At 41.6% G+C, this 144179-nt stretch overlaps 3 protein-coding genes, 1 long non-coding RNA gene and 1 pseudogene across 5 annotated transcripts; 1 reads left to right on the plus strand and 4 right to left on the minus strand.

The window, feature by feature from the left end:
- Positions 1–10004: 10004 nt before the first annotated feature.
- LOC116039318 (zinc finger protein 239-like) lies at positions 10005–19420 on the minus strand. Of its 2 annotated transcripts, none has more exons than XM_035993148.1 (3): positions 19143–19420; positions 17918–18070; positions 10005–10805 (listed from the first exon to the last, which is right to left on the minus strand). In XM_035993148.1, exons 2-3 carry the CDS (start codon positions 18008–18010, stop codon positions 10107–10109), a joined length of 792 nt encoding a protein of 263 aa, XP_035849041.1. In that variant the 5' UTR covers positions 18011–18070; positions 19143–19420; the 3' UTR covers positions 10005–10106. The 2 variants fall into 2 exon arrangements, with proteins under 2 accessions (XP_035849041.1, XP_035849042.1); XM_035993149.1 differs by having other exon boundaries at positions 19123–19420.
- Positions 19421–33508: 14088 nt separating this feature from the next.
- On the minus strand, positions 33509–47279 carry LOC116060846 (cyclic AMP-responsive element-binding protein 3-like protein 2). Its single transcript, XM_035993412.1, has 5 exons — positions 46542–47279; positions 45432–45612; positions 44224–44643; positions 43337–43359; positions 33509–33754 (listed from the first exon to the last, which is right to left on the minus strand). The coding sequence occupies exons 1-5, from the start codon at positions 46812–46814 to the stop codon at positions 33509–33511; spliced, it is 1143 nt and encodes a 380-aa protein (XP_035849305.1). The 5' UTR covers positions 46815–47279.
- A 4969-nt stretch (positions 47280–52248) lies between these two features.
- LOC118493477 (oocyte zinc finger protein XlCOF6-like) lies at positions 52249–97422 on the minus strand. Its single transcript, XM_035993413.1, has 5 exons — positions 97343–97422; positions 92652–93192; positions 92063–92363; positions 76726–77708; positions 52249–52988 (listed from the first exon to the last, which is right to left on the minus strand). The coding sequence occupies exons 1-5, from the start codon at positions 97420–97422 to the stop codon at positions 52362–52364; spliced, it is 2532 nt and encodes an 843-aa protein (XP_035849306.1). The 3' UTR covers positions 52249–52361.
- A 33690-nt stretch (positions 97423–131112) lies between these two features.
- LOC118493478 lies at positions 131113–140576 on the minus strand (annotated as a pseudogene).
- LOC118493426 lies at positions 136602–136870 on the plus strand. Its single transcript, XR_004895375.1, has 2 exons — positions 136602–136680; positions 136724–136870. It is a non-coding gene; the product is annotated as an uncharacterized LOC118493426 (long non-coding RNA).
- Positions 140577–144179: the final 3603 nt, after the last annotated feature.

Raw genomic sequence — 144179 nt, forward strand, 5'->3', positions numbered from 1 at the left:
GTGCTGTGGAGACAGCTGTCTAACATCCTTCAGTAAGGATGTCTTGGTGATGAGACTTTCCAGTTTTACTGCTCCCATTGAGCCTGCAAAGACCAAGATAGGTTGGCAGGCAGGCAGACAGACACACAGACAGACAGAAATACAAATACACAAATAGATAGACAGTAGGGCTGTTGGAACGAATACCCAAAGTCAAATATAATTTGAATAGTAAAAAAAATCAGTACTATTCAAATGCTGAAATTACTATTCAAATGTAACTTTTTTTAATAAATATGTTGGCTAACTTTAGCTAATCTCCCTCTTCTTGCCTTGGCCTACCCGCATGTGTCACTCATGTCACGTCTTAAGAACAGTTTTCTCTGTTGATTTGTGTTTGTCGCTGTGTACTCGTGGTGGAAAATGAATGTAAACAAAGTTGCTTGCAGATCCCCTTCAAGGCCAGGCTAATGTAAGAAGCCCCTCTAGTGGACAGAACGTGTAACAACAACCACATGCTTGTAGTGGCAAACACAGAGCATACGCCTGAGTAGTGTAGTACATATGATTGGAGAAGGCAGGGGTGTCATGGTCGTGGATGTCCTGAATGTGATTTGTCAAGCTTCTCCATTTGGCCTCCATCACAGCTGGGTTGCCATCTGGGGTTGAGGCTGCAGTCCAGTAAAGGTGGTTGACGATGGCTGGCCTCCACAACAGTAGTTGGTCACACTGTCTGTCTTCTGACCTAGATATGTAAATAAAAAAAAGAGTAATCAACAGTGGATCAGGATTGAATATAGAGTAAGTACTGTACACTACCAGTCAAAAGTTTCTTGTTTTCAAAGGAAACACACATGACCCTGCATAGAAAAATAGCAAGCAGGACATGATGACATTGTCAAAGTAAGAAATAATCATTTTAATCGAAATGATGTACTTCAAATGTTGCCTTCAGCTGACCTTAGGCATTCTAGCGGTCACTTTTTCTAGGTAATCTGATGGTCCCCAAGACCCTCAACACTGCCTCCACTGTGGTTGACACAGGGGGACAGGCAGACTGCCGAGAAAAAGTGACAGCTAGAATGCCTAAGGTCAGCTGAAGGCAACATTTGAAGTACATAATTTCAATTAAAATGATTATTTCTTACTTTGACATTTGAAGAAGAAGCAACGTCAGCACCAACCAAGCTAGCCATTATAAATCCACAAGATATTAGACTGTTATAGCAACTAATGTGGGTTGGAGGATGCACTGATCACTTGCAATAAGGAATGTGGGCAGACAGTCAGGGCTATCAGATTTTAATAAGATATTCTGATATTCTAATCAGATATGGCCTGCACTGTAAACTAAACCCTACCTGCTCTATTTTGATGAATGTTCCTCCCTGCTGCACGATTCTACTGTCAGACTCTCACAACAGGCCAGACAGATGGCCAACAGGGCCATGAGTTCCTCTTTGCACACAAGGAATTTATCAACGGCACTACATTTGTGTGTCTCTGTGTGTGTGTGTGTGTGTGTGTGTGTCTGTGTGTGTATTTGTGTGTGTGTATTTGTGTGTGTATTTTTATGTGTGTGTGTGTGTGTGTCTGTGTGTGTTTATATGTGTGAGTGTGTGTATTGGTGTGTGTCTGTGTGTGTATTTGTGTCTGTGTCCGAGTGTGTGTGTATTTGTAAGTGCGTGTATGTGTGTGTGTGTGTGTGTGTCTGTGACCAGAGGCCTATTTCACAAAACCAAGATAAGGGATTAAGCCGGGATTTATCAGTTATCCTGGATGATTTAAGCCTTTACTCGGTTTCACGAAAGTGGAGGCACATAAATCACCATGGAGATTTATTCTGTGCAGCTAGCCTGCTCCTGACCAGGCTAACAGCCAGGATTTATTTAATCCTGGAGCCTTTTCTGATCACCCAGCAGTCACTCTAATCAGCGAAACGAATGTGTTCTTTAATAGGCCTAGTTATTCCATGTTGTTATATCTGATTACGGACGTCGGGTAAAGTTGTGCTTTATCGTCACTTTTCAAATATGTTAATCTCACTGTTTACCACAAGTTTGTTGGTTTTATTATTATTTTCGATACCTTCTGAGTTAAATAGGAATAGTAAAATCATTTTTGTCAACATATTACTAATTGTTTGGACTATAGCCCAAATTATTAGTTTCAACAATCAACACCACGTCAGATTGACAGATCTATATTCTACATTTGGCGAATAAAGCGATTTCAATCCTGACATTTATAAATGTTCCAGTATTTATTTTAGCAACCATTATTACTTTTTATAGGTATTGATAGCCTATTCATTACTGTTAAACTATATTGTATTTATGAAGACGTCTGCACTGTGTGTTTTTCGAGGTTTGGTGAATATATAAAGTTTAAATGGCGGATGAAGTTCCAAGGCTGTTTTCGATAAACTCATTAATATATGAACAATATATAAAGCTCCCTGGCTGCTTGTGTGTTTCTTCATTTACTATGGCGTGCCCGTTCATAGACGACGTGCTGGATGAAGAAGCACTACTACCGAGAAGGGCTTTCCGACGGGAAAGAGTTTTTCGGGACCGGTCGGACCCTTTGGCTTTCGACAACAGCCATCTGTATGAGCGATACAGATTTAGTGCTGATGGCATACGCTATCTGTGCAGACTGCTGGGTCCCAAAATTCAGCACTGCACATCTCGGAGCCATGCCCTCACCATCCCACAGACAGTGTGTATAGGGCTACGGTTCTTTGCTAGTGGCATGTTTTTATATGCAGTTGGAGATGCAGAAAATCTAAGCAAAGCCACAGTTTGCCGTTCAATTAGAACAATGTATTTAGCACTGAAAGGATTCTTGAACATCTTCATTACCTTTCCCGGACACAAAAGACCATGCTACATTAAGGAGGAATTCTACAAAATTGCAGGTGGGCCTAACATGAATTACAGATTACAGAATCGTGTTACTGTCACAGTAGGCCAATACTCATTATTTTGTGTTACAGGTTTCCCTAATGTTATAGGTGCACTGGACTGCACTCACATTAGAATAAAACGCCCCTCAGGTGCTCATGAGGGAGACTTTGTGAATAGAAAATCATTCCACAGTATCAATGTGCAGGTAAGTACTTATGCTGTCTGTCAACTGCATAGGCCTAAATTAATTCTGAGCATGAAATGACCTTGACACAACCTATTGTTTCAGATGATCTGTGATGCTGACTGCATTTTCAGCAATGTAGAGGCAAAGTGGCCTGGCTCGGTCCATGACTCCAGAGTCTTTAGGGCCTCTACAATTTCCCAGCGACTTTCACAAGGCAAGCCACAGGCATTTTATTGATAAGCACCTTGAACATCATGATAGTTTCAACAGTTTAACAACCCCAACTGTCAATAACCGTCATAACCAGAACTGTCAGACACCGCCCACCAAGAGTCTGGGTCTGAGTCTAGGTTTCTTCCTAAAAGGGAGTTTTTCCTCGCCACTGTCGCAATAGCCACTGCTAATGCTTGCTCTTGGGGGAACTATTGGAATTGTTGGGGCTTTGTAAATTACAGAGTGTGGTCTAGACCTACTCTATCTGTAAAGTGTCTCGATATAACTCTTGCTATGATTTGATACTATAAATAAAATTGAATTGAATTGAATTTAACTATACTTCTTGTTCTAACTATTCCATGTTGTGTTCTCAGGTGAATTCTCTGGTGTTCTGCTTGGAGACAAGGGCTATGCATGTCAGCCGTTTCTTCTGACTCCATTTGCAGACCCCCATACAGCAGCACAGCACACTTACAATCTTGCCCATGCAAGATCAAGGGCCCGCATCAAGATGGCATTTGGCCTTTTGAAGACCCGTTTAAGAGTCACCCCAGAGAGGGCCTGTGACATCACTGTTGCCTGCACTGTCCTGCACAACATTGCCTGTCTGAGAAAGGAAAGGGCTCCCAGAGTAGCCTTGGATATGGACTGGGACAATGTAGCACTATTTCCAGACAATCTCAACGGCAGGCTGGTCAGAGACCAATACGTTGCAAATTACTTTTGATTCCTGAATTATGTTTTATTTGGCTTTGGAAGCACACATTTGTTTTTGGTTTGTTAATTGTATAGAGTAGGCCTATATATCAAAGAAAAGACACCACAATGTTTTTTGACCTTTTTATTTTTTGGGAGATGTCTCATTTGTCTGCTGCGAGCTTGGGAGAAGAACAAAAAAAAGATTAATACATTGTGTTACTGTTATTCTTAAAGTATGCATTTAAATGATCATTTACTTCTCTCTCCAGTTTCTTAATTTCCAAGTCCAGTTTCTGCAGGTTTTTCTTTTGATTTCCATATCAATATCCATCTCCTGCATTTTGCGTTTCTTTAATTGAATTTTTATCTCTGCTAAATCAATTTCCTTCTGGAGGTGTGTGGTGTATAGGGACCTGACCGTTTGGGAACTCTGTAAAACACATATCAGTTATGACTTGGCTGCTGTGAGACTGGTCAGAGACCAAGACTTTCTTAAATACAGCAGGAATTGTGCATGGTGTGAATTTGTTCTTCAGGGTAATACTTACTATGTTGGCAGGCTGAGTGTCTGCCTGCACAGGGTCTGGGTCCTATTAAATATATATTTGCTATGAGCACCACATCACTATTATCCATTATGTAGCCTATACTAAATAAGTATTTCCACAAGATTGACATGATACTGTACCTCCTGTCTTCTTGAGTCCACTGATATGGTTTCCTCCTCATCTTGTGCAGTAGATGTGCCTTCACCCTATACCAGATTCAACAGAATTGTATTGACAAAGGTTTGACAGGGGCCAGGCCTTGGGCCATTAATAATTAATACTCACCGGATCGAGGTCATCATAAAGGGGCTCCAGAAGACTGACAGTATTGCCAGACACTGCAAGACAATGTCAGACAGTCCACATGATATCATATGGATATCATATCAATGGTTGATTGTGTTTCATATTCAGGCTACTATAGGAATAATGTAGCCTACCTTGTATGAAGTGGGAGCTTTCTGTGGGTGGGACAGAGTCGGTGCAGGTCCCACCCTGGATCCCTTTAATTACAGGCCTCCCTTTGTTCATGTCAAGGGCCAACTCCTCTGCTGGGGTTAATCCTGGGGTAGCAGGGCCACCCCCCGTGGCAGACGTATGGGTCTTTTTTTTTACTGCTAAAATCAGTCAAAATAATATTAAATATGAGCAGTCACTGTATGAGTAGGCTAATCTATACACCTAATTTGTAGTACATTGTTTCACTAACAATTTATCTTAAACATTTACCAGTCTGCAAGTTGTTTTTGTACTTGATTTTAACTTGCTGCCAGGTCCTTTTTTGGCCAGTCATGTTTGCTCTGTGAACATGAGTAACAGAAATGACATTAAAACCGCCAGACTATCACAACATGTAACAGCCTTGCACGTTAATAGGTATACAGAGAGAGAGAGAGAGAGAGAGAGAGAGAATATAATTTGAGCATTTTAAATTAACGTTAGGCTACTGGGTAGGCTATAGGCTACTCTATTTAATCTTCATGCTACATTGACAAGCCAATAAACTTCCATTGCTCACTTTTACGGACAATGAAATGTACAACTGTTAATCTCTGCAAATAAAGAGTAACTCAATGAATGGTGTTAATATAGCCCAACTGTTTCAGTGCAGTAAATATATATGTTTAGGGTAATAGGCCTACTTACGCATTCAGGCGGTCCGCGATGGTTTGCCACGCTTTTTCTCGCTGTTGTATTACAGCGGCCGTGTTTCCTTTTTTATTGATTATTTCTTTCACTTCCTCATATGTCTCTATGAGTATCTGCTGCTCAGTCTGTGTAAAGTATGCACAAAGCGTCTTCTCCATTTTGGCATCAGTAATTCTGTGATCGACCTCGCGGTCTTTTGAGGAAAGCCGAGGACGCGCATCTATCTGAATTACTTCAGCCTGACTCAACCTAGTCGCTCCTCCTCAGCCTGGCTTGGCCTTCGTGAAACGCACCAAGCCAGGATGCTCAGATTAGACTAGGTCAAGCCTCGCTTTATCAGTTATCCTGGATTTAGATATTCTGCTTTTGTGAAATAGGCCTCAGGGGTCAAAAATCATTTCTTTGGTTGTATTTACATTAAGCAGCAGGTTATGCCTGTTGCACCACTTCACTACCTCCTCTATCTCCTGTTTATAGATAGCAATGTCTGAGTATTTTGTCAGTAGACTTAGTATGGTCGTATCATCTGAAAATGTAATAATGTGGTTATTTCTATAGATGTTTTTCAATCATTTGTGTATATTATAAAAAGTAAAGGAGAGCTTCCACAGCCTTGAGGGGGAACCTGTACTTGTGTTCAGAGTATCAGAAAGAGTAGAGTTGACTCTTACCTGCTGCTTCCTGTCTGTCAGAAAAGAACCATACCATCTAATAATGAAGGGTTCACCTCCATCTGTTGTCATTTACATAACAGTGTCTGAGGGAGAACACAGTTGAATGCAGAGCTGAAGTCCATGAATAATAATCAAACATAAGCTGATGGATGTTCAAGGTGCTTTAAGATAGAGTGTACAGTTGTGATTAAGGCATCGTCAGTCCCCCTGCCATTATTATAGGCAAATTGGTAAGAGTCCAAGAGATGCTGTACCTCGCTCCTTAAATGACCAACCATTATACGTTCTAATGATTTCATCACTATTGATGTCAGCACTACTGCTCTATAATCATTATTATGCTGTGGGCAGGCTTTTTTAGGAACAGGAATGACAACAGATGTCTTCCAAATAGTAGAGATGGTACATGTATCAACAGAGAGTTGGAATAGAGGGCTCCAAGCCTGAGTCAGATCATCCAAACATGTTTTCAGAATAAAAGATGAAATACCATCATTAAAAACTGTGGTGACAGCATTAGGGTTAATTATTATTCTGTCCTGTAGTGGGTCACATGGTAATGACATAGACAGGTCTCTGCAGCAGGTCACATTACTTTCATAATCCAGGTCAGAACGTTTGTAAAAAATGTTGAGATCATTAGCCTTGTCCAAAACGTTCCACACATTCAGTTCCTTCTTTCCAGAGTTCATGTTAGTCAACTGAGTAACTGAGTACATTTACTCAAGTACTGTAATTAACTCAAGGTGATTGTACTTTACTTGAGCAGGGCATGAAATTGGCACCCGCCCACCCGCCAAATGCGGGTAACTTTTGTGATTGGCAGGTGAAACTGTCAATCTACCTGCGGGTAGCCAATGAGAATTGAGTGATTCAGACGCGTAACTATCGGTAAGCAGGGTACGCCGTTGCTTACGGGCCTGGTCCAATCAGGGGCCCGCATCACTGGAAGACATTGATTGACAGCCGGGGCCCCCTATCGCATTTTCATTACTCACACAATCCCAGCAGTCCCACGTGCAGCCACTGACCAAGCGGGAGTGAGAACGGGTAAAGTTAATTTCCTTAAGTTAAGTTTCCTAAAGTTAGTTTCTGATATGAAGACGAGACGTGTGTATGACTCGAACATCTCACATTTACCAACAAAACATTTCAGACCGTCCTGCCAACATGTAGACATTTTAACATTAATGTACGCTGTCACTGAAGCTGCTGCTGTTTCAATACTGTCGGCTCTCTGCAGCGGGCGGGGCTGCTCCGTTTCCCCCGCGACTGACGCGCACACACAATCACACACACACACACACACACACAATCACACACAAACGCACACGGTGGATGCAGGAAAAAACACAGATGTGACCTACAGGATGACCTAAATTGAGGACAGCTACTCTCGTTATTGTAAGTGCAATGATAAGTTAAAACCGTATGAATGTGTGTCCCAGGCCAGGATAGGAAATTAACTAACAATGTAAAGATCAACAAGCCACTGACTATGACAGATATGTTCATATTTGATTCATTCAATACATTATTATTTTGTGTCTTAAATCCACCAGCTGTTTTCATATTATACCAACATTTGCAGCATCCTGAGCCTTGTTGGTAAGGTTCCTAGGAAATCTCAGCCCAGAGTAATGAATTAATAGTAATAATTATTATTCTCCCCAAAACAAGTTTCCTTTTTATTTATTTTTTATTTTTAAGAACTATACAAAAAAAATTCATGTTATGGTGTGCATTCACCAATGTTTTGTTGTTGTTGTGGTGCGCGTAGGCTACTCCTGATTTTGTCAGTCATCTCATCTCTTATATGCAGTGGAGTAACGAGCCAACACCGGGCCCCTATGCAGGATTATCAAGGCGGGCCCCCCTACTACAGCACGTGATGACGGCGCAATGTCCACGAGTAGGCTACCATCAATAGGACAGGATAGGATCATAGAGACACAGAAATTCCTGTTTTTCCACCTTCATGACACAAAAAAAAGTGGCTGGTAAAAAGTCCCTGTGGCAGGTGGATTTAAAAATCCACCTGCCACAGTGTCTGGTGGTCAAAAAAGTTAACTTCATGCCCTGTACTTGAGTATTAAATATTGTGTACAGCATTTCTATAATTAAAATAATGTGAACGTAAGGAGAAATGACAAAATCTAGATTCATTTTAAGCATTTTTATTTATTTTTCCACCAGACTCCATTTAATTAAAACAGAAATGTTATGATTATTAAACACACTTATTTCAAAGTGGACATAAACTAAATAAAACTATCAAAAGCCGTCTTGGTTCATCTTTCCACTGTTCCAACAATCACCACTCTGGTTTGGTTGAAATAAACTCTTAATTCACCCATTTACATGTGGAAATATGCTGGCTCTATACACGCTAAAAGTCCTGATTATTTACATGGAGTCTGGTGGGTTTGGTGATGGGGATTTCAGGGCTGTTTCATGTTAAACTAAAAGGATCTTACTCTTTAACTAAAAGCTCTATCTCTGTAGGTAATGTTGTCAGACTCTTAGAATAATAATCTGAGTCTGTCAGCGGCAACAACAGAACTTTTAGTGGATGGAAACTTTACCTTTTAATTAGGAGTTTAAACACAGACACAACAGGAAGAATAAATCCATCAAATCAAGTCACTAATAATCAGCATGTGGCCTTGTTTTATTTCATTTATTTGCATTTAATTGTTGCACATTCCAAAACATTTAAAACAATTCAATCATTGATGTTATTCTACAAGTCAGATGAATAAATCAGCTGTTTGGTTTCTATTTTCACATTCAGTCACAGAAAATACAAACAGTCAATATGAAATGTCAGACAAAGATTATTAAATGAAAAGTCCACAAAGGAAGATAATATGATGTTAAACTACAAAACAACAATAACTGGAGAGCATATAATTAAAAATGGCCAACTTCCAGTATGTCGGTAATGATGAGAGGAATGTTTGGACCAATTTTCGCGAATATCAAAACAACTATGTCCAAATTAAGGCCTTCCCTGCATTAAGGTGCGCTTATTAAACTTGCATGGACCAAATCGCTGTATAGTCTCGTTATGGTTGTTGCGCCAACTTTTGGGAGTTTTGGAGTATATAAGGGCGTCAAAAATGTGTTCAAAGGTTAAAACAAATAAGAGGGCCCTATAGAGCAGCCATGCCACGTCTAGGCCCAAATGTGAAAGCAGCCCGGAGAAATTACTACATTGAACATTGCTGCAACATTTTGAGAGTTTCTGTGCATCCTAAAGTCCTTAAACATGTATTCATAAAATGAAAATTAGACTGACTTCCTGTCAAAAAAAAAAGTAATATATGTAATATGTTTCTACAGGTTTTTATCAAATTTCAAACATGCCTACGTTTTCCAACCAAAACATCTTTAAACCTCTTAACGTTTAGGCAGAGCAGCCTATGTCATCTTTCATCAGAGAAATACTAAATGGTCGCCTTTGGGCCTTCCCCCTCACACTGTGGGTACATTGAGGTAAAACAGCTTCAACACAAGCATAGAAAAATACGTAAAAATAAACGTCAAAAAAAGTGTAAAGTCGAGAGTTCTGAGGAAAGGCAGAAAACCGTCCAGCTGATCCAGGATAACATCCATGCTGTTCAGAAGATAAAGTTACTGCTGGTCAGCCTTCAATGTGGAGAGAAGATCAGAATATAACAACACAGCTATCAGGGCATGAGGAGGAGGCAGGAGGAAACAGCTTGGCTCTCAAACATCTTCACTACGAGGCAGTGTGAACGCGCTGGTGGTGAGATTTAAGGCTACCTCCCTCAGAAAACATTTTCCCACATTGTTCACACCAGTACGGCTTCTCTCCAGTGTGAACACGTCGGTGAGATTTAAGTTGGCCACACGTGGAAAATATTTTCCCACATTGTTCACACCAGTACGGCTTCTCACCAGTGTGAACACGTCGGTGAGATATAAGGTGACCATTCATAGAAAATGTTTGACCACAATGATCACAGCTATATGGCTTCTCTCCATTGTGAATACGCTGGTGAGATTTAAGGTTACCACTCATAGAAAACGTTTTACCACATTGATCACAGCTATAGGGCTTCTCTCCAGTGTGAATGCGTTGATGGTTTTTTAGGCTACCCTGTTGTGTGAAAGCTGCCCCACATTGATCACAGCTGTACGGCTTTTCTCCAGTGTGAATACGTTGATGTTTTTTTAGGTCACTCTGTTTTATGAAAGCTGCCCCACATTGATCACAGCTGTAAGGCTTCTCTCCAGTGTGAATGCGTTGATGGTTTTTTAGGTAACTCTGTAGTATGAAAGCTGCCCCACATTGATCACAGCTGTGTAGATTCTCTCCAGTGTGAACTCTCTGATGAATCTTTAAATATTTTGATGTTGTGAAGGATTTGTCACAGTGCTGACAGTGGTGATGTTTGGGTCCCTCTCCTCTCTGTTTCTATAGCAACAGACAAACAGAGAGAGAGAGTTAGTGAACAAACTTCTTTAAACCCTAGACTTCCTCTCACTCACAATTTTCACTCTACACTCTTTCACTCTCATACAATACATTTTTGAAAATTTGTGTGCAAATGTACTCTTCATACCTTTTATAAGTTCTGAAATATTCTAAATTTTTAAGACAAGTTTTCCCATTCAAGTGAATGGGGACAATTTACAAACTAAAACATTTGTACACTCTTCAGTTTTACTTTCAGTTAGAAATTCCATGGTAACTTTAAAATAACACAAACCTTTCATACATTCTGGGTATTTTTCAACATTTAAATCCCATTCAGACCTTTTGAAATACATACATTAATTTGATGTCAAAATGAAGATAACGTTCTTCTGGTTGCAGACATGTTACTATGGAAGCCATCAGGCTCTTCTAACCTCAGTAGTGTTAACATGAGGTGTAAACGTAGCAAAAGATAGTCATTTTAAAAACTAAACATAGTAGTGCAAATGTAGCCCAAGTCTCATGATAGTAGCATATTAAATAGTGTTATGTAACCCTCCCCCAGGCTTACAGAAATGGTTTGTTGGCAAGTTATCAAATGGCTCAGAATTACATGAAATCAACGTGTTGTTAAAATGTTACCATGTTTCTGTGTCTAAGTGACTGATGGGAACAACAATCTTTGAAATTGGTCCAGTATTAAACAAGAAAGCAGTGACCAGTGGCCGCAGACCGACTTACAATGTAAAACTATAGGGCATCGTCAGTTTCCGTACACTAAAAGTGCTGTTGTTGCCGCTGACAGGCTCAGATTATTATTAAGTGTCTTACAACATTATGGAAAAGATCCATATGGAGATAGACCTTTTTGTTAAAAGCTGTTGTTTTAGTTCTTAACCCACTAGGCTGCTGGCTTCCCTTGGTGACGGGAAGCAGAGCGTACAGACCAAATGTCCTGCTAAACGGTCCTGCTGCATGCTCTCTGTACTTTTTCTAAAAACATATACCTTATACAGTGTGTGACCTGTACAGACGCAACTGTTCCTCAGTCTGCCTCAGCGTGCCATGCCACGTGCACACGCTGAACAGAGCTCTGGGGTATATTTTAAAGGAATCACCACAGCTTGCTGGTCTGGTGTGCCGTATGGGCCACCGTACTCTGGCCGTGGGCTGCCGCTGCACACTGGGTCACAGCTGTGTTCCTGTGTCGGGCGGCAACACGGTGGCACAGTCCTCCTATAAAGGCATGCCACCGGCCAAAGTGGCTAGTGAGAGCGACCGTGTTACCCGCCACTGAGGAAATCTACCTACATATGGTGGGTTGGCCTGTGCTAATGTCGAGCCCTGGTTGTCAGACATAGAATATTAATCTGAGCCTGTCAACGGCAAAACAAGCACTTTTGTGAACATAAATAGAAGCTGCATGCCCCTTTAACTTACATACAGCTTGTTTTTCTGACTGATGATTGCAGCGATTTCGCTTAATACTGACCAATGTCAAAGATTGTTTCCATCAGTCAGTTAGGCACAAATAATAGGAAAATAGGGTCCAGGGGCCTCTTTCACAAAAGCAGAATTTATAAATCCAGGATAAGCGATAAAGCGAGGCTTGACCTAGTATCATCAGAGCATCCTGGTGTTGTGCGTTTCACGACGGCCAAGCCAGGCTGAGGAGGAGAGACTAGGTCGAGTCAGGCTGAGGAGGAGAGACTAGGTCGAGTCAGGCTGAGGAGGAGAGACTAGGTCGAGTCAGGCTGAGGAGGAGAGACTAGGTCGAGTCAGACTGAGGAGGAGAGACTAGGTCGAGTCAGGCTGAGGAGGAGAGACTAGGTCGAGTCAGGCTGAGGAGGAGAGACTAGGTCGAGTCAGGCTGAGACTAGGTCGAGTCAGGCTGAGGAGGAACGACTAGGTCGAGTCAGGCTGAGACTAGGTCGAGTCAGGCTGAGACTAGGTCGAGTCAGGCTGAGGAGGAGAGACTAGGTCGAGTCGGGCTGAGGAGGAGAGACTAGGTCGAGTCAGGCTGAGGAGGAGAGACTAGGTCGAGTCAGGCTGAGGAGGAGAGACTAGGTCGAGTCAGGCTGAGACTAGGTCGAGTCAGGCTGAGGAGGAGACTAGGTCGAGTCGGGCTGAGGAGGAGAGACTAGGTCGAGTCGGGCTGAGGAGGAGAGACTAGGTCGAGTCAGGCTGAGACTAGGTCGAGTCAGGCTGAGACTAGGTCGAGTCAGGCTGAGACTAGGTCGAGTCAGGCTGAGGAGGAGAGACTAGGTCGAGTCAGGCTGAGACTAGGTCGAGTCAGGCTGAGGAGAGACTAGGTCGAGTCAGGCTGAGGAGGAGAGACTAGGTCGAGTCAGGCTGAGGAGGAGAGACTAGGTCGAGTCAGGCTGAGGAGGAGAGACTAGGTCGAGTCAGGCTGAGGAGGAGAGACTAGGTCGAGTCAGGCTGAGGAGGAGAGACTAGGTCGAGTCAGGCTGAGGAGGAGAGACTAGGTCGAGTCAGGGCTGAGGAGGAAGACTAGGTCGAGTCAGGCTGAGGAGGAGAGACTAGGTCGAGTCAGGCTGAGGAGGAGAGACTAGGTCGAGTCAGGCTGAGGAGGAGAGACTAGGTCGAGTCAGGCTGAGGAGGAGAGACTAGGTCGAGTCAGGCTGAGGAGGAGAGACTAGGTCGAGTCAGGCTGAGGAGGAGACTAGGTCGAGTCAGGGCTGGAGGACTAGGTCGAGTCAGGCTGAGGAGGAGAGACTAGGTCGAGTCAGGCTGAGGAGGAGAGACTAGGTCGAGTCAGGCTGAGGAGGAGAGACTAGGTCGAGTCAGGCTGAGGAGGAGAGACTAGGTCGAGTCAGACTGAGGAGGAGACTAGGTCGAGTCAGGCTGAGACTAGGTCGAGTCAGGCTGAGGAGGAGAGACTAGGTCGAGTCGGGCTGAGGAGGAGAGACTAGGTCGAGTCGGGCTGAGGAGGAACGACTAGGTCGAGTCAGGCTGAGGAGGAGAGACTAGGTCGAGTCAGGCTGAGGAGGAGAGACTAGGTCGAGTCAGGCTGAGGAGGAGAGACTAGGTCGAGTCAGGCTGAGACTAGGTCGAGTCAGGCTGAGGAGGAGAGACTAGGTCGAGTCAGGCTGAGGAGGAGAGACTAGGTCGAGTCAGGCTGAGGAGGAGAGACTAGGTCGAGTCAGGCTGAGACTAGGTCGAGTCAGGCTGAGGAGGAGAGACTAGGTCGAGTCAGGCTGAGGAGGAGAGACTAGGTCGAGTCAGGCTGAGGAGGAGAGACTAGGTCGAGTCAGGCTGAGGAGGAGAGACTAGGTCGAGTCAGGCTGAGGAGGAGAGACTAGGTCGAGTCAGGCTGAGGAGGAGAGACTAGGTCGAGTCAGGCTGAGGAGGAGAGACTAGGTCGAGTCAGGCTGAGGAGGAGAGACTAGGTCGAGTCAGGCTGAGGGGGAGAGACTAGGTCGAGTCAGGCTGAGGAGGAGAGACTAGGTCGAGTCAGGCTGAGGAGGAGAGACTGGGTCGAGTCAGGCTGAGGAGGAGAGACTAGGTCGAGTCAGGCTGAGGAGGAGAGACTAGGTCGAGTCAGGCTGAGGGGGAGAGACTAGGTCGAGTCAGGCTGAGGGGGAGAGACTAGGTCGAGTCAGGCTGAGGAGGAGAGACTAGGTCGAGTCAGGCTGAGGAGGAGAGACTAGGTCGAGTCAGGCTGAGGAGGAGAGACTAGGTCGAGTCAGGCTGAAGTAATTTGGATAGATGAGTGTTCACAGCTTTCCTCAACAGACCGCGAGGTCAATCACAGATTTCCTGATGCTAAAATGGAGAATACGCGTTGTGCATACTTTACACAGAGTGAGCAGCAGCTTCTTATGGAAGTTTGATGAAGTGAAACACATTATTAGTAAAGAAGAAACACGGCCGCTGTAATGAAACAGTGAGAGAAAGCGTGGCAGACGATCGCGGACCGCCTGAATGTGTAAGCAGCCTAAAAATATACATTTACTGACCACTGCTCTGAACTGAAACATCATAATCATACCATTCAAGGAGTTAGGCTACTAATCATTTACACAAATTAACAGTTGTAGTCTACTCTTTGCCTTAAAAGTGAGCAGAAGATAATGTTACTCAGGAAATTTACCAAGATCAATTACAACCACTTATCTACAATGCTAGAATATGATGCTCTCACTGTCTCTCCCTCTCTCTCGTATGGGCTAAAATATACATTTCTTAAGTAACATATTTACTACCACTGATAGCTTTTAAGGCAAAGACTGTACAGCTGTTTGTGCAAATGACTCCAATGGTTTCAGTTAATTGCAGTAGTTCATAAATGTATATTTTTAGACTAGCATTCAGTCGGTCCACTATTATCTGCCACTTTAGTTTAGTTTTTACAGAGGCTGAGTTTCCTTCTCTACTTATTATATGCTTTGCTTCCTCGTATATATGGACATAGAAAAGAAAGACACTGAAGAACTTGGACTCTGAACTATAAAGATAATTAAGTGATAAACTCAATGCACACTGTAAACATGACTGTAAAAGTGTATTCATCAGTTTAAAAAAAAACAACAGAAAAATATAATAATATATAAAAAAAAAACATTTAGGTGTCCTCTCCCATGTTGCATTGGCTAATTATAACTGCTTTCACATCCATATTGTGCTACATTCGTGCTAATGTACAAACATGTGCATCAAAATAAAATAGGTCCTCTTTTTCACCAAAATTCAGTGCATCCCTTAAAGAATAAATAAAAATAAATAAAACAATAAAGGAAATGTAGCAAAACTTCAACAGGGCACTATTTTCTATTTTCCATTGTGCAAATATATTTTAGGAAGCAAAATATAAACTTGCATTGTGCCTGCATAATGGATGTGAATAAAACTCAAAATATACAATCAATAAAAAACAAATATTCCATAACAGAATGTAACCAAATGAGCAGATTTCAAGGCAAGATCACTCTCTATTTCCCCTCTGTGTTTTCTGTAAAAATAATTGTGCGAGGGGATCACCTATCGTTCATCCAGAGTGTTGACCAAGAATTTGAAGCCTTCGTTTGTTACCGTGTTAACTGGTTACGTCTTTGGCCAAATGAAATGTGACTGCATTCCTTATTTCACTGTGTCTTTGGGAGGTGGATGGTTATGGTGATACCATAAAGAGGCTCGCTTCGATGGATGCCTGAGTTGATGTCGTGGGATGATTAGTCTTTAACACATTTCTTGGCCCTCATACATTCATCGTATTGAACTTCATGGTGTTTTTTTAAGTGGTTAAAGAGGCTCGTTGTGTTGCTTTGTGGCGCCAACACAACTTTACGGCACTCTATGCATATGACCTGTTCTTGTTTTGTGTCACTTGATGATCTGATTCTCGGGACAAGCCCTTTGGCCTCGCCTTCTGCTACGTTAGACATTATTTTGTTTCTTTGTTAAGATAGTTTATAGGCTTATGACTGACTGCTAGCTGTTGTGAAATGTTCCTCACGTTACTCTGTCCTCTGTGACTGTCTACATCTAGAAACTAAGCTGCGTGGTGCAGGGAACCACTCTGATTGGCTCATGGAGGCACGTGATCAGACAGTGGTTTACAGAGCACTAGATCGGCTTTGCAACAAAACAAAAAAATGTATACAGACTGTTCTATGAACGGAATGACTTTATACATATATTTACATTTTAAATATCACTCGATAACGCAAATTTGATCGTGGGAAGCCAAAATCGTGATTAAAATTGTATTAATTGTGCAGCCCTATGCCCTATTAACTTACATTGAAGCTTGTTTCTCTCTTAATACTGGACCAATGTCCAAGATTGTTGTTCCCATCAGTCACTTAGACACAGAAACATGGGGACATAGGGTCCAGGTTAAAAAACTAAAAACAAAGTTACCCTTTAATGTGTTGGCTATGTGTTTGTAATTTATTTATTTAAAAAAGGACAATGAACAATTTAACATTAACCTTGTATAAGAACAAGGAGAGATGCATTGTACCAGGTTTTCCACCCGTAGTCCCTTGGCAGGTCAGTAAAACAATAAATATTCAACGCAAAGTAAAATACAATTCAACCACAGTCACACCTAATTTACAATAAAAACTATAATGGGCTCAATCATTCCCACGTCCTATAGCCAGTCCCCACACCCCTTGTGACAGTAACCAGTTGTTTGTAAAGCTCAGAGAGGTTTGAGGATTTGTACATGTAATAAGGTGTGTGGGGAGAGTATTCCACTGACTTATGGTCACTAAAGAAAAGGATGATTGATGTAAAAAGTTAGTCTGGAGCCCTGATTTGCCAAACAAAGTTTTGTGATTGGGAATACTGCCCTCTCCTCTAGTGGATGACCGAGTGGTCAGGCTCCCCCCCTCTCTGTCAAAGCCCAAAAACCCAGGGGAACAGGTGAAACCAACAAATATAATGTTATCACTTCTGCTCAAACCACCTAAAATATCAGTGCCTAATATAATAATCAATAAATAATAGAAATGAGACCAAAACAACATACAGTTGAAACATGTGGCTCCAACATTCATTATAGGAGGGCTTATATTGTAGAATACAGCATCAGTTAAAAGTTTGGACATGCTTTCCCATTTCAGTGAATGAGAAAGTGTGTCTAAACGTTTGACTGGTACTGTATATTACTCATTATTATACATTATTAGTATTTATATGGCCTATATGGTGAAAAAGTAAATGAAGGACTGAGACTTTAAATAACCACCTGTGGGTCCCGGAGACTCACTACATTTTAAACTTATCAACATCACTGGAGGATACCACAGCTCCATCACCGTTCATTAAAGTTCATCCAAGCAGCAGTCTGTCGGGGGGGCAGTGAGCGTGCTGACGGTAAGAACCGTGTGCTCCCCACACCTCCAGGCTCTACCTGTTCATTTACAACACCCGTGCTGTGATACCTATCACCATGTAACCAAGCTATGGTCAGAATGGATATTACAGACATGTAATCAACAACAAACAATAACTCAATCAGCTCCTACAACTTCCTTTCTCCACATTTGATCTCTAACAACAGAATGAACTGATGACCCACGGAGCCTCGACTCTCTTCCTGGTTTCTTTAGAGTGGTTGTTGTGTCCTGAACACTGACCTGAACATGGCTGCTATCAGAGTCCCAGTCTGCTGCTTGTCTTCTGGGGACCTCGTTGCTCCTCTGCTCCTGGTTCTGGTTGTCCTCCTCCATTCCTCTCTGGTCCTGAAGTCCAGCAGATGTCCACTGGGGCTGCTGGACTCACTCTGGATTCTGTTCAGTCCAAATCAAAGCAGCAGAGATCTTCAGGAGCTGCTGTCTCCTCTCGTTTTCCTCACATCCACACACAACTACAACAACAGTCTGAAACAGAGCTCAACAGTCCCACCAGTGGAATTAATTATGTTATTAATATGTTTACAATATTTTCAGGCTTCCACCAGTGAGAGACTCGTTAGGCAGGTAGGAGAGGAGGACAGCATCCAACAGCGTGTTTTTTTCATTTTTTGTGATTTATGTCATTTTTTTTAAAAATAATTTTCAAATGTTTCCACTACTCCCTGCACTATGTCAATGGGAATCAGATGAATGTTGGTATCAAACATGGAGTCCACGAAACACATGACCACCTCAGAACCAATCGCATGACGGGATAGCTCAGAACATTCGATGCCCTAGTTGACCATACTCTCTATATATAGGCCACTAAGCCGAGTGAGACTGGTGGAAAATGTCCAGAACTACTTTTTTAAGCTGCAGTGAGCCTCCTACTGTAACCTCGTTGGTTTAACGTTGTGTGTTTACACACACTCAGCTTTAAATCAGAAATGTTTCTATTTCGGCGATGCAGGTCAACAATGGGAGCAGCTGACAGACACACACATACTAATACTTTCTATCTTTTTCTCTTTGAGAGAGAGAGAGAGAGAGAGAGAGAGAGAACAACAAACAAAGGACCGTTTCCCTCCAAAACAAACGAGGGTCGAATGGGAAGCTAACTTCAGCGTCGTTGATGCAACAAAACATGAATATGAACTACTAGCTAGCCTGCTACATTACATTACATTACATTACATGTCATTTAGCTGACGCTTTTATCCAAAGAGACTTCCAATGAAGTGCTTTCAACCCTGGAGGTGCAAACTCCAGACAACAAGTAGTAAGAGCAAGTACATTAGCTTTAAATAAGCTAAACCACAAAGAGCTAGCTAGCTTCTGCTCAGCTCCGTTAGCATTAAGCAGCCGAATGGGACGCTAACGCATGCGCAGCTCTGTCTTCTCTTCTCTGTGACTGCCGTGTAAAGAGCAGTTATTAAAGTGTTTACCTGAGTGTGTGCGGGTTTACCTGGAGCTCTGTCTTCTTAAAACTCACTAATAACAAACTACACAGCTATCCCACCGCCAGACACACATCACAGTGAAGACACCAGACTTCCTGTTTCCTCCCAGTCAGGGTTTTTCAGATTAAAAGTTTAAAATGAAAGAACGTCACCACCTGGAGGTCAGGAGGGAAACAACAGATACACATTCAGTTAATTAATCAGTTAGTGGTGGACTGGAACTGAGGACATTTACTCAAGTACTGGACTTAACTCGAGGTACTTGTACTTTACTTGAGTATTAAATAATGTACAGCATTTTAATAACTAAAATAATGTATAAGTGTAAGTATAAGGAGAAATTAAAAAAACATAGATTCATTTTCAGCAGTTTATTTTTCACCAGACTCCATTTAATTAAAACAGAAATGTTATGATTATTAAACACACTTATTTCAAAGTGGACAGAAACAAAATAAAACTATCAAAGTCCGTCTTGGTTCATCTTTCCACTGTTCAACAATCACCACTCTGGTTTGGTTGAAATAAACTCTTAATTCACCCATTTACATGTGGAAATATGCTGGCTCTATACACGCTAAAAGTCCTGATTATTTACATGGAGTCTGGTGGGTTTGGTGATGGTGATTTCGGAGCTGTTTCATGTTAAACTAAAAGGATCTTACTCTTTAACTAAAAGCTCTATCTCTGTAGGTAATGTTGTCAGACACTTAGAATAATAATCTGAGTCTGTCAGCAGCAACAACAGAACTTTTAGTGGATGGAAACTTTACCTTTTAATTAGGAGTTTAAACAGAGACACAACAGGAAGAATAAATCCATCAAATCAAGTCACTAATAATCAGCATGTGGCCTTGTTTTATTTCATTTATTTGAATTTAATTGTTCCACATTCCAAAACATTTAAAACAATTCAATCATTGATGTTATTCTACAAGTCAGATAAATAAATCAGCTGTTTGCTTTCTATTTTCTGACTGTGTATTACATCATCAGTGTCTTTACTTTCAGTCTGAACAGACCTCAACAGATTTAAAACCACATTCAGTCACAGAAAATACAAACAGTCAATATGAAATGTCAGACAAAGATTATTAAATGAACGTCCACAAAGGAAGATAATATGATGTTAAACTACAAAACAACAATAACTGGAGAGCATACAATTAAAAATGGCCAACTTCCAGTATGTCGGTAATGATGAGAGGAATGTTTGGACCAATTTTCGCGAATATCAAAACAACTATGTCCAAATTAAGGCCTTCCATGCATCAGGGTGTGCTTATTAAACTCACATGGACCAAATCGCTGTATAGTCTCGTTATGGTTTTTGCGCCAACTTTTGGGAGTTTTGGAGTATATAAGGGCGTCAAAAATGTGTTCAAAGGCTAAAACAAATAAGAGGGCCCTATAGAGCAGCCATGACACGTCTAGGCCCAAATGTGAAAGCAGCCCGGAGAAATTACTATTTTGAACATTGCTGCAACATTTTGAGAGTTTTTGTGCATCCTAAAGTCCTTAAACATGTATTCATAAAATGAAAATTAGACTGACTTCCTGTCAAAAAAAATGTAATATGTTTCTAAAGATGAGAACAAAGTTTTTACCAAATTTCAAACATGCCTACGTTTTCCAACTGAAACATCTTTAAACCTCTTAACGTTTAGGCAGAGCAGCCTATGTCATCTTTCATCAGAGAAATACTAAATGGTCGCCTTTGGGCCTTCCCCCTCACACTGTGGGTACATTGTGGTAAAACAGCTTCAACACTAGCATAGAAAAATCACCAAAAATACGTAAAAAAAACGTACAAATAAATGACAAAAAAAACGTCAAATGAACGTTGAAAAAAGTGTAAAGTCGAGAGTTCTGAGGAAAGGCAGAAAACCGTCCAGCTGATCCAGGATAACATCCATGCTGTTCAGAAGATAAAGTTACTGCTGGTCAGCCTTCAATGTGGAGAGAAGATCAGAATATAACAACACAGCTATCAGGGCATGAGGAGGAGGCAGGAGGAAACAGCTTGGCTCTCAAACATCTTCACTACGAGGCAGTGTGAATGAGCTGGTGTCTTTTAAGGCTACTACTCTGAGAAAACATTTTCCCACATTGTTCACACCAGTACGGTTTCTCACCAGTGTGCCTTCCAGGCAGCACGGCAATGGTTATGTTTAGGGTTAGGGTTAGCTGCCTGGAAGGCAACGTTGGAGGCAAAAAACACCATCGAGCGAGTTCTCATGTGTCTCTTCAGGTGTCCCCCTTCAGTAAAAGCTTCATCACTCTCAGAGCAGCTAAAAGGCTTCTCTCCTGTGTGAATTCTCATGTGTGACCGTATATTTTCACTCTGTGTAAAAGATTTATTACACACTGAGCAGCTAAAAGATTTTTCTTCTGTGTGGATTCTCATGTGTTTTTTTAAATGTCCACCTTGTTTAAAAGATTTCTTACAGACTGAGCAGCTAAAAGGTTTTTCTCCTGTATGAGTTCTCATATGTTTCTTCAGATCTGAGTTGAAGCGAAATATTTTTCCACACTCAGAGCAGCTGAAAGGTTTTTCTCCTGTGTGAGTTCTCACGTGTCTCTTCAGATGTGACTCACGATTAAATCTTCTCCCACACTCTGAGCAACTGAATGAAATTTTCTTACGTCTTAAATCATGTTTCAGAGAGTTTAAAGCTGACTGAGGTTCTCTGGTCTCCTTCCAATCAGCACTGTCATCAGTCTCAGGATCAGAAGAGTCTCCAGTCTGGTCTTCAGTCTCTGGTTGTAAAAGTGGATGTGAGTTCCTGGCTGGTTCTGGTCCTCCACAGTCCTCTCCATCAGCTTCTGTTTCCATGTGTTGAGTTTGTCTCTGATGAAGCTGTGAGGACTGAGCTTCCTCTTCATCATCTTCACTCTTCACAGGGACAGGAGTGAATGGGAACTTGGTGATATCAGCCTCCTCCAGCCCTTGAAGCTGCTCTCCCTCCTGACTGCTCCACAGTTCCTCCTGTTCCTCTTTAATGTGTGGGGGGGGGCTCTGGCTCCTCCTGGTCCACACTGGAGCTACACTCCTGCTGCTCAGGAGGAACCTCTTCTTTAACCACCAACAGCTGCTCAACATCTGCAGGAAACAGAATGAAACAGACACATTACTGACCACCACTCAAACTAAACTCAAACTAATAATAATGAGAGGTAGTTTGTATCGTCACAGATATGAAAACTTACAATTTTTTTCTAACAAACTGATACAAAGTAGCATAGCATAGCTTGTTAAGGTCAGCTTGCTAAAACCAGCTACAAAATGGAACCATTAAAGGAGAATTCCGGTCGATTTCAACACGTAGCTCTGTTGTTTGGAAATTTGGAGTGCTGTCAGTAGCAAGAAAAACGAAACCAATCGGTGCTGCCTACACCGTGTTATCCCCCTGCTAGCGTTAGCACCCAACAGGCTTAAACAGGGCAAGTTTTAAACTTGTTTTTAGCCTCTAAACATGCTCGAAATGTCATTACAAGTGCCTACCCATGTGCAGTGATTCCTTCCGAGGGAACACAGCAAATTTGACTGGAATATTGGATTGTATGAGTTCAACAATCGACTAGTGTGGACTTGACCGGAAAACAGGAAATAAACAGAGGTATGTGCACTGGCTGGATTAACACAACTTTAATGCCTTTCTGTCACATCTACTGCAGTCAGATTCGCTGTGTTCACTCAGAAGGAATCACTGCCCATGGGTAGGCACTTGTAATGACATTTTGAGCAAATTTCCAAACAACAGAGCTACGTGTTGAAATTGACCAGAATTCTCCTTTAAGGGCTGTCCCCAACAATTATTTTTGTCATCGATTAACCTAACGCAGTGTTTTCGCTAGAAATTCATCACAATGCTATTTTCTAATGAACTGTAGCTGTCATATTTCACGGGTGTGAGTGCGGATTTCATGTCGCGGCTTTCGTCGCTGTTAATCACTTATTGAGTGAAGTAGTACTCGCCCTGCTGTTGGGGGGGGGGCTGTTTATGACTTTTCATAAACAGCTGAAGGAGCGGTGGTGCGCGGTGTACATAGCGGAAACCCTGTTGTGCGTCTGCCCTATTTCTGATACCGTGGCGCTGGAAATTTTACCGTGTCGGACCGCCACTATGCTATCAACATAGAGGAAACACTGTAACGATTAATTTGCATATTATTCTAAAGATTTTTTTAACTGAACATTGGAGAATCAGTATTTTTACATAAGTATTTGACATACAATTTAATATGGCTATGACATGGATTTATTTCATCACTGGAGTAATATGCAGTTAAGAAAACCACTGGCAAATGTAGTTTTGCATCAGTGTGGGGCAAGGAAAATAGAGAAACAAAGTGTCTCCCCTGTGCTTTCTGACTACGGTGGAAAATCTGTAGCAGGAAAAGTTAACCCTCTCCTTGATTTCATATTGTTTATGGAGAAGAAGAGTCGGGGGAAATGCAACGCTACCAAGCCATGGCCGAGCGACATGCGTGCACCTCCCAAAAAATGCAACTGGACGTCGCGGAGGTTAGAGGATGAAGAAAGACCGGAGATACACCAGAACAACGTATGCTCAAGAGAGGAGCCGTCTGTTGTTCTGACGTTTTTTGTTTCTAAAAAAAAAAATCAGACATAATTTAGCCACTGTTGTTTCCCGTCGCTCTAACATTACTTGGTTGCGCTAACGTTACTCGGCTGTGCTAACGTTACTCGGCCGTGCTAACGTTACTCGGCCGTGCTAACGTTACTCGGCCGTGCTAACGTTAAAGACATGTCACTTCAAGCATGCAGCGGAGCAACATTATGAACGCAATAACAATCCACCTACAGTCCTGTTACAGACGGCGGAGAAAGACGGGAGAAAGAGCAATGATTAAAACACTGGATTTAAGATGTCTTGCCTCGCTGAAATACGTCCGCCAACCTACTAACATTATTCAGACACCGAAGGAGACAACTATTTTGTTTTGAAAGGGAAACAATGTTAAAGGTGTTTGTATGTGTATTCATTCGATTTAAGTTATTTACTACTTTGCAGTTTGCACAATAAAAATAGTTTAGATTCTGTAATTGTTTGATGCATTCTCCTTCATATAACGTTATATAATGTTAATATGATAATAGTTAATAATATAATGTTCCTTCATATAACGTTATATAATGTTAATATGATAATAGTTAATATAATGTTCCTTCATATAACGTTATATAATGTTAATATGATAATAGTTAATAATATAATGTTCCTTCATATAACGTTATAATGTTAATATGATAATAGTTAATAATATAATGTTCCTTCATATAATGTTATATAATGTTGTAGAGTCAAGCAAACCCTTTAGTAATCAAAGCTTTTAGTAAACATGACATTTAAATGTTTTTGTGATATTCTATATACTCCTGACAGTAGAATAAGCCATTATAAACCTATATAAAAGGCCCAGTCAAGCAAAAGAAAGAAAATACCGTGATATACCGTGAAACCGCCAGAATCTTAAAAAATACTGTGATACAAATTTTTGGTCATACCGCCCAGCACTATTGTAAGCTGTCTGCACTGACAGCTCTCAAGATATCAAAGCACTTAAGAAGTGTAGCTACTACCTTTCCTACACGTCTTTTTGTGGGTTTAGAGGTAAAATGCAATAAAAATTAAGGCGGGGTTCTAAAGTTATACGTTTAGCTAGCTGTAAGAAGGCAGGTAGCCGCTGTGTGTTTCTACACAACGTGTTAGCACTATACATTACTTTGCTAATAAATGTAGCTTCCAGTAGGTCGTTTAATTATACTTATTTTTTACTATAAGCCTACTCTAACGCCTGTTCTGCAACTCCTAAAGGCAACAAGCAAGTTCAGTGGTTTCAGTCACAGTAAAGAGGTCGCCAACAGTCATCGTGCAGTCGGGTCAGGGGGCGCTGCAGCTCCTTTAGCTCCTGAGCTAACAAGCTAGCCTAGTAACCAGAACAATCACACACAGAAACTCAACGCAAGTTACTAGAAAGGAGCAGCCTGGCAAGGCCCAGGTAGTGCCACTAATATATAACCGTGTATACATAAAATGTAGGCTAGTGGTTTTCACCTGTAATTCAGCCTGCTACACCTCCCATCTCTACTTCGAAACAGGCCCATTCATGCTGCAGGAAGTGCAAGATCCCCGGGATACTGTACTGCGCCCTAGCCGCCTCTCCAGCGTCGCCATCAGACGGCGGTGGGAAAGGACCGCTGTCTGATGGCCGGGTAAAACAGAGCTGTTATTGTTGTTAAAGAACACGCCGGGCCCCACTTGTTGGTCCATGGCCGGGCTCGGTGTAAAGCTCTGTCCGTTGTCTCGCTGATTCGTGGTGCTAGATATCAACAGAAGGGCACAAATCTATCGACTGCGCTCGGTTTCCTCGGCTCGGGGTGGTTAATATGCTTTTACGTCTGTTTTGGTGAGCTCAGAGGGAAAATATGGCATTTTAAAAGTAGCCTACATTAACAGTAGCTAGCTAACGGTAGACAACAGAGAAAGTGTGATATTTCTACATCCGTTTCGGAGCAACAGAGGGAAAATATTTCAGTCGACACATTCAGTGGAACCGTAACGAGGAACAGAAATTTGTGTTTTAATTAAGGCTGCAACTAACGATTATTTTAATAATCGATTAATCTGTCGATTATTTTTTCGATTAATCGATGAATCGGATAAAAATCAAAAAAGCATGAATTTACATCAACTCAATACATACTTACATACATACTTGTTGTTTTAGTTAATAGTTGTGTAAAGGTAAGTAACCCAAAGAGCAGATACAGACAAAACACACACACACAAGCTTATTCATTAAATTATTACCATCATTGTAGTAAGTGCAAGTTAAGTTCATTTGTACACCACATTTAAACACAGCTTAACCTGTTAAAATCCACCTCTTTTGCTTGATTTTCGTCTATTTCTCGTTCCCAAATGGAAAAGCTTATAACAGAAGAACTGCAAGGCCAAAATGCATGTATGAGGCTTCATTTGAAACCTACATTCTTCTACTTTATGGATATGTGCTTGATTAGCATGTGATTAAAACACAACATACACTACAGCAGTTCAAACATGGTTCAAAACAGTTATTTTTGTCCCGTCTAAAAAAACGCAATTTTTGAAAAAAAAAACAACTAAAACATACTTTGTGCCACACTATGCAGAACACAACCCATGCCTTCTACACCTTGTCAAGAAGACCTCTATAAAGTTTCAGACCTCTAGTCCTAACCTAATGGGAGCTAGGGAGCTTTCAGGATTTGGTATAATATGTGTCACTGGTGTGCCAAAACCTCCCCAAAACTTCTCCAAGTGACCAAATGTTGCTAAATGTTTTTACTCACTTCTATGCTGTTAGAAAAAACATACTAAAAACTTAAAATTACTTACCAAATCGTTTTAAATTCAAACATATTTTTTTCTCATAAATCAGATGTATGTGCATGCTGGCTCTGGGAGGCGGGGCTTAGGTCTGTTACCCATTCATTTGGACTGGCTCCCATTGGATATTCCTATCATGCTATATACCGTTGGAAAGGGAATGTGATTCGCTACAACTGCCATGATTGACGTGTCGATAGCCAATGACAGCTTTCCTAAAATGGCTGCTCAGAGAGATGACGCAGCATATTGACCGCTCCATAATGGGAGCGCTTGCTGGACGTCGGGGGCTGTCCCGGGGTGAAAACTAAACAGAAAAAGTTGGGGATGCTTTCGCATTGTAGGCAGCAAGATAAGGAAAACAAGCATACCCAACAACACCGTGCAGGATGAAGAGAAAATATTATTTTTGCCGACTGCATTTCACGAAGGAGGTTAGCAAACTGTTAGCTACGGACTTTTTGTTTTGTTTTTACACAGCATTTTGTACCTACTGGATTATTTTTATGAGAAACCCTTTTGGTCTTTTGATTGTTGGACCCTGATGGACTAAATTAATTTAAGATGACCAAGTGCTAAAAGAACTTTAAAATGAAATTAAAAAGTACAACACACACAAATATATACGTCAACAATAACTGATATGGGACAAAGCACAGAATATATACATGACAATAGATTGAAAAATGAATGGGCCAAAAAAGGCGAGTGAATAAAAACGTGTCTTTAGTCCTGCTTTACTACTGTTATTAACGAGCTAACGCTAGCTTGTCATGCTAGTCAGCTGGATAATGAGTAAACACCACACCAGCACCACTGGAGGGACGTTACGTTCATCACTTCAAAACGGAACAGTAGTAGGATTGTGTAGTGACTTTACCCTGCTGTTGAACTCCCTTCCTCCTCATCAAGGACTCCAACATGTTTACATTTTAGGAGGTGCTGAATCGAATTTTATCGATTTTATCGATTCGTTGTTGCAGCCCTAGTTCTAATCCGGTCCGATTCCTACCGGTTGCGTTCCATAGTGGAACCAGGTTTCGTTACCACATTTTAAATTTAAAACAAAAAGGAAATGTGAATCTCTTATTTCCAACTCGTAGAAAAAAAGAAAACCAGAACACCAGGATGCCCCCACCGAAGAAGCCGACATGGGAGGAGTTCGAGGAGATAAAGCTCTCTCTCCAGTCCTTATGTGGAGATGTGAGTGCGGTCAGAACGCAGCAGGAGCAGCTTCTGGGGCTAATGGAAGAGGTGAAGCAACTACGCCTCCAGAACACGGAAAAAACACAGCGTATTTTGGATCTCGAGCGGCAAGTGGATGAGCTGGAGCAATACTCCCGTATGAATGATGTGGTCATAACCGGCATCAAGATCAGGCCGCGCTCCTCCGCGCGTGCGGTGGCCACGGACAGCGAGGAGCGGAGCGACCAGGAGGCGCAGTCGGTGGAGCAACAGGTGGCATCCTACCTCCGGAGCGCGGGGATAGAGTTGGACCTGGAGCACATCGAGGCGTGTCACCCACTGCCCACAAGGAACGAGAGACCACCAGCGGTCATCATGAGGTTCACAAATCGAAAAAGAAAAATAGCACTTTTGAAACAAGGACGCAAACTGAAAGGCACAAATATTTTCATAAATGAACACTTGACACGGAAAAATGCGGACATCGCAAGGATTGCACGACAACTTAAAAAGCAAGGCAAGATTCAACAAACCTGGGTAACAAACTGTAAGATCTTCATCAAACTTAATGGTTCGCCGGAGGAAGCAAAAGTATTGGTGATAAAGAAGATGGAAGATCTTGAGAAGTACTGATAGCACCTGGTAAGGTAGCTTTTGACACTCTACACCATCACAATGCTGAACACACCAAGAACCCGGACTACACCAAGCATTGATATGGACATGTTACAGAATATCTTGCAACAACAATAAATGGAACTGGAAACCAGTGAGTATCATGAGAACACCACAACAGAGACAGATACTGAGATAGACCCTGATAATAATTTTCTCTCTTCAATCGTTAGAAACTGTAATTATTTTACCCAAGAACAATATGAAAACAGTGTAAAATCAGAAGATAACCTGTCAATAATACATTTCAATAGTCGAAGCATGTACGCTAACTTTGAGGCCATCAAAGATTACTTGAAGCATTTCACTCATTCATTTAGCATTATTGCAATAACTGAAACCTGGTTCAACGATGATAAAGGTATTGATTTTTGTCTTGATGGCTATGAATTAAGATATACAAACAGAAAAAATAAAATAGGAGGGGGGGTTGCTTTGTACATTCATAAATCTGTTAAATTTAATGTCTTAACAAATATGGCCATAGCTGTGGATGGATTGTTTGAATGCTTAACAGTAGAAATTCTAAATGATAAAAAGACTAATATCCTCATGAGTTGTGTGTACCGGGCACCTGGGTCAAGTATAGAAACTTTCAATGAGTGGATGGATAAACTGTTTTCCACTGTGAACCAAAAAAATGTATTTATCTGTGGTGATTTTAACATTGATTTGTTAAATCCAACTAAGCTAAAAACCGTTGATGACTTCATTGATACAATGTACAGCTTGTACTCTCTGTATCCAACTATAACAAAACCGAGCAGAATAACGTCACACAGTGCCACAATCATTGATAACATTTTTACTAACATCATGGGGAATCAAATCACAAGTGGCCTATTTATATGTGATATCACTGACCACTTACCTGTTTTTACTTTGTATGACTGTAATCTCAAAAAAACAAAAGACGCTATGGTAAAAATCTCTAAACGAATAACAACTGAGGAAACGATCCGTGCCCTAAATAGTAGTTTGGCGCTCCAGGATTGGACTTCAGTATACAGAGAACCAAATGTGGACAGTGCTTATTGTAATTTTCTAGATATCTTCACTTCCCTGCATAATAAACACTGCCCGGTGAAAGAATATTTTGTAAAGGAAAAACATAAAAAAAGCCCTTGGATTACAAAAGGAATAATCAATGCTTGTAAAAAGAAAAACAATCTCTACAAATTGTTTATCAAAGTAAAAACAAAAGAAGTGGAGCAAAGATATAAGAAATACAAAAATAAATTAACTGATATCATAAGAACAAGCAAACGGTTATATTATCAAAAAAAACTATATGAAAATAAAAATAATATAAAAGGAACTTGGGATGCTTTGAATAGCCTAATCAAACAAGGCTCTTCAAAGTTGAAATATCCCGATTACTTCATTGATGAAAATGGTGAAGATTATAATATGAACAATGTAGTAAATAAGTTCAACAATTTTTTTGTTAATGTTGGCCCTGAGTTGGCTGCTGATATTCCAGACCATGGAGTTGTAAAATCATCTATTGAACGGAATCCCCTGTCTTTCTTCCTCTCACCTACAAATGAGCAGGAAGTAACAAAAACTGTGCGGATGTGTAAAAGTAAGTTCTCCATTGATTGTCATGATATCAACATGGCATTAGTTAAAAAAGTTATACTGAATATTGTAAAACCCCTAACTTATATTTGTAACTTGTCATTCCAGACTGGCTGCTTTCCAAGTAAAATGAAAATCGCTAAAGTAATTCCACTCTTCAAAAATGAAAATAAACACGCTTTTACAAACTACAGACCAATCTCTCTTTTGCCTCAGTTCTCAAAAATTTTAGAGAAGCTTTTCAATTCTCGACTTGAAAAGTTTCTTGAAAAACATCATATAATTAATGAAGGCCAGTATGGTTTTAGGTCTAAAAGAACTACCTCAATGGCAATAACTGAAGCTATTGAAGAAATTACTAATGCACTGGAGCATAAAAAGTATGCAGTTGGTGTCTTTATTGATCTAAAAAAAGCCTTTGATACGATTAATCACTCAATTCTACTAAATAAGATGGAAAGATATGGAATTAGGGGGCTGGCTGGGGATTGGTTAAAAAGTTATTTAACAGAGAGAGTACAGTTTGTTAAAATGGGTCAGTATTTATCAGATACTCTTGGTGTTGCTTGTGGTGTCCCCCAGGGGTCAGTGTTGGGGCCAAAACTGTTTAATGTGTATATAAATGATATTTTTAATACGTCCAAAGATCTGAAACTCATACTATTTGCAGATGACACTAATATATTCTACTGTAGTGATGATTATAATGACCTTGTACATATGGTAAACAGGGAACTAAATATAATAAAAAAGTGGTTAGACACTAATAAATTATCCTTGAATATAAACAAAACTAAGATAATGATGTTTGGTAATCGCAATGCTATGTCTGAACAGAAAATAAGTATTAATGGTACCCAGGTTGAAATCGTAAGTGAGACTAAATTTTTGGGCGTAATAATTGACAGTAAATTGTCATGGAAACCCCATGTCAGACACATTAAAACAAAAATTTCAAAAAAACCTCTCAATTATAAATAAAGCAAAATTATACCTTGATGGAAATGCACTCCGTACTCTATACTGCACCTTGGTACTCCCATACCTTACGTATTGTGTTGAAGTATGGGGGAATACTTACAAGAACACAATTAATCCTCTGATTATATTACAGAAAAGAGCAGTGCGGATCATTCACAAGGTTGGTTTTTTAGACCATACTCATAATCTGTTTATGCAGTCAAAGTTGTTAAAATTTGATGACCTTGTAAAATATAGTACAGCAATAGTCTTATACAAAGCATTCAACAATTTATTACCGCCTAACCTACAACGTTTTTTTATAACTCCAGTGCGAGCTTATGACTTGAGAGGTTTTGGATATTTTTCATTGCCGAGAGCTCAAAACACTCGTAAACGTTTCTGTGTGTCTGTATGTGGAGTGAAACTCTGGAACAAACTGGACTTACAACACAAGCAATGCCAAACTGTCAATCGATTCAAACTGTTATATAAACATCGGGTCTGGTCAAAATATAGAGATGAAGGTCTTTAATTTAAATTGCTGTTGTCTCATAGTGTTAATAAGTGCTCAATGTTTCCTTACCATTGTTGGTTTAATTTGTCTTTCACCATTATTGGTATATTGTCCATTACCATTGTTGGTTTTGTTCATTTTCTTTATATTGTTGGTATACAGTTTGTTGTAATGTAATAATTATTGTTACCTGTGGTAACGCCACCATGATCTTTCATTTGTAAAATAATCCTTGAACAAGTAACAGTGAAGCTGAATGTAGTAAGCTCTGAATGGGGAACTGGGGGTGGGATTAAATAAGTTATCTTCTTCCCACTCCCTTTCAGGTAGAAATTGATCATTTTATTTATATATTGTATAATTTTCTTTTGTTACTATTGTCTGCCTGAAATAAATAAATGAATAAATGAACTCGTCCTCTGAACACCACAGGATGACTGTTGTGGCCAATTTGGATGTGTGTGCATGTTGGTGTGTGTGGGTGGTAGGTTTGTGTGAATGGGTTGTTCGTTAGGTTACGTCACCTGTGCACCTGTGTGTATGGGCTAATCAGCCAGGGTAGAAGGGAATCACAGGTGAGCCAGTAACGAGTTTTTGAGTCTAGGAAGCCACACAGTTTTTCAACCTCAGCTCTGTGATAATGATGGTTTTTAGATCTCGTCTGTTCGTTTTTTAATCTTTCAAGTCAGTCTTTTGTATGTGTTTTTAAATACATTTATACAATAAAGAATTAAGTACACGACGATGGAGGACCTCATTTTTTGCAACAGCAAGAGTTGGAAATGGCTTCAAATTCCCTGTAGTGGCATTTTTTATCGACAGATTGCCACTAAAATGACGCTAACACACACGCTGCAAGAAGTAATTTATACTGCCCCTCTGAACTGACTTTGTTTCACAGAGAATAACGTTATCTCACATCCCGTTCACTGTTCAGGTCGCTACTTCAGGCTGCAGCCGACAGTAACGTTACACATTGCGGATGAAACTGTTCGTAAAAGTCGTTATATTGTTTTTGGGGACAATGACATGGCTGATAGCTAGCTTGTTGTTCAACATACTGTCACATTATTTTTACTGATTGCCAACTGTACACAATGTTATTGACTTTGGATCTCGCTAGCATAGCGTTAGCTTTCTGGCTCGTAGCTGAGCGGACTATAAATATCTCCTGTTGCTAAGGGAGGCAAGTCGTATCTAAGGTCCTTCCTATTTCCTGGAGGAGTGAATGTTTGCATTGCATAAGAACCTTATAGGATGGGAATGATTGTTCCAGGTATTAGTCAAACCGTCAGGCGTAACCAGGGAAACGGAGTTATTGCTTGTAAAAACGTTAGATTTCGATTGTATAACAAATTAAAATATAAACTAATGTTTTAAAAATATGTTATTTGGCAAGTGACCATGGTATAAGCGGACTTAAGCGTGTCGGACAGTTCACGCCACTCGTTGTCCATTAATACCTCACAATGGACACCTCGTCGGGCATTAACCCTTACTTAATATTGTATGTGGAGTTTTCTTTTGTGGGGTGCACATGTTCCACCAAAACAAGTTCCTTCCCGAGACTATTTAGCAGAGCCACCGTCGCTGCGTCTGGAGCTTAGCGCCACCCGAGACCATTGGGATTGGTTATAAGAAACCAAAACAGAGTGTTTTTTTTCCTATCGGAGAATATATCTGCGGTGTAGCCAGACCTTACTGCACAGTGCTGTGAAGATAGAGCTGGCGATGTGAGACTACAGAAGGCCTTAAGATAGATAATGGAAATATTAACTCCACGAACAGTCACAGTTTCACCTTCCTTCCAGGTTAATTTCTCTTCCACTAGCTGCAATTAATTTAATTTCTCATTAAAGGTGTCTTTTTAATTGATCTGACTAAGTGGACCAATCACAGTTGTTGCAGACAGAAGCCAGATGTTAGTGGATGTAAGTGGGTTTTTTTGGCCAGTGGAAAGGGAGAATAACAGACAGCCAAAGTTTCACCTCGCTTGGGGGTTAAGTTCTTTTCCCCTAGCTTTAATTTTCTCATTAAAAAGATGAAAACATGTTCAGGGCAAAGTCAGATGAATTATTAAAGAAGGAGAAGATGAAGAGTCACCTCCTCCCTCCCTCACCTCTCTCCCGGCCAGTCTCTCCCTCAGCGTCTGGTTCTCTCGGCGAAGACGTTCATTCTCCTGCTGGGCCTCCCGGAGCTGAGCCTCCACGTTCTGCAGGTACTCCTTCTTCTTCTTCCTCGACATGCAGGCCGACTCCCGGTTCTTTATCATCCTCTGCTGCCACTTCAGCACCTTCATCTGCACCGGGGGAGGGTGGGGAGGATTGGAAAGAGATGGAAGAAGAAGGGTTGGAAATAGCCCGGAGAGAAGAGTTTCAAGAAACAAGGAGGACAGAGGGACAGCGGATGAGGATGAGGTTGGGTGGAGGGAACATGCAGTGATGAAGAGAAAGACAGGAGGGGAAATGATGGAGGAGGAGGATGTTGAAACAAAAGGTAGCAGGACGGATAAGAAGACAGAAAGAGGAGAGTAAATAGAGAAAACAAAGGTTCAACCGATGAATGACGTAAGCCAACACCCTGAGGGAAACGTGTTCATATATCACAGCTTATACAACAGGTGAGGTCATTCTAACGTAATTAAATAAATGTTCTTCCTTTAAATACAGGGGGCATAAGTCAGTACACCCCTATGTTAAATTCCCATAGAGGCAGGCAGACTTTTATTTTGAAAGGCCAGTTATTTTAATGGATCCAGTATACTATGCATCCTGATAAAGTTCCCTTGGCCCCCACATCATCACATACCCTTCACCATACCCCCACATCATCACATACCCTTCACCATACCCCACATCATCACATACCCTTCACCATACCCCCACATCATCACATACCCTTCACCATACCCCCACATCATCACATACCCTTCACCATACCCCCACATCATCACATACCCTTCACCATACCCCACATCATCACATACCCTTCACCATACCCCACATCATCACATACCCTTCACCATACCCCCACATCATCACATACCCTTCATCATACCCCCACATCATCACATACCCTTCATCATACCCCACATCATCACATACCCTTCACCATACCCCCACATCATCACATACCCTTCACCATACCCCCACATCATCACATACCCTTCACCATACCCCCACATCATCACATACCCTTCACCATACCCCCACATCATCACATACCCTTCACCATACCCCACATCATCACATACCCTTCACCATACCCCCACATCATCACATACCCTTCACCATACCCCACATCATCACATACCCTTCACCATACCCCCACATCATCACATACCCTTCACCATACCCCCACATCATCACATACCCTTCACCATACCCCCACATCATCACATACCCTTCACCATACCCCCACATCATCACATACCCTTCACCATACCCCCACATCATCACATACCCTTCACCATACCCCACATCATCACATACCCTTCACCATACCGCCACATCATCACATACCCTTCACCATACCTAGAGATTAACATGGTTTTATTTCAGTTAGCCTGATAGCTGGTTTGATTTGCATTGAGAGATGATTTTATGGAAAGTAATCCATGCTAATAACTGGCATATATATTGCTAATAGCTGCTAGCGACAGAATCATACTTACAGCTTGCTGTTGTGACGACCACACGGTCGGAACAGTCCCTTTTTTCAGCAACAGCAGCTTAGCATATCCTGCTCTAAACTGTCCAAGGTTTTCAAAGCTGTCTTCGGTGAAATGGTTCGAGCAAATGAATAACTGAGTGTCGAACTTCACAGGGATCTTCTTATAGAGAAACATCAGCCATGCCCGTCGGCTGTCTGCTTCCTTGGGGAGACTATGACAAGTGCCACCGTTCCCTGTACAGCCTGGGACACTGCATTTACGACCGTGGCTCATTTTCAATATCCTTGAACAACTTCCAAACTTCCGCAGCTAAACTGGTGTCTGAGACCTACGCCACCTCCTCCTGTGTGAGCTGGTCTGTAATGTACATTTTGGGGCGTGACAAAGGTACAGACCAGAGCCAAATAAGGTACAGCCACCGGGTTGAAACTATCAACTAACAGCTTCGTTGGGAATCGCCCGTTTTCAGCGGCAGTTTACAACAACACGTTAGCTTAGCAGGAGCTAGCTGCTAGCGGCTAACCTTAGCTTTAGCACCGACTCCCTGCGACATTAAAAGAGAAAACCAACCTGCTCTGTGTAGCTTTGTTCCAGCTTTTAAAACCACATCCAGCAGTTTGGGACCTTTCTTTCTTCTTAAGAAACTAAACACTGGCGCCTTTTACTCCGCCGTCCTCACCACGATGTGACACACAAACAGTTAACGTTAGTTCCGGGGACGGACGCTATTCCGGGTCGTACCAACAACTTCCGGGCAGATGTTTGTTTACTAATGTAACCGAGGGTTTCTTCTGTTGCCTAGACTCAGGTCTGACTATAAAATAAAGAAACACGGGCGTCCAATGGAACAGAGACGGCACTGCACGGCTCACTTTATTCACCCACAACACAGTCAATACTACACTTTATCCACTTCCGCTTTCCCCTTCACAATAAAAGCTCTATGGTTTACTGTAACTTCCTCTTAACCTTCAACTGAGAGGTAACACATTAAAATACCTAACACTTAAACATTTAAATAATGTTACAGTTGTAACGCTGCTAGAATCACATATCTAGTTAAAATATCAGTTACAGAATGTTAGTGGTCCGATGACCCACTCAGGCATGTCAACAGGTCATGCTGCTGGGTGTAACGTTAGTGCTCTGCCGACCCACTGCCGCTGGGTCTAACGTTAGCAGTCCGCTGACACGTTGTCACTGGGTCCAACTCATTCCCTCCAAGAACATCACCTGAGCTGCATCAGGAGACTCTCCGGCGAGCTTCGACACCGTTTGTTTACCCATCAAATGACCACGGTAAACACTCCAATGGCCTTTCTATCCATTTTATTTCTATGCGAGGACACCATGAAGACTCCAGAGACTGTTGATATTCACTCCATGCAGATTTATTTGTTACATTTTAACAAACAAACCGAACTGCCTCGGACACATCAACTGACCACCGGCGATAGTCAGTCGAATAGACAACTGAATCTAGGTTCCATATGACAGATGGTTTACTTCAAATGATTTCACTTTATTTCCTCCTGGAGGGTACTCAGCATGTCCTGGTGACCACACCGGTCATAATCTTGTTGGTGTCACTGATCATATTACCTTGGAACAAAGCAATGCACAAATGAGTTTTTATAGTTTTATAAAGATCATAATATGTCTATCTCAACTTTTCTTCAAAGAGAAAACTCCTCCTCTCCCTGACAGGAAACACCTTGCTAGGCTAACTTCCCTATGCTACCTCCCTCACATCTCCCTTGTTTAAACTAAAGATAGCTTTCAACCTGCACTTCCTGTCTCCCTGACTCAGAGAGAAAAGTCTCCTCTCAGAGACAGCTGGGCCTAAATTGTGCTTAAACATGATACACAAAATTAAAACATGAACCCAATGTGTATTGAATAAGCTCCCATATTGATACATGATTAATAGTGAATCTTGCTAAACATACGTTACTTAGAAAGAAGTGAATATATGTGTGGGCACTATAAAATATCAGGTGGTTACATTTGTCTGATTTCTTGATTATAATTGATTATATGACAGACATTACAAGACAAAACAATATCTAATAAAATATTTAAAATAAGAGTGTACTTTTTCCTACCACACAATATAATGTCTTCTATCTAGATGTTGATACATAAAGATCTTTGTTTGATACTTGAGAAGTTTTGCTTGGACTTAAAGGAACAAACGTTATTCCATGTCACCAGTCTCAGGATCAGAAGAGTCTCCAGTCTGGTCTTCAGTCTCTGGTTGTAAAAGTGGATGTGAGTTCCTGGCTGGTTCTGGTCCTCCACAGTCCTCTCCATCAGCTTCTGTTTCCATCTGACCAACACATTTATGTCTTTTGTTACAAACACTGCAGCTGAATATTTTCTCTCCTGTGTGGACTAAAGCCATGTGTGACTGTAAACTTCCACTCTGTGTAAAAGATTTCTTACAGACTGAGCAGCTGAAATGTTTTTCTCCTGTGTGGATTCTCATGTGTCTGTTCAGGTGTCCACGTTCAGTGAAAGCTTTACCACACTCAGAGCAGCTGAAAGGTTTCTCTCCTGTGTGAGTTCTCATGTGTATCTTCAGATGTCCCTTGAAGCCAAATCTTCTCCCACACTGAGAGCAGCTGAATGTTTTCTTACATCTTGAATCATGTTTCAGAGAGTTTAAAGCTGACTGAGGTTCTCTGGTCTCCTTCCAATCAGCACTGTCATCAGTCTCAGGATCAGAAGAGTCTCCAGTCTGGTCTTCAGTCTCTGGTTGTAAAAGTGGATGTGAGTTCCTGGCTGGTTCTGGTCCTCCACAGTCCTCTCCATCAGCTTCTGTTTCCATGTGTTGAGTTTGTCTCTGATGAAGCTGTGAGGACTGAGCTTCCTCTTCATCATCTTCACTCTTCACAGGGACAGGAGTGAATGGGAACTTGGTGATATCAGCCTCCTCCAGCCCTTGAAGCTGGTCTCCCTCCTGACTGCTCCACAGTTCCTCCTGTTCCTCTTTAATGTGTGGGGGGGGCTCTGGCTCCTGCTGGTCCACACTGGAGCTACACTCCTGCTGCTCAGGGGGAACCTCTTCTTTAACCACCAACAACTGATTAACATCTGCAGGAAACACATACAGAGAAATGTTGTGGAACTGTATCTTATCACCTGGATTGTGATTGTTATAAAGTAATACTGGTTGTTCAGTCAGTTACTTAGGTTACATCTACACTACTAGTTTTCCTGTGGCGCAGTCGGTAATTAAAGTGACTATAAGTAACATTTTAGTGTTTCTGTAACTGTCATTTTTCATATTATGATCTTAAATGAGCTGTGGCCAAACATCAAATGAGACTAACAGTGAAAAGAACGCTCTTTTTAGGTAGTTTTTATTAGTGCCGTTGCCGGGGTTCGATTTTTCCTGCGTAGTCACAGAATGATTTATGGCAGGTAGACGGTGCAACAGTAACATATTCCGAAGGGTCACAGATTTTTTTTTGTAACACTGGAAAAGCCTGTGTTAGCGTATCCAGACAGGTGAAATGTAGCAGAAGCCGCAAATTGCTTTCTAATCTGTGGGAAACAGAGCAGGGTCGAAACGTTGCAGCACAATAAACGTATGGGAGAATTAGGCGGGGGGGTGGCTGAATTGCCAAACCCCTTAATCCAATCCTTCACCTTACAATAGACTAGGGCTGAACGATTAATTGCATTTGCAATTATATCGCAATATGTTAAAACGCGATTTCCTAATCGCAAAGGCTGCGATTTGGTCACGTGACTCGCAAGAGCAAATCAGTCTGCACTCCGCAGAGAAAGCATCATCTTGAGCTGATTTCTGTCATTCAAACTGAGTTGTAGTTTAAAACTTTTACAGCCACTTTAATAAAATGAAGGGTTTTATTCGGGCTCGAGTCCATACATGCAGTTAATGGATACAGGCACAGGTTTTATTAGTACAGTTAATCCCACGGCAAGAACACCAGCAGCATGCTACCCCTAACGTAACGATAGCCTCTCTGAGAAAGTGCAACGTTGTGACGCTGTCATGTACACGGCACGCAACTTCATGAGGGGGAGGCAGCTCCTCTGTGTGCGCTGTAAAAAAAAAAAAATACACCGTTTCATATATATTTTTTATTTATTTAACTGTCTAGTTCAAAGACAGTATTTAAAATGTGTAATCAACTAAATAATCTAAATACTACTAAGTGTGGTAAAGCCACATATTTGTTTTTATATTTCTGCAATCTGCACTTTAGTTTTTGTGATTAGTTTCTGACTTTCATATGAATGTTTACACCAGGCGGTCAGTGCTCAGTATACTACTGTGATTTAAGTAGTTGATGTCATTCATATAAATTCATGCATTACCTGATTTCATCATCACATACAGGCCTGGCCTCCAGGAAAGAAAGTTTTTTTTTTTAAATATATCTATATCTTGTGTTGTTCATACTATACAATGATTTATTGCTCGTCTTTGTTGAATAATACAGAAGACAAAGAGCTTAAAAAATAATCGCAATCGCAATATTTTTGAAAAAAAATACAATTAGATTATTTTCAAAAATCGTTCAGCCCTACAATAGACCTTGGAAAACATCGTCAGATACTCATTTGCCACACATAGCTTGCAGAGCTAAGCTCTCCCCCACAGGTATTACCTCTATCTTCTACACAGCATGTTCAGCCAGGCAGTGTCCCTACCGTTGATCACTATGCAGTCAGGCTAGAGACAGGAAGGAGCCAGACTCTACAAGAACATCACCTGAGCTGCATCAGGAGACTCTCTGGCGAGCTTCGCCACCATTTGATTACCCATCAAATGACCACGGCAAACAGTTCAATGGCCTTTCTATCCATTTTATTTCTATGCGAGGACACCATGAAGACTCCAGAGACTGTTGATATTCACTCCATGCAGATTTATTTGTTACATTTTAACAAACAAACCGAGCTGCCTCGGACACATCAACTGACCACCGGTGATAGGCAGTCGAATAGACAACTGAATCTAAGTTTAGTTTAAAAAAAAATCTATTATTATTCCAGTACGCAAAAAGGCATGTCCCCAGGAGAACAATGATTATCGGCCAGTGGCTATTACCTCGAATGTTTTCGAATGATTGGAGAGGCTTATGATAGAGAAACTCCATACAGATGTGGAACAAATGTTAGATAAATACCAATTCGCTTATACAAAAAAAATCATAGTACAAGTGATTCCATATCAACAATAATGCACCTCACTCTGAAGCACCTCGAAAGTCCTGTTGCATATGCTAGACTGCTTTTTGTTGATTTTAGTTCTGCCTTTAACTCAATCCAGCCAGATATCATGCTTAGGAAATTAGTTCCGTTAAATCTAAATCCCTTTTTAAATCAGGTGGTATCACTCCTTTTTGTCAAACAGGCCACAGCAGGTGAAGTTTAACTCCGCCCTGTCTGATCCAGCAGTGTGCAGCACTGGCGCCCCCCTCACCTCTTTTGTTTACATTGTACACCAATGACTGAATCAGCTCTGAGCCAAACCAACATATAGTAACATTTTCAGATGAAACTGTCCTTGTCAGTTTGCTTACTTACTTAGTTACGCTACTATTGCTTACTAAAGAAAGCAATATAAGCGTCCACCAAGTTGCTGGGGAAAAGTTTGTTAACTGGTGTGATTCAAACCAACTTCATATATTAACACAAGCAAAACTGTGGAAATGCTGGTTGACCCCAGATCAGCTGGAGATCAGAGCCCGGTGGCCACCCATGGTCATGACAGCAAGCATTTAAATATCTAGGAGTTACGATACATATGATACGATACGATACAACTTTATTGTCAGCCAAGGCTGAAATTCTTTGTGCATCCCTGGGTGGCTCGCATAGAAAAAGGAGGACATACACATACATACAAACATACACGAGATCAACAACAACAACAACAGACATACATGAAACATTACCTCAAATGACATAAATTTCCAAATAGGAAAAACAAAGAAAACATGTATAACAACAGAAAATGACATAAACATACACACAGACAATGTCTTGGAGATGTATATCCCTGAAATAAGTATTGCACTTGAGTTCATATTGACAATGACCTGAGTTGGCACACACATGTAACAAATATCTGTGCCAGAACTCATCAGCATCTCTACTTTTTGCGCAGACTTAGAGTGCATGGGGTCTGTAAAAATATCATGCTAATCTTCAATAGAACAACAACAGAGTCACTTCTTCAGTATGGTATTACCAGCTGGTTTGGAAATTTGACAGTCAAAACCAAAACTCAGAGAACACCTGCACCCCTCAACCCACAGGAGCTTTTTGATCAGGCAACAGTCAGGCAGGCTAAGATCATTCTATCTGATAACTCTCACGTGTTGTTTTCAGAGTTTGAGCTATTGAACTCAGGAAAGAGGTTCAGGGTTCCTCTGTGCAAATACAACAGCTATAAGCACTCATTTGTTCCTCTCTCAGTTAAGCTCACTAATGAGCAGCGATGAACGTATGACCATGAATTCGTTAATGTATATCTGTGAGTGAGTGTATGTATGGATATGAAATGGAAGAATGAATACATATTTATAATGGATTGTATGGATATTTATGAATGGATAAATTGAAGTTTTATTTTTAGGACTGAATGCATGGATGCTTATGGAAGTAGGAATGATTATTTGTAAGGCATGTAAGGTAGAACAGAAGAATGTAGGAAGGATGGCTTTTTCTTTTTGCACAAGTAGCCTATAGAAAATGGTAATTTGCAATTTGCACAGCTCTTTCAGTAGCCTAAATGTTCAATGTATATTTGTCTTCTTAACCCTGTGCTTGTTGTGTGTCACTGTTGTAACTCTTGCAGCAATTTCTCTCAGTGTCCAAAACTAATTTCTCCTTGGGGAGACTAATAAAGATACTTTGACTTTATTCAGCCAATGTGCCACCTTTAAATGCTTTGATGAGACTTAAGTTGTAGACTGAATTAAAGACAAACAAGCACTGTTGCCGAAGTGGAAGATCACATCAAGCAGCACAATGTACCCTGAAAAAGTCATGCAACATATGTAAAGGAAAACACCTACAGATTCTACATAAAGTCAACACTAAGAGTGTGATGAAAGGTACCTGCCTGGTTAGCTCAGACACCAAAAACCTTTACCTAGAGGAACCTTCTGACTCCACTGGTGTTCCCATAAAGGTCATCAGAGTCATCCTCCGGCACGGTGAAAACAAAATAGACATCTAGGCGATCTTAGATGATGGCTCAGATCATACTATGCTGCTGCTCCAGGAACTAACAGGAACTTTACATGAGAACCATCCATAAGGACATCCAGACTCTTCATGGTGCCTCAGTCTCTTTCCAATTCCCTCTGTAGCGCAGCCACACAAATCCTTCCAGATAGTCAATGCCTTCACCTCCCTTGCTTTGGGCTAGCTGAACTTAAGTATCCAGTGGCCACCCTTGAGAAAAGACACAAGCACCTCAAAGACTTGCCTCTACACGCTGCACTTCAGGGGACACAGGGCCAGATGTACGTACATTTGCAAATGTAGCGTTATCAGCGCCATGGTCAACCCACAGAAAGTGCACGCTGCGATACTTCAGTTTACGTTGTATTTACCAAACCTACAGTTCATCGGGTAATCAGCGCCGTTCTCCGCCCACTATACCGTAAATTGCTCTGTAGCAAAGCGTTAAGTACTTGTGTTACGGCTGAGTGCAGACTGCGGTATTCCCACTGCTGATGCTATGACTGTTTGAAATGATCCTGATGCCAATATTTGTAATGTAGCGAGGAGTTTAACAACTGCTGGAATGGAATGTGAACGCTGAGTCAGAGATTCAATGTCATCATTGATTTCTTCCAGTAACTGTAATATTGCATGGCTGCTTAATCTGTAACGCTTAATGATTTTGTGTTCACTCAACTTAAAAAGTGGGATCCTTGTGGCAAAAATCCTTTCAGCTCGTATCCTTGGCCTATTTCTTTGTCTTGCTTGGATTACTGCTGCCATTTCACCAGGAGACATATTTGAGGAAACCCGCTTGCGACTGGTTTACACCTGCTCAACACTTGGACTGAACTGGCACTGTGAAACAGATACCCTTGGCTTTAAGCATTGCCGCCTTAACTATGAACAACCAACAATGAGGAGCATCTATAGAACTCTGGAGAGTCAGACCTACTCAGGACAAGCCCAGAGATTGGGATGATTCACAGTTACCTGCTGCTGTGAGCTGGAATGAGCTAGAAACACGAAATGTGGCCCAATGATGGGAAATTATGTGTAATCACTACAATGAAGGCTTAAATACACAAATTACTAGAAAAGGGAAATGGAAATGCAGGCCAATTACATATACTTTGTGCTTTCTTTTGGAAGGCTGGCTGCCAAAAATCGCCACTTACTAGCTAATTAATGAGCCTGAGGTAAACGCCGTCTAACAGTTAACAGAAGTGACGTGGTGGCTGGCGTCTGGTATGTGCTCCAGTGTTTGTGTGTCGGCCCGCCTCAGCGAAGCTCGGACGTGTAGACAACAGAGGAACAGAAGAAATTAGCTGCAGCTTTACCAAAATGAAGGCTGAACAACAGAACTATTTTGGTACAAACATTTACTCACCATGTGGTGGATAGCCGTCTGAGATTTACTCGCCAAATGGAAAATGTACCCACATTTGGCGACTGGTGAGTGTTAATTTCAGACCCTGCATATGGCTCTGTGGCCCACCTGCGCTCAGTGGATTACCATGGCAACGTACAACTGTCTTTCCTCATGGCCACATCGTGCATAGTCCCGACAAAGAAGTTATCTATTTTCCCGATTAGAACTGTCGCTGCGCTAACTGGGGCTCAGCGCACACACACACACACACACACAGACAGAGACACTCACACACAGACACACGCGCGCACACACACACACAGATGTATTTTTCCACCAAAACAAGTTCCTTCCTGAGAATATTTAGCAGAAGCACCGCGGCTCCATCTGGCGCCTAGCACCTCCCAAGATGATTGTGATTGGTTTAAAGAAATGCCAATAAACCAGAGCACGTTTTTCTCCCATCCAGTACTGCTGTGTGGACTAGCCAGACCTTCCTCAGCAGCGCTGTGGAGGAAGGTCTGGACATGCGAAACTAGTATGAAAGGAACCCTACTCCTAAAATAAAATAAACCGGGTTCTCTTGAACTTTTTTGCTCTTGACTTCTATAGATTTCCCCCCCTTTATTTCCCCTAAAAACCCTGTTAACGTTGTTCCTACCTTCCTCTTCATCATCTTCACTCTTCACAGGGACAGGAGTGAATGGGAACTTGGTGATATCAGCCTCCTCCAGCCCTTGAAGCTGCTCTCCCTCCTGACTGCTCCACAGTTCCTCCTGTTCCTCTTTAATGTGTGGGGGGGGCTCTGGCTCCTGCTGGTCCACACTGGAGCTACACTCCTGCTGCTCAGGGGGAACCTCTTCTTTAACCACCAACTCCTGCTGCTCCTCTTCACCAATAATCACTTCCAGAACGTCTGGAGGTATATCTGAGAAACAGACAGACATTTATTAATATAAATCTTAATGATACCCTTAGAAAACCTCGTGCCTCCACTGTGCTCCAGCTGTAAAAGCTGTGCCGGTCAGTCTGAGAAAATCTCTGAGCTGGAAGGTAAGATAACTTGCTGCACCATTTAGAGAAGTAGAGGCTCTGCTCAGTTTCATGCTAGGTTTGGGCCGGTGTAAAAATGTTCATATCAAACTGATATGATACTGTTTGATATAAAACAGACTAAACTTTGACATAAACCAGTCTGTGATTCACTCAACATCCTTTGATCTTAACTATTAGTGAAAATAATTAATAATTTCTGCCTATTTAACTCAAACATTATGTACAATGTCATTTAAATTAGGTTTATTGACCATGAATACAGAAAATACTCAAACTACAGTGTCTAATTTCCTTAAATGATTTTAAAGGTTGTGTGCAAATGTTTTAATTAATGGCACTTTTATTTAATTGAAATGCACTTGCGTTCTCTTTGCCTCTTCTGTGTTTTGTGATTGTAAATTGTTTTACATGTAACTGTAAAAAATGTTATTTGTTCTGCTATCTTGGTCTGGTCTCTCTTAAAAAAGAGATTTTATATCTCAATGAGACTAACCTGGTTCAATAAAGGTTAAAAAAAAGTGTTGAACCGTATACGTTTGAGCCTGAATCAGAGGAAGAATCTGATGTAGAGGAGCAACCAGTCGCCCACTTCACAAATGTGTCCAGAAATCAACGTCTTTACAACGTATTTAACAATATATAAATAAAAGGTCACATTACCTTTGGCTACATGCCATACATCGTAGGAGTGGGTGATTTTACGTTCTCTCAGGAACTTTTGGATCTGAGGGTGATGATCGGTGATAATACAGTCCAACTTCACACCACTTCCATGAAGGAGGTCCAAAGTTCTTATAAGACCCTCCTTCTCCATGTATGAGCTTCCCCCCACCTCACTGCTCTGTGTAGAAAGAGAGACACACATACAACAGGTATCCATTAACCTTTTTCTATTCTGTATCAAAATTCATTTTGACCACATATGTATAGGGTTGGGTACCGAACCCTGTACTTTTACCAGTACCGACCGAATCACGTTGGTACTACTGAGTATTGGTTCACGTAAAATCAAACGGTGCCAAATTGAGAGTAAGCGCAAGCTTATCTGTCCTCTCTAGGGTTGCAAAATTCCGGGAATTTTCAAAGTTGGAAACTTCCCATGGGAATTAACGGGAATAAATGGGAATAAACTAACATAACTCATTGCTATTAATCTATGCGTGTGAATTGTATTGCCCACTTGTTCTTGATAGGCTGGAAACAATAGACAGCGCTGATGGTTAACTTGGCACGCATATAGCCATAGTAAATCAAAGGCAGCATGCTAGCTACCTTCATATGTTAAGCTAAAGGTCAATGGTTTGGGCTACTGAGGCCACACCCACTGCACAGATCAGTTCTAGATTACAACATTCTACAGCAGACTGAAGATGATTGAAAACAGATTGAAGAGACAGGACTTTTTTGAGCCCAAGGACTTCATCCCATCCAAATTCACATAATTTCCATTAATTCCCATGAAAGTTTCCAAATTGGAATGTTTCCAAAATTCCCCAGCTAAACTTTCCATGGAAAGCAATATTAAAAATATCCAGTTTATTCCCGTTAATTCCAGTTAATTCCCGTACTACTACTCAGCTTCAATTAGCTGTCTTGCTGGAATAAACCTGAAAAAGATCTGGACAAACATGCATCGTGAATTGTAGCTTTACATGACAACACAGGTTATTTATTCGCATGAAACACAGTCAGGAAAATGAAATAACGTTAACCCCATTATCACTAAACCTTAGCATTGCTAATAGCTGCTAGCGACAGAATCATACTTACAGCTTGCTGTTGTGACGACCACACGGTCGGAACAGTCCCTTTTTTCAGCAACAGCAGCTTAGCATATCCTGCTCTAAACTGTCCAAGGTTTTCAAAGCTGTCTTCGGTGAAATGGTTCGAGCAAATGTATAATTTAGTGTCGAACTTCACAGGGATCTTCTTATAGAGAAACACCAGCCATGCCCGTCGGCTGTCTGCTTCCTTGGGGAGACTATGACAAGTGCCACCGTTCCCTGTACAGCCTGGGACACTGCATTTACGACCGTGGCTCATTTTCAATATCCTTGAAAAACTTCCAAACTTTCTTCTTTGTGATTGCCGTGGAAGTCCACAGAGCAGCGCGCAGGAAATACAACAACACGTTAGCTTAGCAGGAGCTAGCTGCTAGCGGCTAACCTTAGCTTTAGCACCGACTCCCTGCGACATTAAAAGAGAAAACCAACCTGCTCTGTGTAGCTTTGTTCCAGCTTTTAAAACCACATCCAGCAGTTTGGGACCTTTCTTTCTTCTTAAGAAACTAAACACTGGCGCCTTTTACTCCGCCGTCCTCACCACGATGTGACACACAAACAGTTAACGTTAGTTCCGGGGACGGACGCTATTCCGGGTCGTACCAACAACTTCCGGGCAGATGTTTGTTTACTAATGTAACCGAGGGTTTCTTCTGTTGCCTAGACTCAGGTCTGACTATAAAATAAAGAAACACGGGCGTCCAATGGAACAGAGACGGCACTGCACGGCTCACTTTATTCACCCACAACACAGTCAATACTACACTTTATCCACTTCCGCTTTCCCCTTCACAATAAAAGCTCTATGGTTTACTGTAACTTCCTCTTAACCCTCCTGTTGTCCTCGGGTCAAATTTGACCCGTTTTCAAAGTTTCTGTATCAGAAATATAGATTACTTAAAACCAAATGGCCTCAAAAATAACATGGATGGTTCCATACAATGCTTTTTGCAAGTAAAATACAGGATTGGATCATTACTCTCATTGAATTGTGGAGGTTTTATTCAACTTTATAGCATTTGAAAAGAAACAGTTTCCTGACTAAACGTTGACATATACCAGTCTGTGATCCACTCCACATCCTCTGATTTTAATTGTTAGTCAAAATAATTCATAATTTGTGGTTTTTTTTAACTCAGAAAGTAGGTATAAGTTAATATTAAAGGGGTATTTCACCATTGGAAATATTAAAGTGCCCATATTATGAAAAAAATCACTTTTTCTGGGATTTGGGGTGTTCTTTTGTGTCTCTGGTGCTTCCACACACATACAAACTTTGAAAAAAATCCATCCATGCTGTTTAGAGTGAGATACGGTTTCTGAATGTGTCCTGCCTTCAGTCTCTGGGTGAGCTGGTCAAAATCGGCACGAGCAGGCTAACCGCAACCATGCTAACGCTAGCATGCTAACGCTAGCATGCTACCTCGTTCTCAATAGCAAAGCACTGCTACAACACACACAGGTTCACCATAATCTACAAAAGAACTACTTCCATGTGCGCCCTCATTTAGAAGTCTCCCAGCTAATCCTGCCTTGTAACTGACTGAAGTTGTAGAAACAGCCTTTCTTTTACTGTCTATGGAGCTAGCTAGCTGACATGATCTACATCTGAGCTACTGGGCATGTGCAGTGCAATCAAAGATAGTACAGAAGAAGAAGAAGAAAAGAGGTCTCACTCTGTAGCTAAAACAGAGACCAGCTGAAAAGAGGATCTGCAGCAGTGAGAGAGAGCACTGCAGTACAACAAAAATATGGTGTTTTTAGAAAATGAAACCATGTAAACCTATTCTGGTACAACCTTAAAATACAATTATGAACCTGAAAATGAGCATAATATGGCTGCTTTAATATATCTTTAAAGTGGGTCACTTATGTAGTAGAAATGTGAAACAATTTTAAAAATTGGTGCCTTCTAGGCCGAGAAAAGCGAGAAAATGTGTTTTGGGCTCATGTGGATGAAAGACACCAAATCCCAGAATGTACTTGCTTCGCTGCTTTAGCGTCTACTCCCAAGCTACGCCTACCGAAACAGACAGACAGACAGACAGTGAGGCGATCAACTCAACAAGTGTGTTTTATTGTCATTTCAACCATATACACGAAACAACGTTTCACCGTGGCTCAAGTGGTGTTACCCATTTAAAATATATAAAAACGACCTTATATGAAAACGACATACGAAACAGGCTACATTTAGTGCACACACATTATAGGTTCCGTAAAGTTCAGCTAACACATACTAGCATTAGCGCTTGGTGGGCTGTGGTATAAACACAGAGTATAAGCACAGCCGTAGATTTGCATGGGATGTAGAATAGTCGGCATTTAACAGTCACAAACTCCACCAGCAGTTAGCAGTTAGTTGGATACAAGCACCCCATTTCTACAACAGGCAGTCCGTGTTAACACAGCACACCTCGTCTAGTCTTACCCGGCGACAGAGCAGCAGGCCTGGTAGCTAGATAGTCCGGTACACTGTTGTTCAGCCATGTTTCCACAACAACAAAAACACAGCAGTCTCTGAACTCGCGTTGGGAGTTTCATTGAAGTTGGATGTAGTCCAGTTTGTTGTCTAATGAGCGGACACTTGCAAGCAGGATTGATGGAATAGGTGGCCAGTTAACGTTAGCTTTCCACTGACCGACACATTCGTTCATCGTCCCCGCTGATGTCCCTTTACCGGCCAGAGGCTTCGAGCAACACCGCTGGTCTCGATAGCCGGCGGGCGAAGCTGTGTCGACTACTGGCTGTAGTCCATTGCCTCTGGGCAAAAATGCCTCCGATGACGCAAAAATCGTCGTTTTGCGTCATCTGAGGCATTTTTCCAGACCCACAATACAGAGATCTCTGGTCTCAGGGGGAATTGAGGGAGGGAAGCACAGTCTTTCAAAAATACTACCGGGTTTCTACTGATACAAAGCTTAATGCTAAATCGGTGTAGTATCCCTTTAATGAGGTTTATTGACCATGAATTCCAGAAATAAGTGTAACACTAGTGGTTGGAATGAAGTTGGCTAAGAAGATGTAACACAGAATGGGCTGATGATTTATACTTTACACACCAAACAGAAGGAGGGCAAAGGAAGGAGAGGTAACACATTAAAAAACCTTACACTTGAACAACATTTAAATAAATAATGTTACAGCTGTAACGCTGCTAGAATCAGATATCTAGTTAAAATGTCAGTAACAGAATGAATACATGAACAAATTATTTCATTAAGGAAATGATGGAATAGTAACTCAATCCATTGATTGATCCGCAAATGCCAGAGAAGCTGCGCTCCCTATGCGCTCATACAGTATGGAGATGCAACATCAGTTATTCTCCCAAAACAGTGTGTTTCTCCACTGAGCCCCTGAGGAAAACGTCCAGAAAAAGTGACAGAGAGCGCAAATCTATGTTTGGTGTATCGAAATCATCATAAGGTAGAAACATGGTGTCTTACATCTGTATCTTTTTCCTGCAGCCGTATGATTGTGATTTATGTATGCCTATTATAAAGAAATGAATAGTCTGTAACTTTTTAGAATTTGTCACATACTGTCAGAAAAGAAAGATTTTACAGTCTGTTACTTTGTGACACTTTAGTTTATATGCACGCATTCACACAGATATTTAGATAGGCCTACTTTTATCATTGCTGGTTTTTGGAGTTGGTTGTGCAGTAGGCCCTATGTTGGGATATAGTTTGTTCACCATCAGCTCAGCTGTACTTCATGGAGGGGAGAGGAGACAGAGGTAGAGTGGTCTGCAGAATACAGAGCCTGTCTAACAGTATTTTTAGACTTTACGTGGACCGTGGATGCTAAATTTGGACATTTCATTTTATAAATACTTATTACATATAGAGCATCCAATCTGTAAATGTAATATTAATTTAGTAAAACAAGGACCTTGAGCACTCATTCTTTGAAAAGTACACAACAGGTGTCAAAGGATGAAAATCTCATTCTGAAGGAAAGCATTTCATTCTCACGTTATGAGACCGTTCTGTGAGACAGCAAAAGGCAAGATGATCTGCAGCTTAAGTCAAAAGCATCACTTAAACCTAACAAACATCCATTAGACATCATTTTTAATCTCAGTCTATTGATCCAAAGTGCAGCAGATCAAATAAATTAACAGCTATTGAATTAAAATAGTTTCTATAGTATGATACCTGACAGGTCATATGGTGAAAATAAATTACAAATATACTTTACTTTGGCATAAGAGTAATCCAGCTCACTGTCTGAAGTTAAACAGACAACTTGTCAATAAGATATATTATTTTCTAACTCTCCCTTACTGTTTAGAAAAAAACAATGAGGAAACTGGATTGGGAGATACAGAAACTACAAAAAGAAGTAAGTGACTTCAATACACACTGTAAGCATATCTTTAAAACAATGTATTAATCATGTTTTTTTTCTCTCTCCCAAGCTCCAAGCTGACAAGTGACAGCAGCAAAATAAAAAGATTGAGAAGCATTGTGGCGTTCCCTGTATGATGAATGTACACTACACTACACTATATAGGCCAAGTTATTGGTCCAGTGATGTGAAACTAAAATTGAGGTTATGAAACCAAAGTAAGCTACTAATACATAATAAAAAAAACATTAGTCCTACATATTAAGGAGCAACACAAACTATCCTTTATTAGAGAAGGACAAGCAACAATAAAATGAAATCAGTCATCTGAAATAATTAATGTATTGGTCTCTGACCACTCTGCCATTAATGTCATCTGGGAAAATAGCTGCATTGTCCCACTTCCCATTTTTAAACATGGGAATTTCTTATTTGAATTACTTATAATAATTTTGGTAGATTGTGCTGAGAAGTACATGTCCTTATTTATCTGTTATTTTAATTTTATATGTATGTATGTATGTATGTGTGTGTGTATGTATGTGTGTATGTATGTGTGTATATATATATATATTTTTTTTTACATGTTCAAATAAATTACTAAATAAACCTAAAATAATAAACACAATCTCCAATGCCAGTGCAGCCATTTCTAACCATCTAAACCAATGAAATAGTAGGATTTAAATCCAAACTTGTGACACTAATAGTGACAAGTAATGCATGTTAATAAAAATAAAGCAGAACACATTCAAAAGACAGTGATATAAATGTTAAACACGTTTATTTCAGATCAGAGTGACAACTGATTTAACACATAAGACTCTGGAATTAATCTTAGCCTGGCTGTTAGCCTGCTCACTGCAAAAAATACATCTCCATGGTTACTTGGCTGGGTTTAATTCAACCTGCTTTTGTGCAACCAAGTCAAAGCTACATTCATCCAGGATAACTTGAATATGCCAGCTTAATCCCTTATCTTGGTTTTGTGCAATATCAAAGGATTATATTTCTTTACTTTATTAGCTTTACTATGGTCTAAGTAGTGGAATAGGAGACACTAGTGATCATATTACCTTGGAACATAGCAATGCACAAGTGAGTTTTTATAGTTTTATACAGATCATAATATGTCCATCTCAGCTTTGCTTCAAAGAGAAAACTCAGGAAACAAACATACGTTACTGAAGGCCGTTTTATGCTTCTGCGTTGAATCGACGGCGTACCCCCGCAGACCTCCCTGCGTCTACGCCGTAGCCTGACGGGCACCTCTTGAAAAATTTAATTACACGTCGCAGCGACATTACAAGACAAAACAATATCTAATAAAATATTTAAAACAAGAGTGTACTTTTTCCTACCACACAATATAATGTCTTCTATCTAGATGTTGATACATAAAGATCTTTGTTTGATACTTGAAAAGTTTTGCTTGGACTTAAAGGCACAAATGTTATTCCATGTCACCAGTCTCAGGATCAGAAGAGTCTCCAGTCTGGTCTTCAGTCTCTGGTTGTAAAAGAGGATGTGGATGTGAGTTCCTGGCTGGTTCTGGTCCTCCACAGTCCTCTCCATCAGCTTCTGTTTCCATCTGACCAACACATTTATGTTTTTTGACATCAGGACGCCAGACAAATCTTTTGTTACAAACACTGCAGCTGAATCTTTTCTCTCCTGTGTGGACCGCCATGTGTGACCATAAACCTCCTCTCTGTGTAAAAGTTTTCTTACAGACTGAGCAGCTGAAAGGTTTTTCTCCAGAATGAGTCATCATGTGGTTCTTCAGGTTTCCACTTACAGTGAAAGCTCTACCACACTCAGAGCAGCTGAAAGGTTTCTCTCCTGTGTGAGTTCTCATGTGTTTCTGTAAACTTCCTCTCTGTGTAAAAGATGTATTACAAAATGAGCAGCTGAAAGGTTTCTCTCCTGTGTGGATTCTCATGTGCATCTTTAAAGCTCCACTGTGTGTAAAACATTTCTTACAGACTGAGCAGCTAAAAGATTTTTCTCCTATGTGGACTCTCATGTGGTTTTGTAAATGTCCACTATGTGTAAAATATTTCTTACAAATTGAGCAGCTGAAAGGTTTTTCTCCTGTGTGGATTCTCATATGTGTCTTCAGATGTGTCTTGAAGCCAAATCTTTTCCCACACTCAGAGCAGCTGAATTTTTTCTTACGTCTTGAATCATGTTTCAGAGAGTTTAAAGCTGACTGAGGTTCTCTGGTCTCCTTCCAATCAGCACTGTCACCAGTCTCAGGATCAGAAGAGTCTCCAGTCTGGTCTTCAGTCTCTGGTTGTAAAAGTGGATGTGAGTTTCTGGCTGGTTCTGGTCCTTCATCAGCTTCTGTTTCCATGTGTTGAGTTTGTCTCTGATGAAGCTGTGAGGACTGAGCTTCCTCTTCATCATCTTCACTCTTCACAGGGACAGGAGTGAATGGGAACTTGGTGATATCAGCCTCCTCCAGCCCTTGAAGCTGCTCTCCCTCCTGACTGCTCCACAGTTCCTCCTGTTTCTCTTTAATGTGTGGGGGGGGCTCTGGCTCCTGCTGGTCCACACTGGAGCTACACTCCTGCTGCTCAGGGGGAACCTCTTCTTTAACCACCAACAGCTGCGCAACAACTGCAGGAAACACATACAGAGAAATGTTGTGGAACGTATCTTATCACCTGGATTGTGATGGTTATATAAAAAAAAAAAAAAAAAAAAGTACTGGTTGTTGAAGGATTTTGATCTAAAATGTGACCAATTTGACCGGTCTGGCCCTAAAAAGGCCAAACTTAACCTGACTCCAATTCTTTGGTCACTATTTGTGTTCATTTACTGGTAGATCAGAGAAATAAAACTCAGGAATCAAATCAAGACCAGGATTCGTCCAGTTAAAATTAATAACAAATTTAGTGAAAGATATTGCAGAATACCAGTACATGTACATGGATCTGATACACAAAGGCAGAGTCTCTATCACCTAACAAACTGACAGAGTTTCCCCTAGCATCCGCCCCTGCTAAGTTAAGATACTGTCTATTTATCCATTTCTGTCCCATCCCTGGTGGTGCCCTCATCAGTTTGGATCTGGTCCAGATCTTCTGGCTCCAGCCGGCTCCTGACTAATTTGTAACACTGTATAAAAACATGACCTTAACTTCCAATTCTCAGCTCAGAAGAAGCCAGCCGCTATTGTTGGATTTTGAACACCTGTATTTTAATCTCCAGCAAACTTTAAGGAGTTTTCATGAGAGCCAGGTCATTTCCATACAGTGTCACAATTCCCGCGCTTGCATAGTGCTGACCATTGTTTGCCTCGTTCCCTCCCCTGATCAGAGAGGACCTTTCTCACCCTTCCTTTATAATGTCTAATCACTGTAAAACTAGATGGTCTCTCATAACCCAGGGAAACAGAGGCACTGAGGTCAGCACCATGAACTCTAAAACCTTTTCTTAACACTTTAACAAAATATATTCTAACATTGTTCAGTCAGTTACTTAGGTTACATCTACACTACTAGTCTTCCTTTTCAGCCTTGGAAAACTGTTGGAAAGGCTGTTGACTGATATATTAGGGCCCTCTTGTGGTGAAATAATGCAACTGCGCTGTTGAGCACAAACTGGCGCAGTCGGTAATTAAAGTGACTATATGTAACTTTTTAGTGTTTCTATCATTTTTCATATTATGATCTTAAATGAGCTGTAACAGCAAACAAGACTAACAGTGAAAAGAACGCGATCTATAGGTAGTTTTTATTAGTGCCGTTGCTCAGGTTAAATTCTTCCCGCGTAGTCACAGAATGATTTATGGCAGGTAGACGGCGGAACAGTAACACATTCTGAAGGGTCACAGTTTTTTGTAACACCAGAAAAGCCTGTGTTAGAATATCCAGCCAGGTGAAAGGTAGCAGAAGATTTATTTTGATGGGCAAGGCGTAGTTGTATTTTAATGTTATATTTAGAAGTTATCTACTGTAGTTATGGTTGAAACTGGGGCTGGACCATCACAGAAAAGAAGGAAATTATATGAAGAACAACTACTGTCTGAGCAAAACATTCATCGTGACTATATGACTTCCTGGTAACGCTAACTCAGTACTACAGTGGGCAATAAAGCACCGTAAAGAAAATGACGTTATGACAGCAGATGTGGTAACAACACTATCACTTGTGTCCAAAGTGGCCGCTAGAATCAACACAAACTGAAAGTTACATATAACCACATTAAGAGGCATAACAAGAGACTTGTCAGAATAACAGAGTGTGAAGTGGACTTTACTGCATTCAAATAGTTCAAGTTGTGTGTGTCTCTGATGAACTGTGAGTAAAACTGGTCATTTTTGTCTGATCTGGACATTATTTAAGTCTTTCACTGTGTTTTGGTGAGACTTTTGTTGATTTAGAGCTAATCTAATCACCATGTGGCTTCCTAATGCTAATTTAGCTGTACCTTTATATTTCTAGTAAGACTGTTGTATTTGGACAATGTTGACATTCTCCTATGTAAATGACATGGATGTCTGTTTTTATTGCAACTTAATGGAGCAATCAGTGTTATTTCTTTCCCCAAGCAGTACATCCCTATATGTAACCATCACCTATACAGTCCTAAGTGAATACCTATTCAATAATTGGTCCTTCGAGCCGGAAGTGAAGTTTTCCTCAGATCTCAGGATGAAGCCTAGTTTCACATACAGTGGGGCCTTACTAGAATCAACACATCCAAAGTGGCAGTTACAACATCCTCTACCTTAGAGACTATGAAATGAGTTTTGTCGGCCACAGGCAAGCCATTACAACTCCAGGTTATCTGCACACAGCACAGTATGCGACAAATCTAGAAGAGGACCACCTCTAAAATACGAGAATAAAAGTTACAGTGCAGTATAAGAAACAGGATGGGATTATACCTTAGATGAAAAGGCCTTTACCCCTGACAAGACTAGGACACCTAATACACACCCTATTGTTGAGCAACAGCCTGTATGAGCTGCTGTATGCTCATTTGCCACACAGTGTGGACTTCTCCCTGCAACCTTTTTACGATGCCACGTTGGCCAGGGAGAGACTATTGCTTATCTAAGCTTGCAGAGCTAAACTCTCCCCTACAGGTATTACCTCTTTCTTCCACACAGCATGTTCAGACAGGCAGTGTCCCTACCGTTGATCACTATGCCATCAGGCTAGAGACAGGAAGGAGCCAGACTCTACAGTATGAAAGCGTTGTATAGCGATGCCCGTCAAGGTTACCAACGACATACACCTTGACTCCTCAAGCCCAGAGTGTTTACTCTGAAGAAACTGTGGTGCTTAACATGATGGATAAGATGATGGTGGTAATTACAGCTTATGAAGGAGCAAACGCTGGCAGCTTCAGTAAGTCAGCCCCCACCGACAACAGCTATCTGTGGACTCCCCCTCAATTCACACCCCTGACCTTTAGTCATTATGGCCAAAAGTCTCCTGCAGAATCAGCCCGCCACCCATACTTATCCGCAGGTATCAAACCCCTGCAATCAACAAACAATCAAGTATCAAAAACTTAGGACACGCTGTTGGATGCTGTCCTCATCTCCTACTCTTTCTTCAATGCCCGACAAATCTATCTCTATCTCTTTCTCTCCCTGACCCTGTCTTTCTGCTTGAACAGCACTGGTTGAAGCCTGAAAATATCATAAACAAATTAAAAATATAACTAAGTACACTGGTCGGACTGTTGAGCTCTGTTTCAGACTGATACCTCCGGTTCAGGCTGGTCCTCATTCTCACCACGGGCCTTTTTCAGTCGCGGAAAATACTTTTCAATACTCATCTGGATTGTAGCAGCAGACATTCAGTGTTAGAGTAAAAAAATGACATAACATTATTTATAATAAATATAAATAAAATATTAAATATTTGATTCACAGCTGCTACATATAGTGTTTTTGTCCTCGACAACCCAACTGCATTTTACCGCAAACTTGCTACTAGTTAACTTTCTAAAGCGGGCACAATCGCTTGTTTGCTAAGAGTCGAATCGGGACTGCAACATTAACACACTGACAACATTGTATTTAGAATATAAAATATTTTTATAGCATTTTTTAATGTGCGATTGTGTAAAGGTGTTCACGAGATACCAACCTTTCGTGAACTTGTGAATTTCGCCAGCCGTCTTCTCTCGTTTTCATAGAGACAGACGCTGTGTATGTGTAGCCTATGTGAGAGAGACGTGAGTGACCGAGAGATGGAGGAGAGCAGGGGAAGGAAATGCAGGTGAACGAATACGCTGCATGTTTCAAATAGCGTTAAAAAAAAACGAAACGCAATATGTGGCGGCCGGTGTGGCGCACCGCCACAAATTAGTCTATGTGTGGGAAACACTGCTAGACAGGATGTAAGATTCTCAATCAAACTGTGCTTCTACGTGAACAACTGCTTACAGAGTGTTCCCTCTGTTGCAGAGGCCCAGCAGTTGGTCAACAAGCTACAGCAGCTTCTTGCGTCAGGAGAATTTGATGTCCGTCAATGGGCTAGCAACAGGACAGAGGTCATTTGCCAACTACCACCAAAGGCATGCTCAGAAAAACTAGAGCTTTGGCTGTCGCATGACAAAGCATAGATACATGAGTCAACACTTGGACTGAACTGGCACTGTGAAACAGATACCCTTGGCTTTAAGCATTACCACCTTAACTATGAACAACCAACAATGAGGAGCATCTATAGAACTCTGGAGAGTCAGTACGACCTATACAAGCCCAGAGATTGGGATGATCCAGTTACCTGATGCCGTGAGCTTCCAATGATTGGAAATTATGTGCATTAGGTTCCCAAGAAATATGAGCCCAATCGGCCACATGGTGGCGCTATAATGAAGGCTTAAATACATGATTTTTGAAAGGCCACGCCACTCACACCTTAAGTCCGACTTACTTGAAATTTCTAACACATATGTAGCTCAATGTGCTCTACAAAAAAGCCTCTAGAAATGTTGCCATGATGGATTTTTTTGCTAATTTGCATAATGTGAAGAACAGCTAAACGAACAGAACTTTGTCAATTTCGATTCGATCAAGACCAAAATGTGTATACAGCTTTTTGGGACTGAGACATTTCTACTATAAATGAGATTTGTCAAAAAATATGGCCGCCATCAATCAAAGAACTTCTTAAAAGGGCTAGCAGGGAATTGCCTATAACTCAAGTTCTGCCACAGCAATCTTGTCTAAAACTGATGAAGACATCTGACACCACGACTGGAACGTACGTACCAAGTTGGGTTAAAATCTGATTAAGGGGGCGAAATCGCAGGACTTCCTGCATCGTTTGCAGTGATGATACAGGTGTGTTCTTGGTTTCACCACTTTTTCTATAGAGCAATAAACCATCTGAAGTGGTTTTGATCATCTTTGTGAAGCTAAAAACCCGCTCAACGCTGCTTTAACTTTTGGCGATTGTGCTGCTTCCTAATCCTGCTGTAGTTCAGGCGGTAGAGCATTTGCATAACAATCACAAAATTTGCGGTTCGATCCCAGGCCCTGAGGTCCCATCTCAAAGTGTATGAATGTGAGTAAAATTACTAGAAAAGGGAAATGGAAATTCAGTCCATTTACATCCTTCTGTTGGCCGAGAAAGGGTTTGAACCCGCAAATTGCCGCTTGCGGCTATATTTGTGCTTTCTTTTGGAAGGCTGGCTGCCAAAAATCACCACTTACTAGCTAATTAATGAGCCTGAGGTAAACGCCGTCTAACAGTTAACAGAAGTGACGTGGTGGCTGGCGTCTGGTATGTGCTCCAGTGTTTGTGTGTCGGCCCGCCCCAGCGAAGCTCGGACGTGTAGACAACAGAGGAACAGAAGAAATTAGCTGCAGCTTTACCAAAATGAAGGCTGAACAACAGAACTATTTTGGTACAAACATTTACTCACCATGTGGTGGATAGCCCTCTGAGATTTACTCGCCAAATGGAAAATGTACCTGCATCTGGCGACTGGTGAGTGTTAATTTCAGACCCTGCATATGGCTCTGTGGCCCACCTGCGCTCAGTGGATTACCATGGCAACGTACAACTGTCTTTCTTCATGGCCAGATCATGCACAGTCCCAACAAAGCAGTTATCTATTTTCCCGATTAGAACTGTGGCAGCGCTAACTGGGGCTCAGCGCACACACACACACACACACACACACACACACACACACACACACACACACACACGTATTTTTTTCATCGTACACGTGTTCCACCAAAACAAGTTTCTTCCCGAGACTATTAAGCAGAGGCACCGTGGCTCCGTCTGGAGCTTAGCCCCGCCCAAGCCGATTGTGATTGGTTAAAGAAATGTCAATAAAACAGAGCACGTTTTTCTCCCATCCAGGAATGCTGTGTGGACTGCCCTTGACTTCTGCAGATTTTTCCCCCTTTAGTTCCCCTAAAACCCCTGTTAACGTTGTTCCTACCTTCCTCTTCATCATCTTCACTCTTCACAGGAAGCCCTTGAGGCTGCTCTGCCTCCTGACTGCTCCACAGTTTCTCCTGTTCCTCTTTAATGTGTGGGGGGGGCTCTTGCTCCTGCTGGTCCACACTGGAGCTACACTCCTGCTGCACATCTTTAATAACAATCTGGCTTTTGTCGTCTGGAGGCAAAGCTGAAACACAGACAGAAGTTAATGTCAGCTAAAACTTAGAGATTGCAGGTTTCCCCCAGAAAAGTTGTTTAGCTCGGTGGCCAGTGTGAAAATGAGACTCTAAAAAGCTATAAGACTCCATAGAGCCCTACATGAAGTCAGTGCTACAAGCTAACTGGAGATTTAAAATATGACTACGTCTAAGTACCGGTTAAGATGACTCGAATTGTCATTATGTTTATACATCTTGTATTTGTTCTTGTTATAGACAAACACACAGAGACACTCAGAGAGAGACACACACACACACACACACACACACACACACACACACACACACACACACACACACACACACACACACGGCAAGGCAACTTTATTTATATAGCACATTTCAGCACAGGGCAACTCAAAGTGCTTTACATAAAATATTAAAAAGCAAAGAGCAAAATAGGAAATTAAAAAAAATAAAAACATTGCCGAATACAAATATAATACAAGATCAAAAACAAGAATAGAATTAACAGTTCAATATAAAAATTAAGAATAGGCAACATCAAAAAGAAAGGTCTTCAGCCTTAATTTAAAAGAGCTGAGAGTCGCGGCTGACCTCCAGTTTTCTGGAAGTTTGTTCCAGATATGTGGAGCGTAAAAACTAAACGCTGCTTCCCCCTGTTTAGTTCTGACTCTGGGGACAACAAGCAGACCTGTCCCAGACCACCTCAGAGGTCTGGGTGGGTCATAGTGCAGTAACAGATCAGAAATAGATTTTGGCCCTAAGCCATTCAGGGATTTATATACCAGCAGATGTATTTTGAAGTATATTCTTTGAGGCACAGGAAGCCAGTGTAGAGACTTCAGTACTGGAGTGATGTGATCCACTTTCTTGGTCTTAGTGAGGACTGGAGCAGCAGCGTTCTGAATCAGTTGCAGCTGTCTGATTGATTTTTTAGGGAGACCTGTAAAGACTCCGTTACAGTAGTCTAGTCTACTGAAGATAAAAGCATGGACAAGTTTTTCCAAGTCCTGCTGAGACATAAGTCCTTTAACCCTTGATATATTTTTAAGGTGGTAATAGGCTGACTTAGTAACTGTCTTAATGTGGCTGTTGAAATTCAGGTCTGAGTCCATGACTACACCAAGATTTCTGGCTTTGTCTGTTGTTTTCAACATTGCCGCTTGAAGCTGAGTGCTGACTTTTAATCATTCGTCCTTTGCTCCAAAAACTAACACCTCAGTTTTTTCTTCATTTAATTTAAGAAAATGTTGGCACATCCAGTTGTTGATTTGCACCTAGTTAGTTTCGGTATTGGGCTATAGTCTCCTGGTGTTAAAGTTATATAAAGTATAAAAAACACACACACACACACACACACACACACACACACACACACACACACACAAAGCCTCAGTGGTTACAGTATTGAGGCTTAGTCGACGTAATCGACCATTAAAATAAGTCGACGGCAATTATTTTAGTCGACGTTTTACTATTGACTGCCTATTTATTTTTGGTATTCTGTCTCAAACAGCTCGCTGTAATTCACCTCCACACCAGTCTGTGCGCCCTGCTGGTTAATCCGCTCTCCTTTTTCTTCCCCCTCCACCCCACCTTCACTGCTTTGATGGTAAAAGACTGGTCTGTAACTTCGCTGTAGGAGTTGAGCAGAGGCTGCACAGTTTGACCAGCGGGCAGCGGCCGCGGCACACCAGGCTGATGGATGGTGTTGCTAAGAACTTGTAATGTATAACTATTATCAGACCGGCTCACCGGGAAAAGTCCCGACTCCGCTTCTGAAAGTAAGTATAGGATTATTAATGAAACGGCGAGCAAGTCTGTACTGTTTATCAACTACAATACACAAGTACAAGTACAATGACCGTCTTTGGATGTTAAACAGGCTACTTAGACTTTGGCAGTAATGTTTTAAACCCCGTCTTGCACGCAAGTGTAAACGTGAGCAGCTACACACTGGCTGCGTGGTGTTTGTTGTGTGTCAGCTGCGTGGATTTTTGTCTTTATACACCAGAAAGGTGTCTGACGCGGCGCTGCTGCTGCTAGCCTTGTCTGTACACATGGATGTTTCTTGATTTACTACACTCAAGCAGTAGTATACTTCATGTTAAACATATACTGATTTGATTACAGCAAAGACAACGTCAGCAGTATTGACGGCAACATAGGCTACAGAATATTTTGTTCTGTATTGACAGGTGAAATATTTGAAAATCGATAATTATTTATTTATTTTTTTAATTACATTTATATCTGCATTTATGTCATTTTTTTATTTGGTAACATTTAAGTTATTTATATTATTTATGGCACAAGTGACATTTTATGTTTTGGCCCTTCAGTTGAGTTCAAAATAAAATGGACGAAATAACAAACACTTGATTTTTTTTTTCTCACTTGATTTTAAATTGATTTAAATTAGTCGTTAAGATTAGTCGACTAATCGAAAAATTAGTCAAAAGATTAATCGTTACAAAATTAGTCGTTAGTGGCAGCACTAGAAAACAGCCCTGAAATCACCATCACCAAACCCACCAGACTCCATGTAAATAATCAGGACTTTTAGCGTGTATAGAACCAGCATATTTCCACATGTAAATGTGTGAATTAAGGGTTAATTTCAACCAAACCAGAGTGGTGATTGTTGGAACAGTGGAAAGATGAACCAAAACGGCTTTTGATAGTTTTATTGTATTTCTGTCCACTTTGGATGCAGTGTGTTTTACGATGATAAAAGTAGTGATTATTTACATGGAGTCTGGTGGGTTTGGCGAAGGCCTGTTCAAGAGCGAAGATTACAATAGATCTTATGAATAAATGCTTATTTACATACGTCCTATCGTCATATGGTTGCTGAGAGAAGAGATGACAGGAAGGAGAGAAAGATCAACTGAAGGTTTAATGACCAAACCTGCTCTGTGTAGCCGAAGCTGAGGGTTGTAAACAGCGTCCAGTAGCTCCCGTTGTCGCTCGTTCTCCTCTTTTGAACGACAAAGTTCCTCCTCGTACTCTGCTATCGTTCTTTCAAACAGCCCAAATATCTCTTCAGCAGCCGCAGTTAGTCGCTGCTCCACCAACGCTCTCAGCATCTGGACTTTACACATTTTACCTCTTTCTCTACACAACTAAGACACTCTGCTAACACACCTTTCTGCTAGACGCCATCTCGTTCAAAGTGTGAAGTTAGCCGCAGTGAAGACTACAGCTTCCGGGACAGATTAGTTGCTGAACTTCAAAATAAAAGTCCGGAAGTGTTTTAGGCTAATTTGAAGAAGAAAAAAACAGGAAGATATAATTAAAATACACGTTTGAAGAAAGACAAATATTTAAATGCATTTTCAGAGCTCTGAGAAAACAATGAACCAAATTAAAGATGATGGTAGTTTGTTTCTCTTTCCTTTTAATGTGTCAAACAGAAGATACAAGTTTTGGTCTTGCAGTGTAATTTCATCTGATTTTGTTGTTTGTCTGAAGGTGAACATTAGGCTCGTTCGAGATGAGCTGCGCCTCACCTGTAAAGTTGACAAGAGCAGGCGGCTGCAGCAGCGGGTATAAGTTAGCAGCAGGTTTGATATTCGCCGGATATTCGTTTTCGACTTACCCCCGATTCAGTTTCTTCAATAAAATTCCACTACATTACGAGTGTAGTATGTTGAGGACAGTTTAGGACACTGTATCAAAAAAAATGACAATGGTATTTCTCGTTGCTACCGATTTACGAGCGAAAACAGCACTTCAATCTACGTTCTGGCTGTTGGCTGAGTTAGGGACCGTCTACAAATTACAGTGCTCAGGCTGGTGACATATAGACTTATGGGATTCTTTCAGGAAAGAAATCACTAAAAATCAATAAAAAAGACCTTTTGTAATTCTGATTACTGTAGTAGTAGCCAATGGTGGTCTGCTAGGTCATATTTTTGTCATATGTCACATTATAGTGAAACAGGATGGAATTAAAAGTTTAAAATATTCACCAAAAATCAACAAAAGTACATTTTCTCATTCTGATTGCTTTAGTAGTTGCCAAAGGCAGGGTGCTACGTACTACACGTCATATTTTTGTCATATGTCACATTACAGTGAAACAGTATGCAATTAAAAGATTAAAATATTCACCAAAAATCAACAAAGGTACATTTTCTCATTCTGATTGCTGTAGTAGTTGCCAAAGGCAGGGTGCTACGTACTACAGGTGCATTTTTGCTGTTATCGTGCATTATGGTGAAACAGGATGGAATTAAAAGATTAAAATATTCACCAAAAATCCATAAAATACTAGAAATGCAATGCCAAGGAATTGAAATAGTGGATGGAAGGTTCCTGGCTGGATGTTGGGGAGATTTATGAAAAAGCATTGAATCACTTCATCTTCCAATCCATACTTTTACTCATACCAAATTTAAAGCATGTGTGTCAAGGTGTTCTTGAGATATCGCACTCAAATGGTTTTGACCTTGAAATTTGACTTTTGACCTCACACATCAAATCATTTGATCTTTGAGTCCACACAAACATTCATACCAAATTTGCAGTCCTTGAGATGTCACACTCAAGGTATTCATGGACTTGACATTTGACATACAACATATAATCACTTATGATATTGTCATGAGAAATAGTTTAGGAGCTAAATGGGGAGGTCTTACAGTATCACTAGACATTGAACATATTTTTTAAATCCACTCTTGAAAAGATAAGAGTTAAAAAACATGTTCCTTAATTGCTGCCCTCCCTAAAGGTCAAAAATCACCAATTGTTTTGGGTCCCCTCAGGATGATATCCTGAGTCTATCTACCCAGTTTGGTTATGATAGGTTAATGGGTTTCTGAGAAATGAGGATTACTTCCTGTTTTGCAGCTTCACCGTCAAGTTTGATTGGCTGTCATGGCCAAACTGTTTAGAATTCTAAGACAAAAAGTGATAACTTTTGTGCAGCCTGGTCTGAAGATCATCTGTGCCAAGTATTGAGATGATTGGACAACATTTGAGAGAGGAGATGCCTTTTTGAAGTTTTTAGAATCCAACATGGTGGAAAATGACGTCATATGGTGTGTTGAACTCGACTTGGCCCAAGGATTCCAATGATACCTCATTTGTGAAAATTGGATGAACGGGTCAAAAGTTAAAAACATGAATGCATGTCCATCTTTGGCCTGTTGGTGTCGCTAGAGCTCTTAAGCTTGTATTCCTTTTTAAGGACCAATCAAATAAAAGAATTCAAAACAAGTAGTCATGGGAATTTCAATACAAAGATTCAAATAAATCGATCTTTGGAACGGATAATGATAGAAACATGCAGTTTTTTGCATCTGAAATCTCCTGGCCTCCTCTTTAATTTGGACCTCTGAAGAAAACTAGGGATAGGTTCATTACAAACTTTGCAAACATACACCATGAACCTGCAATTGGAGCCCTATCAAGACTTCATCTTAAACAGCAACTCAATTTTGAGGAGAAAGAAGGTCATACTAAAGGTAAGAAGTTCTATTGGATACTGTCATAGCAGTGTCTTTGAGGTTAAAGCATCACTTTGTAATTGTCCCTGCTTTGGTCGCCTAACAGGTTGGAAGTGGAATAGTCCATTACATTACATTATGCAAGTTTGCCAGATTGGGTCGCCAGATCTGTAGTTTGAGTGAACTGGACAATGTAATGTAATTGACAATTCCGCTTCCAACCTGTAGGGGGGCCGAAGTGGGAAAAATTACAGTGTTGCTTTAATCTTTGTATGTCACTATTGTAATGTATCTAATATTGGAACTTGTGTAGAAGCTTGGTGGTCTAAGGGAATTGCCTGGATCTAGGCCACCCGCTCTTGTGGTTCTTGTGGTTGGTAGTCGTCACTATATTTCACCGATCTAGCCTCCCATCATAGAACATTAGTTGTTCACCAATCAATCAACCAAATCATAGCTAGAAAGTTGTCAACCAAATCAAATTTTATGGAGATTTTCATGACCTATTCACATTCACACAGAAATAGAGTCTGTGATTATAAAAAAAATGAAAGGCCCAGATTCAACTGTCAAAGATGCAAAGACAGAAAATACAGAGGTATCGACACATGGAGGACAACAGAATGACAGTTGTTCTGAAGAGTTTGTGCCCAAGACTTTGTCTGGTCAGTCAGAAATAGAAATACAAGGCCACTTAGGAGACCAGGACCTGGTTGAAGTCAGTGAACACAATGTAGAGGATTCTTTTGAGTCAGTGGTTCAAACATCCAGGGGAATGTCGGAAATGGACAATCTGGATGAGGCATTAGATCTGCCTGAGCCCAAACACAATATTACCTCTGTGTCTGCCTCACCATCCTCCAATCTTGCCTCTCCGTCCTCTTCTGAGTTTATTTCAAAAAGTGTCCATCCGGAAAGACAGAGGGAAATCAGAAGGGTCGGCACTGTCCCAAGAAGATTTCTTATCTGTTTGGAGCAGAAATCTTGGAAGAAAATTAGACCAAAGAAAGGGTCCAACAAATTAAAAAAGTCATGGACACATGTGTTGTATGAGGAATTCAACAAACAAAACCATTGCTGTGTCCTTGCCTTTAAGTACCAACATATAAGACCAGCAAACAGCAGGAAAAGGAATTCTCCATTTTTCCATGCAAAAGCGGTGTGCACATTTCCTTCATGCAAAACAGTTTATACTTTCTGGATGACAAAGAAGCCCTCACTAAAACAAAAGAAAGTGTTTCTGACTGTGTGCCGCCGTGGAAACGTATGTCACTTAAAACAACACACGAGGAGAAGACAGGCGTCAAATGTAAGGAGAGGGAGAATTGCCCGAAACATAAAAGGGGGGCTGAGTAACACATACTACAACCTCCTTAGCCAAACCCCTCAAGAGGAGATAAGGGCTGGGAACCTCACTAGATGTCTTAATAGAGGCATCTTAAATGCAATTTCTTGTGAAGTCAGGAAGAGTCTAACCCTTCATGACAATGTTGTGTTGGAGGTGCTTCTGACTCAGAAGATTATGAGAGAATGTGACACAAACTTTGTTAATTTCCCTAGATACATCCAGCATTTTCAAGCAGACCCATTTGCCACTCATATGTACTGTGAGACAGGGGTAAGAATTTTGGTTGCACATATGAGGAGGAAGGAACCAGTAAAACTGTACCTGGATGCCACGGGGAGTGTGGTTTCCAAGCTCCCAGACCAGAAGAAGCGTGTTTTGTATTATGCACTTGTCTTGGCTGGACATGGTCGTGGTGCACCCCCCTTACCTGTGGCAGAGATGCTCACCAACAACCACACTGTACCCTTGATTGCCTACTGGCTCTTGCAGTTTCTCCACATTCTCAATCAAACTGTGCTTCTACATGAACAACTGCTTACAGAGTGTTCCCGTAGATGAAGAGGCCCAACAGTTGGTCAACAAGCTACAGCAGCTTCTTGCATCAGGAGGATTTGAGCTCCGTCAATGGGCTAGCAACAGCACAGAAGTCATTAGCCATCTACTACCAGCTGCATGCTCAGAAAAACTAGAGCACAACCAAATAGCCTACGTATTGCGCAACTAACCTATTGCACAATCCCCAATAGCCTAACATATTGCACAATGACATGATGCACAACCCCAAATAGCCTACGTATTGCACAACTAACATATTGCACAACCCAATAGGCTATGTATCGCACAAATGACATAAAGGACACCCCAATAGCCCACATATTGCACAAATGACACATTTCCACGTAGCCCATGCGGTACACTACTTATCGCACGACAACATAGAGCACAACCCAGCCAGCCTACATGTTAGTGTTAAGAAGCTTAATGGACATAGGCACAAATGAGTGTTTATATCGGTTCAGCCTGCAAGGAACCCTGAATCTTCTACCAGAAGGTAAAAGCTGAAATTCTGGATGAAGTATGTGAGTCGGGTCGGAAACTATTTTTTGTGCCTGTCTGATAACCGACTGCTCATAAATTGTCTGGGGGACAGATGGTTTTTGACCCCCATAATCTTCATAGCTGTCTGTACCTGACGGGCAATCTGTCAGGGTTTTGGTATTTTGTGGTGTGTATTATTTTTGTAGTCGGTTTCTGTTCTGTATTGTGCTTGTTTTCCTGTCTGTCTTGTCTCCCTTGTCTTGTCTAGCTTTCTTCCTGTCTTTGTTTGTTTCCCGCCTTTTTTGATTTGTTCCACCTGTTGTGTCACCTGCCTCTCGTTCCCTCGTTACCTTGTGTATTTAGCCTCTCTGTTTTCCCTTGTCGGATCGTCTCGTCTTGTTTGCTGTGCGTTCTGGTTTGTTTCTGCATTCCCTGTCGTGGATTTCCTTTATGTATTGGATTATTGCTCCAAGTAAGTTTTGCTTTTCTTTGAATAAAGCTCTTTAAACTGCATTTGGGTCCCAACCTTGCCTGCCTTCGCACCAGCCGTGACAGTACGATCCGACCATAATAATGGACCCAGCAGAGATTTCTGATGAACTGTGTGACCTTATGTGTGACCTGGTGGAGCTCAAAGCCAGGTGGAAGGAAGCTAGCAGTAATTGCTTAAAGGAGGCAATTTTGGCAGCAGCACGTGTGAAAGTTTCGGAAAAACCTTGGTTAAAGGACTCTGTTCCAAACTGGATTAGCAGCTTCATTTTTGCTCCAGCTCCTCTGCTTACTGAAAAATTGTGTTCAGCTAAGCCAGTTAGCTCCACAAAGGCTTCACTCACTCAAGTACCTGCGCCTCATCAGATTCCGAGCCAGCTAGCACCGACGAGCCTGCCTGCTCCTCGGTCTGCTAGAATCCTGGCTACAGGGTCTCTGTTTTTGACCCCGTGCTTTGCCCGCTTCGCCCAGTCCTGTCTCCCTACCTGGAGGAGAGCCAGAAATTCATATGACTTTGCTTCAATATTTTGCCATGTCTGTTAAAAAGACTGAGGAGGCCAAAGCTGCCAGCCTTCAAGCTGAAAGACAACAGTCCAGTTCACCTACTAGCAGCTCCCCTGAAAGCTTTACTATCGGCTCTACGGCAACCCACTCTGCGGGCACCCTCAACTGCAAGCAATCCTTTGAGGGAACTCGCCTAGCCATATTCCCTGGGAACCGTGGAGGCCGGAGACGGGGTAGAAGACAACATGGTTCCCGACGCCATGCCCTGCTTCACCCTCTCTTCAGCTCAGAGTCCTCGCTGTCCAACGGCCTCGAGCCCGTGCTGTCCAGCAAGCCAGAGCCTGAGCTGACCTGTCTTCCTGAGCCTGAGCTGACCTGTGTGCCTGAGATGACCTGTGTGCCTGAGCTGACCTGTGTACCTGAGCCTGAGCTGACCTGTGTACCTGAGCCTGAGCTGACATATGTTCCTGAGCTGACCTGTGTTCCTGAGCCTGAGTTGACCTGTGTTTCTGTTCCCGAGCTGACGTGCAACTCTTCTGTTTCCGAGCTGACGTGCAACCCTTCTGTTCCCGAGCTGACGTGCAACCCTCCTGACCCTGGGTTGACGTGCAGCTCTCCTGACCCTGGGTTGACATGCAGCTCTCCTGATTCCGGGTGGAAGTGCAGCTCTCCTGACTCCGGGCTGGCGTGCAGCTCTCCTGACCCTGGGTTGACGTGCAGCTCTCCTGATTCCGGGTGGACGTGCAGCTCTCCTGACTCCGGGCTGACGTGCAGCTCTCCTGAATTCAAGCTAGCTAGCAACCTCCCTGAGCCCCGGCTAGCTAGTAACCTTCCTAAATCCAGGCTAGCTAGCAAACCCCCTGAATCCAGGCTAACTAGCAACTTTCTTGAGTCCCGGCTAGCTAGTAGCCTTCCTGAGCCCAGGCTAGCTAGCAGGCCCCCTAAATTCAGGCTAGCTAGCAACCCCCCTGAAACAAGGCTAGCTAGCAGCCTCTCTGAGCCCCGGCTAGCTAGTAGCCTTCCTGAGCCCAGGCTAGTTGGCAGCTCTTCTGAATCCAGGCTAGCTAGCAGCCTTCTTGAGCCCCGGCTGGCTAGCAGCCCCCTTAAGCCCAAGCTAGCTAGCAGCCCTCCTGAGTCCAGGCTAGTTAGCACTCTCCCAGATCCCAGGCTTGCTAGCAGCCTTCCTAGTGTTCCCGAGCTTCCTAGTGTTCCCGAGTTTCCTAGAGTTCCCGAGTTTCCTAATGTTTCCGAGTTTCCTAGTGTCCCCAAGCTGCCCAGTTTCCCAGCACTGCGCAGCCTTCCAGAACCGCTGCTGACGTGCAGCCTTCCAGAACCTCCGCTGACGTGCAGCCGGCCAGAACCGCCGCTGACGTGCAGTCTTCAAGAGTCGTCGATGACCGCTCTTCAAGAATCTACGATGACCGCTCTGCTAGAGTCTTCCAGTCGTCCAGAGTCTCCGATGACCACTCTGCTAGAGTCTTCCAGTCGTCCAGAGTCTCCGATGACCGCTCTGCTAGAGTCTTCCAGTCGTCCAGACTCTTCGATGACCGCTCTGCTAGAGTCTTCCAGTCGTCCAGAGTCTTCGATGACCACTCTCCCAGAGTCTACGTCGACAGCTCTTCCAGAGTCCATGTCGACAGCTCTCCCAGAGTCCACGTCTACGGGCAAGCCAGAGGCCTTGCCGGTCTCCGGCGTCCAAGAGACTGCCCCTGAGACTTTGTTGGTCTCTGGAGTCCCAGAGACCTCCCTAGTGACTTTGCCTTTGTTCTGCCCCCATGAGACTTTGCCTGTGGCGGTCAAGTCGACTCCTGCCCCTCGTGTCCTGTCGGCGGTCAGGCCGACTCCTGCCCCTCGTGTCCTGTCGGCGGTCAGGCCGACTCCTGCCCCTCGTGTCCTGTCGGCGATCAGGCTGACTCCTGCCCCTCGTGTCCTCTCGGCGGGCAGGCCTACTCCTGCTCCCCCGTGTGTTGTAATGCTCCAGTTACCCTGTCGGCGGAGTTGCCGACTCCTGACCCTGTTGTCTTGTTGTCTGTTACTGATCCTGTTACCTTGTTGGCAGACACTGACCCAGCTGACCCGTCGCCTGTCTCCAGCCCAGCTGACCCGTCGCCTGTCTCCAGCCCAGCTGACCCGTCGCCTGTCTCCAGCCCAGCTGCCCCTTCATCTGCTGAGCCTGTCTGGCCACCAGAGGGGATTCGCCTTCGCCGCCGGTCTTCAGAAGGAATTCGCCCTCGCAGACGGCCTCCAGAAGGATTCGGCTTTCGCTGTCGCCCTCCAGAGGGGTTTCGCCTTCGTCGCCGTCCTTCAGAGAGGCTTCGCCTTCGCCGCCGGTGTTCAGAAGGGATTCGCCCCCGCAGACGGCCTCCTGAGGGGTTTCGCCTTTGCCGCCGGCCTCCAGAAGGATTCTGCTTTCGCTGTCGCCCTCCAGAGGGGTTTCGCCTTCGTCGCCGTCCTTCAGGGAGGCTTCGCCTTCGCCGCCAGTCATCTCGGTGCCCTCGACATCCTGTACGGCCACCAGAGAGATTCTGCCTTCGTCGCCGGTGGCCAGAAGGGTTCTGCCTTCGTCGCAGGCCGCCTGAAGGTTTCTGCCTTCGATTCTGCTCCCAGTCCCCTGTTGCCGAGGCCTCTCTGCCCCCTGTTGCCGAGGCCTCTCTGCCCCCTGTTGCCAGTGACTCTCTGCTCCTTGTTGCCGAGGCCTCTCTGCTCCTTGTTGCCGAGGCCTCTCTGCTCCTTGTTGCCGAGGCCTCTCTGTTCCCTGTTGCCGAGGCCTCTCTGTCCCTGTCCCGGGGCCTTCCTGTTCCCTGTCCCGAGTGGTCTCTCCATTCCCTAGCCCCACTTGACTTGTTTGCTGACCTCTTTGGCCCTCCTCCGGTCCCCCTCCGCCCTCCCTGGGTTGTCTTTTTGTTCTGTTTTTGGGCCATCTGGGATCTGTCCCTTGGGGGGGGGTACTGTCAGGGTTTTGGTATTTTGTGGTGTGTATTATTTTTGTAGTCGGTTTCTGTTCTGTATTGTGCTTGTTTCCTGTTTTATTTTGTAGTCTGTCTTGTCTCCCTTGTCTTGTCTAGCTTTCTTCCTGTCTTTGTTTGTTTCCCGCCTTTTTTGATTTGTTCCACCTGTTGTGTCACCTGCCTCTCGTTCCCTCGTTACCTTGTGTATTTAGCCTCTCTGTTTTCCCTTGTCCCTTGTCGGATCGTCTCGTCTCGTCTGCTGTGCGTTCTGTTTTGTTTCTGCATTCCCTGTCGTGGATTTCCTTTATGTATTGGATTATTGCTCCAAGTAAGTTTTGCTTTTCTTTGAATAAAGCTCTTTAAACTGCATTTGGGTCCCAACCTTGCCTGCCTTCGCACCAGCCGTGACACAATCTGTGATTTGGACTGTACTGTCAGGTTACCATACCAGGTTGTGATGCCATATCTTAAAATACTCTCTAATATTGCATGATAGAACAACAACATAATTTTTTGCTGGACTCCATACACTCTAAGTCTTCGTAGAAAATGCATCCTCTGTTGAAGTCTAGAACAAAGAGTGTTCACGTGGTTCTTCCTGCAGTGTGCATGTGTGCATTATCGATATGTACACCAAGGTACTTGTAAGAGCTAACCTGAGTAATGGGTAAGTTGTTGATCACTACAGGCTTGGTGTCACCTATAGCCTTTGGGTCAAACACCATCTCCTCAGTTTTGATCACATTTAGCACAACATAGTTGTTGTCGCACCACTGGACAAATTCCTCAATATCCGTATAATACACTGCTGGGCTTCTGTCTTTGTGCATAAGGCCGAGGATTGCTGTATCATCTGAGAATTTAAGATATAATTGTCAGTGTGGAGTCTACTGCAGTCGTTAGTATACAATGTAAAGAGAACTGGAGAACTGACACAGCCCTGTGGGGCACAAGTGCTGATTGGCCTGGGCTCCGTAAGAGCATTATTCACTCTGACCTGTTGAGTACGGTTTGTTAAAAAGGAAAAATACCAGTTGAGAATAAAAGAAAGTTTCTGAATGAGCATGTGAGGCTGCAGAGTGTTAAAAGCTAAACTGAAATCAACAAACAAAATGCGTGCATTGGCCATGGGGTCCTCAAAGTGTTTACTGACCAGATGTGAAATGCTGTTAATAGCATCATCTGTGCCACGCCCCTGCCTATAAGCAAACTGAAAAGGATCTAAAAACACACCAGTATCTTGCTTAAGAAATGTGACCATTATCCTCTCAAAACATTTCATTACAATGGATGTCAATGCCACAGGCCTGAAATCATTATTCACCTTTGGGCAAGGTTTTTTTGGTACAGGTGTAATTACTGGTTTCTTCCACAAGCTGGGTATGGCATGTGAGTCTACTGATTTTTGAAAGATTGGGCACCATGCTGGTGTAAGCTCCTCTGCATGTCTTTAACAGGAATGCAGATATTCCATCTGGCCCAGTGGCCTTCTTAGTACATACGTTTTTAAAAAGCAATCTGACCTCCTGGGGTTCTATCACTAGCCTTGCGTCTTGGTCTGTGACAGAAATTGTCTGTAAAACATTCTTCCATTCCGAGGAGAAGTCCCGAGATTCAAATCTCAGATAAAAGTCATTTAGTTCATTAGCTTTTTGCAGGTCGTCAGAAGTACTGATGCATTTTCGAGCTGGTGTCATATTAGTAATTACCTTCATCATGTCCCATACATTTTTTGAGTTCATTTCTGTAAAACTCTCTAATTCTTTATGTCTCCTCCTGGCTTCCCTAAGCAAGTGACTACACTTGTTAGATAATGTTTCATTACAGAGTTCTCTGTTGATTTGTGTTTGTCACTGTGTGCTCGTGATGATGAATGTAAACAAAGTTGCGTGCAGGTCCCAAGGCCAGGCTGATGTTGGAAGTCCCTCTAGTGGACAGAACGTGTAACAACAACCACATGCTTATAGTGGCATTGACAATGCATAAGCCTGAGTAGTGTAGTACATATTATTTAACAGGCTGCATATGAACATTAAATATTTGAATATTAAAAAAAAAAAAATGAAATTTAAATGGTATTATAGAAGATTGACAGCTCTACTACTCTATCCATTTTATTTCTATGTGAGGACACCATGAAGACTCCAGAGACTGTTGATATTCACTCCATGCAGATTTATTTGTTACATTTCAACAAACAAAAGACACATCAACTGACCACCGGCGATAGTCAGTCGAATAGACAACTGAGTCTAAGTTTCATAATGACTCTCTTCTTATACAGCGTTTTGGCCGGTGTCAGTTGGACACATTCACTCCCACGGTTACCTCATGTTGGTTACATCTTTAGATGGACCTGGACTGCTGATATCTACCTTTTCTTAAGTACACCTAGGTCCTTGTGACACAGACAATACTAACGTACATGCTAGTCAACAGATGGTGTATTTCAAATGATTTCACTTTATTTCATCCTGGAGGGTACTCAGCATGTCCTGGTGACCACACCGGTCATATCAAACTATTATATTTCTTTACTTTATTAGCTTTACCAGGGCCTAATTAGTGGCATAGGAGACACTATACATGTCAAAAGACCTTAATCATGTTGGTGTCACTGGTCATATTACCTTGCAACATAGCAATGCACAAGTGAGTTTTATACAGATCATAATATGTCCATCTCAGCTTTGCTTCAAAGAGAAAACTCCTCCTCTCCCTGACAGGAAACACCTTGCTAGGATAACTTCCCTATGCTACCTCCCTCACATCTCCCTTGTTTAAACTAAAGATAGCTTTGTATAGAGGTGGAGAAAGTACTAAAATATTGTACTCAAGTAAAAGTACCGATACTTTGATGAAATATTACTCAAGTACAAGTAAAAATACCTATCTGAAAAATTACTCCAGTAAAAGTAATAAGTAGTTCATTTAAAATGTATTTTAAGTAAAAGTTACTTAGTTACATTAAAAAAAAAAAAAATAGGACAAGGGGTCATAAATCCAAAACTATTTTGTTTTTAATTAAAGAAAAATCTATACAAATGTATAAACATCTATACAAATGTATACACGTTATAACAACATAACACATGTCACACATGACATTTAAGACCCTTAGAAAGGTATAACGTGCAATTTTAGTTCAGACCATCCCATAAAACATTTTCAAACAATCAATTGAAAGTGAAAGTACCATACATTGTTAGTTCTGAGGGCCATCCTTCTTTTCTTCACAAACATAAACAACAGTCAAATGCAAATCAAAGCCAAATCACATGTTTTGACTCCATAAATGGGTTAGACCCTAATGTTCACAGCCCAGACTAGCAGCTAGCTTCTACACACCTAAGTAGCCCGTATGAGCCTACTAGATGTATGTGAATTAATTTAGCCAGTCTCCTACATACGTTGTCCTACGGCAGGGGTGGGCAATTAATTTTCCCAAGGGGCCACATGAGAAACTGACTGTTGTGGAGGGCCGGACCAATACTGAACTGAATAGGCTCAACTCAATGCTGCTCAATATAAATTTATGTCAGGCAGCACGTTCTCAAACGTCTCTTTTTTCTCTGGCTATATTAGCGCAGCAGAGTCCACCAAACACTCTTTAATAAACTCCCCCTTCAGAAAATGGCTCACTGTTTTTGGCGATTTTGTGGGATATCACAAAGCTGGTCTTGACTGCTGCATCCCTGGATGCCTTGTTGTGTTTGCAGCTTAACTAGCAAAGCTTCAGATGTCCGTGCCCGCTCTGCATCAGTCAAGTTGTTGTATTTCTCTGCGTGTTTAGTATTGTGGTGGCGATTCAAATTATAATCCTTTAACACAGCGATCTGATCTCTGCAAACTAAGCACACGGCTTTACCTCTGACTTCAGTAAATAAATACTTAGAAGTCCATGTTTGGTTAAAAACTCAGAAAAACCACTCTGCATCGACCTTTCTTTCTTTCCCATAAGTTGACATTTATGATGGATAACAGCTCATTCACGTCCATGTTAACGTCTCCCACTCGCCGACACAGGGGTTCTCTTAATACATCCATGGTCCGACCACATTGCAGTTCTTCTTCTACTTCTTTTTAATTGCGACTTGCAACCAGAGAAGAAGAAGCTGCATACGTTAAAAAAAAGAATGGTGGTTCCGGGCGTGACTTTTTTTTTCTTCCTTTCGGTTTTCGTTAGTCCAAGTTTTTTTTTGTTTTACTCAGTAACGGATAGGATTTGTAATGTAGCGAAATACAATCCTTCACTCAAAATGTAATCAAGTACATTTTAAAATACCAATGTTAAAAACTACTTGAAAAATACAAAATACACAGCAAAACTACTCAATGCAGTAACGTGAGTAAATGTATTTCGTTACTTTCCACCTCTGGCTTTCAACCTGCACTTCCTGTCTCCCTGACTCAGAGAGAAAAGTCTCCTCTCTGAGACAGCTGGGCCTAAATTGTGCTTAAACATGACACACAAAATTAAAACATGAACCCAATGTGTATTGAATAAACTCCCATATTGATACATGATTAATAGTGAATCTTGCTAAACATACGTTACTTAGAAAGAAGTGAATATATGTGTGGGCACTATAAAATATCAGGTGGTTACATTTGTCTCATTTCTTGATTATATGACAGACATTACAAGACAAAACAATATCTAATAAAATATTTAAAATAAGAGTGTACTTTTTCCTACCACACAATATAATGTCTTCTATCTAGATGTTGATACATAAAGATTTTTGTCTCCAGTCTGGTCTTCAGTCTCTGGTTGTAAAAGTGGATGTGAGTTCCTGGCTGGTTCTGGTCCTCCACAGTCCTCTCCATCAGCTTCTGTTTCCATCTGACCAACACATTTATGTGTTTTGAGCTGAGAACGCCGGGCAAATCTTTTGTTACAAACACTGCAGCTGAATCTTTTCTCCCCTGTGTGGACTACCATGTGTGACCGTAAACCTCCTCTCTGTGTAAAAGATGTATTACAGACTGAGCAGCTGAAAGGTTTTTCTCCTGTGTGGATTCTCACGTGCATCTTTAAATCTCCACTGTGTGTAAAAGATTTCGTACAAACTGAGCAGCTGAAAGGTTTTTCTCCTGTGTGAGTTCTCATGTGTGTCTTCAGATGTGTCTTGTAGCCAAATCTTTTATCACAAATTGAGCAGCTGAAAGGTTTTTCTCCTGTGTGAGTTCTTATGTGTTTTTGTAAATGTCCCCTCTGTGAAAAAGATTTCATACAAACTGAGCAGCTGAATCTTTTCTCTCCTGTGTGGATTCTCATGTGTATCTGTAAACTTCCACTCTGTGTAAAAGATGTATTACAGACTGAGCAGCTAAAAGGCTTCTCTCCTGTGTGAGTTATCATGTGTTTCTTCAGGGTTCCACTTTTGTTGAAAGCTTTACCACAATCAGAGCAGATAAAAGGTTTTTCTCCTGTGTGGACTACCATGTGTGACCGTAAACTTCCACTCTGTGTAAAAGATGTATTACAAACTGAGCAGCTAAAAGGCTTCTCTGCTGTGTGACTTCTCATGTGTGACCGTAAAATTCCACTACGTGTAAAAGATTTCTTACAAACTGAGCAGCTAAAAGGCTTCTCTCCTGTGTGACTTCTCATGTGTGACCGTAAATGTCCACTCTGTGTAAAATATTTCTTACAAACTGAGCAGCTGAAAGGTTTTTCTCCTGTGTGACTTATCATGTGTGTCTTCAGGTTTCCACATTCAGAGAAAGCTTTACCACACTCAGAGCAGATAAAAGGTTTTTCTCCTGTGTGGATTCTCATGTGTGACCGTACATTTCCTCTCAGTGTAAAAGATGTATTACAAACTGAGCAGCTAAAAGGTTTCTCTCCTGTATGAGTTCTCATATGTGTCTTCAGATGGTACTTGCGGCCAAATCTTCTCCCACACTCCGAGCAGCTGAATGTTTTCTTACGTCTTGAATCATGTTTCAGAGAGTTTAAAGCTGACTGAGGTTCTCTGGTCTCCTTCAAATCAGCACTGTCATCAGTCTCAGGTTCAGAAGAGTCTCCAGTCTGGTCTCTAGTGTCTTGTTGTAAAAGTGGATGTGGATGTGAGTTCCTGGCTGGTTCTGGTCCTCCACAGTCCTCTCCATCAGCTTCTGTTTCCATGTGTTGAGTTTGTCTCTGATGAAGCTGTGAGGACTGAGCTTCCTCTTCATCATCTTCACTCTTCACAGGGACAGGAGTGAATGGGAACTTGGTGATATCAGCCTCCTCCAGCCCTTGAAGCTGCTCTCCCTCCTGACTGCTCCACAGTTCCTCCTGTTCCTCTTTAATGTGTGGGGGGGGCTCTGGCTCCTCCTGGTCCACACTGGAGCTACACTCCTGCTGCTCAGGGGGAACCTCTTCTTTAACCACCAACAGCTGCTCAACATCTGCAGGAAACAGGAAACACAGAGAAAGACGTTAACACAGACACAGAGAGACAGCATCAACAGTACAGAGTCTCTTTTCAAATCTCTTTACGTTGTAAAAAAACCTGGTATTTCATGTTTCTGCATTCTAATGTGCTGTAAAGACTGACAAATATACCTGAGGCTTATCTTATTCTTATTTAATTTTCTAGTCTGGTTTGAATCCTACGTAAAGAACAGAGACTACTTTGTGTCTATAGATAAACATCTGAGTGGACAAATATGAAATGCGGAGTTCCCCAAGGCTCCATTCTGGGGCCTCTTCTGTTTAACATCTACATGCTTCCACTGGCTCAGATAACAGAAGACAGTTGCACTGATTATTTGTCTATAAGCGTTAATGTTTGCTGCGTGATCACATCAACACACAGTCACATGACTTCTTAAACCTGACGGAGGTTCTACGCTCTCCTTCAAAACGTCACAATTACCTTCTGTTTCCATGCATTGAGTTTGTCTGTGATGAAGCTGTGAGGACTGAGCTTCCTCTTCATCATCTTCACTCTTCACAGGGACAGGAGTGAATGGGAACTTGGTGATATCAGCCTCCTCCAGCCCTTGAAGCTGCTCTCCCTCCTGACTGCTCCACAGTTCCTCCTGTTCCTCTTTAATGTGTAGGGGGGGCTCTGGCTCCTGTTGGTCCACACTGGAGCTACACTCCTGCTGCTCCTCTTCACAAACAATCACTTCCAGAACATCTTGAGGTAAAGCTGAAACACAGACAGTGTGATTATTTGTACAATTTAACATCTACAATTCCATTAAATGTGGCAAAATCCAACACTGAATATTATTCAGCAACAATTTTAAGAAGACGGTTCCTCAAATTTAATGTTGATTTTGTTTGTCTTCAATGACTATAGACTAAATATATCTGGGTTTTTGTTAGTAGTTAACAAGCTTCTGTTGTTAGTCCGAAGGAAGCGTAGCTCTAAGACGAAGCCCACGGTTCACCACAAACCTGTTGAAGTTTCTAAAGGCTGCTTTAGGCTCAACACCAGGTCAGGTTCTAGCCTGCTATATTAGGGTGGGCAGGTAGCAGAAATAGGTGGGCTGAATGCTTATTAGCTAAATGCAGGGTTTTCCCTATTATGCTATTACACAGCTTAGGCGCAGCGCCTAACTGTTTTTGCGCACCGCCTAAATAGATACTTAATTCATCCTAAAGGATATTTTAGGCCTACGCATATAAATGTAAAAATAACGGGAGTGCATTTGGATAATGAGCCGACCGTTATTATTATACATCGGGGGAACTGACGCACAGGACGGGCGTCCACTCGTTGTCACACACACACACACACACACACACACTTTCTACGTTGTTATTGCTTGTTTTGATGCTTTTGTCTCTTATTCAACATTTGTTGTTGTTTTCAACTTTTGTCACTTTTTCTTTTCTCATTTTTTGGCACTTCTTTCAAGGTTTTTTGACACATTATTGTTGTTTTTGAAAAAAAAAAAAAAAATTCTTCCGTTTAGTTTTGTTGCAAAAGACATACATTGTCCAGTCCCTCCAGGATTTCGCGATCGCGCCACTTCACGCGAATTCAACCAATCACCGCGAATTTGGTGCGACTCGCAATTTTGACCAATCACCGCAACTCTTCCGCAAATTTGACCAATAACCTGAAGTTTCCAGCAACTTCAACCAATCACAGCCGTCCCACGTGCACTCTGAGAGCCAATGACCAAGCAGGAGTGAGAACGGGTTGATAATTTCCTTGTTTGTGATATGAAGACGAGACGTGTGTGGGACTCGAACACAATCACATTTACCAACAAAACGTAGAGCGAAAGACCGTGCAAAACATTTCAGACCGTCCTGCCAAGCTGTATACATGTTAACATCAATGTAGACTGTAACGATTTAAAAGTCGCTGAAGTTGCTGCCGTTTCAATCCTGGCTGTCGGCCAAACAATGTCAAGATCAACAAATTTGATATATAAATGAATTATTTTTTGTTTTAAATCCACCAGCCATTTTCATATTATACCAACATTTGCAGCATCCTGAGCCTTTTTGGTAAGGTTACTAGGAAATCTCAGCCCAGAGTAGTATACTATAAAAAAAAAAAATTCTCCTGCAACTTCCTTGCAACAAACATACAAAAGACATCGCAACTTTTAATCACATTTTTTTTTACAAAAGCTCCCGCGAAATCAGGCATTTTGGGCCGCAACAATCTCCAAAAAAGATGATTGCGCAGGCGCGGATTAATGCACAGGCTTGCGTAGGCTGCAAGCGGATTGGCAGGGCTCCAGACTGCGAGCAAATGGCATTTTGCGACCAAAATTTGAGAGTGTGCGACTGAATTTTACATCCACATGTGCGACCAGTACATTTTTTTTTTTTACACGTTAAAGGTGGAAGGGGCGCGTCAATGAATCTGGAATCTATGGCAGGCCAATGAGTGTGAGAAAGATAGGGAATGGCCGCTAATGTGCGGAGGGGGAGGGTCCTAGAGATAATTGAGTGTGCGTAAACGTCTGTGGGAAGGAGACAGATATCACAACCTGCTCCATGCGTCTGAACAATGAGCAAGCAAACTATTGACTCGTTCTTCCGACCTGCAGCTAGTGTGCTAGTGCCAGAGTCTACAGCGTCACAGTCAGATGATGGTTCAGTCAGAGGTCATATCACGTTGCGCGATATTATACCAAAAGTCTCGCGATAATTACGCAATATTTTGTTTGCGTTGCATCCCGCCTGACATGTACCCAAAGAGTATAGAAGCAACAAGAGGAGAAACTCAACACAACGTTGTGTTACATTCAGTCCAAGATGGCGGAGCTGCAGTTCCATTGAGTTTCTCCTCTTGTTACGTCTATACTCTTTGATGCACCTCTCGAAAAATACACATCACTTGGTAGCGTTGTATTCCCCCCGACTCATTTCCTGGTTCTCCTTCTCCAGAAACAACATGAAATCAAGGAGAGGGTTAACTTCCTGCTCCAGATTTTCCACCACAGGGGAGACACTTTGTTTCTCTCACTATGACTATAGACTCTAGAAAATCGCCGTCACTCTCTCACTTCTACCTCGCTCGACGCACACACCAGATATAAACGTATAAACATCATCTGCGTGGAGCCTCCGCAGAACCATAAAATGAAGCGAAAGAAAAGAAAGGAGCTAAAGAGAGAGCGAAGAGTGGAGCAAAAAGAACACAAAAGTAAGAAAATGAGTGTTGCTCTGGGAGACGACGAAATAACTTGAGATTGAAAGGAAACCTGCCTAGCCTACCCCCGGTTGCTTGGCAACAGTAAACAGAAATTCTCCGGTGCTACCTTAAACCACGTCTTAAAAGTTACTTCAGAGGTATTGTTAAGTCACAAGAACGATGTTTTTGGATTTAAAAGTATTTATTTCTCGATAAAAGTAACACAATATATGAGATTAAATGCCAAACATATCAGTTATATACATAAATACGATGTCCTGAAGCGTTTTCCGCCATCTTGAATTATTTTCTTCGACTGGAGCCACTGACATACGTCACGCTGCCCTCACGCTGCCTTCACTCTGATTGGCTGTCTCACGCTGCCTTCACTCTGATTGGCAGTCGCTAAATGAATGGTAGCTGTCTCTTGTAGCTAATGTGACTGTAGGGTAATGCCTCCTCCTCGGTAGCTTGGAAATACTTTGGCTTTAAGCCAACAGATGTGCACTGCATTGTTTTTTATACTGTAGTCGTGTATATACAACCAGTAGAACATGTCCTGTTCTATAGACATGCTCTTTATTTATTTTATACTGTCCAACCAGTACAACATGTCCTGTTCTGGAGACACATGTTGGACCAGTCCAATATGACTGTCAGTTGAAATAAACCTTGTTTTGTAAGAAAACTTGTTTTATTTGTTATAAATCTATTTTGATGCGTTTTCCCATAACTTTGGTAATTTTACATATGTTTAAAAATATCGAAATTAATATCGATATCGCAATATTCATTATCGATATCGCAATATCACATTTTTTTCAATATCGTGCACCCCTAGCTTAAACCCACCATTTTTGGGAAGACTGGATGCAAGAATTCAGCTGGTTGAGGTACTGTAATAGAGGAGACACACCGGGCCATCGGACCGTCTGGCGAGGTCGGTGACTTGAGTCTGTTCGGCGTGTCCCGTGCCGTCGTCCGTCGGAGGAGCCGTCGGCCTTCATTTGGGCCGACCCGACATGTTCAGTCGGAGACAGGACAGTCTGGACTCACCCGGAAATGATGAGCTCGAAATCTGACGAAAATCTTTTAAACTGACCTTTGTTGATCTGAAATGAAGACAGATTCCGCAACTGCACGGCATATTTCTCTCTTCAAATGTTTTCAGAAACACGTTTCGGTGAACTATTTTAGTCCAATATGAGATCGTATTCTGAACGAGCCGCCATGACAGTCAAAAAAAAGAACCACGTGACACGTTCGTCCAATCAGCTGCCGGATTTCATTTTCTGGGAAACAATCAGACTGTTAATGGAAACAATACAGAGCAGCGCCGCCTGCTGCTATGGAGACGTATTACGCTTTGCGCACGCGCATTTCGCAGTTTAAACACAATACGTTAGTTATAGTGCAGCAGATTAATGGCATATTTCAAGAGAATCGTTCAAATTGGTACAGAAGCATGAAATTTGGCACAGATACTCTCTAAGGGTCACTTTTTGGGAAAAAGGCGTTGGCCACCCAAAAATTCAACATGGCGGCCATTTTTTCAAGATCGCCGCTATTTCTGTCAAATGCTCATTATGTCAATCGTTCAAACAGTGATGTAGACATAACATTTTGTGAAAATACTCTCTTGAGAATGTTTTTTTTTTTTTGGAAAACAGTGCTTGTCCCTCAAAAATTCAAGATGGCAACCATTTTTCAAGATGGCCACCATTTCTCTTGAATCCTTACATACATTTTCAAATGGTGATGCTATCATCACATTTCGTACAAATATTCTTCAAGGAACATTCTCATGGAAAAAGGTGTGTGCCACTCAAAAATTCAAGATGGCGACCATTTTCAAGATGGCCACCATTTCTGTCAGAGCTCAATTTATTGTGTTATGGAAGGTTTTGTTTAAAGGGGTGATAGAATGCAAAACCGATGTTACCTTGTCATAGTTGAATAACGACAGTCCGGTGGGTAAATAGGACATACATAGAACCTCAAAATCCCATTGACACCTCTTTCCTCTGCAAATCTCACATTTTAAAACTGCCGCTGAAAACGGGCGAATCTCAACGAGCCGCGTAGTTGACGTCAACTCGGCGGCTCCTCCTCATTTGGCTCTAGTCTCTATCTTTGTCACGCCCCAACATTTACATAGGCTACACCACTGATCTGAGGTCAGCTAAGTCTTCTGAATCTAGCTAGGTCATGCAGATCAGTAGATGGAGCTCCGTCACGGCTGGCAGCCCACGGTACTCCATACCCGCGCAAAGTCACCATTTTTTGGGTTAATGGACTACCAAACGCCGCTGTCCTGACAGAGCTCCAGGGCCTGCAGCTCCTCTCTTCCTGCTAAATGGCCGCTGTGTGTGAGTGAGCTTGTTACGCCCGCAATCTCTTACCACAGGTTCCAGTTAATCTTATAATGGATATGTGTGTTGAGTTATTTAAACAAACGATCATGGAAATAAACGCCTCTTGTCTGCGAGTCTCATTGATAGAGCCTGCGGCTGGATGGAGCTCTATCAATGAGAGCTAGCTAGCCTCCTCTTAGACCTCTGAAACCAAATCCCTAATGTTCACAAAAATGCATTAAATTGAAATCAACACCATAGTTAGCTTTACAAGACCTTGGGGTAGATGTTATATAAGTGGCGTGACGAAATTCAAACTGTAAATATACGAAAGTTATGCCGGCAGCTGGCAGCCAGCCAGCTCCACGGAGCGCCGCGGAGCCCCGAGCCCCGGTCGTCCAGTAACCGAGAAACGGTGACTATCACTGGGTATGGAGGTTGCCGCTTTCTCGTCAGACTGTGTGGAGCTCCTAAAGTCCGACACGTCTTACCAAATTTGCAATTAGCCATCAATTTTCGTAAAATTGCCCATATTTGAGCTTTATATAGTTAGTTTCTCGCATAAAAAAGTCTCAGAAGTGAATTTAATAACGAAATAGCAGACAAACAATGTATAACTTTGCAGTGTCTGAAATATGAGACCTGCTGTCTCGTCTCCAGTGTGTTTCTATGGGGTTCGCTCAAACCAATCAGAGCGCAGCTCATCTAAATATTCATGAGCAGACCATATTTGGAAGAAAAGCTCTTGTTCCAAATAGAGCCATATTCACAGGGTAGTTAATGGCCTAATAAAATAGCATTTGAGCAATATTCAGCATAACCAATGTTACATACTCTATTAGGAGACCTTAAGGAACAGTGTAAAATACCCCATAAAATCATTCTATCACCCCTTTAATAGAGTGAACGTCATAACACAACCAGGGCACACTGGTGACTTCACTGCTGTGGAACTCAGCATGGGGTTCAGTGTCAGCTGATCTAGTTTTACTTACACTGTAGTTCGGAGAGGCTTGTGTACTCCAATGAACCTGAGAGCTATGCCGGCAGGGATTTTATATCCCTGGCAAGTTTAACTAAGCCGGACAGGTCAAAGCAGAGGAGGCAGACAAAGCAGACATTATGATTATTTGACAGAAATGGTGGCCATCTTGAAAATGGTCGCCATCCTGAATTTTTGAGTGGCACATACCTTTTTCCAAAAGCGTGTTCCTTGAAGAGTATTTCTGCCTAATTGTATGCTTGTATCACCATTTGAACAATTGAAATAATTAATATTTGACAGGAACGGTGGCCATCTTTAAAAATGGCCGCCATATTAAATTTTTGAGTGGCCAACGCCTTTTTCCAAAATAGTGGCCCTTAGGGAGTATCTGTGCCAAATGTCATGCTTCTATACCAATTTGAACAATTTTTTTACTAATCTGCTGCACTATTAAACATAATCTTAGCCTCAAGCATAGAGTATGCCGTGACATGTTGCACAGTGCTGTTGTTACAATGTTTCCGTGAAAATCATGATGTTGCCATCCACAATACATGGTGTACATGAGTGGTGATCCGCAGCCGAAGATCATCCATTTGTTTGCTAAAGACAGCAAGGAGTTAGCCTTAGCCTACCGTTAGCCCCCCTCTCTTTGTTTACGTCTCAACCCGGCTTGTGTGCACTACCGGTCGGCAGAGCTGTGTTGATAGACCTCGGCAGTGCTGTAGTGCATTCACTAATTTATTTGCATTTTTTCAGCTCCGAAATTTAGCAAAGTTACTTCCTTTTCTCAATTTGGCCAGCTGTGGCATAAGTTAGCTTGGCAGTCAGTTCCAATGCGCTACTTGCGTTAGGCTAGTGTGGATCGTGTTGCTGTGCTGTATGTTGTTCATTCATTCCCCCCCCCCAACATACATTGTATCAGTGGAATATTCCCTTTTACCAGCTATGGAAACAGCTTCTATATACATGTATACACACATAGTTTCTATATACATGTATATAGGGCTGGGCGATATGGAGGAAATCAAATATCACAATATTTTTGACCAAATATCTTGATATCGATACGGTAACGATATTGTAGTGTTGACTATTGCTGCTTTCACAAAATATTTACACAATGAGATTTTAGATAAATAATCATCAGTAATGTGGATATAATGACTAAGTGGGTAAAGGTAAATAATAGAACAGCTAGAACAGTCTGGTTCAGAAAATGACATCACTTTACTGTAATGCAGCCTTCAAAACCAGGAAAAGACACCACTTATGTCATATTACGATATCCAAAATCTAAGACAATATCTAGTCTCATATCACAATATCGATATAATATCGATATATTGCCCAGCTCTACATGTATACACACATAGCTTCTATATCCATGTATACACACATAGCTTCTATATCCATGTATACACACATAGCTTCTATATCCATGTATAGACACATAGCTTCTATATCCATGTATAGACACATAGCTTGTATATATATTTCTATATATTTCAGATGTAAACGTGTCCCACCTGTCCCCTGGTCCGCTGACAGCTTCCTCTCAGACTTCATGTTAAAGTTCCTCGCGGCTCTGCTCCTCTTCTCCCCGACCTGTTTCAGGAAATACAACAACACGTTAGCTTAGCAGGAGCTAGCTGCTAGCGGCTAACCTTAGCTTTAGCACCGACTCCCTGCGACATTAAAAGAGAAAACCAACCTGCTCTGTGTAGCTTTGTTCCAGCTTTTAAAACCACATCCAGCAGTTTGGGACCTTTCTTTCTTCTTAAGAAACTAAACACTGGCGCCTTTTACTCCGCCGTCCTCACCACGATGTGACACACAAACAGTTAACGTTAGTTCCGGGGACGGACGCTATTCCGGGTCGTACCAACAACTTCCGGGCAGATGTTTGTTTACTAATGTAACCGAGGGTTTCTTCTGTTGCTGTCAGTACCCGATCCGTACCGCCTGTAAGATCCGTGGACTTCGGTAAAGTTAGACAGAAATTGGCAGATTCGCGGGTTTGCGGTTCAATAAATCTTAGATGAAATATGTTACTTACACAATAGGCACCTCTATCTAACTAGTAAGGTATTATTTATTATTTTTTTAGGCCTTCTCTGAAGGCGTAGAAGGCCCTGAAGGTTCCCTACTGAAAAAAAAAAAATATAATATATATACACATCCACACACACACACACACACACACACACACACACACACACACACACATATATATAATAAAATAAAAATAACAGATCAATAAGAACATGTACATCTCAGCACAATCTTCCAAAATTATTGTAAGTCATTCAAATAACAAATTCCCATGTTCAAAAAGGAGTAGGAAGGTCCTACCCCATTTTTCCATTTTTATCCCTTAGTTAAATACAAAACAATTTGATGCTTCACTTATTTATACATGTTTACATACACATACGTACATGTACCGTATATCTACCTACCTACACTCACATAAACACACACGCATACACATCAAGGTTATAATCGTTAACGAAAACGAACGAAATAACGAAAACTAGGTGGGGAAAAACATTGTTGTTAACTGAAATAAAAATAAAAACGAGGCATTACAAAAAAACAATAACGAACTAAAACTGTAATTTCTGTTTGTAAAACTAACTAAAATGAAATATTAAAAACACAGACGGTGCGTTCAATGAAACTGGTAATTTACAGCCTCGTGGTGCATTCAAAGTTGTTGTTAAATGTTTTTGTCATTCAACAGCTATTTACTAGTGAAATAAGTTATTGTTATAGTGATTACATTATTATTAAATATTTCATTTTGACGATATGGCCTTCTTTAATGTCGCCAACTGTTTAGTACCCTTCTTTTTTTTTACTTTCTCAAAAAGTATCGGTTCAGGCACCGTTAAGGCACCGGTACCGTTTTAAAAGTACCGCTTTAGCACCGGTATCCAAACAAACAATACCCAACCCTAATATTGACTCTAGATTCAAATGTGTGACTAGATTAAATATATAATAAACAAATACATTCAATCTTAAAATCAAGTTCATAAAGTCACTTTCTTTGCATTCATTTGATTCCCAATCAAGATCCACTGGTAAGAATGGCTTTCCATTGTTAATATGGACTGTTCTGAAATGCAAAATAATATAATTTTAATCATGTGATCAAACATGCGATTAATCGCGATTAACTATAGAAATTCAGCGATTAATCGTGATTAAGAAAATGTAATCGTTTGACAGCCCTAGTTAAAATACAGGCTGATGCCCACAGGCAAAAGACAGAGCCACCAGACTTTCTTTTCCACTTCTGAGGGCCCCACTTTGTGGCCAGGCCCCTCACTGTCAAAAGCGACATGACAGCTTTTCTAATGGAAGTTCAGTTTTGTTCTACAGTACACTTCCTTATGTTCTTTTGTTCTACACGGTTTTGTTTATTACCATTGGTCCAGGGTGATACAAGAGGAAGGTTTAAATGTAAGACTGATGCATTTAACATACTCTCTCTGAATGTCAGTGGGCTGAATAACCCGGTTAAAAGAAGCAAAATGATAGCTAAAATAAAAAGGGAGAAGGTAAATGTGGCATTTTGGCAGGAGACACACCTTTCAGATATCGAACATGAAAAACTCAGAAAAATGGGTTTTAATAATACTTTTTTTTCATCATACAGGAAAGGAAAAAGGAGGGGAGTAGCAATATTAATTTCAAATGCTGTTAAATTCGAATTAATCTCTCAAATTAATGACAAAGAAGGTAGATTTGTTCTGGTAAAAGGAAAAATGTACCAAAAAGAGGTAACATTATTTAATGTCTATGCTCCCCCTGGGAGCAATATAACCTTTTTCAGAAGGGTGTTTGAACTGATTACATCAGAAACGTATGGGACTCTTATTTGTGCAGGATATACGTCTGAACCCTTCCTTATATACAACCAATAGAATAAGCAAAAGGAATTTGGTGGAAAAGCGCATTAACAAGGTACTAAGAGACTTGGGACTCATTGATGTATGGCGGGCCCTGAATGGATCAACTGCAGGATACACCTTTTATTCTGCAAGACACACAGCCTAGTCAAGGATTGACTATTTTTTTATGCATAAAAAAGATCTACATAGGCTGAAATACTACAGAATAGGTCAGAGGGATCTTTCAGACCACTCAGGGATTTTCCTAACTTTACATTTAGATGGTAGACAACGAAAAACTTTGTGGCGACTCAATACTGGCATGTTGAATGATCCTACATTTAGAAGTTAAATGGAGAAGGACTTGGCATTATACATACAGGACAATGATAACGGAGAAGTTAACCCTAGTATATTATGGGATGCAGCTAAGGCCGTTCTCAGGGGGAAGATTATAGCCAAGATAGCTGCACTCAAAAAGATGAAAATGAAAAAATTAACTAGCTTACAGGGAAAACTGAGAGATTTGGAGCAAACACATATAATAAACAAAGAGCCCTCTATTATACAACAAATCAGACATACTAAACAGGAAATAAATAAAATATTAGGTGAGGAGGTGGAGAAAAATATAAGGTTCATGAAACAAAGATATTATGAGGCTGGCCCCAGAGCGGGAAAATTATTGGCCTGGAGACTCAGAAAACAACAGGCAGAAAATACTATCCACAAGATTAGAGACCCAACTACAAATAAAGTTACCAATAATTTGGACGGTATACAAAAAGCATTTGAAAGAAATTACAAATCGTTAAACTCTCAATCAGAACAGGTTGATAATCACTCAATTGCTGAATTTTTGTGCTCCTTAGACCTTCCCACATTAGGTAAAGAAACTCATGATAAACTCTCACAGATAACAAAGCAGGAAATAAGTAAAGCCATCTCAAGTTTGAATACTAACAAATCACCTGGCACGGACGGTCTCCCTCCAGAATGGTGTAAGTCAATGAGAGATCATCTGCTCCCCGTGTTGGAGTCTTATTTTAATTATATCTTGAAAGGAAGCTCTCTCCCTCCCTCTTGGAGAGAGGCCTTCATATCATTGATCCCCAAAGAAGGTAAGGACAGGATGGACTGTAAAGGGTACAGACCTATTAGTGTGTTAAATACATACTATAAATTGTATGCCACCATTCTAGCAAAAAGAATGGACCTGTAATGCCTTTGTTAATATGAGGTGAGGACCAAACAGGATTCATAAAAGACAGACAAACACAAGACAATATAAGAGGAGTTCAACATACCATCGAATGGCTTAATGAGAACCAAATTAGTGCCATTATCCGAAGTTTAGATGCTGAAAAAGCTTCTGATTCTGATTCAGTCGGGTGGGAATTTATCTATCTAGTAATGGAGATATGTGGCTTCAGTAAGGATTTTATACACTGTATTCAGGGGCTTTACTCCTCCCCTACTGCGAGAATTAAGGTTAACGGCAGTCTGTCTAATTCCATAACTTTACAACGTGATTGCAGGCAGGGCTGTCCCCTCAGCCCCAACCTTTTTAATTTATTCATCAAACCTTTAGCCCAAGCAATACGTCAGGAGACAGGATTAAACGGTATTTCCACGGGAGTAGTGGAGTGTAAAATAAGTCTATACGCAGATGATGTATTGATCACAATCAAGGATCCTAGTTCAGGCCTGCCTTTATTAATGAAAATGCTGCAAACATATGGGGAGTACTCAGGATATGTCCTAAACATACATAAAACACAGGTTATGACATTTAATTACACATCTACAGAAGAATTCACCACAATGTATAGTTTCAATTGGAACTCTTCTAATATTAAATAGCTGGGAGTAAGTGTACCTAAAGACATGTCACAGTTATTCAATATTAATTATAATTGTATTAGCAAAAAAATATATGATGACCTTGATGGGTGGAGCCTGCAGCCCCTTGACTTTGGTAGCAAAATTAAAGCAATAAAGATGAATATCCTCCCTAGGTTATTGTATCTCTTGTTATCAATACCAGTAGAAATCCCTCTGAAACAATTTAGAGAATGGAATAATCATATCTCACAATTCATTTGGAATAAACAGAGACCAAGGGTTACATTTTCTACCCTTCAGCTTCTGGAGGGGAGGGGCGGCAGGGCTCTCCCATCTTTAAGGGATTATTATTTGCCAGCCCAATTGAGACCTCTAGTATATTGGTGTAATTCTTCTTATGTAGCTAAATGGAAAACTGTGGAGTTATCTTTAACAGATGTACTGATACAATCACTGCTTGGCTGTGTGGGAATGGAGAAAAAAACATTACAGACAGAGAGCCAATGGGTGAACTGTTCACTGAAGGTATGGGGAGAGGTGGTTAAAAAATGTGAACTCCAAAAACAGAAAAAACTGCTTAGATGGCCAGCATACGACTCTGAATTCACACCAGCATCACAAGATAATAGATATAAACAATGGACCTATTATGGTATTACTCCTGTATGTAAAATTGTTAAAAAATTGGATCTTAACAGCTTTAACAACTTATGTCAAATGTATGGGCTGGGCAGGCAAGACTTTTACAGGTACTTAACAGTTTCGGGATTATTTTTGTACAAAGCTGAAAGGTTGTAACTCAACAGAGCCACCAGCGGTTATTCATATATTTATGGATGCATACAACTCGGGGAGTATCAAAGGACTCATAAGCAAGTTATACCATGGCATAACTTCATTGAATAAGGACACTACAGACTCTGTGAAAACATCGATGGATTTGGAGAGATTTTTGTTGGAAAAACCTCATTCGTTTTTTCCCAAACAGAAGTCCAAACAGACTGGTACACAATTGGCCTGCTGGAGAAAATGTGGAGAGGTTTTTGCTGATCAGGCCCATGTTTTTTCAAAATTATTTCAAAGGTTCTGTATTTCAATATCAATGTATCATTCACAGCTCTCTATCTTGGAAAAATGCCGGATGGATTGAGTAAAACTTATCTTCTTAGGGTCTTACTGGCTGCAAGTAATCACAAAATCCTGGCTCCAGAAAAATGCCCCCACTATAGATACTTTTGTTAATATTGTAAAACAATTACATGCCCTAGAGCAAATTACTTACTTACTCCAAAAAGATCTGGGTGAAAAACGATGGCAGAAATGGCATGCCTATTTCACCAATGTGTGAGAATGCTTATGATGAGTTGTGTATGGTATTTTGTCTTTTGGATATATATAGATCACCCCTGGACCTCAAATTTGTGTAATGGTTCAGTGTTCTGTATTTGTTTGTTTTTTGTTTTACCTTTCACTTCTATGCTAAAATATGAAATTATGTATAAATAAAGAGTTAAAAACAAACAAAACATGATACACAAAATTAAAACATGAACCCAATGTGTATTGAATAATCTCCCATATTGATACATGATTAATAGTGAGTCTTGCTAAACATACGTTACTTAGAAAGAAGTGAATACATGTGTGGGCCATATAAAATATCAGGTGGTTACATTTGTCTGATTTCTTGATTATAATTGATTATATGACAGACATTACAAGACAAAACAATATGTATTACAATATTTAAAATAAGAGACTTTTTCCTACCAAACAATATAATGTCTTCTATCTAGATGTTGATACATAAAGATTTTAAAGAGAGGTTTTGCATGGACTTGGCACAAACGTTATTCCATGTCACCAGTCTCAGGATCAGAAGAGTCTCCAGTCTGGTCTTCAGTCTCTGGTTGTAAAAGTAGATGTGAGTTCCTGGCTGGTTCTGGTCCTCCACAGTCCTCTCCATCAGCTTCTGTTTCCATCTGACCAACACATTTATGCGTTTTGACATGAGAACGCCAGGCAAATCTTTTGTTACAAACACTGCAGCTGAATCTTTTCTCTCCTGTGTGGACTACCATGTGTGACCGTAAATGTCCTCTCTGTGTAAAATATTTCTTACAAACTGAGCAGCTAAAAGGTTTCTCTCCTGTGTGGACTGCCATGTGTGACCGTAAATGTCCTCTCTGTGTAAAAGATTTCTTACAGACTGAGCAGCTGAAAGGTTTTTCTCCTGTGTGAGTTCTCATATGGTTCTTCAGGGTTCCACTATCAGTGAAAGCTTTATCACACTCAGAGCAGCTAAAAGGCTTCTCTCCTGTGTGAGTTCTCATGTGTGTCTGTAAACTTCCACTCTGTGTAAAAGATTTCTTACAGAATGAGCAGCTGAAAGGTTTTTCTCCTGTGTGAATTATCATGTGTAACTGTAAATTTCTAGACGTTAAAAACGTTTTCTTACAAACTAAACAGCTAAAAGGTTTTTCCCCTGTGTGAGTCATCATGTGTTTCTTCAGGGTTCCACTATCAGAGAAAGCTTTACCACACTCAGAGCAGCTGAAAGGTTTTTCTCCTGTGTGGATTATCATGTGTCTCTTCAGGTGTGGCTTGGTGCTAAATCGGTTCCCACACTGAGAGCAGCTGAATGTTTTCTTAAACACTGAATCATGTTTCAGAGAGTTTAAAGCTGACTGAGGTTCTCTGGTCTCCTTCCAATCAGCACTGTCATCAGTCTCAGGTTCAGAAGAGTCTCCAATCTGGTCTTCAGTCTCTGGTTGTAAAAGTGGATGTGAGTTCCTGGCTGGTTCTGGTCCTCCACAGTCCTCTCCATCAGCTTCTGTTTCCATGTGTTGAGTTTGTCTGTGATGAAGCTGTGAGGACTGAGCTTCCTCTTCATCATCTTCACTCTTCACAGGGACAGGAGTGAATGGGAACTCGGTGATATCAGCCTCCTCCAGCCCTTGAAGCTGCTCTCCCTCCTGACTGCTCCACAGTTCCTCCTGTTCCTCTTTAATGTTTGGGGGGGGCTCTGGCTCCTGCTGGTCCACACTGGAGCTACACTCCTGCTGCTCAGGGGGAACCTCTTCTTTAACCACCGACAGCTGCTCAACATCTGCAGGAAACACATACAGAGAAATGTTGTGGAACTGTATCTTATCACCTGGATTGTGATTGTTATAAAGAAATACTGGTTGTTCAGTCAGTTACTTAGGTTACATCTACACTGCTAGTCTTCCTTTTCAGCCTTGGAAAATTTTTGGAAAGACTGTTGACTGACATATTAGGGCTCTCTTGTGGTGAAATAATGCAACTGCGCTGTTGAGCACAAAGTGGCCGGCGGTAAAAAGTGAAGTTCGATTTTTCCCGTGTAGTCACAGAATGATTTATGGCAGGTAGACGGCGCAACAGTAACACATTCTGAATGATCACAGATTTTTTTGTAGCACCGTAAAAGCTTGTGTTGGCGTATCCAGACAGGTAAATATTTATTGTTATAGGCTAGGCATAGTTGTATTTTAATGTTATTTTAGAAGTTATCTGCTGTAGTTATTGCTGATAGTGGGGCAGGACCATCACGGAAAAGAAGGAATGAAGAACAACTAAAAGCTAAAAGGGAAAGTGACGCCAGGCGAAAACGCGAGTCAACTTCGGTGGGGCTTTAACAAGATGGAGACAATTACGGGATTATATATGATTCCAAACCCACCCAGAATAGGCCCTCAGGTAAGTAGGCTAAGTTACCGTAAGCAACGCTTGAAATACAACGATGCATCTGTAACGTATTCTCTTATTGTAAATTAATGATTTTCTGTCTGAGCAAAACATTCATCGCAACTATATGACCTGCCGGTAACGCTAACTCAGTAATACAGTGGGCAAAGAAAAGACCTTTACGACAGCAGATGTGGTAAAAACACTACCACTTGTGTCCAAAGCGACCGCTAGAATCAACACAAACTGAAAGTTACATATAGTCACATTAAGAGGCATAACAAGATAATTGTCAGAATAACAGAGTGTGAAGTGGACTTTACTGCATTCAAATTGTTCAAGTTGTGTGTGTCTCTGATGAACTGTGAGTAAAACCAATCATTTTTGTCTGATCTGGACATTATTTGAGTCGTTCACTGTTTTTGTTTTTTTTTGCATAAAACGACAGCCAGCGATATTAAAGAATGCCTTGTTTATTGCTAAGGACACAAGGTCAAAATAAAATGATTTATTAAAAATGTAATAACAATATAAAATTAAAGCTGCAAGCAGCGTTGGACGGGCCCTCGTGCCTCTGCGTGCGTCGGGGTTACTGGCGGACGCCTCTCCTTGCGACTGTGCATTTGCGCGTCACTCAGACACTGCAAATCGTCACCAATGAAAAGGGAACTCCCTGCTGAGTTCAATGATACCTCACACAAGACTCTACGACATACAGTTAATTAGCTGTGAAAGGGGGCGTGGCCAAAGCATAGGGGTCGGGGGGGAAACCATGACCAATGAAAAGGGAACTCTCTGCTGAGTTCAATGACACCTCACACAAGACTCCTTAAACGGTTCAAATGTTATGAAAGGGGCGTGGTCTGAGTAAGTGGGCGTGGTTAAGTATAGGGGGCGGCTCAGTATCACATGTAGACCACACATTATAAGTTTCTGTAGATGTCCTCAGGCCTGGACTCTTGTTGATTGTGTGAAATTTCAAGCAGACATGACAATGTATACTGTAGTTACAGCCACTTTCTCGTTCATCGTTAAATACTCAAAATGGCCGCCACGCCCACACCGTCTGACGAAAAGGTTTTCTTTTAATAACTTTTCATCTTTAAGGTGTTGAGATGATAGAGACCAAATTTGAAGTCCGCCGGATGAAATCTCTAGGAGGAGTTCGTTAAAGTATAGCACCTTGACTTTTAGGCCTACTTCCTGTTGCCACTAGGGGGCGCTATGACTTTAAGTAAATATCGGCCGTTATTTGTCCTCAGGGTTGGACTCTTATGAATCCCGAAAAGTTTCGAGCCAATTGGACAATGTACACTCGAGTTACACCCAATTCCTTTTTCAATAGCGAAATGGCCGCCCCGCCACGGCCACGCCCTATGACGAAAAGTTTCTCTTTTAATAACTTTTCATCTTTAACATCTTAAAGGGATACTTCACCGATTTAGCATTAAGCTTTGTATCAGTAGAAACCCGGTAGTATTTTTGAAAGACTGTGCTTCCCTCCCTCAATTCCCCCTGAGACCAGAGATCTCTGTATTGTGGGTCTGGAAAAATGCCTCCGATGATGCAAAGCGACGATTTTTGCGTCATCGGAGGCATTTTTGCCCACAGCCAGTAGTAGGACCTACTTCAGTATGTTTTCAACACGCCCATAGGGGGTTGGACTGTCGTCTTTACACGAAGACTGCCGAACCAAAACGAGCGTCGGCCATCTTGAATCATCGCTTAGCCTACTGGCTTCTCAGCAGAAGATTTTAGATAGATTTATTCATCCCGAAGGAAATTTTAGAACAACAATTATGTGCATTCAAACTACCGCACACGTCACCCCGGGATACATTGGTACAGATCGGAGAACACGCAGGAAACTTTATTACAGACGGAATACTCGACTAGGGCTGCAACTACCGATTATTTTAATAATCGATTAATCTGTTGATTATTTTTTCGATTAATCGATGATTCGGATAAAAAAACAAAAAAAGCATTAATTTACATCAACTCAATACATACATACAGTGGGGAGAACAAGTATTTGATTTTGCAGGTTTTCCCACTTACAAAGCATGTAGAAGTCTGTAATGTTTATCATGGGTACTCTTCAACTGTGAGAGACGGAATCTAAAACAAAAATCCAGAAAATCACATTGTATGATTTTTAAGTAATTAATTTGCATTTTATTGCATGACATAAGTATCTGATACATCAGAAAAGATGAACTTCATATTTGGTACAGAAACCTTTGTTTGCAATTACAGAGATCATACGTTTCCTGTAGTTCTTGACCAGGTTTGCACACACTGCAGCAGGGATTTTGGGCCACTCCTCCATACAGACCTTCTCCAGATCCTTCAGGTTTCGGGGCTGTCGCTGGGCAATACGGACTTTCAACTCCCTCCAAAGATTTTCTATTGGGTTCAGGTCTGGAGACTGGCTAGGCCACTCCAGGACCTTGAGATGCTTCTTACGGAGCCACTCCTTAGTTGCCCTGGCTGTGTGTTTCGGGTCGTCATGCTGGAAGTAGAGGTTGACAAGGGAATCAATTGTCGCTCCCATCCCGATCCCACGAAAATACTCCCGTCACATCCTGATCACGGGACTGCCACCCCAAAAAAATCCTGTCCTGCAAAATCCCGAGAGAAAGACTCCCGAATCCCGTCCCGCTCCGTTCCCTATGTTGTCTAAAGTTATCAGACTCTGTGTGTGTGTGTTTGTGTGTGTACAGCTGCAGCGATGGCCGAGGGAGCGAGAGCAGCTCCTCTGCTCTGCTGTGCTGATGTAATTGTGTGAATGCAGCGCTGCAGAGCCATGTGTCTCTCACTGCTGGGGGGTTAGGTAGTGACAATTTATCGAGACTCCCGCGGGTCACGGTATTCCAAATCAACAAACGTATTGGGAGTTGTAAGTGGTTCTCTTTTCTAAAACGAAATGCCTCGCAATCTTTGGGCGCACTCTTTGGGCGCATTCATGCAGCGTCATTTCTTAATTTAATCTCCGGCTCCATCCCGCCCACTCCCGTTGATTTCTATGCTTGATCCGTCCAGAACACGTTACCGACAGTGAAATTGACTCCCGTACAGCCATACATAGCCCCATTCATCCTCCCCTCAATATGGTGCAGTCGTCCTGTCCCCTTTGCAGAAAAGCATCCCCAAAGAATGATGTTTCCAACTCCTTGCTTCACGGTTGGGATGGTGTTCTTGGGGTTGTACTCATCCTTCTTCTTCCTCCAAACACGGCGAGTGGAGTTTAGACCAAAAAGCTCTATTTTTGTCTCATCAGACCACATGACCTTCTCCCATTCCTCCTCTGGATCATCCAGATGGTCATTAGCAAACTTCAGACGGGCCTGGACATGCGCTGGCTTGAGCAGGGGGACCTTGCGTGTGCTGCAGGATTTTAATCCATGACGGCGTAGTGTGTTACTAATGGTTTTCTTTGGGACTGTGGTCCCAGCTCTCTTCAGGTCATTGACCAGGTCCTGCCGTGTAGTTCTGGGCTGATCCCTCACCTTCCTCATGATCATTGATGCCCCACGAGGTGAGATCTTGCATGGAGCCCCAGACCGAGGGAGATTGACCGTCATCTTGAACTTCTTCCATTTTCTAATAATTGCGCCAACAGTTGTTGCCTTCTCACCAAGCTGCTTGCCTATTGTCCTGTAGCCCATCCCAGCCTTTATTCCTGATGTCCTTACACAGCTCTCTGGTCTTGGCCATTGTGGAGAGGTTGGAGTCCTGATTGAGTGTGTGGACAGGTGTCTTTTATACAGGTAACTAGTTCAAACAGGTGCAGTTAATACAGGTAATGAGTGGAGAACAGGAGGGCTTCTTAAAGTAAAAAACTAACAGGTCTGTGAGAGCTGGAATTCGTATTGGTTGGTAGGTGATCAAATACTTATGTCATGCAATAAAATGCAAATTAATTATTTAAAAATCATACAATGTGATTTTCTGGATTTTTGTTTTAGATTCCGTCTCTCACAGTTGAAGAGTACCTATGATAAAAATTACAGACCTCTACATGCTTTGTAAGTAGGAAAACCTGCAAAATCAGCAGTGTATCAAATACTTGTTCTCCCCACTGTACTTGTTGTTTTAGTTAATTAGTACAGAGCCGGTTGAAAATGTGCCTGTTTGGAACGGGCGATTGCTTGGCCTGTGGTATTGCTGCTTGTAGAATTCTTCAAAACCAAATTGTACCCATTACTTACAGAAGGACCCCAAACCACGTACTCCACTGTAGCCTATAGCCTACTACTGACTTACAGTGTAGGCTACGTCTACATCAGAAGAAGACATTGTAGGCCTACCTACTACTGTATTTACCTGACAGAGAACGGGGCAGATTCAGAATGTAATCACAAAATATCACAATGACAATATGGAGTAATCAGACATTTGCGTTAGCTTTGCGTCATGGACTCACGGCAGTGTGCTACCCAACTGGTCCATTATGGCACATATCTGCGTTCATCAAACACCAGAACCGGACCGTTTGTGTGTGTGTGTGTGTGTGTGTGTGTGCGTACTGAGAGAGAGAGAGAGAGAGAGAGAGAGAGAGAGAGAGAGAGAGAGAGAGAGAGAGAGAGAGAGAGAGAGAGAGAGAGAGATGTCTCGTGTGGTATGATTGTTAACAAATTTAACACTTCAGCAGAGGTGTTCATTTCCATACAGGTTTAGTGGCTTGATGGTTAACAGCGAAGTATGGATTTGATTCACGGGGGTATTTTTGCAACGGTAATGGTATTAGTGTTTTAAGTTAGCAGTAGACTTAATTAACCCGACCCAGGGTGCTGTGTCTGCCTGGTTCAACTCTGAGATGTTCTGACATTGCACAGCGCTGTGAAGGAATAATCTCCGAGATTACGTTATGTTCTGCCAGCTCACAGCTATTTAAAAGATATAAATGCATAATGAACGCAGGAAAAGAGTCAAAGGCTGTAACACCCGCCAGCCCCTGCTCTTGTAAAGCGTTCTGCATGTGGCGTCTGCGTGTGATGTGCAGGTTAACTTTCCCCCAAACACGGACACACATACATACAGATACGCCTCGCTTTATTAGATAGATAGCCTGCCTATAAGTGGCATCACGCTCTGTCTGCCACTTGTTGTCTGTGGTTGTGCTTTGCAAGTTTGAAATCCATCGGACTAACGGTTCGAGAGATATGCGCATAACACACACACAGACAGACAGACGTTCCTGCAATTTATAGATAGATAGTTGTGTAAAGGTAAGTAACCCAAAGAACAGATGCAGACAACACACACACACACACACACACACACACAAACACACCATTAAATTATTACCATCATTGTAGTAAGTACAAGTTAAGTTCATTTGTTCACCACATTTAAACACAGCTTAAGATGACCAAGTGCTATAAAAGAACTTTAAAATGAAATTAAAAAGTACAACACACACAAATATATACATCAACAATAACTGATAATGAGACAAAGCTCAGAATATATACACGACAACAGATTGAAAAATGAATGGGCCAAAAAAGGCGAGTGAATAAAAACGTGTCTTTAGTCCTGCTTTACTGTTAAACGAGCTACGCTAGCTTTATACGTTAAATGAGCTAACGCTAGCTTTACTACTGTTATTAACGAGCTAACGCTAGCTTTACTACTGTTATTAACGAGCTAACGCTAGCTTTACTACTATTATTAACGAGCTAACGCTAGCTTTACTCCTGTTATTAACGAGCTAACGCTAGCTTGTCATGCTAGTCAGCTGGATGACGAGTAAACACCACACCAGCACCAGAAGAGGGACGTTACGTTCATCACTTCAGAACGGAACAAAAGTAGGATTGTGTAGTGACTTTACCCTGCTGTTGAACTCCCTTCCTCCTCATCAAGGACTCCACCATGTTTACGTGTTAGGTGCTGAATCATCAATATGGTGCGCCGTGCCATGCCGTGTCGCTTTTGCTTATCTTGCAATTAACACGTTTTCGATTTATTTAGTGTGAAATGCTCCCACACCTTGGATGACTTAGGTCAGACTGATTTCTCTGCCTCCGCCGTGTGTTTCAGAACAACGTTACGGGTCTCTCCGGTCTCTCTCCGTATTTCCTCTACCCCCGCTCTGCTCTTTTTTCGTTTCTTTCGCTCCGCGCTCAAGTCAATTTATTTTTTTTATCTTCGCGACTGAGTGGCATATTTATACAACGAATCGATAATGAAATTCGTTGCCAACTTTTTCAATAATCACATTTTATCGATTCCTTGTTGCAGCCCTATACTCGACACACTACGCAAGTTTTGCCTGCTACGGAGACCAGCACCTCAGCCTGTGGTGCCGCTAGCCGGAATACTTGACAGCCTTTGCCTGCTACGCATGCCAGACCATCAGCCTGCGGTGTTGCTCGATGCCGCTAGCCGGTAGAGGGACATCCTCAGCGGTGTGCGGAAAGCGGGACGAGGGTAGGAGTTGGAGCTAGGTGGAAAGCTAATGCTAGCCGGCCACCTGTGCCAGGCTTCGCCTGCTACGGAGACCAGCACCTCAGCCTGCAGTGTTGCTTGATGCCGCTAACTGGTAAGGGGACATCTTCAGCGGTGAAACGCAGAGGATGTCCCTAGCTCATACTCCTAGCTCATACAGCTAACGCTAGCTGGCCACCTGTCCCAGCAATCCTGCTTGCAGGTGTCTCTTTGGACAACAAACTGGACTACATCCAACTTCAACCAAACTCCCAATGCGAGTTCAGAGACTGCCGTGTTGTTGTGGAAATATGGCTGAACAACAGTGCTGCTCTGTCACCGGGTAAGACTACCTAGCTAGTGGAGGTGGGCTTTTTTTTTAACACGGACTGTTGCAGAAATAGGGTGCTTGTATCCAACTAACTGCTAACTGCTGGTGGAGTTTGTGACCGTTAGATGCCGACTATTCTACATTCCACGCAAATTTACGGCTGCGTTTACAGCCTACCAAGATAAAGATATTTTCAGCTTTCTAGCGGTGAAATATCCCTTTAAGATGGCACAGACCAAATTTGAAGTTGATCAGATGAAATCTCTAGGAGGAGTTCGTTAAAGTACGACGTGGAAATGGCCAAAATCGCACTAATTTCGAACTTTTAAATACAAATTGTGGACTTCCTGTTGGGTTTAGGGTATGGCTCCACTAAGTTTCGTGAGTCTACGTTAAACGCACTGCAGGGGCTAAATTTTTTTAACTTTGTAGGGGGTGCTAGCGAGCCATTTTTGTGCGCCTATTCCCGAAACCCTTAAAATACGTAAATTTTCACCAGACTTGATGCGGCCGCCAATTTTGTTGAGTTTTTGAATGTTAAGCCCCTCAAAAAGGCAAATCATTTGCATAAAATAATTCCTTCAGTTCCAATAGGGCCTTCGCTGCTGTTGGCGCTCGGGCCCTAAATATAAATAAAAAATTGTATGCTGTATTTGCATATCTATTTACTTTGTAATAATATGATTTTGTGAAATAAGGGGCAGGACCAAATAAGCTGTTTGTGTTTTTTTATGGTTTTAAAATTTTTTTGTTCTGTCTTGCATCATTGTTGATTGTTCGAGATAAATATATAAATGAAATGAAATAGCTACCCTGGATGGCATTGCCCTGGCCTCCAGCACTAGTGTCAGAAATCTAGGAGTTATTTTTGATCAGGATATATCCTTTAAAGTGCCCATATTATGAAAAAATCACTTTTTCTGGGATTTGGGGTGTTATGTTGTGTCTCTGGTGGTTCCACACACATACAAACTTTGAAAAAAATCCATCCATGCTGTTTAGAGTGAGATACGGTTTCTGAATGTGTCCTGCCTTCAGTCTCTGGGGGAGCTGTTCAAAATCGGCACGGCTTGTGACGTCACAAGCCGAAACGAGCAGGCTAACCGCAACCATTAGCTCGTAGCGTTAGCATGCTAACGCTAGCATGCTAACGCTAGCATGCTACCTCGTTCTCAGTAGCAAAGCACTGCTACAACACACACAAGTTCACCATAATCTACAAAAGAACTACTTCCATGTGCGCCCTCATTTAGAAGTCTCCCAGCTAATCCTGCCTTGTAACTGACCGAAGTTGTAGAAACAGCCTTTCTTTTACTGTCTATGGAGCTAGCTAGCTGACATGATCTACATCTGAGCTACTGGGCATGTGCAGTGCAATCAAAGATAGTCCAGAAGAAGAAGAAGAAAAGAGGTCTCACTCTGTAGCTAAAACAGAGACCAGCTGAAAAGAGGATCTGCAGCAGTGAGAGAGAGCAGTGCAGTACAACAACAATATGGTGTTTTTTGAAAATTAAACCATGTAAACCTATTCTGGTACAACCTTAAAATACAATTATGAACCTGAAAATGAGCAGAATATGGCTGCTTTAACGCCCATCTAAAACAAACCTCAAGAACAGCCTTTTTTCATCTTCGTAACATTGCTAAAATTAGGAACATCCTGTCTCAAAACGATGCTGAAAAACTAGTCCATGCATTCGTTACTTCCAGGCTGGACTACTGTAATTCCTTACTATCAGGTTGCCCAAATAAGTCCCTTAAGACTCTCCAGCTGATCCAGAATGCTGCAGCGCGTGTTCTGACAAGAACTAAGAAAAGAGATCACATTTCTCCTGTATTAGCTTCTCTCCATTGGCTTCCTGTAAAATCCAGGATTGAATTTAAAATCCTTCTTCTGACCTACAAAGCTCTAAATGGTCAAGCACCATCATATATTGAAGAGCTCATAGTACCTTATTGTCCCACTAGAGCACTGCGCTCCCAGAATGCAGAGTTACTTGTGGTTCCTAGAGTCTCTAAAAGTAGAATGGGAGGCAGAGCCTTCAGCTACCAGGCTCCTCTCCTGTGGAACCAGCTCCCAGTCTGGGTTCAGGAGGCAGACACCGTCGCTACATTTAAGAGTAAACTTAAAACTCTCCTCTTCGATAAAGCTTATAGTTAGGGAGTGAGGAGGAGAGAGTGTATGTCTACAGAGACACACACACATACACACATACACACATACATACACATATACACACACACACACACACACACACACAGACTAGAGGTCTGATTGGGCCGAATTTTTCCGTCCGAACCCGGCCCGAGCCCGTCAGGCATTATGATATTTATGTCCGAGCCCGACACAGTTAAAATCTCGTTGTTGTTTTTCTCATACTAATGACACATGTACGTTTGTTTGTGTGAAAGCTTTTATGAAGCAACTGGAAGACATTCAGAAATGTCAACAGATGAGGTCATCAGCTCACACGGGGGAACAAGCTCACGTTAATAATCTGTTTAATTTAAAATGTTCAACGTGTTAACCTCTCCTGATCGCTTCGATTCCGACCGTGATCAGAAAACCAGGGGAGACTGGTTACCTCCAGGGCCGACGGTATATAACGTCGGGGTTAAAATCCCGTTTCTGGAGAGCAGATGAATGAACTTGGTTTTCAGTCTGGAGTTTATCTCGGACACCACACACACTGTGTACAAAACTTAAACTTATTCCACCAACTCTGCTCCGGTCACATCTACACGTCTGCTTCCTCTTTCTCCATCTCTCTTCTGCCCACTTTACACACACACTGAGCTCTCTTAAAGGAGCCGCAGCACCATTTTACAACAAATGCCTTATCACGCTGATGTGACCGAGCCCGGTCCGAACCAGACCATAATTTTTAAATATCTGTCCGAACCCGGCCCGGCCCGTTGGGTACTGTCGGGACCCATCGGGCTCGGGTCGGGTATCCATGCCTTAACACAGACACGCATACACACAGCGAGACAGAGACACACACACACACACACAGACAGACAGACAGAGACACTCTCTCACTCACACACACGTATTTTTTCATCGTACACATGTTCCACCAAAACAAGTATTTAGCAGAGGTTTTACTCCCATCCAGGAATGCTGTGTGGACTAGCCAGACCTTCCTCTGCAGCTCTGTGGAGGAAGGTCTGGACATGCGAAACTAGTGTGAAAGGAACCCTAAAATAAAATAAACCAGGTTCTCTTGAACTTTTATGCTCTTGACTTCTGCAGATCCCCCCCCCCCCTTTATTTCCCCTAAAAACCCTGTTAACGTTGTTCCTACCTTCCTCTTCATCATCTTCACTCTTCACAGGGACAGGAGTGAATGGGAACTTGGTGATATCAGCCTCCTCCAGCCCTTGAAGCTGCTCTCCCTCCTGACTGCTCCACAGTTCCTCCTGTTCCTCTTTAATGTGTGGGGGGGGCTCTGGCTCCTGCTGGTCCACACTGGAGCTACACTCCTGCTGCTCCTCTTTAATAACAATCTGGCTTTTGTCATCTGGAGGCAAAGCTGAAACACAGACAGAAGTTAATGTCAGCTAAAACTTAGAGATTGCAGGTTTCCCCCAGAAAAGTTGTTTAGCTCGGTGGCCAGTGTGAAAATGAGACTCTAAAAAGCTATAAGACTCCATAGAGCCCTACATGAAGTCAGTGCTACAAGCTAACTGGAGATTTTAAAATATGACTACGTCTAAGTACCGGTTAAGATGACTTGAATTGTCATTGTGTTTTTGTTTCTTGTAATTGTTCTTGTTATAGACACACACACACACACACACACACACACACACACACACACACAGAGACATACACACAGACAGAGACACACATACACACACACGCACGCACACACACACAAATACAGAGACACACACTAAGAGACACGCAAACGCACACACAGACACACACACACACAGAGACACGCGCGCGCGCACACACACACACACACACTCTAAGCCTCAGTGATTACAATACTGTGCTGTTGTGTTCCAAGGTGAACATCACTACTATGTAACAATCACCTATACAGTCCTAAGGGAATACCTATTAAATAAGAACCTTTGTTTATCTAGAAAACAGCCCCGAAATCACCATCACCAAACCCACCAGACTCCATGTAAATAATCAGTACTTTTAGCGTGTATAGAGCCAGCATATTTCCACATGTAAATCGGTGAATTAAGGTTTAATTTCAACCAAACCAGAGTGGTGATTGTTGGAACAGTGGAAAGACAAACCAAGACGGCTTTTGGTAGTTTTGTTGTGTTTCTGTCCACTTTGGATGCAGTGTGTTTTACGATGATAAAAGTACTGATTATTTACATGGAGTCTGGTGGGTTTGGCGAAGGCCTGTTAGAGAGCGAAGATTACAATAGATCTTATGAACAAATGCTTATTTACATACGTCCTATCGTCATATGGTTGCTGAGAGAAGAGATGACAGGAAGGAGAGAAAGATCAACTGAAGGTTTAATGACCAAACCTGCTCTGTGTAGCCGAAGCTGAGGGTTGTAAACAGCGTCCAGTAGCTCCCGTTGTCGCTCGTTCTCCTCTTTTGAACGACAAAGTTCCTCCTCGTACTCTGCTATCGTTCTTTCAAACAGCCCAAATATCTCTTCAGCAGCCGCAGTTAGTCGCTGCTCCACCAACGCTCTCAGCATCTGGACTTTACACATTTTACCTCTTTCTCAACACAACAAAGACACTCTGCTAACACACCTTTCTGCTAGACGCCATCTTGTTCAAAGTATGAAGTTAGCTGCAGTGAAGACTACAGCTTCCGGGACATATCAGTTGCTTGAGCTTCAAAATAACAGTCCGGAAGTGTTTTAGGCTAATTTAAAAAAATAAAAATAATAATAAGGTGGTCAAGGCTGCTCTTTGTGTGAGCCCCCCCGTTAATCATTGTGCTTTTACTGGAAAATTTTATTTAGTGCCATACATGGTCCACACGCAAATACGGTGAACTGGCATACACACTAGAGCTTAGATCGGCCCAAAAAATCAAGCCCGAACCTGCCCGAGCCCGTGCACGTTGTGTCCGTGCCCGGCCCGGCCCGACACATTAACTGTAATTATGAGCCCGAGCCTGATTTAAACCCGACATTTTTTTAATACGTGGGCCGTTATAACTGACGTTCTCAACTACAATTCAGAGTTGTTTGAACTGCAGAAATCTGTTTAGAATAATACAACAAGGACGAAGCTGTAAACTGCTGTTAGTTTATTCAGAATGGAACGGATCGCAAATGATCTGAATGAAGAAACGTAAAAAAAACAAACAATGATGAACAACATATTGTTGTCACTGCCCACGACTTGTTTAAACTGCTTCCTAAACTTTCCTCCACACTTGCTCAAAGGTAATTCTCCTGTTTTTCTTTTGTTCTTTACATCTTCAAGCTCCATGTTGCACTTAAGATACTCAATACAGCCCAGCAGGCCTGGTGTGATGCTCCACCATACAGCCCAGCAGGCCTGGTGTGATGCTCCACCATACAGCCCAGCAGGCCTGGTGTGATGCTCCACCATACAGCCCAGCAGGCCTGGTGTGATGCTACACCATACAGCCCAGCAGGCCTGGTGTGATGCTCCACCATACAGCCCAGCAGGCCTGGTGTGATGCTACACCATACAGCCCAGCAGGCCTGGTGTGATGCTACACCATACAGCCCAGCAGGCCTGGTGTGATGTGTGCGAGAGGAGGAGACTATGAAGTGCTGCATTTTGTAACTGCAGCCTAAATTTTGTACACATTTGTTACTTTTATATAGCTTATATATATATATATATTTATAATATTTCTGATTATGGCATAGCTTTCTCCCCACCCAATTAGGCTAAATAGGTAATGGATAAAAAAAAAAAAAAAATGCTTGATCAAGGGTCTGGCCCGGGCCGGCCCGGCCCGAGGATAGTGGCGGAAATAACGACCCGAGCCCGACCCGAGGTCGTGTCGGGCTCGGGTCGGACTCGGGCTCAGGCCGAGAATCTAAACTCTAATACACACACATTGAGACAGCCAACACTACAGTGTTTTCTTTACATTCCTTCAAGTGGTGGACCACAACAGTAAGAAAATTACCACCACACTATATAGGTAAAATGAAAAATTTAACATTACAGACAAAACACAACTACAAATTAAAGCTGCAAGCAGCGATGAACGGGCCCTCGCCTCTTGCAGGTCGGGGTACTGGCGGACACCACGGCCGTGCATTTGCACAGCACTCAGACACTGCAAATCATCTTCGATGAAAAGGGAATTCTCTGCTGAATTCAATGATACTTCTCCGTTTACCTTAAACGGTTCACAAGTTATGGAAGGGTGCGTGGTCTGTGTACATGGGTGTGGCTAGAGTATAGGGGGTGGCTCAATATCATATGTAGACCACACATTCAAAATTTCATGTAAATCGGAATAACTTTTGCCAAGATACAACCGTTCCTGTTTCCACACCCACCTACAGGAAGTTGGTCCTCCATAACTTGCGCATTGTTTTAACTATCAAAATTCTTTTGATACAGTTTTGTCACAAAAGTCCTCCGAGTCTATATGCAAGTTTTCGTGCTGATCGGACTCATGCCCCAGGAGGAGTTAGACAAAGTAGGTTTCCCATATATCAATATTTTGCTGATTAATTAAAAAAATTAAAACAGCGCCATCTAATGGCCGATTGCCGCCAGGTATGGCACAGATGCTAAACCGGCCATGAAGAACAACCTTGTCAAGTTTCGGGGCAATTGGAATAATTGTTGCCAAGATAACGCAACTTCCTGTTTAGACAGGAAGTTGCTATAACTTGCGCATTTTTTCAACTATCAAAATTTTTTGGATAACTTTTCGTCATGAGGGTCAGATACTACCTGCAAAGATTCAAGAAGACTGAAATCACGGCCTAGGGCGAGTTTGAAAGAATGAAAAATGCATAATTAAAAATGTCCGCCTTCCGGTTAGGCGCAGCCAGAGCCATAGAGATATAAAGAGTTGCGACACTTGACAAAAGGAACTCTTTGCTGAGTTCAATGATACCTCTCACAAGAGTCTACCTTAAACGGTTCACAAGTTATTCACAAGTTACAGAAGTGGGTGTGGTCTATGTGCATGGGCGTGACTAGAGTATAGGGGGCGGCTCAATATAATACAGGGTATATACAGAAATCCTGGAGGTAAATTCAATACCTTTCAATACCATTTTTAATACCTTCTCAATATTATTTTATAAATATCGGCTTAACCACTCAAGGTCAATGCCTAACCCCAACCAATCGGGCTGCTTCGTAGGGCGGGGCTTGGCGTGGCCATAGTGGGATTCGGAAATTTGCATGCAGCGATGGATATAATATCACACAAACTTTACAAGATCAACTTAAATAGACATAATAAAACAAATGAACAACTCATAGTTTGCAAAAAAATAATAAAAAAATGAATACCTCGTAAAATGGCGAGTAATACCTTTTAATGGCCTTCATTTTTACTAATTTGATTTACTACCTTTTAATACTTTTTAAAACCCCGCGGACACCCTGTAATAAATTGAATTTCTTTTTGTATACCGTCTTTCATGGACTCAAAGTCGCTTAAACACAGGATATCACATGTAGACCACACATTCTAAGTTTCATGTAAATCCGAATAACTTTTGCCAAGATACAACCGTTCCTGTTTCGACAGCCACCTATAGGAAGTTGGTCCTCTATAACTTGCACATTGTGTTAGCTATCAACATTCTTTTGTTAACTTTTTGTCACAAGGGTACACCGAATCTATACGCAAGTTTTTGTGCCGATCGGACTCACGGCCCAGGAGGAGTTAAACAAAGTAGGTTTCCCATTTATCGCGATGTGGCAGATTAATTAATTAACTTGGCATGGATGCTCAACCCCGTATGAGGAACAATGGTGTCAAGTTTCGTCATCATCGGAATAACTGTCGCCAAGATATTTAACTTCCTGTTTCGAGAGCCACCTACAGGAAGTCCCCCCTAACTTTCACATATTTTCAACTATAAAAATTCTTTTGATAACTTTTTGTCATGAGGGTCCATAGATAGTACCTGCAAAGTTTGTTGAAGATCGGAATCACCGTCTAGAAGTTCGAAAGAATGTAAAACACATGAAAAATGAATGAATTAAAAATGGCCTTCTGGTTGGGCAGAGCTAATGACGATAAATTGGAAATATGTCCGCAATGAATGATGTAAATTTGGTGAATATTGGAGCAACTTTGTCCAAGTTAAGGCTTTCCACAAATAAGGGGGCGCTATGGAAGCGGCTTACAGGTATGGCAAAGCTCCCAGGTGTTTATATGGGCGCCAATTTTTGTGAGTGTTCGTATATATTGAGGCCGTCAAAAATGTGCCCATGTGCTAAAACCAATTAGGGGGCACTATACAGCAACCATACCACTCTCAATCCTAAATGTGAACTCAGATCAAAGAATTTCCTATTATGCCCATGGCTGCACAACTTCGAGAGTTTTCGTGCATCCTAAAGTCCTAATACACTTTTCGTTAGTTTGTAAAATAAAATTTTTCGCACGAAAACCAAGATGGCTGACTTCCTGTCAGGTGGAAACATTTAAAAAAGGCTCCATGGACTTCAAGACGAGACCTATGTCCCCCTCAAAATTTGGTATATTAACTTAATTATTAACTTTCATTTTTTTCAGAATTGCAAAGCTCTTTAGGGGGTGCTATGGAGCCCCCTGACAACGCTTGAGCCCAATCACTACAGAACTTTGTAATTTTCACCAGGTCTGACGTGTGTGCAAATTCTTGTGAGTTTTTGTGCATTCTAACCCCCTCAAAAATGCGACGAAGGACTCGGAAAAATAATAATCCTTACATAAACACTAGGTTCCTTCGCACTTTCGTCCTTGGGCCGTAACAAGCATAAAGCCCAGTGCTTAGGATCAGCCCTTTAATTACAATCAAGAAACACTTGCACTACAAATAAAACTATCATCAACAGAGATGTAAGTGGAAATAATACCAGATATTAATCTTGTGTATAATGTGTATAATGACAATAAAAGGCATTCGTTTCTATTCTATATTATCCTCTGCCACCACAGCCTCAAAACAATTACTATGGAAATGTAACTATAAAGAGCAAAGCAACAGAACACCCTGCATTCACATTTCAACTGCAAGCTGGTAATCACTTTTAGCTTTATTAACCAACAGGTAGGGTACAATATCTGCATCAGTGCAGAACACCATGTTTTAGTCATCATGCAAAATCACAACATCAGTGGTGGAAGAAGTATTCAGATCCCTAAAAGTACTAATACCACACTGTAAAAGTGCTATGTTACAAGTTATGCATTAAACATGTTACTTAAGTAAAAGTCTGTAAATATCATCAGGAAAAATTACTTAAAATGTTAAAGCAAAAGTACTGAATGCGGAATAATCGTCACATTTTAGAAATGATCCAGAGTTCTGTCAATAAACAGTTTGTGGCCAGGATGGCTCAGTGGGTAGAGCAGGCACACACATACCGAGAGGCTTATGCCTCGACGCAGAGGTCCAGGGTTCGAATCCAACCTGTGATGATTTCCTGCATGTCTTCCCCCTCTCTCTCTCTCTCTCCCCTTTCTCACCTAGCTATCCTGTCAAATAAAGGCGGAAAAGCCCAAAAGATAATCTTAAAAAAAAAAAAAAAACTAAGTGTTTCGAAGGGCATTAACCCTCTCATACAAAAATAGCCACCAACAGGTGCTCAACATCTGCAGGAAACACATACAGAGAAATGTTGTGGAACTGTAACTTATCATCTGGATTGTGATTGATATAAAGAAATACTGGTTGTTCAGTCAGTTACTTAGGTTACATCTACACTACTAGTCTTCCTTTTCAGCCTTGGAAAACTTTTGGAAAGGCTGTTGACTGACATATTAGGGCCCTCTTGACACAGAGAGAAAAGTTTCTATCTCTCTCACATTTATTTGATTTCTAGATTATAATTGATTATATGACAGGCATTACAAGACAAAACAATATCTAATAAAATGTTTAAAATAAGAGAACCACACAATATAATGTCTTCTATCTAGATGTTGACACAAAGATTTTTGTTTGATACTTGAGAAGTTTTTCTTGGACTTGTGAAAAGCACAAACGTTATTCCATGTCATCAGTCTCAGGATCAGAAGAGTCTCCAGTCTGGTCTTCAGTCTCTGGTTGTAAAAGTGGATGTGAGTTCCTGGCTGGTTCTGGTCCTCCACAGTCCTCTCCATCAGCTTTTGTTTCCATCGAACCAACACATTTATGTTTTTTGACATCAGAACGCCAGACAAATCGTTTGTTACAAACACTGCAGCTGAATCTTTTCTCTCCTGTGTGGACTACCATGTGTGACCGTAAACTTCCTCTCTGTGTAAAAGATTTATTACAAACACTGCAGCTAAAAGGTTTTTCCCCTGTGTGAGTTATCATGTGTTTCTTCAGGGTTCCACGATCAGTGAAAGCTTTATTACACTCAGAGCAGCTGAAAGGTTTCTCTCCAGAATGAGTTTTCAGGTGTCTCTTCAGGTGTCCACGCTCAGTGAAAGCTCTACCACACTCAGAGCAGCTAAAAGCTTTTTCTCCTGTGTGGATAACCATGTGTCTCCGTAAACCTTCTCTCTGTGTAAAAGATGTATTACAAACTGAGCAGCTAAAAGGTTTTTCTCCTGAGTGGATTCTCATGTGATGCTTTAAAGTTCCACATTGTGTAAAAGATTTCTTACAAACTGAGCAGCTGAAATGTTTTTCTCCAGAATGAGTCATCATGTGGCTCTTCAGGTTTCCACATTCAGCGAAAGCTCTACCACACTCAGAGCAGCTGAAAGGTTTTTCTCCTGTGTGAGTTCTTATGTGTTTCTTCAGGGTTCCACTATCAGTGAAAGCTTTACCACACTCAGAGCAGCTAAAAGGCTTCTCTCCTGTGTGAGTTCTCATATGTGCATTCAGATTTGACTTGAAGCCAAATCTTTTCCCACACACGGAGCAGCCGAAAGGTTTCTCTCCTGTGTGAGTTCTCATGTGACTCTTCAGATGTCCCTTGAAGCCAAATCTTCTCCCACACTCAGAGCAGCTGAATGTTTTCTTACATCTTGAATCATGTTTCAGAGAGTTTAAAGCTGACTGAGGTTCTCTGGTCTCCTTCCAATCAGCACTGTCATCAGTCTCAGGATCAGAAGAGTCTCCAGTCTGGTCTTCAGTCTCTGGTTGTAAAAGTGGATGTGAGTTCCTGGCTGGTTCTGGTCCTCCACAGTCCTCTCCATCAGCTTCTGTTTCCATGTGTTGAGTTTGTCTCTGATGAAGCTGTGAGGACTGAGCTTCCTCTTCATCATCTTCACTCTTCACAGGGACAGGAGTGAATGGGAACTTGGTGATATCAGCCTCCTCCAGCCCTTGAAGCTGCTCTCCCTCCTGACTGCTCCACAGTTCCTCCTGTTCCTCTTTAATGTTTGGGGGGGGCTCTGGCTCCTGCTGGTCCACACTGGAGCTACACTCCTGCTGCTCAGGGGGAACCTCTTCTTTAACCACCAACAGCTGCTCAACATCTGCAGGAAACACATACAGAGAAATGTTGTGGAACTGTATCTTATCATCTGGATGTTATATTGTTATAGAGATTGTTATAAAGAAATACTGGTTGTTCAGTCAGTTACTTAGGTTACATCTACACTACTAGTCTTCCTTTTCAGCCTTGAAAAACTGCTGGAAAGGCTGTTGACCGACATATTAGGGCCATCTTGTGGTGAAATAATGCAACTGCGCTGTTGAGCACAAAGTGGCGCAGTCGGTAATTAAAGTGACTATACGTAACTTTTTAGTGTTTCTGTAAATGTAATTTTTCATATTATGATCTTAAATGAGCTGTGACAGCAAACGAGACTAACAGTGAAAAGAACGCTATTTTTAGGTAGTTTTTATTAGTGCCGTTGCTCGTGTTCGATTTTTTCCGCGTAGTCACAGAATGATTTACGGCAGGTAGACGGCGCAACAGTAACACATTCTGAAGGGTCACGGATGGTTACTGGTGGACGCCGCTCCTTGCGACCGTGCATTTGTGCGTCACTCAGACGCTGCAAATCGTCACCAATGAAAAGGGAATTCCCTGCCGAGTTCAACGATACCTCACACAAGACTCTACGTCATACAGTTCATTAGCTGTGAAAAGGGGCGTGGCTAAATTATATGGGGCGGATCTAACATCACCAATTAAAAATAACAACACAAGACTCCCTTAAACGGTTCAAATGTTATGAAAGGGGGCGTGGCCTGAGTAAGTGGGCGTGGTTAAAGTATAGGTAGGTATATGTAAATCGGATGATGTTTGTCATATAAGGCGCATTTCCTGTTGCCAGCGGGGGGCGCTATGACCAAAAGTAAATATTGGCCTGTAGGTGTCCTCAGGCCTGGACCCTTGTCAATCGTGAGAAATTTTGGGCAGATACGACAATGTACACTCAAGTTACAACAATTTCTTTGTTCATCGCTAAACACTCAAAATGGCCGCCACGCCACGGCCAAGCCCTATGACGAAAAGTTTTTCTTTTAACAACTTTTCATCTTTAATGTCTTAAGATGGAACAGACCGAATTTTAAGTTGATTGGATGAAATTGCTAGGAGGAGTTCGTTAAAGTGGAATGTGATGTAATGTGGAAATGGCCAAAATTGCACTAATTGCGAACTTTGAAATCAAAATGGCAGACTTCCTGTTGGGTTTAGGGCATGGCTCCAATGACGTTTATTGTACATCTTTACATGTTACATACGTGTACCAACTTTCGTGAGTCTACGTTAAACGCACTGCAGGGGCTCAAATGTAAAAAATATTGTAGGGGGCGCTAGCGAGCCATTTTTGTGAGCCTATTCCGAAACCCTTAAAATACGTACATTTTCACCAGACTTGATGCGACCGATCCGAACCGAGTGGTTCGGATGGTTTTTCATGAACCGTACCACCCCTAGTTGTTACATCTCCTTGGTCACCCCAAAAGCCCACATCTCCTTTGGCCGCCACTCCTTCCAGTTCTCAGCAGCAAATGATTAGAATGCACTTCAAAAAACCCTGAAAATCAAAACCCTTATCTCACTAACTGCCTTTAAAGTACGTCTGTCTGAGCTCCTGTCCAATCACTGTACGTGGTAACTGTTCTCCTTCATTCATGCTCTGTTCTCGCACCCCCCTATTGCATTACTGCAATCCATTACCTCTGTCACACCCCATTGCATATTTGCACAGATGCACATCTTCACCTGCATTGCCATCACATTCTGTTTAACCACATTCCTCCAACCTCTGTTGTCACACAATTTTTTATACACCATAATCTGCACTAACTGTATATTGAATCTTTACTACATCTCAGCAATTTTCTATTCTGTCTATTCATGCATATCATGTTATTTCTGTTCTACATCACTACCTAGCCCACAATTTGCACTAAATGTATATTGACTCATCACAACATTCAACATTTATAGTCTGCCTATTCATATATATTGTGTCATAACTGATCAACATTACTAACTAGATCATCTCAGCAGTGTTATAGACTGTCTATTCATGTATATTGTGTTATTGTACCATATCGCTTTCGTATATCCTTTGACTTACATCTCACTTTTCACCGCCTTTGTAATGCTTACTTAATCTGCACTTTATGTAGCTTCTTGTATTCTATAATCCTGTATTGTACTGAATGTGAAACTGTATGTTGTCCTGCACGACTATGCTTTTCTTGGCCAGGTCGCTGTTGCAAATGACAACCTGTTCTCAACGGCCTACCTGGTTAAATAAAAAAAATGTAAAACTGTTTAGACATTAGTTTTAGCTAACTATTTCAACTGTTAGCCATTACTCAGAGAAACTAAATCGTTTCTTACAACTTGAATCCTTCCTTAGAGAGTTTAAGGCTGACTGAGGTTCTCTGGTCTCCTTCCAATCAGCACTGTCATCAGTCTCAGGATCAGAAGAGTCTCCAGTCTGGTCTTCAGTCTCTGGTTGTAAAAGTGGATGTGAGTTCCTGGCTGGTTCTGGTCCTCCACAGTCCTCTCCATCAACTTCTGTTTCCATGTGTTGAGTTTCTCTGCTGGCTGGAGGCTCTGCCTCTCTCTTCTCCTCCGTTTGACTCTGATGAAGCTGTGACGACTTACGACCAACACATTTATGTCTTTTGACCTGATTAAGCCACTGAAATGTCTTGCAACAAACGCCGCAGCTAAATCTTTTTTCCCCTGTGTGGACTGTCATGTGTGAGCGTAAATTTGCACTGTGTGTAAAAGATTTATTACAGAAGGAGCAGCTGAAAGTTTTTTCTCCCGTGTGAGTTATCATGTGTCTATTCAGACTTCCTTTGCGGTCAAATTTCCTCCCACACTCAGAGCAGCTGAAACGTTTCTCTCCTGTATGGGTTCTCATGTGTCTCTTCAGATATTGCTTGGTCCCAAATCCTCTCCCACACTCAGAGCAGCTGAATGATTTCTTACATCTTGAATCATGTTTCAGAGAGTTTAAAGCTGACTGAGGTTCTCTGGTCTCCTTCCAATCAGCACTGTCATCAGTCTCAGGATCAGAAGAGTCTCCAGTCTGGTCTTCAGTCTCTGGTTGTAAAAGTGGATGTGAGTTCCTGGCTGGTTCTGGTCCTCCACAGTCCTCTCCATCAGCTTCTGTTTCCATGTGTTGAGTTTGTCTCTGATGAAGCTGTGAGGACTGAGCTTCCTCTTCATCATCTTCACTCTTCACAGGGACAGGAGTGAATGGGAACTTGGTGATATCAGCCTCCTCCAGCCCTTGAAGCTGCTCTCCCTCCTGACTGCTCCACAGTTCCTCCTGTTCCTCTTTAATGTGTGGGGGGGGCTCTGGCTCCTGCTGGTCCACACTGGAGCTACACTCCTGCTGCTCAGGGGGAACCTCTTCTTTAACCACCAACAGCTGCTCAACATCTGCAGGAAACAGAACAGACAGACACATTACTGACCACCACTCAAACTAAACTCAAAACAATAATAATGAGAGGTAGTTTGTATCGTCATAGGTATGAAAACTTACAAATGTAGTCTAACAAACTGATACAAAGTAGCATAGTATAGCTTTTTAAGGTCAGCTTGCTAAAACCAGTTACAAAATGGAACCATTATCACACTCTTGCAGACAGGGCTGCCGTTTAAAATGGTCAGTGCGCCCTGAAAATTCGCCAAAACCTATCTATCGCCCCTGTCACTTTTAATAACACCACTCACGTCATATTGTTGTATGTTTATTAGGGCTGTCCGAACGATTATTTTTGTCATTGATTAATTAAATTGCATATTATTCCAAAGATTGTTTTAACTGAACTTTGGATAATCAGTATTTTTACTTAAGTACTTGACATACAACTTAAAATGGCTATGCCTATACATGGATTTATTTCATCACTGGAGTAATGTACAGTTAAGATAATCACTGGCAATGTATTTTTGCATCAGTGTGGGGCAAGGAAAATAATTGAAACGCAAGGCTCCAGCCTACGTAAATGGCCTTAAGTTTATACTTGTGCATTGGTTTGTGTGTGTGTGTGTGTGTGTGTGTGGATCTCTTCAAGAGAATAGCAGGGCCGGAGTAAGACAATATTGATGCCATTATTGCAGGTGCAGAATGCAGTGATTGGTGGAAAGACAGGGTTTGCATGTACAGATGAGCAGCGCAGGTAGAATGCAGGGACATCAAAGAACCTTGAGCCTAAACGTCTGAGTCAGATTAACTTCAGGCACCACAAGGCAGAACAGCAATACAGAGTTAACTGTAGGGCTGTAGCCAGTCAACCACTCCCAAATACACCACATCATGTGTCACACAAAGACTTCAGAGACAGTGTGGACAAAGCCCCCATCCAACCACTTTTTGTCCTGAAGAACACTTTACTCAAGAAGTGTTATAATGCCTCACCATCAGCGATGTGCGCATGCACGATAGTCACATCACAAGACGTTGCGATGTTGACGCTAAATCTTAACTTAACTGCTTGATAGAAAAGTAAACTTTCACCGTTCTCCTTTTACATGATTGTTAGCGGCCCAGCCTTCCTCTTTAAGACAGGTGGCCATGTGGGCAGTGTGTGATTGCCAGTAATCATGAAAATACGTCGATGCAAAAGATTGCTTCATCTGCAATTGATCGCGGGTCATTCTGAAGCGTTGTTTAATGAGCGTCTGGATGTCTTATTATGATGGAAATCTATACGTTGCAGCAATGTAGTAACCATGTCGATTTCAATGTATTACAAGTTCCTCAGTTGTTCGCGGGTCATTTGGAAGCATCGTTTATTGAGCGTCTGGATGTCTTTACTTTACACACACTGTTGATGTGATGGGCAGTGAATCTGATTTCTGCCCAGTAACATATTTGCGCCACAGTCTACGAAGGATTAGGATGGAGACTACTTCGTTGCTGCTGTCAAACCCCACAGTAAGTGTAGAATTCTATCTTTGGATTGGGTTCTAGGAGTTGAGCATCGCCATGGTACAACGGTAAGAATGTATGAAGGACAACAGGTGTTTCCGTTTAAGCCATTTATTTACTCTGCACACATTCAGGGTGAAAGCAGATGATGAGGCTAGATGGTTATGTGTTTTTTTCTATAAATGATAAACAGAAAAGACAGAAATTACAATACAGTTAATCAACATATAACATCAACTAACTTAACGATTAAATACCTAAAACAATACGTATAAGTACTCTTACCCGAGGGGGTGAGGGGTAGGCCTACCACTGCTTAAATTATAGAGTACTATATAACAGACAAACATTAATTGGACAATTACATAGGACGTTGAACTAAATCAGGTTAAATCATGTGCACTTACACACAATATTATTCCTGTAGTCTCAGGCAAGACAACAATTCAGCATTTACCTATATATATATATATATATATATTTATATATATTATTTATTAGGGGTGTAACGGTACGTGTATTCGTACTGGACTGTTTCGGTACACACATGCACCGAATGCGATCTTTTGTGTTCGGAACATAGGTCAATTTTCGTGTTTCCACACGAACATATTAAGTGGCGGAAGTCTCCGCGTTCAGCGCAAATCCCGCCCTGCAGCTGATTCTAAAGTTTTCATTGGTCATGTCAATATGTCAATCACTGTACAGACACCAAAACACTGATCTCTAAACCTAGCCGCCGTCACTGTAACCTAAACCAATGAAATCGACTGCAGGGCGGAATTTCTGCTGAAGTGGTTTGGGGAAAAAAATAAAAATCACACACCGCGTGCTGTACAACAACATACACGGCACGCTTTAGCCCAGCCTCTCGCTAGCTAGCGTCATGGCCAATGCAGACAAGCCCATAGACAGTATGGACGAGCCGGAGCTGAAGAGCCGCATATCATTAAGGTCTCCCAGTGAAATACGTCAACGGACAAAGACTAGTCGATAAGACGAAAGACTAGTCGATAAGACGAAAGCAGTGTGCCGACGTTGCTCAGGAATGATCGGGTATGTTTCTGGCAACACTTCAAACTTGTTAACGCACTTGAAAAGGCATCACGCGAGTGTGAACTGAAACTGTTGATTCTGCACTTTACACTTTGGAAAAGTTATATATATTTTTTTTTTAATATGAGCAGGCCTACAAGCTGGGATTGGTAATGCTGCACTGTAATCCATAGTTATTTATTTATATTTTTCATTATATTTTATTACGTGATATTGGTTTGAGACTGAGAGTATTTTATTTAGTGGAGAACTTTGCAGCAGTATTTTATTTCTTATTCTTTTTTTTTAATTTTATATATATTTTATTTATTATATTTTATTAAAAAGTGTTTTAAAAAAGTGTAAACAAATTGTTAAAAAAAAAGTTTATAGTAATAAACAACCTGCAGTTTAATGTTTGCATTTCTTTCCCTTACTGTACCGAAAATGAACCGAACCGTGACTTTAAAACCGAGGTACGTACCGAACCGTGATTTTTGCGTACCGTTACACCCCTAATATATAAATAAATAAATAATAAAAAAAAAAAATATATATATATATATATATATATATATATATATTTATATTTATATTTATTTATTAGAAGTGGTACGGTTCATGAAAAAACATCCAAACCGCTCTGTTCACTTGTCTTGGTTCGGAGTGTGTGTGTGCCGCACGGTCCGACGCATGCGCAATGTAGCCTCGTGTCCGAATGTGACCTCAGACAGTGTTTATCCTTTTCGCGCGAAAGACGAGGTGTGGACAAACTGGATATAGACAGTAAAAGTGGAGTATGGAGTGCTGCAGGTCACCTCACGTGTAGAAAATGACGGCTGCCCTGAGTTGGAGGATGCGCCAGCGTCATATATATCTGGTGTGTGGGAACATTTTGGATTTCATGTTATCTATGATGACAGCGGAAATAAAACAATAGATAGAACTGCGACTGTGTGCAAGCATTGTGCAAAATGCATTCAATATGCTAATGGTAACACTTGTAATATGTCAGTTCATCTGAGAAGACATCACCCCAATGTGTCGATACTAGCTAGCGGGAGGAGAGAGAGAGAGAGAGAGAGAGAGAGAGAGAGAGAGAGCCGGTTAGGAAACAACTTCTACTCTCCGCAGCATTTAAGCAGCCTCTCAGTGATAAGTCAGACAGGGCAATAGTCATAACTAAAGCACTGGGGATGTTTATAGCAAAAGATATGCAACCGTACAGCGTGATTGAGGATAAAGGATTTCGTCAGCTGATGAAAGTACTCGAGCCACGATATAATATTCCCTCCCGCCGACACTTCAGCACTGCTGTAATTCCAAAACTGTATGACGAGACACGAGGAGAAATTGACAAAGAATTGTCCGACACAGCCCACGTAGCTCACTACAGATGGATGGACCTCCAGGACCACTGAAAGTTTCCTCACGGTGACCGCTCACTACATTACTTCAGATTGGGAAATGAGAAGCTGCGTTTTGCAAACACGGCCCACTTATGAAAGTCATACCAGTGAGCATCTCGCTGAAATGCTGACAGACGTGGTGGCGGAATGGAAACTGGAGAGGGCCCACAGCACAATTCCTGTTACTACAGATAATGCTAAAAATATAGTGAATGCTATTGATTTAGCAGCGGGACTTGGGCCACAGATCAGGTGCTTGGCACACACAGTTAACCTTGCAGCCAAGAGTGCAATCTCACTAAACCAAGTGTCCCGACTCCTGGGGAAGGTTAGGAAGGTGGTTAGCTTCTTTCACCGAAGCACAACGGCTGCCCATGTCCTGTAAACCAAGCAGGAAATGCTGGAATTGCCTGTTCACAAACTAATACACGACGTAACAAGTCGTTGGAACGCCACATATGACATGTTAGAACATTATGTGGAGCAACAGGCTGCCATCTATTCTGCCCTGCTGGACAAGGATATGAAGAAGAAAGTCAAGGACATTGCCGTGTTAACTGACAGTGAGACAAAACTGGCAGAGGGCCTCATAAATATTCTCAAACCTCTGAAGAACGTAGCCACCCTCATGAGCACAGAAACAGCCCCCTCAGTTTCAATGATTATCCCACTGCAGAAGATGATGCTGAAATCCATGACATCAAGTGCAGAGGACAGTAGCACCATCAAAGAAGCTAAGGCAGCCATCACTAAAGACCTTAAAAGGCAGATACAGTGACCCTAGTGTTGAGGATTATCTGCACAGAGCCACAGCACTGGATCCAAGGCTCAAGTCCCTGCCTGACCTGGAAGAAGCCTGTGTTCAGAAACTCTACCATGATCTCACCGTGGACATTGTGGACATTGAAAAGCAGGTATTGTGGTTTTATTTTGTATCTAAAGTAAATTTAATTTATCAGCAATTATCCTAATGATAATTGCCGTTTTCTTTTTTTATTTTAGACTAACCAAGCATATTTCATCTATTTGTGCCTTTGTAGTGTTTTTCTATTCCCCACTGCCCAATAGAGAATAATTGTTTGCTGCCATGAGAGCTATTTGTTGTTATTAACATTTCCAAAATGGCTATTTTGTCATATACTCATCAGGGTCAAGGCAGTGAAACCCAAGCGGCCAGTTCATCCTCAGCAGCGGAGCCAGGGCCATCAGAGACCTCTCCTCCCCAGAAAAAAATCTGCCATGGCAATGGTATTTGCAGATCTTTTTACAACAGAGCCAGAGGAAAGAAGCACAAGGCCTTTGTCAGACATCATTCATGAAGAGGTCACCTCATTCAAAGCCACAGGCTGCATCTCTGTGGATGAAGACTCACTCACATGGTGGAAGAGCTGGAGTTGGCACAACGTAACCTCGCTGTCCCAGGTACATCTGTGCCAAGAACGTGTTTTGTCAACGGCAGGGGACAGAGTCACTGCAAGTAGGTCTCGCCTCTTGGCACAAAATGTGGACAAACTGATATTCTTGCAGAAGAATATGAAAATTAAGTGAACAGAGGAGTGTTGTTTTTTAACAGTGCAGTGTGTTTATTTTTATGCAACATTTTATATTGATAGTCAGCATTTTTGCTTTTAATATTTAAAATATTACAGTGGCACTAAGTTTAGATAAGAACTCCAGCCATAAATACTGCACTTTAATTTCACTCTCAGGGAATAATAGCATTGTTGATACTGTTTTTGTGTTGAGCTGGTTGAACTTATGCTTCACTTCATGTTTATGGTCTTTGCTATTGTTATAGTCTCATTATAGGCAATTATGTTAAACGTATTCTGACTTATTCAAAAGACGGAGCATTAAGAGTTCCTCTCTTTTTCTTTCAAAGGATACAATTTTTGTAAGAGCTACACCTTGAAGTCGGTAGTTTGATAAATACAAGTTATTTCAATTGATATTCTGTAATATTTCAATCTTCATGTGCTAAAAAGGCACATAAGTTCGTTCCCCCTCCACCCCGCCTTCACTGCTTTGATGGTAAAAGACTGGTCTGTAACTTCGCTGCACGAGTTGAGCAGAAGCTGCACAGTTTGACCAGCGGGCAGCGGCGTGGCCGCAGCACACCAGGCCGCCGGATGGTGTTGCTAAGAACTTGTAATGTATAACTATTATCAGACCGGCCCTCGCGGCCTCAAAACACTACCGGCCCACCGGGAAAAGTCCCGACTCCACCTCTGAACGTAAGTATAGGATTATTAATGAAACGGCAAGCAACATGTACAATGACCGTCTTTGGATGTTAAACAGGCTACTTAGACTTTGGCAGTAATGTTTTAAACCCCGTCTTGCACGCAAGTGTAAACGTGAGCAGCTACACACTGGCTGCATGGTGTTTGTTGTGTGGCGGCTGCGTGAATTTTTGTCTTTATACACCAGAAAGGTGTCTGACGCGGCGCTGCTGCTGCTAGCCTTGTCTGTACACATGGATGTTTCTTGATTTACTACACTTGAGCAGTAGTATACTTCATGTTAAACATAAATATACACTGATCAGATTACAGCAAAAGCAAAGTCGGCAGTATTGACAGCAAAATAGGCTACAGAATATTTTGTTCTGTATTGACAGGTGCATGATTTGAAAATCGATAATTATTTTTTTTTTAAATTACATTTATATCTGCATTTGTCATTTTTTTTATTTGGCAACATTTAAGTTATCTCTATTGTGGCACAAGTGACATTTTATGTTTTGGCCCTTCAGTTGAGTTCAAAATAAAATGGACAAAACACTTGATTTTTTTTCAAAATACAACAAATTTGTCGAAAGATTAATCTTTAGAAAATTAGTCGTTAGTGGCTGCACTAATATATATATATATATATATATACACATATATACACATACACACACACAATGGTCATGCATTAAATCACACCCACTTCCAAATAACCATTAAAGTAACACAACATACGAGGAAGGCACTAGACTCACTTTTTACGCACAACCATAGGATTTACATCTGAATTGTGAGGACAGAGAGCCCTCACATGCTTCCTCATGTTGCTGACAGCCAGGACAAAGGAAATGGGTGGTACTTATAGACTAGGCCATAATTAGTGGTGAGTGAAGTCAGGTGAGAATGGTTGAGTCCATGCCATGAAAGTGGGCCACTTTAATAGTATGGCTCTATTCCACAGTAAGCACTATTTCATCTTAAAGGTGCTCTAAGCGATGTTGGGTGACGTTACTTCTTGTTGACGTTCAAAGTATTTTCAAACAAAACGGAGACTAGCTCGCTCCTCCCTCCTCCTCATCCCGTCCTCGCCCTTCTGTGCTTCAGCACTATATTAGCGGTTTAGAATCGGCTTTAACAGGGACTTACCACGTTCGTTGGACGTATTGAATCACATTTGACTTTGAGATCAATACAATTATCAATATCACAATTAATTTGATTGGTACTTAACTTTTCCTTTTCATGTTTATAGCAAGGGTAACTTTGGTAGACTGTTAGTTATTTGTTTGTTTCACTAGTTATACCTCATTAAAAAGGTGGTTTTTGCTAAGAATATCATCACCATCTTCTACAAAATGTCAGGAATACACAGCGTTCATCGCAAAACACTAGTTTGCAATACTAAAAATACTACATCCTCACAAAAGAGCAGTATTCATTGATAGTATTTTTTAGGGATGTCCCGATCAGGTTTTTTTGCCCTTGAGTCCGAGTCATTTGATTTTGAGTATCTACCGATACCGAGTCCCAATCCGATACGTCTATAATAATTCAACTTTATAATACCTCCAGACTGCAGACATACTCGCGCTCTCCGCTTCAAGCTGCTTCTGTGTTCTACTTTGCCGGCATTTAACCAATAGCGTCTCTGCAACAAAGTGATGTCATGCTGCACGCGTTGCTGTTTCTGTGTGGAGTCAAAAGGGTCTAACTCTGGGCCACCGCATAACTATAGATGTGTTCAAAAATAATGAGAATATATATACATATATATCCCAGTCCTGATCGGGAGGTAACGTCCGATTCCGATCAAGTCTGAAACCACGTGATCGGGCCCGATTTCCGATCACGTGATCAGATCTGGACATCCCTACTATTTTTCACATAGTGTGTCTGTTTGTATGTTGGTATGATGTATAGGGGAAGATCAGAAAACGTGGGCAGGAGTTGTGAGAGAAGGCAATGCAAAGATGAAGGACATTCTACCACAAGAATAGTTGTGTGTATAAGCCTGATCAACAAGTGAAAAGAGTCAGGTATGTTATTGTCATATTAGTTTCTTGTATGATGCATATTGCACACCTGTAATCCGAATGTATCTAGTATTTGGGGCAGGCGCAGTGCCACTCGTGATTCCTATGCGTTCCTGTGCGATTCCTGTGTGTTCAAGGGTTCCTAGACTTTCTCTATCTATTACATTTTACTTGAATTATTAATTACCTCTGTATATTAATCTCTTTCAGATAACAGGAAAGAGTTTACCATATGTGACAATTTACTCATGTGCAACATCAATGTACACTTTATTATGCAATATCAATAACTCCTCTGTGCAATAGGGCTGCAACTAATTATTATTATTTTAATAATCGATTAATCTGTCGATTATTTTTTCAATTAATCAGATAAAAAAAATAAAGGATAAATTAAAGTAAGGGTAAGTAACCCAAAGAGCAGATACAGACAAGACACACAGGGGCTTCTTGGACGGCATAGCAGACAGCATGCCTAAACCCTCACACACACACACACACACACACACACACACACACACACACACACACACACACACACACACACAATAAAGATCACTTGAAGCTTATTCATTAAATTATTACCATCATTGTACTAAGTGAAAGTTCATTCATACACCACATTTAAACACAGCTTAAGATGACCAAGTGCTATACTTTAAAATAAAACTAGAAAATGCATTTCCTGCAGAAAATGCGTGGGAATGCTGAATAGCTGAATTGCTAAAGCTAAACTGGATGAATAGATTAAATCAGTAAAAAGAAGTTAAAGTAGTGAGAATAGTTGAAAAAGTATGAATGGTTTTAATTAACATGAATTTCATTAAAAAGTTGAATAACACCACCAATATATAAAAAAAATATTTTCTAACTGAAATTATGATTAAGACTGGAAGACTTACAAATGCTATGAGAAACAGAGATGAAAATGCAGAAATATGAAATAAATTGTTTGAAAAATCTCAAATGGATTGCACTGCTGAAAAATTTGGAAGTTGAAATGTAAAATTGTCAGTTGGAAGATGAACTGCATTACCTTATTAAGCTAAGAGCTGAAATACATTTCTAGAAAAGCTGGAAGCTAAACTGTAATACTGTCAAAAGTGGAAGTTCAAATAAATTGACTAAAAAGGCTAAAAGTATAAATACTTTGTATTATTATCAGACATATCCATTGCATAGAACAAAAAAGCATGACCCTAAAGAGCTGAGAGGTGAACATATTGCCTGAAAAGAAGTAGGATATATAAAATCACAAATCATACTAGAGGGAGGGAGGGAGGGAGAGAGTAGGGCTGGGCGATAAATCGATTTTATCGATTAACTCGAATGTGTAGTTAACGTCGATTTGTTTAAATGAAAATCGATTTTCTCCTTAACATCCGCCGACGCTCCCCTCTGGGCTCCCATAGCTCCGAACGGGCTCAGCCCTCGCCCCGCGCGTTTGCCATAGAGATACACAAACAACATGGCAGCGACAGGGACTAACATTAATTCTTTTCTTAACTAGTAGTTTCATTACTTACTTATCCGTAATCTCCGCCGAAATGACCGGCAGCTCGCGGTGCTCTGTCCCCGGCTGAGAGTCACCTATTCTCAGATAACTGAACCACCAGCTACCGCTGACCTAAAGGACCACCATGCGGGGCACCAGAGGCGGTGTTGAGGAACTCTTTTGCGGCTCAACACATCTACTAAATGCCGCTGATACGACCGAGCTGTGATGGAGGTCTGTAGCGGCTTAAACAACTAGCAGTCGCCGCTCTGTAGCACGGAGCTCCTCTTCGACGTTTGTTTCTACCGCTAGTTACTACGAAGGAGCTTGCTACAGGTATGCTACACTCAAGAGACCATGGGATGTTAATGTACGTTACTAAGCAACAGGTGAAAATAGGGGCAAGGTTGCGCAATAACGTTAAAATGATTTGAACTTTTAGCGAGGAACGAGAAGTGAATTACCTGTATGTGTGAAAACAGCTTTATCTCACGCATCCGTTTGTTTGTTGTTGAATATATAGCCCCCCCCCCCATTGAAAAAAAGGGAAAACACTCAGACCAATTTATATTTCCACAAAATTGGCATGAATAATCATAATGGTATACATGCCCCATGTGTGTGCGTGTGTGTGAGTCAAAACAAAATAAAGTTAAAACTTGTTTTGAACAATTTCTTTGTCATCTGCAGATTGATTTTAAGTAGGGGGAGAAAAAAATCGATTTAAATCTTAAATCGGATTTTTTTGGAAAAAAACGGGGATTTTATTTTTAGGTCATATCGCCCAGCCCTAGGAGAGAGAGAGAGAGAGAGAGAGAGAGAGAAGGAGGGAGGGAGAGAGAGAGAGAGACAGAAGGAGAGAGGTAGGGAGGGAGAGAGAGACAGAGAGAAACAGACAGACAGACAGAAGTGGAACACTAAAGCTGTAGACTAATGTTCATATTACTGCCTGTAGTATTCAAGCCAACTGTCTGTGAAAGGGTTGTCATGGTAACGTATGACCAGTGAAAACCCCCTTTGAAGTCTGTGATGAGATCTCTTTGATCTTTAATCAGGTTAACGACCGTGTCACCTGCTGAAACTGTCAGCTGGCCACACTGGAGCTGTTCAAAGACACATTTGTTTTGTGTTGCTTTGAGTCTGGAATAGGGGATTTTATATCCTGTACCAGACATTTTTTCAATAAATTCCAATAAATTTGTTCTTGTTATAGAAACACACACAACTGCACACACACACAGAGACACACACATACACACAGAGACACATACACAAATACAGAGAGAGAGAGAGACACACACACACACACACACACACACACACACACACACACACACACACACACACACACACACACACACACACACACACACACACTCTAAGCCTCAGTGGTTACAATACTGTGCTGTTGTGTTCCAAGGTGAACATCACTATTATGTAACAATCACCTATACAGTCCTAAGGGAATATCTATTAAATAAGATCCTTTGTTGATCTAGAAAACAGCCCCGAAATCACCATCACCAAACCCACCAGACTCCATGTAAATAATCAGTACTTTTAGCGTGTATAGAACCAGCATATTTCCACATGTAAATCGGTGAATTAAGGGTTAATTTCAACCAAACAAGAGTGGTGATTGTTGGAACAGTGGAAAGACAAACCAAGACGGCTTTTGATAGTTTTATTGTGTTTCTGTCCACTTTGAATGAAGTGTGTTTTACGATGATAAAAGAAGTGATTATTTACATGGAGTCTGGTGGGTTTGGCGAAGGCCTGTTAAAGAGCAACAAACAACAAATGCTTGTTTACATACGTCCTATCGTCATATGGTTGCTGAGAGAAGAGATGACAGGAAGGAGAGAAAGATCAACTGAAGGTTTAATGACCAAACCTGCTCTGTGTAGCCGAAGCTGAGGGTTGTAAACAGCGTCCAGTAGCTCCCGTTGTCGCTCGTTCTCCTCTTTTGAACGACAAAGTTCCTCCTCGTACTCTGCTATCGTTCTTTCAAACAGCCCAAATATCTCTTCAGCAGCCGCAGTTAGTCGCTGCTCCACCAACGCTCTCAGCATCTGGACTTTACACATTTTACCTCTTTCTCAACACAACAAAGACACTCTGCTAACACACCTTTCTGCTAGACGCCATCTTGTTCAAAAGTGTGAAGTTAGCCGCAGTAAAGACAACAACTTCCGGTGTACGTCAGTTGCTGAGCTACAAAATAAAAGTCCGGACGTGTTCAAGACTTCCTCAGAAATACACACAAAGAAGATTAATGATTAAAACACACTTTTGAAGAAAGAAAAATACTTTATCAAATGTTCAGAGCTCTGAGAAAACAAAGAACCAAATTAAAGATTAAAGATGATGGTAGTTTGTTTCCCTTTCCTTTTAATGTGTCAAAAAGAAGATACAAGTTTTGGTCTTGCAGTGTAATTTCATCTGATTTTGTTGTTTGTCTGAAGGTGAACATTAACTTCACCTTCATTAAGCAGGAAACACTGTGAATGGACCCAACCAATCAGGGTTGTTACTGTGTTCTCACTCAACAGGTGCATCTCATGGCCAGGGGCGGATTAAGGTGGTCATGTATTTAGTGCCATACATGGTCCACACGCAAATATGGTGAACTGGCATACACACACATTGAGACAGCAAACACTACAGTGTTTTCTTTACATTCCTTCAAGTGGTGGACCACAAGACAATGACCACCACACCACATAGGCAGAGGTGGAAAGTAACGAAATACATTTACTCATGTTACTGTATTGAGTAGTTTTGCTGTGTATTTTGTATTTTTCAAGTAGTTTTTAAAATCGGTATTTTAAAATGTACTTGATTACGTTTTGAGTGAAGGATTGTATTTTGCTACATTACAAATCCTATCCGTTACTGAGTAAAACAAAAAAAAAACTTGGACTAACGAAAACCAGCAATCAACAGAAGATGAATTGTACCAATATAGGCTAAAGGTAATTCCTTAATAAGTTATTTGAATGCATCCGGACAAATACAACAAAATACCTACCTTTTGTGTGCATCGGCAGATATCTAGGTAAAATTGAAATAGAAAATCAGACATAGGATACTGCAATCACGATCAAAAGTGATGGAATAAGAGGTCGCAGCAACCATGATACAGTTAAGAGGTCACACGACCATGATGTATATAGCACGCTGGGTTTGATACGTCATGAGTGAGCCTACGCACGGTGAATGATGCATGACTAACTGCCGAGGTCATCCATGACCAGAAAGGTGAGTAAACACCATAGTGATTATGAAACCAGACCTACCACCGGTTCCATGCATCACTTATCAGGATTAGCCAGACATCTGTGATTTCAGAACACAGCACTGATATAGTGCTACGTAGGAGGTTTTTAAGAGTTCTGTGCAACTGATAATATTTCAGGCCTACACATTACTTGCCTTACCAGCTATGTGATATGTGGTGAAGCGATTGCAGCCTGTTTGATAAGACAATTACTATCAATTAAAATTGTCTACAGCGAGCAACGATGACATGCGTCATTGTACACAATAAACGCAATTAGTGCTGAGAATATCTTATATTGGCCACTGAGGGGCTGCTATATAGACTTAAAACAAACAGTCTAAGGCTAGTAAACTAGCTGACGCACTCTCTTCTACCTTACACCGTTCTGTAGCCTACTGTTGAATTCACAGACTCAATAGTTGTCGTTGCGTTGATGAAAATTATAAGAAACTAGTCCATCGCCTAATCAACATATATTATAAATGGATAAAACTTAGCATTGTTGAGAGTCAGAAACTTATACCAGTTACTGCATATCCTGAAAAAGATAGAAGCAGCTTGCCTAATATGCCCTCTAAAGAAAATAAATGTGGCCTGCCTAATGTGCTCGCTTAACCTGATGCATTTATTAGAGTAAAACAATGCCCCCCGGCTGTCACTATTTATAGAAGTTACTGTTATTAAACCCCCGAGAGACAGGGGAAACACGACTGAAACCAGAGGTTAGACAGCGCCTGGAACATAGTTCACAGCAGCCCAATCCTCATTTACGGTGGGCGGCAACATGAATAAACAAAAACGCAGCCCGATGAGACAACACAACTTTGGGTGGGATGTTCCAGCTGATTTGGAATGCACCGGGTCCTCTGCCGTGATGGAACCAACTGGAGTCGCGTTCAGCGCCAGCGGCTTGTGTCGGGCGGCTGAAAGCCAGTGCTGTACAGGTCGGAGCGATTAGGCGATTAGGCGATTAGGCGCTGACGACCGAGACAACATCCCCCCGGGACTGCAGGCATGTGTGAGTTGAACTTGCTGGAACTGCATATAGTGCTGCCAGGTTGCTATCGTTTGTAGCCTGGGTGTATCCACCTGAGCAGCAGAAGAGGCTGCTTGACGGGAACGAGTGCGAGAAAAGAGTTTTTTCGTCTAAGATAGACATTAGCTGCTAGCAACATGAGACACGGGCAGTGAAAAAAATGAAGTGAACGTTTCCAGTCGCACTCTATTCTTGAAATGACAACTGACAACTGCAGAGGAGAGAACAGATTTAAGGCAGGGATGTCATGCTGTGATTGGCTTGTGAAATACATGGCTGAATCTGATTGGTTTAACTGAAAAGTGAATGCCTAGAAACAGCTGGTCAATTAGGAGAGATGTGATAACGTTATTGAAGTCTCCCCGAAAGAACTTCATTTTTTGGCCAAAACGACCGGCGACACCACAGTCGGCCGTTGTTGCTACTAGTACCTGGCCGTCGGCTTGGTGTGTCAGGGCCTTTATGGGGGCTGCCATCTTCCTCTATTCCGACGCATCGACACAAGTTATGCAAATCAACGTATTTTTGTAATCTATGACGTTGATGAATCGTCCCAGCCCTGATATTTTGTTATACTTAAACAAAGCTGCCACTTCAGTACCTCATATTTTAGATAATTCCGTTCCCTGTCCCTGTAAAACTCAACAAAATCAGCACTATTTCCATTAAATTCAAAACTTACTCCAACGTATTTCTATTGTCACACAATTTAAGCAATTGGGGGTTAGTCTCGCTTTGCCAGACCTTCCTCCACAGCACTGCGGAGGAAGGTCTAACTAGTCCACACAGCATTCCAGCATTCCAGCATTCCAGCTCATTAATTAGTATTGCTAATAACAACTTCCAGGACATCTATAATCTATAATTTAATTGAACCTGATCTGATCGATGGTCTTACTTCCCAAAATCACTACAAGTTCAGGTGTCATTAGTTAAGATGGACATCCTACCACAAATTATCTTCTTCTCCATGTTACCTTTTCCACCTCCAACTGATTACTGGGATACAATGTATTTTGGGTGGGAAAACAACCGTGCATAAAGCTGACAACTCTCCAACATCACAAATCAGAGAGTGGACTTTTAATTCATAATTTTAAACATGGTCATTATTTTGGACATTTGCCTTGAGATCATTATCAGATTGACTTAATCCTGACTCTGTTACTTGTTGGAAACCTATAGAGTGTACTTTAGTGACGCCGGGTCACTTTATTTCATCCTGGAGGGTACTCAGCATGTCCTGGTGACCACACCAGTCATATCAAACTATTATATTTCTTTACTTTATTAGCTTTACCAGGGCCTAATTAGTGGCATAGGAGACACTATACATGTCAAAAGACCTTAATCATGTTGGTGTCACTGATCATATTACCTTGGAACATAGCAATGCACAAGTGAGTTTTTATAGTTTTACAAAGATCATAATATGTCCATCTCAGCTTTGCTCCAAAGAGAAAACTCCTCCTCTCCCTGACAGGAAACACCTTGCTAGACTAACTTCCCTATGCTACCTCCCTCACATCTCCCTTGTTTAAACTAAAGATAGCTTTCAACCTGCACTTCCTGTCTCCCTGACTCAGAGAGAAAAGTCTCCTCTCTGAGACTGCTGGGCCTAAATTGTGCTTAAACATGATATACAACATTAAAACATGAACCCAATGTGTATTGAATAAACTCCCATATTGATACATGATTAATAGTGAATCTTGCTAAACATACGTTACTTAGAAAGAAGTGAATATATGTGTGGGCCCTATAAAATATCAGGTGGTTACATTTGTCTGATTTCTTGATTATATGACAGACATTACAAGACAAAACAATATCTAATAAAATATTTAAAATAAGAGTGTACTTTTTCCTACCACACAATATAATGTCTTCTATCTAGATGTTGATACATAAAGATCTTTGTTTGATACTTGAGAAGTTTTGCTTGGACTTAAAGGCACAAACGTTATTCCATGTCACCAGTCTCAGGATCAGAAGAGTCTCCAGTCTGGTCTTCAGTCTCTGGTTGTAAAAGTAGATGTGAGTTCCTGGCTGGTTCTGGTCCTCCACAGTCCTCTCCATCAGCTTCTGTTTCCATCTGACCAACACATTTATGTCTTTTGACATCAGAACGCCAGGCAAATCTTTTGTTACAAACACTGCAGCTGAATCTTTTCTCTCCTGTGTGGACTACGGCCATGTGTGACCGTAAACCTCCACTCTGTGTAAAAGATTTCTTACAAACTGAGCAGCTGAAAGGTTTCTCTCCAGTATGAGTCATCATGTGGTTCTTCAGGCTTCCACGTTCAGTGAAAGCTTTACCACACTCAGAGCAACTAAAAGGTTTTTCTCCTGTGTGGATTCTATTGTGTTTCTGTAAATTTCCACTCTTTGTAAAAGATTTATTACAAACACTGCATCTGAAAGGGTTTTCTTCTGTGTGGATTATCATGTGTTTGACCTGTAAAAGTTTTCCCTGCTCTGTGTAAAAGATTTATTACAAACTGAGCAGCTAAAAGGCTTCTCTCCTGTGTGAGTTCTCATGTGTCTCTTCAGATGTGACTTGAGGCCAAATCTTTTCCCACACTCAGAGCAGCTGAATGTTTTCTTACATCTTGAATCATGTTTCAGAGAGTTTAAAGCTGACTGAGGTTCTCTGGTCTCCTTCCAATCAGCACTGTCATCAGCCTCAGGTTCAGAAGAGTCTCCAGTCTGGTCTTCAGTATCTGGTTGTAAAAGTGGATGTGAGTTCCTGGCTGGTTCTGGTCCTCCACAGTCCTCTCCATCAGCTTCTGTTTCCATGTGTTGAGTTTGTCTCTGATGAAGCTGTGAGGACTGAGCTTCCTCTTCATCATCTTCACTCTTCACAGGGACAGGAGTGAATGGGAACTTGGTGATATCAGCCTCCTCCAGCCCTTGAAGCTGCTCTCCCTCCTGAATGCTACACAGTTCCTCCTGTTCCTCTTTAATGTGTGGGGGGGACAATGGCTCCTGCTGGTCCACATTGGAGCTACACTCCTGCTGCTCAGGAGGAACCTCTTCGTTAACTACCAACAGCTGCTGAACATCTGAAGGAAACACAAATTGAGGAAAACTGGGACGTCAGACAAAACCAAGACAACTGCACCATTCAACAACTTGCCTCCATTTAGGAACAATCACAACCCCTGACATTTTCATAACTCACAGTGTAACTGACAGTGGTGAGAACAAGATTTAAACTTAACAGGAAGGTCTGGAGGTCATTAAAAGCGGACTGTAACCTGGAGAAGGTCTGGCTGGTTTGTGGGGAACAGAATGCTATCATCTTCATAAAAGTGAGCATTACAACACTGAGCCGGAACATATATATGATTTCAGGGGATCTAAAATTGAACTGTTACGATCAATCAACCATCAACCTAGGGTTACATCGCCGCGGCCGCCAGCTTCATGGTGTTTATGTCTTTCAAAGAGAACTTAACTATATTTGTGACTGGGACTTCATGAAGGGATGCATAGATTCTGGTCTGTTTTCTCCACGAGTGGGCTCTGCAAATCTCAAGAAAAAAAGTAGGCCAATTGGGTAGAATGCATCAGGTTTTGTTAATCCACACTCCCTAAATGGTTCCCTACTCCTGCTGACGTGAAGATGGAGGTGCTGAGGGCTCACCGTATAGGGCCAGAGCGCAGTACAGGTGGGTACCCGAACATTGATCTGCAAGAAGCTACGGTACACAGACAGTGAGCAGATCTGAAGGCAGCCAGAGCCTCTCAGCTTGAGGTGAACGGCAGAGAAGATATTCAAATTTATTCAAACCTCTGTTTTTTTTGTTTGTATGATACCACGTGAAAAAAGCGACCACTGGCTGGTCCCGTGACGCCGGGTACTGAGCACCGGGAGGTTACAGTCCTCTTAGAGGCCGTTACATTTAAGTTTAGTCGACAAAAGGTGAGTGTCATGCAGCGAAGACAGTTAAGTTTAGACACCAATACAACTTGTTAAAAACGACCGATAAGTCGACTAATCCACTTAGACGGGGAAGCCCTAGACTTCTGCAGTGTTTCCCCTTCCCCTAAAAGCATGTTAACTAAACAGGTCCACATTGTTCCTACCTTTCTCTTCATCACCTTCACTCTTCACAGGGACAGAAGTGAATGGGAACTTGGTATCAGCCTCCTCCAGCCCTTGAAGCAGCTCTCCCTCCTGACTGCTCCACAGTTCCTCCTGTTCCTCTTTAATGTGTGGGGGGGGCTCTGGCTCCTGCTGGTCCACACTGGAGCTACACTCCTGCTGCTCAGGGGGAACCTCTTCTTTAACCACCAACAGCTGCTCAACATCTGCAGGAAACAGGGAAACACACAATGAGGAGAACTGGGACTATATGCTTCTGCATACTAACTTCCAGAGAGCTCAAGCTGTAAAGACCATGGATGTATTACAGTTTTTGCCCATTGCTTACACACTAAAAACCAATGCTTAGACCAAAGCCTCAATACCTAAACATCTTGTAGCATACCTTAAACACAGTGTAACCATAGCTTAAACACATTGTCAACTTTGCACTTTGTTTGCAATTCTGTAACACACTTATTGTGAAACACTACACACGTTTTCTTACATTAGACACTTTGTTCAAAAACGAAATCTCCTGTTATCATTGGGAAAACACTGTTCAAAATGCAAAACTCATCTGGCAATTGTAGGCACTTACATACAGACCTGAAAACACTTCACAGAAAACAGAACACCAATCGGTCTGAGCCTTAGCACTACAAACAGGCCTCAGGTAAGCCATTCTGAGAACTTTGCAGCATGTCAGATTAAGAGGAGGACAGAGAGAGGAGTCGGACGTGGAAGAGACATCGACTGTGATGTTGACGAGGTCTTGTGGCCAGATCACAACAGAAGGCGGGATCCATAAGCCCCCCCAGCCCCCCACCACACACGCACACACACACACACACACACACACACACACACACACACACACACACACACACACACACACACAAACAAACAAACAAACAAGTATCAAGTATCCCAATAGCAATTTATCCAGTAATTGTTTTTGTTTTTTTACTTTTGTTTTGTTGCTAAATTTGATGATTTGTGATTCTATTTCTCTTTATTTCTGTAAAAATGTTTGTTCTTTGGAAAAACTCTTGTTTGATTACTGCAGAAATTCTACTTCTGAGTTTCACAGAAGACTGAGTCTGAGAATACGACAATAAAAATAGAAACATAAAGACTGCAGTGTTTTCTATAAAGCCCATCAGTGTGTTGCTGGTGATATGAAAGAGAAATTCAAATGGTGCTTGTGTGTATGGTTTTTTTGCAAGAATTTCATTTTTAGAAAGGAGTGTTAAGTTTTGATTGCAGTGTTTCATTGTGTCATAGATGTGAGTTGTTAATCTCCAAGTGTTATGTCTGATTGGCTTGTGTGTAGAGTTTTGACATAATGAGCCAAATTCTGCAAAAAGTGTGTAAGCAATAGGCAAAAACTGTAAGATAACGGGATACGGTGTATGACGCAAAGCTCCGTTCATTCTAGCTACCGCTGAAGATAGCTAGCCCTGGCAGTTTGGGAACAGAGATGTTTAAAACATTGCATCCACGTTACAGGCATTACAGCATACAGCGCTGGGATGTATCATTAGATAATACAAATGATGAATTACAGCCATTATATCCATTTTACAGCTATAGGATCTCAGGAGAACCGTCATGAGACTGCAGTGCAGGGCGACATGGGAGCAGTCCCGTGGGTCTGCTCGCATTCTATATGCCTAATGTGAATGTGTAATAATTCTGGATTTGGCTATTAGTGCAATTTAAAGAACACGGACCATTTAAGTGTTCGGACTGTTAAGTTGATGTACCCCCAAATGAATTATCCGCTGACATATAGAGGTTTCTTTTTTGCCATGTAAAATCTATGGGAAATGTCTTTCCGGGCCAGCTGGTTGTCAGACCTTGCAAGTCCACCGTTGGCCCCTAAGCCAATGGTTGCTTTAAGACATGGCGCTGTTCCTGGGGGCTTGGTAAAGACTGACAATTACACCTAAGGCTTATCTTATTCTTATTTCATTGTTTGGTAAATAACTGGTTTGAATCCTACTTAAAGAACAAGGACTACTTTGTGTCTATGGATAAACATCTGAGCGGACAAATATGAAATGTGGAGTTCTCCAAGGCTCCATTCTGGGGCCTCTTCTGTTTAACATCTACATGCTTCCACTGGCTCAGATTATGGACACCAACAAAAAAAAGTTACCATATTATGCAGACACACATTTACATAACCACATCACCAGGGGACTATGGTTCAATACAAACACTGAGAAAGTGCATTGAACAAATCAACGATTAGCCCCCAGGGTTCAACAACAGTTTTTTTTTTTTCTTGTCCGGTTGGGCAAGTGAAAAGTTTTTACTTGCCCCAACAAAAAAAACATTTGAAAACAAGTTTGAAAAACCCGTCAAAAGGGTCAAAAATGTAAAAAAGAAAACACCAGTGGGGGTCAGTGGAGAGGGCTGAGGGGGTGCAGTTGGTTGTGGGATGTCAGAGTAGGAGCGGGTGAGGGGTGTGAGTGTGGGCTTATCCGTCCTGCAGTAAAACACTTTCAAATTCTGGGACAAACCAAAGACCAATCGGTTGGTAAAAGATTTGGGAGAATTTCAGTTGACTGATATTTTTTTTGGTTGAATACAGCCCTTATGTACAGAGAATGTACTTAAACAGAGTCAGATTCATTGTACGTGTTTAGATACTTGACCATTAAATAAGCCTCTAACAATTACTAAAAAATTGTCTAACAGCAATTGTTTTTAGGTAATCACGATTTTTTTGTTTAACCGCAATTAAAGCAGTTCCTCCTCATTCCCTCCGAGAACGTCTCCCGAGCTGCGTCAGGAGGCTCTCTTCCCAGCGAGCTTCGACACAGTTTACAGACCCAGTGACGCATATTGTCACTGGACAACTAACAACAATCGCCATTTTGTTATGTACCCATCAAATGACCACGGCAAACAGTCCAATGGCCTTTCTATCCATTTTATTTCTATGCGAGGACACCATGAAGACTCCAGAGACTGTTGACGTTCACTCCATGCGGATTTATTTGTTACATTTTAACAAACAAACCAAACTGCCCGGGACCAACGGCGATAGTCAGTCGAATAGACAACTGAATCTAAGTTTCATACGACTCTCTTCTTATACAGAGTTTTGGGCGGTGTCAGTTGGACACATTCACGCCTACAGTTACCTCATGTTAGTTACATCTTTAGATGGACCTGAACTGGTGATATTTTTACTTCTAACAGTCCTCTCATCTTCCTTTTCTTAAGTACACCTAGGTCGTTGTGACCCAGACAATAACTACTAACATACATGCTAGTCAACAGATGGTTTACTTCAAATGACTTCACTTTATTTCATCTGGAGGGTACTCAGCATGTCCTGGTGTACCACACCGGTCATATCAAACCAGTATATTTCTTTACTTTATTAGCTTTACCATGGCCTAATTAGTGGCATAGGAGACACTATACATGTCAAAAGACCTTAATCATTTTGGTGTGACTGATCATATTAATATTGAAACATAACAATGCACAAGTGAGTTTTTATAGTTTTATACAGACCATAATATGTCCATCTCAGCTTAGCTTCAAAGAGAAAACTCCTCCTCTCCCTGACAGGAAACACCTTGCTAGGATAACTTCCCTCTGCTACCTCCCTCACATCTCCCTTGTTTAAACTAAAGATAGCTTTCAACCTGCACTTCCTGTCTCCCTGACACAGAGAGAAAAGTCTCCTCTCAGAGACTGATGGGTCTAAATTTTGCTTAAACATGATACATAAAATGAAAACATGAACCCAATGTGTATTGAATAAACTCCCATATTGATACATGATTAATAGTGAATCTTGTTAAACACACGTTACTTAGAAAGAAGTGAATATATGTGTGGGCCCTATAAAATATCAGGTGGTTACATTTGTCTGATTTCTTGATTATAATTGATTATATGACAGACATCACAAGACAAAATAATATCTAATAACATATTTAAAATAAGAGTGTACTTGTTCCTACCACACAATATAATGACTTCTATCTAGATGTTGATACATAAAGATTTTTGTTTGATATTTGAGAAGTTTTGCTTGGACTTAAATGCACAAACATTATTCCATGTCACCAGTCTCAGGATCAGAAGAGTCTCCAGTCTGGTCTTCAGTCTCTGGTTGTAAAAGTGGATGTGAGTTCCTGTCTGGTTCTGGTCCTCCACAGTCCTCTCCATCAGCTTCTGTTTCCATCTGACCAACACATTTATGTGTTTTGACATGAGAACGCCGGGAAAATCTTTTGTTACAAACACTGCAGCTGAATCTTCTATCTCCTGTGTGGACTGCCATGTGTGACCGTAAATTTCCTCTCTGTGTAAAAGATGTATTACAAACTGAGCAGCTGAAAGGTTTTTCTCCTGTGTGGATTCTCTTGTGCATCTTTAAAGCTCCACTGTATTTAAAAGATTTCTTACAGACTGAGCAGCTGAAAGGTTTTTCTCCAGAATGAGTCGTCATGTGTGTCTTCAGGGTTCCACGTTCAGTGAAAGCTTTACCACACTCAGAGCAGCTGAAAGGTTTTTCTCCTGTGTGGATTCTCATGTGTTTCTGTAAACTTCCACTCTGTGTAAAAGATGTATTACAAACTGAGCAGCTAAAAGGCTTCTCGCCTGTGTGGATTCTCATGTGTTGTTGTAAATAATCACTCTGTGTAAAAGTTTTCTTACAAACTGAGCAGCTAAAAGGTTTTTCTCCTGTATGAGTTCTCATGTGTCTCTTCAGATTTCCGTTTTGGCCAAATCTTCTCCCACACTCAGAGCAGCTGAATGTTTTCTTACATGTTGAATCATGTTTCAGAGAGTTTAAAGCTGACTGAGGTTCTCTGGTCTCCTTCCAATCAGCACTGTCATCAGTCTCAGGATCAGAAGAGTCTCCAGTCTGGTCTTCAGTCTCTGGTTGTAAAAGTGGATGTGAGTTCCTGGCTGGTTCTGGTCCTCCACAGTCCTCTCCATCAGCTTCTGTTTCCATGTGTTGAGTTTGTCTCTGATGAAGCTGTGAGGACTGAGCTTCCTCTTCATCATCTTCACTCTTCACAGGGACAGGAGTGAATGGGAACTTGGTGATATCAGCCTCCTCCAGCCCTTGAAGCTGCTCTCCCTCCTGACTGCTCCACAGTTCCTCCTGTTCCTCTTTAATGTGTGGGGGGGGCTCTGGCTCCTCCTGGTCCACACTGGAGCTACACTCCTGCTGCTCAGGAGGAACCTCTTCTTTAACCACCAACAGCTGCTGAACATCTGCAGGAAACACATACAGAGAAATGTTGTGGAACTGTATCTTATCAGCTGGATTGTGATTGTTATAAAGAAATAGTGGTTGTTCAGTCAGTTCCTTAGGTTACATCTACACTACTAGTTTTCATTTTCAGCCTTGGGAAACTGTTGGAAAAGCTGTTGACTGACATATTAGTGCCCTCTTGTCGTGAAATAATGCAACTGCGCTGTTGAGCACAAAGTGGCGCCGTTGGTAATGAAGAGGCATAACAAGAGACACGTCAGAATAACAGAGTGTGAAGTGGACTTTACTGCCTTCAAATGGTTCAAGTTGTGTGTGTCTCTGATGAACTGTGACTAAAACCATCATTTGTGTCTGATCTGGACATTATTTGAGTCTTTCACTGTGTTTTAGAGAGACTTTTGTTGATGCAGAGCTAATCTAATCACCATGTGGCTTCCTCATGCTAATTCTAGTTTAGCTGTACCTTTCTTGTTCTAGTAAGACTGTTGTATTTGGACAATGTTGACATTATGCTATGCAAATGACATGGATGTCTGTTTTTATTGCATCTTAATGGGACAATCAGTGTTATTTCTTTCCCCAAGCAGTACATCCCTATATGTAACCATCACCTATACAGTCCTAAGTGAAAACCTATTCAATATTTGGTCCTTCGAGCCAGAAGTGAAGTTGTCCCTGGATCTCAGGATGAAGCCTAGTTTCACATACAGTGGGGCCTTACCAGAATCAACCAATCCTTAGAGACTATGAAATGAGTTTTGTCGGCCACAGGCAAGCCATTACAACTCCTAGCTATCTGCACACAGCACAGTATGCAACAAAGATATAAGAGGACCACCAAGTAAACCATCAGCATTGTCCGCCCAGTCATTCTGTTCCTCTAAACCATTAAGTCAGACATGATGGGATTTACCTTTGATGAAAGGGCCCTTACCCCTGATGAGACTAGGGCACCTGATACTCACCCTATTGTTGAGCAACAGCCTGTAGGAGCTGGGGGGGGGGGGGGCTGAATTACCAAACCCATTAATCCAATAATTCACCTTACCATCTACCTTGGAAAACATCGTCAGCTGCTCATTTGCCAGTGTGGACTTCCCCCTGCAACCGGGGAGTCAGGGAGAGACTATTGCTTATCTCAGCCTGCAGAGCCCCCACCCCCACAGGTATTAACTCTTCCTTTCACACAGCATGTGCAGCTTAGGACCACCAGGAGGGCCGGAGGCCATCAGAACACGGCTGGGAGGGACACTTCAAAGGCTGGCAAAGATGCTTGAGGCACAATTACTGTCTCAGTAATGCCTCTTTACATCTCTCAGCACCTTGTCAGTTGAGTTGCAGAAAAATGTTGGGAAGGTTTGCAAGTTGACACTCTGCCTTATGAAAGTAAAAAGGAGGTGACAAGGTCAAAGGAAAGGAAGGCAGCAATACACCTACATTAAGCCAGGACCGAGGGAGTGACCCTAAAAGGGGTGCAAATGTATACCACACCACTGCTAAGGAGAAAGGATATTGCGTTATTCAAGGCCTTTTTAAGTGGCCATATTATGCTCATTTTCAGGTTCATAATTGTAATTTGAGATTGTATCAGAATAGGTTTACATGGTTTAACCTCTCTAGGTTCATTGTACCGTGGACGGCAGACTTTGTCGCTGTGGTGTCGCTGTAACCTCCACTCATAAATGTTTTTATAACTTTAAAGCATTAAATCTTCAAAATATACAGCCATGCGAGACAAGAATTGAAAGCTTACCCTCTCATGCTTCAATTAAGCACACACACAAAGCATAAGATGATTTATAGCAGTTATACAACTGTTATAAAGTTAAAGAAAATAAAGCAATATCGACGTAAACTGCGCAGCTGTTGTCTAGAGTCGAGAGTGCATCCATACCTTTTTCCTTGTCCCTTTAGCCACAGCGGGGATATTTTGCCCAAAACTTTTTCTTTCATAAATCCCCAAGAGTCCAAGGAAATGGAATATCCAAGCCATTACATCCAAAACTAACTGTTCGCCTCACAATCTTGAAGTTTCTGGCGGAATCACAACGGAAAAACGCTAAACATGTTTTTCATTTCCGCATTTGTATCACGACTCGCTTCTCACCCGAGGCTTCTACATGCTCGATGTGGGCGTCACTGTATTCTCTAAGGTCTAAGGTTTCCATAGATATCTTGTTTGAGCCAATACGTTCAGTTTAGCATTTGATAACCCTATGGGAAGCCGATGATCCCTCTGACGCAATGTCAGGCTCAAGTGCGGCTGATCGACATTTGCTCGGACCAGTTAGACTCCCATGTTAAGAGACCCTAAAATCCTCCTAGCCAATGAGCAGACGAGTCAATAGACACCAAACTTGACACTGAAATTTTAAACCTGTGATGGCTGTAGCTGTGTCAAAGCAAAAACAGGGCCTCCTATAAGCATATCACACCCTGTGCAATTTATAATTACTTATTTCTATATATTTATGTAAAAAGTTATTTCAAGTTTATGTATGATTGATGTGGGTGTGTGTGTGTGTGTGTGTGTGTGTGTGGTTGTGTTTGTGTATTTGAGAAGTGTTTTATTTTGCACTTTATTGGCTTTTTTCTTTGCACTTTTCAAATTGAAATAAATATAATATAAAACAAATCATATAAAATCCAATCCAATTTTTGAGTCTTTTGGTTTCTGGATTTTTTCTGTAGTAAGCTAAGACATGTGGCTATGACATTGTGTTGTCTGTATCTCACCAGATGTGTTTACAGCAGTGTATTCTAATCATTTTACAGATGTATGACTTGGACGGAAATAAAACCCCTCCATTCTAGTCTCTGTAACTCTGTGTCAGTAAGACCTAGAATCACCCTGACACTTGGAACAAAAACTTGAGTGTTCCCTTTCCAATGATGTCAGGCACACCCCTCAGTGTCAAAGTATATGGGAGCTGTACCACTTTTAATTTGGATATGACGTTTAGATCAAAAAGCATGGAATTTCAGTTTTGCGATATGCCTTATACTTTTGGCTTGATGAGCTTCCAAATGACAAGAGTTCCACATCTGCCTCCATTCACGGCCATGGTAAATGTCCTCCACATTTCCCAGCGAAACGCAGAGTGAACCACTTTTTTTAAATCGCTGATATGCCCACATTTTTAAGTTTATCAACATAAATTTTACATGAATACGTTCACAAAGGTCTTGTGGTTCTCACGATTACATCATTTCACCGATAGCCCTTATCGTTTTAGCAGTCTGGGGCTTTATTTGAGAGCTTGCTCTGTGTCTTTGAACAGCTCCAGTGTGGCCAGCTGACAGTTTCAGCAGGTGACACGGTCGTTAACCTGATTAAAGATCAAAGAGATCTCATCACAGACTTCAAAGGGGGTTTTCACTGGTCATACGTTACCATGACAACCCTTTCACAGACAGTTGACTTGAATACTACAGGCAGTAATATGAACATTAGTCTACAGCTTTAGTGTTCCACTTCTGTCTGACTGTCTCTGTCCGTCTGTCTGTCTGTTTGTTTTTGTTTCTCTCTGTCTGTCTCTGTCTCTCTCTTTCTATTCCTCTCTCTCTCTGTCTGTCTATTCAGACACACACACACACACACACACACACACACACACACACACACACACACACAGACACACACACACACACACACACACATACGCACACATACACACACACACATACACACAAACACACACAAATGCAGACACACACACACACACATACACCCAGCAACACACATATGCAGAAACACACACGCAAACACACACACACACATGCACACACACATGCAAACACAGAAACACACACGCACACACACATATGCAGACACACACACACACACACACACACACACACACACACACACACACACAGAAACATACGCACACATACTGGTCATATGTTACCATGACAACCCTTTCACAGACAGTCAACTTGAATACTACAGGCAGTAATATGAACATTAGTCTACAGCTTTAGTGTTCCACTTCTGTCTGACTGTCTCTGTCTCTCTTTGTCTGTCTCTGTCTGTCTCTCTGTCTGTCTCTGTCTCTCTCTGTCTGTCGCTGTCTCTCTCTCTCTCTCTGTTTCTCCCTGCCTCTGTCTGTCTCTGTTTCTCCCTGTCTCTGTCTCTCTCTGTCTCTCTGTCAGTCTGTTTGTTTCTCTCTGTCTGTCTGTCTGTCTGTCTGTCTCTGTCTGTTTCTGTTTCTCCCTGTCTCTGTCTCTCTCTGTCTCTCTGTCTGTCTGTTTGTTTCTCTCTGTCTGTCTGTCTCTGTCTGTTTCTGTTTCTCCCTGTCTCTGTCTCTGTCTCTGTCTGTCTGTCCATGTCTCTCTGTTTGTTTCTCTCTGTCTCGGTCTGTCTGTCTCTGTCTGTCTGTTTCTGTTTCTTTTGTTCAGCCCCATTCTTTTTACCTAATATATTTCACATCTCATATCAGCTAGATTGATGCTTTTTAGTTCTATGCAGTGTCTGATAATAATACAAAGTATTTCTTCTTTCAGCCGTTTTAGGTAATTCATTTCAACTTTCATCTTTGACAGTATTACAGTTCAGCTTCAAGCTTTTCTAACAGTGTATTTTAGCTCTTCACTTGGTTAATGCAGTTTAGCTTCCAACTCTAACAATTTTCCTGATTTTTTAGCGTGTAGTGCATTTGAGCTTTAAGATTTTTCGTACTATTTGTTTCATATTTCTGCATTTGTGAGTGATTATCAGTTAGAAAATATACTCAGACCTCACAATGTTCTACGTCTTTTGTCATTATTCAACTTTTGAAGCCAACAGTTCAGTTTAGCATAAGCTTTTAACTTTTTAATGAAATTCATACGTATTAAAACGATTTCCACTTTTTCAACTATTCTCACTACTTCAACTTCTTCTTAATGATTTAAGCTATTCAACCAGTTTAGCTTTAGCAATTCAGCTATTCAGCATTCCCACGCATTTTCCGCAGGAAATGCATTTTCTAGTTAGTGGGAATGCTGTTCAGCAGCATTCCCACTATTGTTGTTCCTGTCGGCCATTTTGTTTATTTATTTTTCTTTTTATTCCCTCTTCCGTACGTTTTTTGGCTCTCTGTAACTTCTGCATATGTTCAGCTATTAAAACCATTCAACTTTTAAAATGTTCAGCTCTTTCAGCTAATGATGGGACTTCTTCAACTTTTTTTCTACTATTTATACTTTTTTAAATATTAAGCTTTTTATGACTTTTTTTTAACATTGAAGTGAATGAGAGCATGCTTCAAATCCTTCAAATCTTCTTCCGCTCCCAAAATTTTCAGCTCCTTCATACTTTCACCTACAGACGCCAAACAAACTTTAAAATGTTCACAAAATATTCAGGTATTAAACTATGGC

Source organism: Sander lucioperca, chromosome 16 (assembly GCF_008315115.2).
Source record: "Sander lucioperca isolate FBNREF2018 chromosome 16, SLUC_FBN_1.2, whole genome shotgun sequence".
In the NCBI taxonomy this organism is placed as follows: domain Eukaryota; kingdom Metazoa; phylum Chordata; class Actinopteri; order Perciformes; family Percidae; genus Sander; species Sander lucioperca.

Bases quoted from the DNA above. Each gene is read 5' to 3' on its own strand.
- LOC116039318 (XM_035993148.1), bottom strand. From the start codon at position 18,010: ATGGAGGAGGACAACCAGAACCAGGAGCAGAGGAGCAACGAGGTCCCC. The intron at 10,806-17,917 runs GTCAGTGTTCAG...CTGTTGCTATAG, and splicing joins CTGATAGCAGCCATGTTCAG to AAACAGAGAGGAGAGGGACC.
- LOC116060846 (XM_035993412.1), bottom strand. From the start codon at position 46,814: ATGAGCCACGGTCGTAAATGCAGTGTCCCAGGCTGTACAGGGAACGGT. The intron at 45,613-46,541 runs GTAAGTATGATT...CTTTCTACACAG, and splicing joins GGTCGTCACAACAGCAAGCT to AGCAGTGAGGTGGGGGGAAG. The intron at 33,755-43,336 runs GTAACTGTGAAT...CCCCCGGTGCAG, and splicing joins ATTCCAGCTCACAGCAGCAG to ATGAAGGTGCTGAAGTGGCA.
- LOC118493477 (XM_035993413.1), bottom strand. From the start codon at position 97,422: ATGGCCAAGACCAGAGAGCTGTGTAAGGACATCAGGAATAAAGGCTGG. The intron at 93,193-97,342 runs GTGAGAAGGCAA...ACCTAAGTAACT, and splicing joins GACAATAGGCAAGCAGCTTG to GACTGAACAACCAGTATTTC. The intron at 92,364-92,651 runs GTGTTTAAGAAA...TCATTCTGTAAG, and splicing joins ACTCTCTGAAACATGATTCA to AAATCTTTTACACAGAGTGG.